The following is a 127,724-nucleotide window of genomic DNA, read 5'->3' as shown; positions in this document are numbered from 1 at the left end:
GTTGTAAACACACCAAACCACTCCCAAATTGTAAGAAATCCTATTTTTTCTTAGAGCTTAGATTCCAAATCCATAAACTGAGCTAAGCGTTGGATTCAACATGCCTTTGTGCTGGTAAACTGGCACCGACTCTGGGTAGGACGGCAATATAGTAAAGTTTCCCATAAACCAAAGTATTTATTTAACAAGGGGTAAGTTATTGATGTGACAAAGGAAAAACAAATCATTTTAAAGTAGGGCTGCGCGATATGAGCAAAATATGTGATAACGTTATTGAATATCGCGGTATCGATACAACTTGCGAGAAATGAACAGATATTAAAGTGTACGCAGTTCTGTAATTTCTGCTGCTCTCAGCATTCTGCAAAAATACAACAAACTGCTTGTGGAATTTAAAACAAATGAAAGGAAATCATTTTCAACGTTGTTTTATTGAACAAATTGAACACTGAAGTATATAAAAGGCAGCACTAAAAATGAATGACAGTTCCATTTTTAAAGTGCAGTTTTCTACTGATGTTTTCTTTCAACTAACACAAAAGATCTTTCGGGATATGTCGCAGCCTTTCGCGTGTGTAAATATATATACACAATATATTGTGCAGCCCTACTTTAAAGCCAGTAGTCATGTTTCTTTCCAGTGCTCATCTGATATTAAAAGGAAATGAACGTTGAGCGACTGTGCTGCGTTTTGCCTCTTGTGTGTCCTCAGATGTGCTGACTGCCAACTGAAGGGGTTGGATCAGTGTCAGCCAGTATTAGGTTGTGCCAAATGCATCTGCAGCAGCGCGGAAAATGTGTCTGGCTGCCTCTAGCTGATCGCTGACTACACTTGAGTGTGTACTGTATACGGACATGGCAGACCATGCATGTTTTTTAGTTGGTCTGCGTTGTGTTTCAAGAAGGCTCATTTTAGAGGTTGTTCTGAATCTCTTCATTGTAAATAAGTATATTTATTTATTTATCTATTTATTTAAATTAATTTGTGTCTCATTCACGTGGTTTATTTATTGAAGAGACAGTCTTCAGAGGATTTTGTTTGATGGAACTTCAAATTTGGGCCTGAATTAACTTAATTAACTTGATTGCTGTTTTTTTTTGTTTTTTTATTATTATTATTATTATTATTTTTCTGACATTTCAGACCCCTAAGTGAAATAATCTATTTATTACACATTTAACATACACTCTTTCAGATACCAGTGACCATTACCATCATTAACTGACTTAAAGTTTTTAAATTGTCATAACGCGCAAGAGTATATTTCCCTCTGTGCAAGTGTGTCAACTTTATATTGCTGTTGGGTCATTAAGAATAAGGAAGCAAACAGTGGTGACGCGTTATATTTACTGTCATTGTCCTGAATGTGGAAATACAGAGTATGATATACATAAAAGCATTTGAAGTCTGAGATTGACCCCTGTCATTGCTAAGCAATGTTTACTCTGTCTACTAAGATGACAAAGGGCAAGATCTCGGAAGATGAGGATCCTATGGGAGCTTATTTCTGACAAGACTAATGGAAATAAAAACAAACAAATTGAAAGGGTAACTTTGTTTTATTTCAACCTATTGTCCTATGTTTTTGTGTCTAAGTGACAACAATCTTTGACATCGGTCCAGTGTTAAGCGAGATCGCTGCAGTCGGCAGCAGCGAAACAAGCTACAATGTAACGTTAATGGGCAATAGCACTTACATTTACGTCCACCAAAAAGTGCTTGTTTTGCCACTGACAGGCTCAGATTATTATTCTAAGTGCCTGACAACATTATGGATCCCTACAGAGGTTGAGTAAGATCATTTTTGTTTAACATGAAACAGCCCCGAAAATCCTTATCATCAAATCCACCAGACTCTAAACTGACATTTTATAGTCGTGAAACACACTTCATTCAAAGTTGACAGAAACTAAATAAAACTATCAAAAGCCGTCTTGGTTCGTCTTTCCACTGTTCCAACAAACACCATTACCAAATAAACCATTCATTCACCCATTTACATGTGGAAATAAGCTGGCTCTATACACGCTAAAAGTACTAATTATTTAAATGGGGTCTGGTGAGTTTGGCGACGGTGATTTCTAGATAAACAAAAAGGTCTATCTCTGTAGGGATCCTTTTTCCATAATGTTGTCAGACACTTAATACTAGTAATACTAATCTGAGCCTGCAAGTGGCAAAAACAGCACTTTTAGTGGACGGAAATTGACGATGCACATTTGCCCTATATGATTACATTACAGCCCGGTTACAACGTTGGTTAGGAGCAATTTCTGGAGCAATTTCAAAAAGTTTTTGTTCACATCAGTCACTTAGACACCAATGCTTGAAAAAACAGGGTCAGGTTGAAAGAAAAAAAAAAAAAAACGAAATCACCCTTTAAAGTTTTGAGCATAATCCAGCAAGCTATCTTTAGCAGTAGCTCTGCGCTCACTTGCTATGGTTTGTGAGAGTTTAAGATTGTTAGGCAGAATAATCCCTAAAAACAGATGTGTTCTGCACTCTCAAACACGGACTCACACTTTGGTAACTCATCTCTTTCGCTAGTTTTTGCTTTTAATGAGCTTCCAAAGGATTCACGTGTAAGTTTACATATCACAAACTCTTAACATGCACAGTCATGCATTTTCTCAGCTACAAACAACTAACAACAAACCTTTCTGAAGGTACATTATATGAGGTACAATTTCTAAGGTAAATAATTCCGTTCACTTCTATTACTGTCTACAGTCTTTGGTCTACATCTGTCACCATTTTGTTACAACCCTTGTACAGCACAACTTTAAGTAAGCAGCAAAATAAATACTGACAGTTTACTGATAATGTTGAAATTGGCAGAACGTGTGTGCTCTTTCAGTTTCAGTGTGTTTAGCCGACCTGTGCCTGTACTGATCTTACTTTGACTGAAGACCATCTTTGCACTAATGACCAGTGGCTTTAGTGCTTTGGTACCTGCAGATGTTCTACACCATTTGGAGGAAGAAAAAAAAGAAGCATTGACTGATTTGACTCATGTCAACATCACACCAACATGTCTGTTAAGGGGCAACAAGTGGTTGGGATTTCTGCTAACAATGGAATTGAACTGATGGTGTGTAAAGCTGTGCTGTTCACACATGCATATGTTAGTATTTTCAATGGCAAGATGAAATGTTGCAAATAAGGATGGATCCGTTCACAGTGTGTATTATTAGTTTTCCTGCAGCTCTTCAGCAAATAAAATGTAACGTTGTAAAGTACGGGGTGGACTATAACAAACGCATTAATTACACATAGACTATATGTATATTTTGACAAAATACCCTTAACTCAAGGTCCATTTACGGTAAAAGTACACGTTTTTTTCTGGAGCTCTCAACCACATCAGCTTAATAACATGACCCAGATATGCGCTAAACTCTGGTTCACAGTAGTCTAATATCCACGACGTTCCACTTCCGGGATTGCTCCGTTGCCGCCGGAAATCCTGCCGGATGTCACTCTTTTCAGCCGGATGTCCGTCCCCTTCCTCTCTCTTTGTGTTGGCGTTCTAAACTCTGGTTGATTTCTGAGGACTGTGGTTAACTGCTCCTCAGATCTCTGCAGGGTAAATCCAGACAGCTAGCTAGACTATCTGTCCAATCTGAGTTTTCTGTTGCACGACTAAAACTACTTTTGAACGTACACACGTTCCACCAAAACAAGGGGCTATTTTGAAGCGGCGCCCAAGAGGATTGTGATTGCTTTAAAGAAATGCCAATAAACCAGAGCAAGTTTTTCTCCTATCCAGGAATGCTGTATAGACTAGCCAGACCCTACTCATCAGTGCTGTGGAGGAAGGTCTGGCAATGCGAGACTAGTTTCACAGTGAACCGGGTTCCTGGACACCTGAGTACGGCTGACAGGAGCGTAAAGACTACAGTTTAGGATACACACTCACAGACCCAACTTTAACCACCACTTGTCATCAGTGGTGAGGACTCCTATACAGAGCAAAGCACCTTGTCGGTGAAGAGGAGGATAGACAGAGGGCAGAGAGCATTAAAAGGTTCAAGCTGTACTCCAAAATAACAAGTACAAGGAGTGGATTATGAAAATTGTCCCCCAACTTGAGACCAGAACGAACATTGGTAACTCGTGTTAGGGACTACCTAGTCTAGCATTTCCAGACCTATCTCAACAGCGCTGTGGAGTAAGGTCTGGCTTCTGCCTTGTTGCACCATCCAAATTTTCTTCATAACTTGCCATTTTCAGCGGGTAGCTTGCTCGAAGTTTGTTCTCGTTTCCTGCAGCAAAGGGATTTTGAGAACGACAACACACAGAGAGGTGGAAGGAAGGTGAGGGTCAAAGCCTGACCACCAAAAATGTCAAGAACATCTAGTCAATTTTTCAAGTCACAAAGAGTCAAGCACTTACCAAAAAACATTCAATGCCGCGCCTTTAGATCTCGGCGGCTACAACCTGAAGACAGGACACCCCTGAGAGGAAGACGACTGAAGTGCTGTATGACCTCCAACCCAATCACCAGGCACTAGCGTTAACAATGGACAATTCTGCAAAACGCAATCATTTGTGCTGTGTTTTCCAGTGGAGAAGGGTAACTAAGTACATTTACAGCTCTCTGTTGTTGCTGCTGCTGCTACCTGCAGTTAGACGAGTGCTTAGGGCCGTCTATAAATTACTACACCGAAAAGAGATACAACAAAAATATGTATTAATTTAATGATTAAATAAGGTAATGTCTCCAAACTTAGCTCAATTATTACTTGTCTCCTGCTAGTTATATTACAGCACTTACTTAAAAAAATAAGTTAAATTAAAAAATATTTTTGTTGCATCTCTTTTCGGGTCATTTAAGAGATACAAACGTGGGTCCTTATTAATTTTATAAAGCTCTATACTTCTACTACACTACATCTCAGAGGAAAATATTATATTTACTACTATACTTCCCTACATTTGTCTGACAGCTTTAGTTACTTCTTACTTTTGACAATATTATCATAACCTTCCTGTCCAGTGAAAACTATAAAACAGGAGATTTTCAAACGGATGTCGGATGCCCAGTGGAATTAGACCGGTTGATTGGTCTTTGTTTCCTCTTAAACCGCCTGTGGGGAGAATGAGGTACCGCAGCATCAACATCCAAGCCATAGGGTATCATAATAAGACGATGAGGCATTCGATAGCAAAGTGGCTTGGCTCAACTCATGATGCTTTCATATTTTACGCAAGGCAGTATTTTTTTTCATATGGTTCTTGTTCCCAACTGAACAAGAACCATATGATCTTCATTTCAGCACCTTCCAGTAGACCTTATCCTATATAAATAAAAAATGATTCACAGTATAAGCCTGACTGTTTACTAACGTTATTTATGTCTAATTTAAAAAAAAACAACTTTTAAGGCCTTGATTTACACCCACTCAAATTCACAGACCTTCAAGGATTTCAAAAGGAACCATATGTTACGGGGCCATGTCGGAGGTGGCTGGCAGCAAGTTGCATCTTTATTAGAACGTAATAGGGAGGGATGGGGCAAAAACTGGAAAAACAAGACATCTTGACTAGTCATAGCAGGAAAAGCACAAGTGGAACTAATAACACTCAAGATGGCTCAGCTCCAAAACGTTACCAGTGGAAACACTGTCATGCCTATTTACTTTGAAAGAGCAACAACCAATGGGGAAACTCCAACGCTCGACCCACCGATGGTGGAACCTGATCACTTACTCTGTAAGTCGGGGACTTTCCAAAGCCAAAAACGTGAGAGAATTTTAGTGTAAGAATAAAAAAAATGTTCTTGCATGCAGCCCATTGTGTGCCAGTAATATGTTTTGGTATCTGTGTGGGTAGGAGCAGGAACTCATGATGACTCTCAGGTGAGCCCTCTGTAAAATGAAAGGGAGGTGCAGTAGATTGTCATCATTTATAAGATATTTTGTGGCCCTTTTTGGTAAATGGTCAAATAAAGGAGGTGTCACATCACCCCCTTTTCAGTGCCACCACTTTATTAAACATAATGAAAGGGCACCAAATGAAACCCAGTAATTACAATGAAACGAAATTAAACCAAAGCAAAATAACAAAAATAAAACCGGCAATGTCACAGCAAGCTGCCAGCTCCTTTTCCTTTCTCTCCTCTCGTGAACCCACTTTCACATCTCAGCCTCTCTAACTGGAACCTACCACATGCGCACATGCAGAACTGCAGAACTATTTTACCTATTCTCCTCCACCTCCAGATTGGCCAGCCCCTCCCTGCTGAGAGGACCTGATCAAGCAAACCTGTATGTACTCTCATTAGGTGCATCTCACTTGCCTTATTTGATAGCTCCTCACTCCTCGGCTGAACCAGAAGTCGTTCTGGTCCCTCCTAGGTGGAGGCCGTCTCAAAGCTCTTATTCCTGCCCCAAGGAGCGAGGATCGAGCATGGAGGAGGGATCTCCGAGGAGCTATGAGCGAGGATACACAGAGCAGCCTTCCTGGAAGCCGTGCAGCCGAAATCCATTGCCAACTCCGCCCACACAGCTGACCATTTCATGTGACTCTTCAGAGGAAAGGACGTCTCATCCCTTTAAAAAACACATTTCCCCATTTCCTCTCTCCTCCTGTGATTTCCTCCGTCTCCCCCATGCTTCCTCGGTGGGACGGACTAAGACGCAAGGAGGGGAAGCAAGTGAAGGAAACATGGATGCAATTTAGGGGAAGTGAGAAGCACCTATTAATTGAGCTGGGGAGCAGCTGATCTCCCCCTACATCACAGGCAGAACCAGAACTAAAATACTACAAACCTATAAAGCAACTAAGCAGGCTTGTGTCATTTATAGACATCAGATGAGAACTTATCGAATAAACTGAAACATTATACTGAAATGAAGGATTAAGCAGACACAAAACACTGTAAATGTAGGGAACAGGTTCTAGTAAAAAAGAAGAAAGACAGCCTTTTCACAGGACGTCTGCCTTATTATAATATACAGTACAGGCCAAAAGTTTGGACACACCTTCTCATTCAATGCGTTTCCTTTATTTTCATGACTATTTACATTGTAGATTCTCACTGAAGGCATCAAAACTATGAATGAACACATATGGAATTATGTACTTGACAAAAAAGTGTGAAATAACTGAAAACATGTCTTATATTTTAGATTCCTCAAAGTAGCCACCCTTTGCTTTTTCTGATAACTCTGCAAACCCTTGGTGTTCTCTCAATGAGCTTCATGAGGTAGTCACCTGAAATGGTTTTACCTTCACAGGTGTGCTTTGTCAGGGTTAATTAGTGGAATTTTTTCCATTATTAATAAAAAAAAGCAAAGGGTGGCTACTTTGAAGAATCTAAAATATAAGACATGTTTTCAGTTATTTCACACTTGTTTGTTAAGTACATAATTCCATATGTGTTCATTCATAGTTTTAATGCTTTCAATGAGAATCTCATGTCATGAAATAGTCATGAAAATTAAAGGAAATGCATTGAATGAGAAGGTGTGTCCAAACTTTTGGCCTGTACTGTACATGCGGAACTAGTGATGTAGAAGGTGGGTTCCAAATCCACCACAACTGTTTAGAAAAATCTCAGGAGCGCCGCATCTCATTTCACATAGGCCAACGTGAAGAAGGTTAGGGGAGACTTGGATGACTTACACAGGAGCATTTAATGAATTCTCAATTAAGGAGACAACTAAGGTAGACATTACAGTTTAACCACGGTGTGTTATCATGCAGACAGCAGTAACCGGGTTGAGTGAATAACCGGGTTATGCCAGTTCTCCACGTATACATGAGCGGGGAAGAATGGGAGTAACTCTACCTCTGGTACAGTAGGTGGCGCTCCAACACACGACTGGCTTTTTCTTCCGGTTGACCCACAGCATGTGAAATTACACAGACAGGCCACCCAAATTTGTAAAATTTAAAGTGCCCATATTATGAAAGAAAAACACTTTTTCTGGGATTTGGGGTGTTATTTTGTGTCTCTGCTGTTTCCACACACATACAAACTTTGAAAAAAATCCATCCATGCGGTTTTGAGTGAGATACGGTTTCTGAATGTGTCCTGCCTTCAGTCTCCTAGTGAGCTGGTCAAAATCGGCCGGATTGTGACGTCACAATCCGAAACGAGCTGGCTAACCACAACCGTTAGCTCGTAGCGTTAGCACATTAGCATGCTAATGCTAGCATGCTAATGCTAATGCTAACGCTAGCATGCTACCTCGTTCTCAATAGCAAAGCAATGCTACAACACACACAAGTTCACCATAATCTACAAAAGAACTACTTACATGTGCGCCCTCATTTAGAAGTCTCCCAGCTAATCCTGCCTTGTAACTGACCAAAGTTGGAGAAACAGCCTTTCTTTTACTGTCTCTAGAGCAGGGGTCGGCAACCTTTTTGATATGAAGTGCCCTTTTCAACATTTCTTGTTTATTAGTGTGCCATGTCAACATTCATTAAATCACATCAAAATGTAATATCCAGGAATCTGTAATTTTATTCCATAGCAACATTTGATAACATTTATTTCTCATAATCAGGACCCAGGATCAGGATTATTATTATGATTATGGATACATGGTTTTAGCATGCAGCATCCTGACTGGTGGAAAATGGGCTGACAAAAATATCACTGTCAAAGAGCCTGAAGCGAAAAGTTGACGTGGAAAAGTCCAGCTTTAATGATGAATGGACTGATAAGCAGGTCCTGATGCTGTGGCAAAATAATAATAACCCAGCGGAGAGGATGGTTTCTTCAGCCAGCTTAAGTTTATAAGAATTTGTCCAAATTTCAAGATTCCCTGCAAACTAAGATAAACAGACTACAAACCGACAGCTTTTGTTTTAGCTTTTTTTGTAAAAATTTGCTATTTGCAGAGTAGAGCTGTGTTTGTGTAAAACAGCGCAGCGGACAAGAGTGTACTGAGCAGACAGAGCAGATTGAAATATCGCTTTCTACATGTTTATGCCGGTCTACACAGGTGAGTGCATTGATAAGTATTGGCTTTTAACTCACGAAGGTTTTAATGTAGCCTACTTACAGTAACAAGACTAGTGTTAGTTCATCTGCCCCAGTGGCCGTTGGTAATCCTCTTTGTATTGTTCCCAGTCAGAGATATGAGTCAATCAAACTACCGTAAATTACAGGTGAATGTTGTAATTGGGCATGCGGATGAGAGAGTGCTTCAGCATTTCAACCATGATTTCAACACATCAATAAATCTCTTGCACACATATTGCCAGCGTGCCATTGGTTAAGGTCCCGCGTGCCCATGGTGGCACGCGTGCCTAAGGTTGCCGACCCCTGCTCTAGAGTTAGCTAGCTGACATGATCTACATCTGAGCTACTGCGCGTGTGCGAGTGCAATCAAAGATAGTACAGAAGAAGAAGAAATGAGGTCTCACTCTGTAGCTAAAACAGAAACCAGGTGAAAAGCAGAGCTGCAGCAGTGAGAGAGAGCTGTGCAGTACAACAAAAATATGGTGTTTTTTGAAAATTAAACCATGTAAACCTATTCTGGTACAACCTTAAAATCCAGTTATGAACGTGAAAATGAGACTAATATGGGCGCTTTAACAACTTAATGTTTCATTTACACACTTTTGTCAGAGTAGGAAAAGCACAGCGATCCAGATGACTAACAACTTGTTGTCTCATTATATCTAACCAGTCGGGTGGAATTAGCAAAGCGTTAGCTAACTAGCGACGTTAGCTAACTAGCGACGTTAGCTAACTAGCGACGTTAGCTAACTAGCGACAGAGTCTTTCCGGTTCAAAAACCTCTCCAGGGGAGTGGGGATGGGCAGTTGGATCATGCGCACACACTTAAACCGACCGTACTCCGTTAAGGTGTATACACGGAGGGATACCCCGGTTACTGAAGGAGTTCTCTAGGTCTGTTAACCAACTTTGGAATTGTAATTAATTACTTTCCTGCAATTTTCACACTTTGCAAAGTCCTCCAGTGGGCCTGACTGGACTCTTTGGTGGGCCGGTTCTGGCCCACGGGCCGTATGTTTGACACCCCTGATCTAGATGACACACAGTGAACTGGGGTTCACTGTCTAATTTGGGCAGCCTAAATCAGTAGGTTTAATTACAATGACTTCACACTGGACTGAGAAGGTGACAAGTATTTAATTGTAAATCAACAGTGTTAACAAGTGTATCATTAATACTATATAAAAAACAGAAGACAATAATCATACAGGAACTGTTAGTACATGCGGAGTATAAAATACAAGGGTGGGAGGATGACACAGAGGTTCAGGACACGGAGCAGAGCTGAGAGGTAAGAGGACAGTAACACTGGATGTCTGACATGCAGAACCATGGGATCAGAACCAAAGGGAATTGGGACTGTGGAGGGTCTGGTGTCACTGTAGATAATAGGTGGCTTCAGACAGAAACTGACATTTTGGATACCAGTAGGTTGAGCCATTATAAAAAAAAAAAAGAAAGTTGTACTGTAGGTGTGTTAAGCTACAAAAATGAGTTTACTCAGCTTCTCTAAAGATAGATTTCCATCTTCATTTATCCACGGAAAAACATCTGAGCATGCTTTGCCATCTTACCAATCGTTTAAATATTTCACAAGCCATCGTTTAAAATTCAAATCCTACAGTAGTAATCCTGCTACACGAGTAGCTGATAGATCTTTTTCACGGAGGACATTTGGACAAGTCACAGTAGAAAAAGTACAGGTGTAAATGATAAAATGAATAACTGCAGTAAACATTCAGCTTATTTAGAACATTATGGGACATATGCCTTTTTTCTCCCCCAGAGAAACTCTCAAGATTCTCAATGCTTTTGTCTTTAGTCGTGATAGCTAGCTGGTTGCAACAGTAATAGGAACACACCACCAGAGGTCTGCACGAGCATTAAACTAAAACCTGAACCCTGTACCTGCACCTTTAAGACCTTACCTGACTGTGCGGCCAAATTTAAGACCCAAACCCGACCTGAGACCCAAAGCTATATTTCTTTTATTTCATACTGACCATTACTGGGCTAATGCCATGCATTGGCTACATTCACTGTCACACACTGTCTCTTCCACTTCTCCCACTGGGCAACTTGCAACATATGATGTGGAAATCAGAAAAGATACAATAATTTTGTCACATAAGCTTGTTTGCTTATGGGCTTATCAGCAAATGTTCCATGGTCCAGTACCGGCCTCCAGCTGGAAAGTTGGGCAAATACTGGGTTTTGATTTCTACACACTGTTGATAAGCTGCAGCCCTGTGTCTAAAATGTCTATGATAATACCAGCGAGGAAAATGTTACTATTTTTTCCATTACACATGATGGCAAAACCGAGGCACAGATGGACAAACTTGATACCTTATACATACTGTACAGTCCAGCAGAGTACTGGCGGCCACTATGAATGGAATGTACATGCTTGAACAGCTTTCCTTGGATAGAATCTTTTTTTAAGATGATCTTCGGAGTATCTAAATAATAAATGCAGAAACTGAAAAAGAGAAATTACTAAATGAATATCAGGCAAATTGTCACTCAGTAGATAATCAGTTAATACTTAACTCTCCATAAGCTAATGACAGCAGGCAGAAAACAAGACGCCATTACATACGATACAGCACAAGTCCAATGCTAACACAGTATACTGGAGCAGACTAAACATTGGGCTGAGAGCCGTCAGTGCTGGATAATGAAGTGGCAATAAAGGCCTTGCTCACACTAATGTGGATGAATCGTTTGACCCTCCATTCATTAGTTATTTAAAGAGAACTACACCCAGACTGAAAGTCCTTCTTGTGCTGCCATGCAGCAGTCGCTGCATGCTCTTTCCATACCCTGTACACTATAGCACTTCGCAGTGCATTGCTACAATTGGGTACGGTCACAAGTACAATGCACGACACCTGGTCACGCCCAGCTGTGATGTGGTCAGAAATGTAACAGACAGAAACTGAAGAATTTGAAGAAAATGGACATTGGAATTGTGCCACAAGGCAGGCCTGCTTGGTTCTCTAAAGATTTACAAAGAACATGTTTACGGCATTTCCTCTGTAACTGGGAGCGATTGGTGAGATTACACTGCTAAGAGCTAATGAGGTTTAACCATGTGTCCAGCTAATTTAAATAGCGCACGTTAACTGTATTGTGTCAACAGTTAGCTGGTGTTTTCTTTTGTTCAAATGTTCCACCAAAACAAGTTCCTTCCCGAGACCATTTTGTCGGGTTCTGCATCCGGTACTTGGCGCCACACAAGACAATTGTGAATGGTTTAAAAAAATGCGAACAACCCAGAGCATTTTTTTCCCTCCTATCCCAGAATGCATCTGTGGTGTAGCCAGACCTTGGTCTGGCAATGGGAGACTACGGTTCGTGCAACAGTATTTCTCCCCAAAAAACATTGTAATGGAAAAACCCAGTGTGTGATTGTGTGATCAGCTACAGTAAAACACTGGACAAGTGAAGGAATTCGGCAAGACAGAAAGAAGTGCTACTTTGCTCAGACCCAGTGGAGTTATTGGACTTTTTTGTTATAAGGGTCAAACCATCCAACTGCACACCTTATCAGGTGATGGCGCTAAGGCACATTTTTGTCGTCCGGCAGAATGGGGGTAGTGCGTTTAGGCTGCTGCAGGGTTTGCCGTGGGGGGGCACTCAAAAATAGGCAACGGGCCTGCGGTGAATAGTGAGAGCAACTCAACTTTTGAAGAAACGCAACCCCACGTCACGCTGTGGTGGCCAATCATGTAACTGGCGATCAGACTTGTCGGTGTATGAATCCCGTACAGGATACAGGATACAGGATACAGGAAACGTTACTGCCTCTATCGCTGCCACAAGAAAGTTTAAAACACCAAACACAAGCACTGAACTGCTCGGGAGTTTGTGTAACAGCTGAAAATTACCTGCGACAACAAAGCACTCGCTATGACTCGCTCGTTTCTTTTATTTATCTCTCTTCTCCTGCGGTCGGAACCTTCGAAATCTATAAACGGTCTAACGAAAAACAGTTACAGTTGTGAAATAGAAAGTCTACTTGTGCTTTGTTTTGTTTTGTGTGTGTGTGTGTGTGTGTGTGGGGTAAGAACACAACAGGATGTCACACAAATGGGCCGTTTCATTGACATTCCCCCCCCCGCGAAACACAACCCTGCGGCAAATCGCCAGATCGCTTTTTTTTGGTCTGAATGCGCCGTAAGTGTGCTCCAGGGTGTTGGTACACAATGGCATCACTCTTGGGGCTGTTAAGGCGTCCGGTATGCTCACTGCAGCCGACCTGTCGCGCGCAAATGTGACATCATGGGATCGCCGTAACCCATTTCTACACGCGACACTAGTTACAGTCTTCTCCTGAACAGAGAGTGGCGCTTCTACGGACTAGAAGAAGAAGAAAAAAGGTAAACAGCGGCAGAACTGGCAGCAGCATTGACGTCAATGCTTTGATTTGATTCGATTACCTACTTCATCGGATCAAGCCTTTCATTCACCATCAAAGAGCTAATCAGATCACCCACTGCTCCAAAAATTGACTAATATATTAGTTGATAAACAGTTCTGCTGTTTTTAATGAGTAATGAAGATAAAAAAAGAGGCCATCCCAAGGAAGTCAGATGCCCATCCAATAGGTTTCCTCTGGCAGAGGTCTACCAGTTCTGAGAAGGTAACAGGATAAAATCCACACACACAAAAAAAGAAAACTGAAAAATAATAAATGGACAACATCACTAATTATAAAAACTGTAGGTTATAATTCACACATCAACTATCCTATCTTAAACCCGATCTGGCTCAGTGAATTGGGAAATGAGACTTGCAAAGTCAATGACCACGCCCTCAGCGATCTGATTGAATACTGAGCATAGAACCTGTGATCTCAAAATGAACGCCCTCTGCTCATTTCATCCACTGGGCGGAGTACGGAGCAAGATTGTGAAGTTAATACTTCCTTCCACTAGGCATTATGTACTCAACGGATGACAAAATGACTTTTAGTCAACTGGGTGTAGATACTCTTTAAAAGAGATAGAGGATTAACTAGTTACGCATGTTTATGTTGTTTTGGCACTTTAATGTGGCCTGCGAGATTTCTAAAAAAAAAAAAAAAAAAGGTATCCTAACACTTATAACCAGCGTCTTCAATTCTCCCCTCAGGATCAAATTGGAACATTTGACATTAGACCTGAAGAATGACACACTGCATTGCCAAACATCCGTGTACAGCTGGACCTTCCACCCATACGCTGACACCATGGGCATTAGTGAGGTCCAGCACTGGGTGATAAGGCCTGGACTGTCCACATACTTTTGGCCATATAGTGTACAATTTCTATAGCCAATACCAAGATGCTTAGACATTCTCCCGTCTCCCCTGCCCATGTACAGACATGTCACCAACCTTCCAAAAAATATATATGAGCTCACATTTGTTTCACATTATATCCATATTTGATGCATTTCTTATGTATTGTGAAAACTCAAAGAGAATTTCTCATTTAAAAACAATCCACAAGTTTGTCCCATATGGGAAAAAAAATGCGACAACATTAAAAAATAATAATTTCTCCGTTTCATTTTTTATGTGGGGAGGGAGTAATAGAAGTAATAAAAAATAGCTTTCTTTTTCACATCTCTCGTTCTGATCGGCTGAGGAGCATCAGCGTTCCTGTGGCAGGTGCAGGAGGAAGGCGGCTGACGGAGAGATCAGAGGTGGCTCTCTGATTCGCTTATGTCAGCAGTTCCGTTCTCCAGCGGCCGGGCGGACAGTCCCAGTTCACTGAAGTTCATGTTGCTCTCGTTGAGCCGTCGTACGCGGTAGGTCTCATAGTGAATGTTGTGCGTCACGTCTTTCAGGTCCTGCAGGTGGGACCTTTGCAGAAACACAAACAGAAAGATTGACAACTTGATACATCCGTTTTGCTACTTTCGATTTCATGTATCGGATTCAGACCAATATGCAATTCATGAAAGTCCCTTTGGACCTGGAGGCTACGAGGTCCTTCTTTAGGAAGTGATACATACATTTTATATGTATATATCAATCCCCTAGGAATTGCTTGATCTAGCAATCACAAGAATTAACCAAGCCTTAAGCCGAGCTGAGACTGGCCGGTTCAGAACGCTGCAACTTCTCCCTGTAACGGTCTAAAACGGTCTTGTCTCCTTGAGAATCTTTTGGTCTGAACTGGGCTTAAAAATGGGGATAATGGGGTTCATCTTCAGACATTCTCTGGAACAGGGACGGACTGACAATCTGTGCGTTCTGGAAAAGTCGAGAACAGCCGTCCAACCGACGACCGTAGGCACAAAACAAAAGTCTAATAAAGCGATATTAACAGCCAACAACAGGGGGCGCAAATACAATCACTTACAGTACAGGCCAAAAGTTTGGACACACCTTCTCATTCATTGCGTTTTCTTTATTTTCATGACTATTTACATTGTAGATTCTCACTGAAGGCATCAAAACTATGAATGAACACATATGGAATTATGTACTTAACAAAAAAGTGTGAACTAACTGAAAACATGTCTTATATTCTAGTTTCTTCAAAGTAGCCACCCTTTGCTTTTTTGATAGCGCTGCAAACCCTTGGTGTTCTCTCAATGAGCTTCATGAGGTAGTCACCTGAAATGGTTTTCACTTCACAGGTGTGCCTTGTCAGGGTTAATTAGTGGAATTTTTTCCCTTATTAATGGGGTTGGGACCATCAGTTGTGTTGTGCAGAAGTCAGGTTGATACACAGCCGACAGCCCTATTGGACAACTGTTAGAATTCATATTATGGCAAGAACCAATCGGCTAAGTAAAGAGAAACGAGTGGCCATCATTACTTTAACAAATGAAGGTCAGTCAGTCCGGAAAATTGTGAAAACTTTGAATGTGTCCCCAAGTGCAGTCGAAAAAACCATCTAGCGCTACAACAAAACTGGCTCACATGAGGACCGCCCCAGGAAAGGAAGACCAAGAGTCACCTCTGCTGCTGAGGATAAGTTCATCCGAGTCACCTGCCTCAGAACTCGCAAGTTAACAACAGCTCAGATTAGAGACCAGATGAATGCCACACAGAGGTCTAGCAGCACATCTCTAGAACAACTGTTACGAGGAGACTGCGCGAATCAGGCCTTCATGGTCAAGTAGCTGCTAGGAAACCACTGCTAAGGAGAGGCAACAAGCAGAAGAGATTTGTTTGGGCCAAGAAACACAAGGAATGGACATTAGACCAGTGGAAATCTGTGCTTTGGTCTGATGAGTCCAAAGTTGAGATCTTTGGTTCCAACCACTGTGTCTTTGTGTGACGCATAAAAGGTGAACGGATGGATTCTACATGCCTGGTTCCCACTGTGAAGCATGGAGGAGGTGTGATGGTGCTTTGCTGGTGACACTGTTGGGGATTTATTCAAAATTGAAGGCATACTGAACCAGCATGGCTACCATAGCATCCTGCAGCGACATGCAATCCCATCCTGTTTGCGTTTAGTTGGACCATCATTTATTTTTCAACAGGATAATGACCCCAAACACACCTCCAGGCTGTGTAAGGGCTATTTGACCAAGAAGGAGAGTGATGGAGTGCTGCGCCAGATGACCTGGCCTCCAAAGTCACCGGACCTGAACCCAATCGAGATGGTTTCGGGTGAGCTGGACCGCAGAGTGAAGGCAAAAGGGCCAACAAGTGCTAAGCATCTCTGGGAACTCCTTCAAGACTGTTGGAAAACCATTTCAGGTGACTACCTCTTGAATCTCATCAAGAGAATGCCAAGAGTGTGCAAAGCAGTAATCAGAGCAAAGGGTGGCTACTTTGAAGAAACTAGAATATAAGACATGTTTTCAGTTATTGCACACTTTTTTGTTAAGTACATAATTCCACATGTGTTCATTCATAGTTTTGATGCCTTCAGTGAGAATCTACATCTGACGCGCACGGCTACGGGTGAATGGCCGGATGATGGGCCTATTTGGGAGAAAGTCCAGGGCTGTTTTTTAGCCCCAGTCCATCCCTGCTCTGGAAGACATTGATAGCGTTGCACTTGGTTGTTCAAATGGCAGATATAAGAAATGGATGTGTCAAGAAAGAGCTAGAGAAAGTTCAAACCCTGGCTCCTCATTCCCCAGCTGACCAATCAAGGCGTGAAGTGGGTGTTAATGTCAGATTGTCAGTTTCAGAAACTTATAGATGTGGTTGGACACAGCCCCTTAGATCCCACGTCTGAAAGGTGCGGTAGATACAATTGTCAAGCAAATTTTAAGCGAACTTTCACAATGTTGCAAAAAAAGACATTCAAAGCCGCTGTATATGGGGCACAAGCTCTACCAGGTGAACTACCAAGGATCCCCCACAAATAGCTTTTAGACAGACTCTAGAAGGAGCGCTCTGACATGCAAGACAAGGGTCATTAAAATAGTTACACTTAAGAGTATTTTACAGTATAAAATTATTATTTTTTTTTTTTACTACAATAGCATTGTGTTTGAGGTCATGAATATGTATGATGGATCTGTTTTATAATGATGTGTGTAGGTGTGTTGTCCACTTTACCACCGATTAGCTTTTTATGGTAGGGTTAAAGTACAACAACAGTAGTTAGTTTGGCTGTCACAGTCGCTGTGGTCCCGTAAACATTTCCGTAGGGGGGGTGACGGCGCAGCGGGTATGACACATGCCTTTGGTGTTGGAGATCTGGGTTCGATTCCCACTGCGATACACCAACCAATGTGTCCCTGAGCAAGACACTTAACCCCTAATTGCTCCAGAGGCGTGCGACCTCTGACATATATAGCAATTGTAAGTCGCTTTGGATAAAAGCGTCAGCTAAAATGACATGTAAAGTAAAGTGACTTTTATGGTCACTGGGAATGACCATAAGTATAGCACAGTCAAACTCACCTGATGAGTAGATCTCTCAGGTTGGCAAACTCACAGTGCGCCACATTTTCAACTGCGGGAAGAGAAAAAGATGCCTTCACATACTGTAGATGTAAACTCATTAGAAGAATAATAGGACCTGGTTTTGGACCGATCCGTTTTACAGATACAGTGGAGACTTACGAAGCTGTATGTCTATTTTAAAATGACCAAGTTCACCAAAATTTCCCATGCAGTTGAGATAAGACTAAAATGAACTCTCCTCACTTCCCAATACAATACACATTCTTAAATAATAATAATAATAATAATCATAATTCCAAAAAGTCTTTTCATATAACTGAAATGAAATCATGATTTGTTCAGCCAGCTGTCTCTCACTCCTCACCAGCCAACTGAAAAGAGGGAGAAGAAGAAGAAGACCATTTTTATGCTGTTTCTCTGGAAACACTGTGTGGACCAAGCGGCAACTTCTGGGCCTGAAAAGTGAAGCCAATGCAGAAGTGCCTAAAACTTGCATTCTGTCTCTTTTCCAGCATAGCCTTAGCAATGCTAACCACAGCCCTGTGTACATTTAAATAGCTGTGTTGTTTTGGGGTTTTGTCCAAGTTCATCTTAAACTTTGACCCTCTCACTATGTGTTTTCACTTCAAAGTTAATTGGAACATTTTGGTCGCCTAAAAATATCTTGTTCAGCGTTCAGTAGCACCATATCAACCAAAGCTAGCATCCTAGTGCTAGTGTTAGCTGGTAACTTAAGGGAAAAGTCTGTCAACTGTGTACTGCCGTACATGCATATGAATGGTGCTAGTAGCCAGAGATCTGCATTTACCGGCTGACAAAATTCGCTTCAGAAGGGTTGTAAATTGGTCTTTGGTGTTTTTTGCCCCCAACATCTCCTTCCAGGCAACACGGCAATGGTTATGTTTAGGGTTAAGGTTAGCTGCCTGGAAGGCGCTGTTGGAGGCAAAAAACACCATTGAGCTTGTAAATTGGCAACATTCACTCTTTAGCGTTTAGCTTAGCTCCGCGCCATTGAACCCATAGAGACGCTGGCTAAGTCGCAGTGTCATCATTCCCAGCACCGCTCTTGTGTCTAAATATGGTCACTTCTGGCTCCAAAATACCAAGATGGCGACAGCCAAAATGCAAACTCAAGGCTTCAGAACGGCAGTCCACAAACCACTGGGTGACATCACTGATGCTACGTCCACTATTTGTACAGTCTATGGTGTGGACGCAAGTCGCTTTCACAAGAAAACAGCATTTTAAAATTGAGATGGCTTAATTTGGACTAAATAACAGTATGCACACATGTGGCCAGGGGGTGTAAACAGCATATGATTGGAAGAAATATCATTATCACATATAGTTGTGTTGGTTAGAGGCAGCTGCTAAGGTCGTTGAAGCCTTTGCTGCACCTATTCATCTGCATGGCCAACATTAGATCACAATCTGTATACAGTGGCAACTGTAAGGCGTAAATGTTAATACCAGGAGTGAAGGAGGTCACACTGATGTTAAACGGATGCTTTACCTTCAATGATTCCCCACTTTGTTTTACGTCCCAGCACCTTGTTTCCATTCACCTGGTGCTCCTTGTCCGTGCCCACCACAGCAAAGGGAATGCTTTCCTGGACAAACAAAATGAGCGTGTTTGAGTGAGATCTACAGTATCAGCACACTATGAAATAAATGATTGCAGAAGCTAATCCCTGCACAGTAAAAACGATTAACTTAAGGGTTGCCTATTATAATGCAATCGTCACATCATATGAGATCCTAAGAATTTTTTGACTATGACAAGGATGCTCATTTTAAGTATTTACTCCTAAACATATTTACTCTTCATACCAGTCCATGTAAACAACAAGAGTTTCCAAAAATGACTAGCCGCCTGTACGGTATATTGACCTTTGTGTCACCCTCCTACTCATTAGGCATAGGCAGCTTTATTTGTATAGCACATTTCAGCAACAACGCAATTCAAAGTGCTTTACATTGTGTGCAAGTGTGTATGTACGCTAGGGCTGGGCGATAAAACTATCTTGAAACGGGATCGCGATAAAATTCAGGTTGATAACGATGATAAGCGTTGGACATATTATTATACTCAATAAAAAAAACTGCCCGCCGGGCACGCCCACTTCCTATTGTGAGCGTTTGTCTATTACTGGTGCTGTGTGGAAGTGTGTTGTCCTCCTGTGTTTGTGTTTCCCCATGGTTAACAAACGTAGCGCCCACATCCATAGTTATGGTTAGAGATAAGGTTTGGGTCGGGTTTAGGTAACGTAAGGGGGCAAACGCATATCGACGGGGGGACGTTTTCGACGGCGAAAGTGGAGCCGATGGACATGAACATGAACTTCCTCTTCCTATCCTCTCAGGCTGAAGACATACGGTAGTTGATAAAAAGGGATACACAACGTCCGTTGTGTGAAAATGGTTCGGATTTCACAAAAGCGATGAGGAGCAGATTCAGCTGGTCTGCAAAATATGTCGGCGGTTGGTGCCAAGCAGGACGGGAAGCGCAACTAATCTTGTCCCATCACCTGAACAGGTACCACACGGAGATTATGAAAATACGGACTCATGCTGGCTCGAGTCCACACATCGAGTCCACACTTTAGTAGTAACGTTAGTTTGTCTGCTGTTAACAGTGTCTACGGTCCACGAGCAACAATAATCTGTCCCAGCCACGCTCGCGTCTAAAGTCAAGAGGGGACCGTGCCTTCGCTGTTGTTGGTCCTAGGCTGTGGAATAGCCTCCCCGTCTCCTTGAGATCGCTGTCCTCTTTATAGGCGTTTAAACTCAAACTAAAGTTTTATCTCTTGGAGCGTGCATTTCTCTAAATTCTTATTTTTATTTATGTTTTTTGATGTCTGAAGGATGTTTTATTCTATTATCTTTCTTGACTCTTGTTATGTGAAGCACAGTGGTCAACTTCTGTTGTGTTTACTTGTGCTATACAAATAAATGAAATGAATGAATGAACAGCGCTAGCATTAGCTGTGCTGTAGCTGATGTACCAAAACAACAATCATTCGTCTCGTCTTTTGCGGCCATATATAACGAGCGCTATTTCTTATAGCATAGCGAAATGCACTTGTTTACACAGGCAAATGTTTACTTTGTTTGGTTTTGTGCTACCTCTGCAAACATTTGAGATGCTTTCTTGGCAGGAGTTTACATTAATATGTTGCTTTGAAGTAGTTTTCGGTTGTTAAAGAAAACAGGACTACTTAGTTACTACTCAGTAGCTGTTGACCAGCGGGGCATCTCATAATGTGAATTTGTAACGTGAGATGTCAACAAAAACATTGTGCTGAATGTGCTGCATGTTTTCTTTTAAATGTTATATGTATGTTCTAAAGTATGATTAAACCTCTAAACCACTTCGATTGGGCAGTATCAGTAAAAAAGTTATATTCTGATAAATATCGATATCAATCAAAATGGGAAAATATTTCGTGATAATATTTTTTGCCATATCGCCCAGCCCTAATATATCCTGTTGCTTTCAAGTTCCCTTCAAGCAGAGTGCACTCGCAGAGCCAGCATGCTAGGGTTAGGGTTGACACATAGTCCCTCTACAAGACAGGGCAACAAGATAAGATAGTGAATTGTAATGAGCAAACAAGTAAGAGATAATCTAGAGCGAGCAGGTCATTATTGCGTTGCATTAGAACCCCGACTGGGTGCTGCAGGACCATGACGTGAAGCGGAAAGGTCTTGAATCAGCAATAGGGGGTTCAAGGCGGTATGAGCTCCGTACGAGCACAAATATTGATTTAAAAAACTGTTTTATTGATTTGAAAATGGTCCGCCCGAGTCTATGATCAAACCTTTATCCATGGCAACAGTCTGTTATTCAAAAGGTACAGACCGCAGAATGCCGCGAATGACCAATCAGAATCAAGTAACCATCCAAGCAGAGTAATGAAATACAATAACACATTTAAAAAATGCTTCTGCAGCATACTGATAAAAAAAAAAAAAGAACTCTGTGTCAACTGTAATTTAAGATTTTCATTTCTGGATTACTTTTCACGCATTCTATATCTAGTGGAATGAAGAGTAATAAAAGACAAACATCCATTCTTGCAGTGACTAAATGTCAGGAGTGGAGACCTTACCCTGATCCTGTCGTTGAGGATGCGTTCCTCTGGATCATCATCGTACTCTTTCTGGGGATAAACCCGAATCCCATTGGCTGCTAAGTCTTGCCTTATCTGTCAAAGGGGTCAAAGGTTAAACACAGGTCAAACGGGTCAGGTCGATTGGTTTGCACTGCTGTTCTGATCTGAAGATCATCTGGAGAACACGTAAGTGATCTAAAGAACACAAGCTTTAGCTGTGTATGTGTGTGTGTGTGTTCCCTCACCCTCTCTTTGAACTCCTGTCTTTCCTCAATGGTGAGTGTGTCGGCTTTGGCGATGACGGGTACGATGCTCACTATCTTTCCCACCCTCTTCATGAACTCAACATCGATGGGGCGTAACCTGGAAACAAAGAGAGATGTCTGGTCAGTTTGGACGACAATGGAGGTCTATGGCACAAAATGTCACACCGTAGAAGTGTAAAGAATTCCGTATTTTAAGTCATGCTGGCGGCATGACCCTATTGATGGAAATGTCGGTCTGCCAGAAGGTCTGCCAGGCGGTCCGTCAGACCACTTTGGTCCTGACTGAAATATCTCAACGTGAAATTTGAAACAGTCATCCACGGTTCCAAGACACTGAATCCTAATGACCCGTATGATTTTTCTCCTATCACCACAATGAGGTTTTTGGATTGGATGGATTTTGATGAATGTTGGTGATCATTCCTGTTCCTGAAGACAAATTCGAATGACTTTGGTGATCCCTTTTCATCTAGCGCCATCATCGGGACAAAATATTTGTCCAATACGTTGGTTTATGACCAATTACTTGCAAAACTAATGACATTCCCATCAGCCTCGGCTTTACTTTGTGTTGAATGCTCATGATGAAAAGGGAAAACATGGTAAACATTATACAAGCTAAACATCACCATGTTAGCATTTTTATTGTGAGCATGTTAGCATGCTGACCCACATGAGTCTAAGCACAGTCCCACAGAGTAGAGGAATGCATTGGGATTGGGATCCCACGTGTCCCGTGGGACCCAACACAAACACTCCTCTACTCCCTCTCGCTCACTTCGTTCCCGGGGTACTGCGCCCCGCCCCTTTCCCCTACTGTGACCTGAGGGATTCAATCAACAGGGACTTATATAACATTATATCTGTTAGAGTGCGTTAAAGACAGGGAAACGAAATAAAACAACCTGAGCAAAACAAACCACAGCGATAATGCGCTAAAACGTAATTTCGTTACTTATTATCGACAGATATGCACATTTATTAATACAACACAAAATAACTAGTTTCCTTGTGGGAGGGAAGAAGACACAAAATCAATAATCAATCTATTGACAATCAATCTTATGTTCGCGATGTGGGCGCGACCCAACACGCAAGCTGCGGAAACGGGCGACAATGGTCAGGAATCCACCGGGAGTGGGCAGGAGCCGGATTAAAAAAAACAGTCCCGCACAGGGCTCTACCACAGAGCTGCTAGCATGGCTGTAGACTCTTAAGGTGGATACCCTGACCCAGAGTGATAGAGAACCGATAGCAGCTACGTGCATAGGCTCTGAGGTCACGGCGTAGCTGACCTGCAACATGTTACTTCTTTTCAGTGACACTAACACACATTGCGCAAGGCCATTACCCTGCAGACCTTCTGTTCAACCACGATTGCTGCTCTGTAGGTATGAATAAGCGTAAACACGGTGATTGCACACGGTTGTCTCCTATGCAGCAATGACACATGGCTACTTATAGAAGGGATGTGTCACAGAGTAAATGAAAGTATACACAGTTATTGTGAGGAATGTAATTAAAGCCAACCAAAATAAGCACCCCCCTGTGGCCCGTTTTCGGTGTGTTTGTGGGGGCGGGTGTGTTTTTTTTTTTTTTTTTGGGGGGGGGGGGGGGGGCGGTGGTGGCCGCCCCGTTGGCCCCCCTTTTCTTCTTTTTTTTCGTTTCTATATGTTGTCTGAATTGCATAAACCCCCCCCACCCCCCCAAAACCACAACCCCCCCACCCCCCCCCTCCTTGCCCTCGCGTTTTTCTGTGCGGGTCTAGCATTAAGGTAGTAATACAGTATCAACAGTGGAAATCCCAAGCTCAACTATAAACAAAAACCAAGGTTATAGATATCTACAAAGAGACTCCTGTTACATCATCGACTATGAATCCATCTTTATTCCTTTTGACCAAATTAGGATTGTATGGCTCTAGTGACTGATAACCTGAACTACAGGTCTAAGGCAGCAGGGAATAGGATATGTTCCTGGCACAAGCTGGACACAGCTTGTGCCAGGAACATATATTGTTTTCGTTTTGGTATTATTTTGCTCATTGCTCACCATCTAATGTCATTCTTTCTATTTTATCGGTCTGCACATCAAGAACACTTAAAGCCATTAAGACTCAAACTCAGGGGCTTAGCCAGACGTTGTAAACATTTGGGGCTCTGCCCAAATTTAGGGGGGGGCCCAGGGGCATACTCCCCTGGGGAGATTTTCTTTCTCCCATTTATGGCAGCATATGCACTATTCTTTAAGCTATATGAGATAATACTGGATAATGCCTAAAACATCCTTTTTTGTATCTAATTGTTCTCCAACTTTGTCATTCTGAAACCAGAACACAACCACTGTTGAGAATGACTTTTTTTCTCTCACTTCTGCCATCTAGGAAGAGGCAAAAATGGTCTGATGTTATTGTTTTTTTTAAGTTAGGCAACACAACATAGGGTAGGAATTTGGCGTAAAGAGCATTACTAATCTTAAAAACTATTTTTATTATACTCTGCCGGAGTCGAGTTCATGAAATGAATTGCGATATTTCCCCCAGTAATACAACTTTTGCTGTATTGATTTACCGGTCCAGTGAAAGAAACTAAGGGGAAATGAAACAAAGTTAAAGCCATTTTTATACCTTGAAAGATTCAGTGCTTTTGAGATAAACATTGGGGGCTGGAGCCCCCAGAAGCCCCCGCCCCGCTCCACCCCTGATCAAACTCCAGACAGTAAACAGTACCGCCAGATACCAAAAATGAGTTTAAATAATTTAAGTGCTGTGATCAATTGATAATTCGTCATGGTTTGTAAATGAAATTTGACTGAGACTATAAAGTGCAGTGGTGGAAGAAGTATTCAGATACTTTACTTAAGTAAAAAGTACTAATACCACACTGTCAAAATACTCTGTTACAAGAAAAAGTCCTACTTTGAAAATGTTTTCTTAAGTAAAGTTTAAGTATCATGAGGAAAATGTACTTAAAGTTTTCAAGTAAAAGTAGTCAATGCAGAACTCTCCTCCCATTGTAGAAAGTGTAAAGGATCCAACCAGTTGTGTGTTTAATGGTCTAATCATCTCAGCTGGACTTGTAGGCCGTTCTATTGTTGGCTAGTTTCATTTATAATAAAACATCAGATTTTATAAACTACATGTGTTTTGTGTGCAGAAATATTAATGTGTAAAGTAAATAGTAACTAAAGCTGTCAGATTAAAGCTATAGTGCGTAGTATCTGTCTCCCCCATGAGGAATTCTAAGTAATGACAACAACACTGTCGGCGCGTCCACATGATACAAGCCTTCCGTGACCACGTGCCCCCACCCCTCCTCCACGCAGTTGCTAGTAGCCAAGGAGGACACGGAGGATTAAAAAAACGTGACAGACTCTTCAGAAGAGGTCATTATCTTCACTCGAGCTTCACCGGACGCCCCAATCTTCTGAACATAGTCCTACTGAGAAATCCAGAGAGAGTTGTGTGGAGCTGATAGTCTTTATTAGCATTGTAGCAACTAACGGACGTTCATTAATATCAAAAAGTTACGCACTAAAGCTTTCTTGTAGTGGAGTAAAAAGTACAATATTTTTCTCTGAAATGTAGCAGAGTAGAAGTAGAAAAAAGGAAAAGACTCAAGTAAAGTACAAGTACCCCATCATTTGTACTTAAGTACAGTACTGGAGTAAATGTACTTAAGTTACATTTACATTTCTCAAAATGATTTGTGTATGCGACCGGAAGATGTCTGTTAAATAGGTCCGTGGCATGACACGGAAATGAAATAAAACTAAACTAAAAAACTAAAAACTACATTCCATCACTGATAAATTGCAACACGCCTTTTTTTTTTTTTTTGTGGAAAGAAAGAAACCGAACTCCTTGTGTTAGTGCAGAGGCGTGATGCTGAAGCCAGCAGTGACAGCGTGCTGACCTGTGTCCAGTGGCGGGGAGGAAGTAGATGCAGCAGTGGACTCTGCTGTCTGGTATTCTCCTCTTGCGGTTGATGTGCAGCTCCTCTCTCAGGTATTTCTCATACTGCTCATTGATGTGCTTCACAATGGGCTCCCAGCTGGAAAGAGGAGCAGCAGAGAGTGACTGGAATATTCTGCTCATTTCCTTAAAAGGACAAGGTTGGCATTATTCTATATTTTTCTTATTGTTAACCAATCCCATGACCAAAACCAACAATCTGTATAATGGCCCTGACTGTGACCCAGTTAGTTAAAAATTAAAAATGTATTATTTATGTATTTATATTATAAGAAAGGCTCATCATCAAAGCATCTTTTCTTAGAACAACTGGAAACTATTTTCAGCAGTGGATATAAACACATTTAGTGCTCTATTGAGTATTTCTTGCAGCAGGACAATGTGTGATTGAGTCAAAATACACTGTGTGTGTGTGAGAGTGTGTGTGTGTGTGTGTGTGTGTGTGTGTGTGTGTGTGTGTGTGTGTGTGTGGGTGGTAATGAAGGAACCCAGTGTAACTGTGTGGCTAAATGTTCATTTTGTACTCTTTGCACATTGGATTTAAATTGGAATGAAATGCTGACTCTGATGTTAGAAGGGACCTACTGTATTATGCTTTTTCATACTTAGAATGTTACCATGTCGTTCATTTGTGACGTTCATATTAATCGTGGCCAAAGCTTCAAATAATGGGGTAAAAAACATTTGTGAAAGCAATTCCTGTGAGCAAAAACAGACCGTTCCAGACAGTTCAGAAAACTGGTTTACATTTTTTTTTTCTGCTCTCGGTTCCAGGTGACGTCAGTTTTTTGATTTTTTTTACACGGTCATCTGCTCCAGGCACGTTACTGCAGCGTTTACATTACAGACACTGCTACGTGTAGCTACATGCTAACACAAGGGAAACCTGTATTCTTGGCTGCCGATGCTGTCACCCCAATTTCGAATCCTGCTGAAACTTGTCCGGTTGTGTAGTATATAGTTTAGAAGCCTTTATTGGTCATTTTCCACGGTGGAAAGTGCCACTTAAAGTGATGGTTCGGAGTAATTCACCCTAGGGTCCTTTGCACCATGACCTCGAGCCAAACACCCCCCCAGAAGCTTTTTTCACCTGGGTCTAACATTGGGCGAGTTAGCGTAGAGTAGCGTAGAGTAGCGTTAGCCGCTGAATAGCTTAGCGCGGGGCTAATGGACCCACGTTTGTATCTCTTAAATGACCCCACTAATAATGCCCGAAATGATACCAAAGGTCTACACTAGTATATATAGGTTATGCACTCATAAAACGATGGATTGGAAAGTTTGTAAGTACACAGAAGTTTATGTAAATAACACTTGCCTGCTGGCTTCTGCTCTCTGCTGTTGTTGTTGCTGCTGTGAGTCTAACTGCAGGTAGCAGCAGCAGCAGCAACAGCAAGAGCAGAAGAGAGCAGGCAAGTGTTCATAAACTTCGGGTGTACTTAAAACTTCAATCCATCGGTTTATGAGTGCATAACCTATTTGTACTAGTGTAGACCTTTGTGCCGGTATTATTAGAAGTGGGGTCATTGAATAAGCGATGTTATGGGCAAACTAGGGTAAATACTAAAAACGAACCATCACTTTAATGCTCCGTAGAGAGTTGCCAGATGTACGATAATTATTGTACTTGAAGGATCATTTTGCCCTCTGTGCGATCAATAATGCCTAAAGTGCCTTTAAGCATTGGGGTCAGCCCTGTCTTCTTAGCCATATGATTGTGTGAGTTGATACTGTGGTTTTTTTTTGAATGCATTTTAATGTTTGTGTGTCTGTTGTCAGCTATCTTGGCCAGGGCTCCCTTCAAATTGTAATCTTTGTAATCTTAATTGGACTTACCTGGTAAAACTAAATAGGATGACTTTGTTAGGGTTTCTGGAGTACAGAGCTAACAAAACAACTAAGGCCTCACCCTTAAAAGGGTTACTAATTTAAGAGAATCACAGGATTCTATAGACCCAATACCTTCCAGGTAGGAAACGTCAGCTTCCCGGTCATACAATTTAACGGCTCTGAGCAAACAAGGACGAGGAACTCTAATCTCCTTCATCTATAATGCATGTTCAATGCTTTCCTATGTTAATACTTTGACTAACGTTAGCTTGGAGAGCTAATTTACATGTTGGGCCACATGGTAAAGAAAACGACACCCCCCAAACTAGCAGTCAGTCCGACCGGCGGTAAGATGAGGCTTTTACTAACACTAGATTAGGTTTATCAAAGCCTGAAAATGACAACAGAAATAAACAAGTTTGACGATTTCACATATGTCCGCAACATAGATCAACAGCCAGTTGTCTACCCGGAAAAGATTTTTAAGTGCATTTTGCCATGTGTAATGAGCAGGGGCGGGCCTAGAAGGGGGGCAAGGGGTGGCACTGCCCCCCCTCCCCCCAAATCCATTGGGCTAGAGTGCTGTCAATCTGACAATTGTGATTTCCACTGGATCAGAGTACTGTCACTTTGCTGCCTGTTCTGCCAATCTTCCCACCCCTTGTCACATGACCAAATTAATGTTTTCATGTTTTGGATTCCAGTAACTGAACTTGAATATTCGCAAATACTAATGCAGCCAGATCTGGAAAGCACCCTCCATCCCTCCTACCACTCACCAATTCTCGTTGTTGATCTGGTCCCCAAATCCTGGAGTGTCGATCACCGTCAGCTTCATCTTCATGCCCTTCTCCTCAATCACTAGACAGAGAAGGACAGAGGGGGGAGGGGGGGGTTACATGTGCAGTGCAGAATTTACAATATTAAAAAGGGAAGTTCAAGAAACGTCCAACAGGTTTCCAATGAAAGGCACAGTAAAGACACCTAACAGGATCTATGTTTGGACACTGTTCACAGTTATTGGCCACATCCGGACACATCTGGTCTGACGCAGTTTCCAGTCTTTTCCTGGGCGATCCCCAAATCTACTGTTAATTTTCATATTTGTACCTTAACATTTAAATGTATAATTAGTTTACGAAAGTGACTTTGATGAGAGAAGTGGCATGCAGTTTTAATGTGAGGAACACAAGTACGGTCCCGGATGTGTTGACAGCACTGATGTTTATGTGGGTAACTTGTTATTAATACGTTTAATACCCCCCACCCCCAAAAAAACAGCAGCGTCCAGCGAGTTTTTCCAGATTGTTTCTACATACACAGATTTTGAAAGACACCTGGTGCAAATTGACTCTTTCATTTAAGCATGTGCCAGTGTCCTACATTAGTCCCATCCCATTGTTGAGCAGAAGCAGGTGATGATGGGTACTGAGTCCCTGTGTGTGTTTGTGACTGGGATTAAAGTGCAGCATTAGTGTTGGCTTTAGTTGAGACCGGTTTAAAGTTAGGTCATGGCTATGGGGATATGCCTGGACTAAGGATGAGGGTTAGGATTGGCAATGGGAATGGTAAACCCTTGTGAGCACAGTAAAACAAACGCGTGATAATAATAATAATCACGGCGATACCTTCACTGAGTCAACGTAATGCGTCTGTGCGTGTTTGAGGAAAGCCGAGCAGCAGAGTAAAGACTATCATTTGAGTCCATTGCCATTGTTGAGTCGGCACACTGGAATCTCCTCTGAATGGAAAGCACGAGAGGAAACACCTGGAACCTTACCATTACGATTTTCACTAACCTGCAATAAAGTACCACTTTGTGGCTGCTTATGGCACGTTCCCACTACAGGGGCCATATTAAATAAACTTCATATCTTAAATCTTAAGTTGAGATGGGAAGAGTCTACGATAGGATTTTTCCCAATTTGGCATTACAGAAGCAAATCCTAACTAACTTAAGGACTCCTATCTTATCTTACTTCACCCTATACAATCTTAGTTTAGGACATTACTCAATCCAACATTGGTTATCAATTATTATTATATGTTACGTAGCAACTGATGCTACTTTTCTCATCTCGCAGAGCTAAACAACATTATAGGCATTGTTTTTTTCTCACTGAAACATACATTGAAACTAGGGATGCCAATTTAGACTTTTATTTCTGACCGACAGCCGACCCTCGTTGGCCGATCATCAACCATTAACCAACAAGCAGGAAACAGAGTGTGTGAACTAGGACTATGTTAGCTGCTTGTTGGTGCCAGGTTCGGAAATACTTTCCGCATTTTGCATCTGCAGACAGCTGTGGACTTGTACCGGTCGCGCAGCCGTGATGTTGTGTGCAGGCACACGCAGCCACTTTCCCAGAATGGAACCGCTTGCGAATTCCCATAACCGACAGCTGACCGCGGTAGCTGAATGTATGTCCGAGACCGTCTCCACAGCATCCACCAACGAGGTTGCTATGTGTGTCTGCTTGGCATAATGTTACGGTGTGTGGAGGAGTGCCGATTTAACCTGCCAGTCCTCACTGATATACAGGCATGTGTCACGTAGCTGGCCAGTGCATCGTTTAGCAGTCAGTCGTGAGAGCAACAAACTTAGCAGAAAGAAGAAAAAGAAAAAAAAGAGTTAGGACAGTTCAGTGGTTATCCTAAAGTTAAGAAAGTTTATTTAAGATCTTAGGATGTTAGGATGCTTGTGTAAAACACTTTCGAATAACTGTTCATCTGTAATGGCTTTTGTCCTAAATCAGGTCCTAACCCTAATTACAATGGTTACCGACAAAAGCCCCATATCGGAGGCAAATCGGAGGTGGCTCGGCGCCGAGTGCTGTGTGGAAACAGGTTAGTTTTATCGCTGATGTACATGCTGATGTACATGATCGGGGTAAGGTAAACGGGATGAATACCGATCCCCGATCAGTTAAAAAATGCTCCGATCCGATACTGTGATCAGGATCGGGACATCCCTGGTAATTCATTAACAAAAAAAAAAACATACTCACACAGAGGGCACAAAATGAAACCAGGGAATTACAATGAAACTAAATTAAATTCAGGCTAAATGACATCAAAGAAAAAAGCAGGCAACTTCACAGCAAGTTCCCAACCCCTTATCCTTTCTCCCCTCTAGTAAAGGCACTTTCACATCTCAGCCTCTCTAACTGGAACCTACCACATGCACAGGTATAGAAGTATAGGGTGAGCTAAACTGAAAAAGCAACATTACCCCTCTGGATCCCTATTCTCCTCCCCCTTTGGAGTGGCCCGCCCCTCCCTGCTGAGAGGATCTAGTCAGGCAAACCTGCATGCACTCTCATCGACAGAGCTGGTGAGCAGCTGATCTCCCCCCCCCACATGCCATGCACAAACTGAACAAAAATAATTTAAACCCATAAACCAACCAAAAAGGCCTGTGTCAATTTTGGGGGAGACGAAGAAGAAAGACAGCCTTTTCACAATAATAAATGCACAGCATGGTTGATGAGGCTTCAACTAAGCACAGTATCTTTTCATTCGTATCTTTCTAATAGTTTAGGAAATGTACTTGACACAGCAGTTCTCAATCTGCGTTTTCAGTGTATTACACATTTCAGTGTCAGATTGTATTTGACACACACACACACACACACACACACACACACACACACACACACACACACACACACACACACACACACACACACACACACACACACACACACACACACACACACACACACACACCTTTTACTGGGTTTCTAATGGGTTTTACAGTTGCTGGAGGGTCACAACTGCTTTTCACTTCCCAAACGTTACTGGATTAACAGGCAGTGAGGTCAGCATGGCCTGAGACTGACTTTTGGGAAATGTTGAGGAGGTAGTAACTAAACCCCCCCCGGACCAGCTGGCTAAACACCACAGTCAGTAGTAGACAGACAGGTAGAGAGAGAGACAGGTACACTGAGCTAAACACCACAGTCAGTAGTAGACAGACAGGTGGACAGAGAGAGAGAGAGAGAGAGAGAGAGAGAGAGAGAGAGAGAGAGAGAGAGGGGGAAATGTGAAGCTGCTGGTAATTGCTCAGTAACCTTATCTTCGCTGTGGGAATCCTACTCCCTAATTTCTCCAGTACCCATAGCAGAACCGATAACTCCGGACCTTATCAATACTTATCAATACGGTCCCTGTTTAGAACCAGTTCCATTTAAAGGGAAACACAGACCTAAGATCCAGTTTCATTCTGACAGCGTGGAGCGGAGGCGAGCCTCACTTCCTCATCTCTTCATCACACCACTATGATTTCAGGAACATGCTCCCTGCACTGGGGTCCAGACCATGCTTCCTAATAGGGCTGCACAGTATATATATATATATATATATATATATATATATATATATATATATATATATATATATATATATAAAAAAAATGTAATCGATATAGCGTTGATATCACGACGAGATTGGAGACACTCTAAAAGAAATTGTGAATTGATAGAAAAGATCAGCAGAAAACAGCACACTTTCAAATGTAACTGTCACCTTTTTTTAGTGTTGCCTTTTATAATCAACTCAATGTTCAATTTGTTCAATAAAAGAAAGTCGGAAATGAATTCCTGTTATTTGTTTGAAATTTGACAAGCAGTTTGTTGTATTTTAGCAGAACACTTAAAGCAGCAGAACTGAGAACACTTTAATATCTGTTCATTTATCGCATAAGTAATATCGTTATCGCGGTATTCAACGTTATCGCATAATTCCCTCATATTATACCAGTCCTACTTCCTAATCATTTTAGAGAGGCCTTTGACCGTTGGGTCTGTGGGCCATGTTGAGGTCTGGATGACACTCTGAATTAGGGATGCACCGAATCCAGATTTTTGGGGGTTCGGCCAAATACCGAATCCTACTCCCATCCTCAGTCCATTAACACAGTTGTTTGTTCGGTGTAGGGCTAGCAAAGCTGGTAATGGCCGTCTGGTTAACACAAGTGTTTAGCTGTGACAGTCCTTCCTTTGCCGTACCTGAAGTTGCTGCATTTTGGCTGCTGTCAGGAGATTCCTTCATGCGCAACTCGTAGTCTTTCGGATGTTTTATAAGCAAATAATTTAACAGTGGCGATGTTGTGTATTGTTTAGGGTGCTTGCCACCACGAGACATATCGCCTTTGCAAATTGTACATGTAGCTCCACTTGAATGGCCTTCTTTTCACTGAAAGTACTGCCAAACAACACTTTTTCTGCTCACGAGTTCCATTTTCACTTTCTCACAGCCTGCTGCATTGAACGGTCAACCTACGTAAACACCTTCCCGTAATCAACGGTGGCGTTATTACGTCGACCAGCGTAGCACGCGTAGTGCCAAGCGTAGTAGCCTGACAAGCCAGACTCAGATCCAGATGTTGGGTCTGGGAACTCACCATTGACAGGGCTCAATCCGAGGGGCGGGATAAACGGTTGTCTTTCAAATTCCCTCTGCACGCAATAGGATAGCGCTACAACCAGGCAGAGCAACGAAGAAGGTAGCGGAGCTAGTTGATAGATTCAACTTTTGCCGTATCTGGTCAGCAAAACTCCGAACACATCTTCCTTTTTTAAGAATGATTTCTGTGTCGTTCTTTGTTCTTTTCTCAAAGAAAAGCTGAACTCCAAATCTTCCAGAAGACCGCTGTTCACCAGCAGCAGCAGCCATAAGCCCGCCCACCGACTCTATACACGATGTGATTGGCCTGACCAAAATTTGGTTTTTCCAGCTCGCAAGCCAATGGAGAGTGCCTAGACCCCCCCTGGCTGCAAAATAAATTTGCTGCCACTAGGGTGCGTCTAGATTTCTAGGCTACAAGCGTAGGGTTCGGTGGAAAAAAATTCTAAGATTCGGCAGATACTGAACCCCGTCAAAAAGCCCAATATTCGGCCGAATCCGAAGCCAAATACTGGATTCGGTGCATCCCTGCTCTGAATAACACTATTGGCTAGGTTCCCGTGAAAGTAGGATCCTTAGCGTCATTTTAAGACCCTTGCTCTAGCTTCACCATCAAGTCACTATTTCCACTTGTACACAGGAATTATGACAATCTAACACACCAACTGACTTGAACTCGCTAAGCACATCTGCCCCCCCAGAGGAAGATTTGATTTTAATGACATCATGACCTTTCCTCTCGCTGCGGTAAGGCTCTGAGAAGACCAAGATCATGGTTTGTTCTGTTCAACACTTTCTTACCGTAGGGTGGTACCGATATTTGCCGGCTGGACTTAACTTGGTTTTGTTTTACTTGTTATAGTAAGTGTCTATTTTTAGTTATGAGTCCTTCCATCACATAATTCAATAGTTTCTATGAAAGTCATTACTGGCTATATTAAAATGTATACATTATTTTGAAATGATAAGTCAAAAGTTTGAAATGGAAAGTAGGGAGGTATGACAGCATAAAGAGGGATGTTCAACAGGGATCAGATCAATGTGCTGGCAGTCTCGCATGTCCAGACCTTCCTCCACAGCGCAGCAGAGGAGGGTCCGGCTAGCCCACACGGCATTCCGGGATGGGAGAAAAACGTGCTCTGGTTTATTGGCATTTCTTTAAACCAATCACAATCGTCTTTGGGCGGTGCCTCTGCAAAAATAGCCTCTGGAAGGAACTTGTTTTGGTGGAACATGTGTACGTTCAGAAGTTGTTTTAGTCGTGCAACAGAAAACTCAGATTGGACAGATATGGAGTTTTTCCATCACATGGTACCAGCTTGACTCGCCTCGACTCTTTTTTTTTTTTAGGTTTTTCATTATGAAATAAAGTCCCCGTTACCTGCCAACAGGTACTTTTTTTAGTATCACCTCCGTCTAGGTTCCAAGCGAGCTGAGGCGATACCAAAAGGTGACGTGAAAACCTGCAGACTACTGATTGGTCGGAGAGAATCGTCACTAATCACTGCGTCATCATTGCTAGCGACAGACAGGGGGTGTCCTGAACAAACCTGCCATTTTTTAATAGTTTAGCGATGTTTTTTTGGTTTTTTGCTGCCTCCAGCTTCTTTTGAAACTAAATCTTTCTTCTTGCAAAACAGCCACATGCTGAGAATCAAAACCAACACACCTTCGACGTTTTGTGTGTGTGTGTCGCGTTAGGTCACGGCAGTTTCCTGCGGCGTCGCTATGACGACCAGCCACGCTCGCCTCACGCATGAAGTGGCACTAAATCTGCAATGGAGGGCCGTGCCCAGCAGAGCTGGTACTAGCAGTAGGTAAGCGCCAGGGTTGTTTTAGTCGTGCGAGAGAAAACTCAGATTGGACAGATAGTCTAGCTAGCTGTCTGGATTTACCCTGCAGAGATCTGAGGAGCAGTTAACCATAGTCCTCAGAAATCCACCGGAATGCCAACACAAAGGAAGAGGAAGGGGGACGGATATCCGTCTGAAAAGAAGGACATCCGGCGGAATGTCGTGAACAGGGGCGTAGCACAAAATTCTGGGCCCTGTAGAAAGGGCCCTCCTCACATTAGGGCCCTGGGTACCCAGTCCCCTTTTCCCCCCCAGTCCGACGCCCCTGGTCGTGAATATAGACTAATGTGCTGGTAAATAGGCGGTACAGTTTGGACATGCTCGTCATAATAGCTTTCATCATCCTATAAAAGTATGGACCTTTTTCACAGCAGACATTTTGACTTGTCATGGTAGGAAAAGCCCAGCTGAAATTGATAACCTTAACAATGGCTCAGTTCGATCAAGTGTCCCAGGACGCTATTTCAGTGAGTCAGCATGCCCAATACCAGGACCTCTCCTAAGTGGAATGCAGCCATCAGTAATGGGTTTGAATACACCTGTGCTTTTCCTACTAGGACATGTCAACATGTCTGCCGCGCAAAGGGTCTATTAGTTTGTGTGTGTACTCAGGCATATTAACCTATTACAAATCACCCTTTAGGTATAACTCACTTGTAACAGATCATCCTGTCCCTCTGGCTAATCCTTGGGAGACTAAATAGAACATGTGAAGAAACCCGCAGTTTGCTTCTGAATCACGACCGTGACCATATTTAGGCATTTTGCTGCTATGCTGTGCTCTTCAACAGCATACTCGAATAGTGACATTTATACCTGGACAGAGTTTTTCAGAGTGTGCAGAGTGTAAATGTGACAAGCATTAAAATATACATATGTGAGAGTGCAGGAGAAGATGTTTATGGAGGACGTCCTGGTCTACAGCTTCACATTCCAGAAAAAAAAAAAAAAAAAAAAAGAGCATCTACCCCAAAACAGACGCATCGTGTGTGTGTGAGAGATAAATGATGTCTCATGTCTTTGGCCTGATGTTTTCTTTTAAAGCAGCGCATGTGCACGCACGCATGCGCACACACACACACACACACACACACACACACACACACACACACACACACACACACACACACACACAAAGCCTCTGCTGACATTTATAAAAAGCAGCTAAAGACACATCTTTTCAGTCAGGCGTTCGTTTGACCACATTGTTGACTGTATTCCTATGTATTTTATGCTTTTGTGTTTTACTTTGATTTACTGTGATTTATTGTGCTTTTTAAGATTATGGATTTGTTATAATGTATTTATCTATTTGGCCTGCGGAGCACTTTGTGACTGTCTGTGATAAGTGCTGTACAAATAAACTTTACCTACTTACTTACTTAAACACAGAAACACACACTCACACACGCACGCAAAACACACACACAAACATGCAAATGTTACCGTCTTTCTAAACTATCTTTTTAATAAACTGTCTGTACACTTACAAAGTTCTCAATGCTTCGGTTTACATGTAGGGACCCTCATTATGCTACCGGGGAAGCATGGTGCTATTCTGAGCCTTGTTAGTGGTATAGAAATAGCGATTTCTTTTTACTTTACATTAGCCGTGCCCCGACGACTAGCGCTATAAGCTAATTAGCGGTTCGCGATAAAACTGGCCACATTCGATTAGCATGAAAACAGATCCCAGAGAACGGTCGAACTCGGACACATGTGTTATTAACCCCTAGGTTCATTTTGCACCGGATTTGTCCTTTAAGCTAAATTAATTGTTACGTCGAGTTGGTAATTTTTATAAAAACACATTTTTGCCGTATTTGATGAAACTGTACACTACACTAAACATTTGAGGTGAGACATAGGCAATGTATAACTGAATCCTGAGTTTCCTAGTTTGATTGCAGTTCACGAGCAGTGATTGGCACCGTTATAGACTTCTCAGCTCTGATTGGCTGTTTCCCTCCCTATCAGGATATAGTGGCAGATTTAGCAAATATGACAAAAAAAGATTTTTTTAAGTTACCTACTGAACCTTTAAGCTTTGTTAAGTTATTCTTTGAGGAAAAGATTACAAAAAACAGGTAGTGTCTGATAGCTGTTTTCTACAGGAGGATTTCTATCTACAGAGCAATACAACACAAGACAATTTGGGTAAACTGGCCCTTCAAGGGACACAATATCCACCTGTGTTTAGTAGTACAGATGCCATATACACACATTGTGAAATACATTTACTCTGGATTCATCTGAACACCTTTTAAAAGAATAAAAAACGATGTTGTGAGCCGTCGCAGCACAAGCCACTTGTCACTTGTTCTTGGTCACGAGACAGCAAGTAAAAGGAAAAGGCCATATGAAAGCAGGATGGGAGTGCTGTGTCTCCTATTATATCATCAGTCGTAACCTCTTCACACTCAACAAATGCAATCAGTTCGAATAAGGAAGACAGAGAGTACAGAAATATAACACACAAACATGAACACACAAACATGAACACACACACCCTAAAAAGCCAAAAAGGAACAAACTCACATATTGTTATTGACAGACAAGTACAGCATGTCATGCCTTTAGGAGCCTCAGGAATCATAACACATTCCCCTGTGTGTGTGTGTGTGTGTGTGTGTGTGTGTGTGTGTGTGTATGTGAGAATTAAATCCATATACCATACCGATACCATTCCAATACCATGGATCGTGACACTGTTGCAAGGCATGCCAAAACACTTTTTAAACTACAATGTTCAATGTCAAAAAAGTATCTCAAAGTGAAATAGCCCAACGTGGTGTCATCATAAAACACTATCTAGCAACTCTGACGGAGCTCTGTAGCGGCTAAAAACAACAAGCAACTGCTGCTCGGTTTTTAATTCATTCTATCGCACCATATGCATTCACTTTTTTACTTCTATTTTTAGGTATATTCAAGTTGTTATGGACTCACCGTGGCTGACTGAATGCAGTTTGACTGTTTTGGAGATCTTCTCTTCGCAGTTGGGCGTGCAGGACTTCCGGCTGACTTTGGACTTGAACAGAGTGTTGACCAGCGTGGACTTTCCCAAACCACTCTGACCTGCGCACACATAAAACCAAAGAAACGTTATTGTTATTTGTCACATACAACTGCAGTACAACGTAGGGAATTTCAATATCTTTAACCCATCCTAAGCATCAGGAGCAGTGGACACATACACATACGCTCAATCGTGTTTTACAACCCGGTCTCACGGCAGTTCGTGTAAACGTCCACGTTATTCTTAATCTATTGATACGTGTTCACTGAGACGTTTTTCTCGTTTTTTAAGTGTAAATGTCACATTATTTTTTACGTGTAAATGTCACATTATTTTCTCGGGGAAAGGATGCCGAGAGGCGGCCGAAAAGGTCGCTCCATAAGCCGGAGGCCGCCCCGAGACGGGCGCACGAGGCGGCGCTCCAAGGCGGCTCCGCGCTGGGGACGCCCACAATAACGGGATGGCGGAGGTTGGGTTTAGGAAAAAACTTACGGGGAAAGGGCGCCTTAAACGCCGGGGAAAGGGCGCCTTTAAACGCCGGGGAAAGGGCGCCTTAAACGCCGGGGAAAGAGTGCCTTAAACGCCGGGAGACACGCCACAGTAACATGCGGGACAAAACGCCACACGCAGGGACGCCATCCCCGCTCACCCGGGTGAAAGTCCTGTGTTGTTTGACCCATCCACCACCCCGACCGACCTCCCTACGCGGATTTTCGGCTTTTTATATCACTCCCTACAATTTCGTGCTGTGGCCACAAAATATGCTTCCCATTGAAATACATTACTTCACATTTTCGTGTTGTCCACCACGTAAAAAACGACAAAAACGTCTCCGTGAACACGTATCAATAGATTCAAATAACGTTACATTTACACGAACTTCCATGAGACCGGGCTGTGTTTTAAGACCCCACCGTCGACTTCAAGGCAGCGCTGCGACCGTCGACTTCAAGGCCCCTAACCTAACCTTAACCCTAACCCTTCCATGCAGCGTGGCCTGGAAGACACCGTCGGGGGCTTAAAACACCAAACACCTACACGTACAGTGCCCGGCGAGCAACTTGCGGTTCTGTGTCTTGCTCAAGAACACTTTGACATTTGGCCAGAGGAGGACAATCTTGTGGGTGAAGGCCGACCCCTTTCTACACTCTCAGCCACATGCCAAGTATGTGTAAGAGTGTCTTGCATTTGTTTCTGCCATGTATCCTTATCTGAAGAAGACAATAAAACCCCTGCCAACTACAGTTGCAGTTCCGCTGGATGTCCCTCTTTTCGACCAGATGTCCGTCCCCCTTCCTCTTTCTTTGTGTTGGCGTTCTAAACTCCGGTGGATTTCTGAGGACTATGGTTAACTGCTCCTCAGATCTCTTCAGGGTAAAATCCAGACAGCTAGCTAGACTATCTGTCCAGTCTGACTAAAACTACTTCTGAACGTACACATGTTCCACCAAAATAAGTTCCTTCCCGAGGCTGTTTAGCAGAGGCACCGTTGCTTCGTCTGGTGCTTAGCGCCGCCCAAGACGATTGCGATTGGATTAAAGAAATGCCAATAAACCAGAGCACGTTTTTTCTACCATCCCGGAATGCTGTGTGGACTAGCCAGACCCTCCTTTGCGGCTCTGTGGAGGAAGGTCTGTCTAAACCCCTTTGATTTGTTAAAAACACAGATAAAGTCAATTTCATTTCAAGTTTGACAGTAAGACTCAATATGTTGCTTAGATATGTTTTTATGTGACAGAGGGCCTTCAAAGTGGTGTTAGTGGTGGATATGTGGCATTCTTTAAAAAAAAAAAATAACCTGAATGACAAATGTTTATCCCAAGTCACATACAGGTATACTTTTAATGCTGTCTGTTAGTGTGTCCATATACAGTATTTTAAAGTAAACAGGCATCAGCCCTAAAAAAAAAAGCTGCATATTTATTAAAGTTATTGGAACTCATCTCTAAGGTATAAATAATTAGATTACTGGAATTAGAAATAAGTATCAAGGGCAAGCTTCCTGTTTTCAATCAAACAGCAAGGGAAGTGTATATCATCTGTTTGTGTGCGAGGCAGGAAAGAGCAGACAACCTCAACTCTCAAAACCACTTCCTCCTCACAGAATCACACTTCCTCTTCCAATACGAAAAGCAAACTATATTATCTCAAAGAGGAAGATTGAGAAAAACGTGCTCTGGTTTATTGGCATTTCTCTAAACCAATCACAATCGTCTTGGCCGGTGCTAAACTCCACACGGTGCCTCTGCTAAATAGCCTCGGCAAGGAACTTGTTTTGGTGGAACATGTGTACGTTCAAAAGTTGTTTTGGTCGTGCAACAGAAAACTCAGATTGGACAGATAGTCTAGCTAGCTGTCTGGATTTACCCTGCAGAGATCTGAGGAGCAGTTAACCATAGTCCTCAGAAATCCACCGGAGATTAGAACGCCAGCACAAAAGGAAGCGGAAGGGGACGGACATCGGCGAAAATACATGCATCCGGCGGAATTTCCTTTCCAATCCCGGAAGTGGAACGTCGTGGATACAGAATATGTAATGAGTGGTCCCCGTTAAAGTCCAGTTACCCTGCTGTGGAGCTGAACAGAATATACACGCGGGATACCCCCACAGCACACAGAGTGTCTTTTCAAACACAATGTAATTGTAGATGTAGGACAAGTTTCCTCTAAGGGAAAAGGGAAAACACAAAGAACTGTTGTGAAATCCTGTGACATTTTGGTGACCTGGTGGCCATCATGTGAGCCAAACTGCAAGCTCGCCACAGTGGAGAGCTTTGCTGAGTGGCTCTGATAGAAGCCGACCTCTCTGTGGAGCTCTGTGATTGGCCAAAGCACAGCAGGGTGGCTGGTTTGAATCGGAGAGGATTTTAGTAGTTGGCTAGCACGATGCGCACGCACGCACACGCACACACACACACACACACACACACACACACACACACACACAGTGCGTCTCCCTATCTTTGTGGGGACCCGTCACTGACATAATGCATTCCCTAGCCCCTTACCCTAACCTTAACCATCACAACTGAATGCCTAACCTTAACCCTTACCCTGACGTGCCCTAACCATAACCTAATTCTAACCTTAATCCTAAAACCAAGTCTTAACCCTCAAACTGCCCTTTAATGTTGTGGGGTCCAGGATTTTGGCCCCACAAAGCTGTCCGGACCCCACAAGTATACTGTATTGCCGGTTTTTGGACCCCATGAATGTAGTTAAACGAGAATATACACACACACACACACACACACAAACACACACACACACACACACACACACATTCCGACATGACCAATCGGTGTTGATGGTAAATGTAGTTTAGAAATTGCGTGCTACATTGACTGAGAAAGCTGCAGTTTGCAGCTGCAACATCTGTTTGGGCATCTTCGGGCATCCAGTGCCGTCATTTGACATGACCGTGACGTAGTTGGAGGCGAGGAGGAACGACAGGCTACTTTAGCTTAGATTAGTCCTCCGTGTAGCCAGGGATTATGCTCTACATGCTGCTCACAAACAAACTTTTTTTGTTCTTGTCGCTTGTATTCCAAACTGTAACGGCTCCCTGATCAGACAGCTGCACGCACACACGCGTCAGTTTTGTGTGCAATACATTAGCACAATGATGATGTAACTTTGATAACAAAGCAGGCGCTGTTTGTGAGCAGTGTCCGAAATTAACTTTCTGGCTCACCGGCCAAGTTGGCTGGTAGCCAAGCATATTTTATACCGGCCAAAATATGTATTTTTTGTAACGTACATCACAAAACTTTGTGGGTTGCAAGTCCTGTTTGGTATAGGGATGTCAATCATAAACCGTTTAACCGTAAATAGACAATAAGAATTTTGACTGATTAATACTATCGATTAATCAGTCAAACAATATTATTAACCCCTTGTGTCGTCCTCCCATCGACCATGCTGGGTCAAAATTTCAAATGAAAACTTTTTTCAATCTTTTTCGACACTTTTGATGCTCCCCGATATTTTTGTCACTTTTTCCATCATTTGTCACGCTTTTCAATGTTCTTTTAGGATTCCCCCCCCCAAATGCTATAAATTTAAATTAAACACCCAAATTCAATGAAAGTAGTCAACTGATCATTTATTTTACTTGTAAAAAGCATTGTTAGGAACCCTCCACGTTACTTTTTTTGTGATATAGAAACTTTTGCACGATAAAAGCAAAGGCTATCCAATCTATTTATTAACTGCTATTTGTCCATAGATACATGGAGTGCGGAAAGTGTCCAACCCTCTCTGGTGGATGAACTGGGACTCAGTTTCCTGCTTGTCGGTTAACGGTTAATGATCGGTTAAAATTTAATTTCATCATGCTTCCTTTTAGAAAGCTGGCTCCTGCCAAAAATCACCACATACTGGCTAATGAACTAGCCATCAGTAAACAGAAATGAAGTGGTGGCTGGCATTCCGGAATGTGCATGTGTCAGTGTATATTTGTGTGTGTGTGTGTGTGTGTGTGTGTGTGTGTGTGTGTGTGTGTGTGTGTGTGTGTGTGTGTGTGTGTGTGTGTGTGTGTGTGTGTGTGTGGACTTACAAATACTCTCAAAACACAGACATCTGAAGATAGTATGACTGAAGCAAGTTTCTGTGTTTCTGAACTACTTCACAAGCTATACAATTTTCACTGTGTTGTTGGTGTGTGTGTGTGTGTGTGTGTGTGTGTGTGTGTGTGTGTGTGTGTGTGTGTGTGTGTGTGTGTGTGTGTGTGTGACACGCTCCAACGTGCAGACAGCAGAGGAACAGAAGAAAGTAGCTGCAGCTTCACCAAAATGAAGAACTATTTTGTTACAAACATTTAAATAAATAATTTTATTTTTTATTTTTACATAATTACAGTTTCTTTGTTTAACCGCAATGGATTGCTATAAGCTAAGGTCCGGAAAACTATATAATACTGCACTATTGTCAATTTTATGTTCATGAAAGAAAAAAAATACAATATATAATAATAATAAAGAGGCATGGTTTACTTCATAGGCTGTGTACTTGTGTTATTACAGTATATATGGGTCAAATGACAGTGATAAACAATGTTTACTGGGATTCATTCAAAACTTTAATGTATTTGGAAAAGCAATAATTCAATAAATGTTGTGTATGTAAATTTGACTGAAGGAGACAATTATAAAGCTACTCGCAATTATTTCTGACGCAAATAATTGGACAGCAAAACTTGAAATTGTTACAGCTCTATCTGGCGACCCTGTGTGGTGAGACTCACCGACCACCATGATGTTGAACTCCAGGCCGACCTTCATGGTCTTGCGCCTCATCTGGTCCAGCACTGCCTCGATGCCCACGTAGCCAAACAGGTCTGTGCCTCGGATGAAGCTCATCTGCAGGCCTGGCCCTGACTGGCACAGCTCCACCTTCACCTCTGCCTCCAGCTCCATCTCCTTCTTCATTTCTCCTTCCTCTATTCCCTTCTCCTCCGGCTCTGTACGAACCTCCTCTATATCTGGCGCGGAATTCTGGGCGTTCACGCCGGCTGCTTTTTCTCGGCACTTGCCCTCATCTTCTTGCTCTTGTCCCATGATGCCCCTCTCCTTCTCCTCACTCTCCTCCATTGGGCTGAGCGGGTCTGTCTCCAGCTCTCCCGCAGTTTCTGTGGGTAAAGATAGAGACGATCGTCAGAGAGACGTTACGCTACGGATTTGGCTTCCTGGAGGTTCAAGCTTGCATTTTTGGATTGCAGCAGCTGACCGTTTTGCATTCTGCAACAATAATCACAGTTTTCTATGGCGGACACACTATGTAATGAAGAAAACTGTTTCTAAAGTACCCCAATCTCTTTCATCCGTACACAAACAGAAATGTAAAAATGATTATTTGTGGTTTTACAACAATCACACACACTGTATTGATCTCCAAGGCTAACACAAGCATGTTCACACACAAACACGTTGTAGGACTTAGCTGGTCCATATGTAACCCTTCTTATATCTCTGTGTGTTTGTGTAGTCTGGTCTGTGCTGTAAGAGGATTGCATGGCACCGACGATCCCCCTGAGAACTTGTGGCTGTGTGTGCATGCGTGCGTGCGGACATACAAATACTCTCAAATGCAATTATGACACAGTCGTCTGCAACTAGTACAACTGAAGCATGTTTGTGTGTTTCTGAATGACTTAACGAGCTATAGCATTTTACAGGTCCTTACTCTCACAGCACACACACGCATGCGCGCACACATGCACGAACACACAGATGCGCGCGCACATGCAGGCACACACAGAGGCTGTTGGTTAGTGTGTGGTTAGTCCACTCCACATGATTTAATCAGCTATAAATATCCAACTGTACATCCACTGGAACGGAACTAATCCCCACGAGTCAGGACAGAGAAGGCCGGAGACACAGAAACACTAGTGCCGTCAGTTAAACACGTTATTAACGGCGCTAACGCAAACCCATTTTAACGGCGTACATTTTTTTTTATTAACGTTCTTTTTGGCCTAGCAAACTTTGTAGTTTTTTTTCACATGCTGTTGCAACAACTAGTAATGTTAGAAAAACTACAACACCACACCGGATCTAGCTAGACCGGAAACAAAACAACGGGCACGCCGCACACACTTGTTTGGGCTTGCGAGCCGGCCAAAGAGTAGTAGGCTAACGTTACGTTTTGAGTGGATGGCGAGCGCGAAACACCGAAATGGATGCCAACAAGCTGTTGTATATGTATATGTTAAGCTGTATGTTCTGAATGGAAAGTTTACTTTTAAAAAGTTGCCAAATGGTTCCATTGACAAGACCAAAGTGATGTGTGTGTTTTGTGGTTGTGAACTGAGCTATTGTCGCAGCACGTCCAGTCTGAAATACCACTTGATGACCAAGCACACAGCTGATGCCAATTCTCCGCTCCCCCCCTTGTCAAAGTCAGGCGACAAAAGCACAAAGCAAGCCTATCCACTTTTCCATGTTGATAAGAGCGTTAAAATGAAAAAAAAATAATGGGACAAAAATAAATCAAGGGACATTTAGAATAGATAAAAATGTGCGATTAATTGCGAGTTAACAATGACATTAATGCGATTAATCGCGATTAAATATTTTAATCGTTTGACAGCACTAAGAAACACACAAGTTTTTTTTTTATATGCATCATTACATGTTACGCTCTACTAAAGCTGGAAGTGTTTAACTACTAAAAATAATATGAATTTTGCACATATGGAAATGTATTTGCTGAATAAATAATGAGGTTTACCACGAAGTTGCAGTTGGTTGTATTATTGGAAATGTAGGAAGTGTTTTTGTAGACCCCTAGGGATTAAAAGTCAAAATATCTTCGGCTTCTTCTACATATATTTGGACCATTGTTGTATTAATGTGTCTCTTGTGAGTCCCCCCCCCATCTTTACGAGTGCCCCTTTACATGGACCTGTATCACACACTTTGAGATGAACTTGGAGAAACACTGATGTTTTGAGAGACAGAGCTGTTCATCGGAGGCATTATTACCCAGGTATGCGGCATCAATTAGTTTATTCTGTAAATATTTAAAGCAACACCAAAGCACTTTTCCTCTTCGGTCCCCCTACAGGTTGGAAGCGGAATCGTCCATTACCGCTGTCTCATTCAAACTACAGATCCGCTACCCGATCTGGCAAACTTGCATTGTGCGGTTCTAGCCGGTAGACAGCTGCAAAGCGAATGCAGAAGTGCCGTTGACCCAGTTATGAGTAGATGAACCACTGAAACGATTTTGGAAACATTATTTTAAGGTACAAAAGAAACTTTGGTGTTGCTTTAAAATGCTCACAGAGAAAAAACAAGTTGCTCAGTAGTTAGTTTATCTAATATAAATGAACAATTTAAAATATTATAAATATAGTATATTATATTATAGTTCAGTTTTACTCATTTCCTCATTCATTTGTCTCTGAGTGATGTAGGCCTACATTTCCTAAACAGTATAATGTTACACCAAATGCCATGAAAGATGTGATACAATGTCTTTGGCTAATAAAATGAACGGTATGTGGCTCAATATGTAACTGTAAAGACAAGAGCACAAAAAAAAAAAAAAAAAGTGGAGACAGAGACACAGAGGACAAAGTAGCCCATGGAGTTACTGGTGAGTAGCGATGCATGTGAAAAGCAAAGTGTGTCCAACCACAGGAGAAAGAATCAACCCCAGGCAGTGTTTGCTCAGGGCGGCAGAAATACAAAAGAAAGGCAAGAAAGAGAGAGAGACAGAAGGAGACTGGCTTTTCCTTCTCATATTGATTCATATACTAAAACATGATTTATCACAAACATGTAGATGTTTGTAATATTGCGGGTAATGTCAAGGACCGTATAACCGTATAGGTGAGAATACAGAAAACCATACCCACCTCCTTCTCTGACAAGTGCATTGATTTCATTGTACCATTTGGTTTGCAAATGAATAGAATTGTGTTATAAAGAAGCCAATTTAAATATTATGGAAATATTATTATCTAGAGCTATGATTCTTTTTAGTTTCTGTTGTTCTGATGAAAACTTTGCCTAAACTGAGGTTTTACACACACAAGGCCAAAAAACTAACTTGTACATGTCATTAGGCTTTCTGAATAAAACATATACAGTACAACACTGCTGAGAGAAAGATCACAGGAATATTTTAAAATATTGTAGTTATGTTTGAATTTACATATAAGAATCCAAGTATGTATGCATGCATATTTGGGATATTATAAGAATAACATACAGGGCCTGAAATGATAAGGTCAACTAGGGCTTCTGATTTTTTTGTTTCTGTACTTGATACTGCTTTAGTGTTTTCATGCTTTTTTAAATCGCCAAAAAAAACGAGCAGCCCGCTGTAACCAGCTGGCCAGTTAGCTAGCCTGCTAATTCCACCATGCTATCCTGCTACAGTGGTTACAGAATGTTAGCCAAACAAATTTGTCACTCGTTCTAGTGATAGTTTTCCTACACTCTGACAAGAGTGTGAGGATTAAACATTAAGTTGTTAAATTTGACTCAGTAGTGGCTGGCCGGCTTGCTAGTTAGCTAGCTAGCTAGCTTGCTATCTAGGGGCCTCAGTTCTCAGTTTAGAACAGGGGTCAGCAACCAAACGGTACAGATCCATTTGTCCGACACAACTGAGCGTGGTATCGCAATTTCCTACAGCCATGGTTGATGCTCCACGCCCCTAACCAGCAGCTGATTGGACGAATGCGTGAGGTGGGTCTGGCTACTCGAGAACTTCAACGGAGTGTCAGCTCGTTGAGAACACAATCTCATATTTTACAAAAATAGTTCACCGAAACGTGTTTCTGAAAACATTTTAAGAGAGAAATAGGCCATGCAGTTGCTGAATCTGTCTTCATTTCAGATCAACAAAGGTTAGTTTGAAAGATTTTCGTCTACTTCTACTGGATAGTCGCGTCGCGTTCAACAGATTCATTTGCATAAAGATGGGCATCGGCCAGCTTTTTGACGCGCAGCATTTTTTCCAATGCAGCGCCGCCTTCCCGGAATGCTTTGCAGGAGCGTTGAAGTCGCTTGACGTCACCCATAGGAATAGAGTGGAACGCGGCACGACAGAAGCTTCGCACGGTCAAATGGATCTGTAATGTTTGGCAATCATGTGGGTAGCTTAACCAATGGCACACTAGCAACAAGTGTGCAAAAGATTTTTTTGAATAGTGCCCTCTCATCCGCATGCATAATGACCTCTTCCACAGCCATTGGCAGGAGCACAGCCTGTTATTTACAGTAGTTTGATTGACTTGTTCCCCATCCCCGCAAAGACCCGCCCTACTCTGCCTCTGATTGGCTAGTACTCGTTGCCTTCTTTACAGAATGCGGCGCAAAGAGAAAAAATAACACCGCCTGAGCAGCTGGGTAGATGATGGCAAGCTAAATGCTGATAGGGCCCACTGATTAACAAGAACCTTTTATAATAGCACTTATACTTGTAAATAAAAAGGTTGCCAACCCCTGGTCTAGAACCAACCACGTTGCAGAGGGAGAGAGGTCTAATGTTATGGTCTTTAAATTAAGTTTTACGGTATAGGACATTATTTTAGGGCTTATTTTGTAATGTGTAGGTATGTAGAGTTTTTAAAAGACGAGTTTCTATTGATATAAATATACCTATTCAAGTTGTTATGTCTCATACATTTGACCTCTTATGGACATAATGCGCAAAAATATATATTCCAGTATAGTAAGAACCTGAGGGAGGGACCTGATGAGATACAGATGAAAAATGAGGAGAGCCTTCTGTGTGTGCCCACTTGACTTTGGTCGTTTGCTTGCTTTCTGTTAGGGGCCGACTATTGCCAAAGGTGCGGGACACATTTCAACAACTAAGGCGACCGGGCACTGTCGGCCCAACTTTGGCCGGCCGTCTTGTTGTTGTGTCAAGGCTATAAGTCTGATTCCAAGTTTTCCTTGCGGTTTCTTTTAAAGCAACACTATGTAACTTTCAGCAGCAGCTGTAGTTCCAGTTGGACAACCTGTAGGGGGACCGAAGCAGCGGGTGGCGCTAGCTGTAGTTCCAACGAGACAACCTGCAGGGGGACCGAAGCGGGAAAAGTTACATAGTATTGCTTTAACATTTGCAGTTGCAAACCAATTTCCCCCGACTGTGTCAACAACGTTGGTTATGAATTAGAATGTTATTGCACTGATCCACACGGAACTACACTGAAAAATCCCATTCAGTATGATTGCAGAGGGGGCAAATGTTGCAACCTCACAATATAACATGTTCTAACCCGATGTTTCCCCAACGTCATCCGCCAAACACGTCTAAACAATGTCATGACGAAGATCTGATGATGACAAAGAAGAAGTTCACCTACAGGAACCAAGCAGCAACGGCCTCGCCTACTGTGTTCTTTAGAGGTGTTAATGCTCTCATGAATATTAAAATATGAACCTGGAATTGGTTAAGTAGGGGGGGATGCCATCAGCCATCACATGTTGGAACATTTGGGCTGAGAGAGGGACTGTCCTCTCGAAACAATTGACACAATTTTTGCATTTACCAAATGGTTTAAAAAGGCACAGTGGTATGTCCTCATTCATCACACCACACTGGGGTGGGATCAGCAGGGCGATTATGGTTTTACCAGAGAGATATTTGCATTGACTGCAATATTCATGTATTATCCCCATCAACACTCTGATAAGAGAAACAATCACTATTTAAAAGCATGATCTAAAGCCATAATGGCATTGCTGAAACACCATCAGGAGTGATGAGAAACATGGTGGATGAGCATGGATAATACTCTGATTCCCATTATTACATCATTTCATTCTGTTGCTGTCTGAACGGGGCTTTGGTCTGACTCCCCTACCACGACATGCCCAAGCCAAACTATCTCCGGTCTTGTCAATGACAGACCATGACAGCTCAGGTGTTTACTCTACCCAAGGCCCAAGGCCTTTTTAGTCATGTTCAGTTTTAAATGTGTGTTTGAAACAAACTATTTTGTATGTGTCACCCAACATATACCCCAGGTGTGGTCCACTCGAGAAAAGTGGAGGGAGTAGCTGCGTGATGAAGTGAAAAAGAGAGCTTCAGAGAAAAGCCAGAAAGTTTCAAAATATAGACACGGCAAATTGTCAATGTGATTGCGCCCTCAGAACGAAGGTTTAAGTTGTTGTTAGACAATCTGACAAGCACTTTGTTTGAAGCAGACTGAGACCTTTTAGTCAGACTCTCTACAATGACGTGCCCCGGCCAAGCCCAGCTTACCCAAGCATCCTCAATGACAGACCGTGATAGCTTCGGTGTGAACCCAAACTATGCCAACTGAATTCTTCAGGGCTTTTTAAGTCCTATTCAGCTTGACCTGGAACTGCAGTTCCAAATGGGTAGAACATTTCACAGAAGACAGATAAGCAATTAGAGTTTGAGATGAGGATAAACTCTGAAGAAGACTTTAGTACTGAGCTGGCCGAAGCTCACAACAATTCATTTATGAAGCATGGATCTACACCTCCACAAGTATATAGCGGCATGGCTTACACTGCTTTCACAGATACAAAGTAGTAGGGAGTCTCTGGCCTCTCATAAAGCTGTAGCTCTGTGGGTGAATTGTGTTCATCATGTAATTTACACACTCTCCGACGGGACAGTCTTTTTGTGACGTAGCCGGCGCACTACAAACGACAAAGCAGTTAATTTGTTTCTTCAGAACACAATATTTCCGTTTGTAGTCTTTCTTTTTAAACATGGTATGCATGGATGAAACTATTTTAATACATGCCGCATCGGTGTCCATCAAAACGAGCATCAGGGAGAAATATGCATGAAGTCGAGCTTCTCTCAACTTTACCATTTAACGCCGGCGGTCCAAGTAATGACAACAACACTGTTGTTGCATCCGCATGACGCAAGCCTTCTGTAATCGCACCCCCACCCCTCCCCCACATAGTTGCTGGTAGCCAAGGAGGACACGGACTCTTCACTTCACTCAAGTTTCTGTGCGCGAAAGTCACCAGACGCCACAATCTTCTGAACCTACGGTGGTCCTACTGAGAAATCCAGAGAGCGTTGTGTGGAGCTGATAGTCTTAATTAGCTTTGTAGCAACTCATTTGGCAACGGCTTGAATGTAACGGGCGTTCATTAATATCAAAAAGGTTATGCACTAAAGCTTTGAGTCTCTGTAGCTCAGCGGACGCCGCTGTCCCCTGCCTCATCGAAACAAGTAGAGATTCCCTTATATAAAACCAATACAACTTCTGATTACTACTAAAACTATCCTAATTTCCTCCCAACACACTGTTGATGTCCTCAAACAACACAGTTGACAGGACATAAAACAGTCATAGTGTACAGAGACGACTTTTAGGGTGCAACTCCTTTGACCCAAACAAATATGGCAACCAGATACCTCATTTGAGCTAGAATTGAGAGTTGTTAAACAACCTGCTGGGTTTGGTTTCTTCACATTTTGTCTATTCTAATATTAGTTTGTGGTCTGTATTGACTTAAATTAAGTTATATATATATGTTATATATAAATAAAGGGTTACTTCTATTTATCTTTGAAAAAAAAACAGTGAGAATGCAAATGTCTGAATCGGTCGAACACAATAGTTAAGAATATAATGGTCGGTCAAGACATCTGATGACATCATTTTGGGCTCTAAGAAAATGTAATGCTCATTTTTCACAGTTTTCTGATGTTTTACAGGCCGCATGATTACTTGATTGATCAAGGAAGAAATCGGCAAATGAATAAATAACGAAAGCAATTGTTAGTTGCAGCCTTACTGTATTTACTATGTAATATATAGGGAAAGTATATATGGGGGAAAATACTGTCATAAAGAGTCCTTGAGGGTCTGAAAATAACAGCAGGTACGCGTGATAGATCGCCTAGAAATACATAAATGAATAAAAACATCAAGATATATAATATATAATGCATAAATACAGATTTTTTTTTATTAGTATACTAATATGCAGTTTTGTGACATATGGAACACAAAGAGTGGTATATGGACAAGTGAGCGAAGCAGTTCATTGACAATGTGCTTGGTATTCATACAGACACCACAGCATACATGTGTTTCCAAAACTTAAAACACCTTGGCAACAAAGCAGCAGTTCTAGCACTTTCTGAGTCTTGCAAGCCTTTTTTTGAGACTGACATTTAGGCTCTCCGATTTAACAGTTAGTAAGAAGCCAGCCGAGGCCTAGCAACCCTCCCACCCCCCATCCTGACCGCCAAAGTGGACCAGTCCTGTCAGCTTTCATTGTTAGCCCAGGGGAACTGAGCGTATCCCACCGATTCCCATGGGGGATGAGAGACACACACACACAAAAAAATCCTACCTTCTCTCATTCACTAAAGCCAGTTGTATGCCTCCTTGGTTGGCAGTGAAGGGGGCTCTCTGAAAAGAAGAACTGCCTCTGCTTTCTAAACTCCTCTTTCTGCAAAGTTTGTCCGCCGCGGCCGTGATGGTCCTGCACACTCTCTGTCAGTATCTCTCTCCCTCTCTCTGGTTCTCCCTGATCAGGAGGAGTGTGGGGAGTGGAGAAAGGGTGAGAGGCAAAAAAATAAAAAAAAAGAAGAGTGAGAGCGCGGGGGGCTGTTGGTGGCTAAAGGCAGCTCCTGGATCCATTCACATGCAAATGGTCCAAGAAGCTTCCACTAATCCCTGAGAGGAGAAGGACTACGCCTCCCCGCTCCCCCTCCCCCGTCAGAGTCATTTATCCAGCCACGGCCGAGCTGTCAGTCAGTGTGGGATGGAGCTGCAGGCCGGTTCCAAGTGGCTCCGTAACTGACCTATAAAACCAATTAGTTGAATCCAACTGTGATTCCTTAAAGGGGACATCGTTGGACTGCTTCACGCTACGTTCACATTCCCTACCTTCTGCTTTTATCACTTTCTATTCTCTCTTTAGCACCACCTTTTCAAACTTCCATTATTGACCGTCCAAAGTTAAAAATCCTTCTAAACAGTGCCCTCTGACTATCAAGCTGTTGAGTTCATCTTCAGTTATTACTGAGCACTCACAGCCCCTGGGTTTTGCCTCCCAGGCAACATATGCAGGCCGTCCTAACCATCTGATTGGTGGGAGGTTTTGGGACTGCATGCAGCCTAAAAAATAAAAAAAAAACTGCAGAAAACATTATATTATATATTATTTTGTAGGATTACCATTATACCATTATTTGAATTATTCAGTATGAACATGTATGTCCCTGTTCAGTCGACAGGGCGTTCAGTGTGCTTATGATAGATGTTACTGGGTGAAAGTAGGTCTAAAAAAGTAAACTTTGACCACTTTAGCTGCTGCTCGAGGCATAGGTTTCCCCTGAGCACAGATTAGACCTCAAATCAAGCGGTGATGCTCTTAAGCGTATGCTCCTAAGTTTCATAAATATGTCTGTCATTATCTCGTCACATTTTAATATCGCGAGATCTCGTTGGACGATATAGTGACATTTCAGCAAATTTCATAAAAGTTAGCTAAACTGAACCTTTAAGATGCAATTAAATGACCAGACTTAATAAAAACTAACATGTTACAATGCTTTTGGGAAAAACCCATCTTGAGCTTTAGAAGGTTGTACAGATGGACTTTATGATTATCTTTCTTGCTTTAGTCAAACAACATGGCCTTCTCATCAAACATCTCCTAGTTTTGTCATTGGTCTGCAGGTGGTGTGAACAAAGTGTCACTGAACGGAGTGACAGACATTATGGTCAGGTCACGTGCACGAGTAAAAAGAGAACTGGGTTTGGTTTTGTGCAGTGCTTACACCACGGCTGGTGTGTGTGGTTTCAGGTGTGAGGTCTTAACTGCACAGCAGCTACAGGAGCTTTACTCATTGTATCGCTCATTAAGACAATACAATTCATTAATACAGGTTTTTAATGTTATCTGTTAATTGTGGGAGCAGACGATGCATGAAAATGTTCTGTGTGAACAGACAAAGTTTTATCTTATTGGACCAATACCACATTTTCTATTTGTATGTGTCTTGACAAGAACTGAATCTATTCTCTTACAGATTAATACAGATATATTTTCCTCAGCTAATGGATGAACACCAAAATCACATGAATTTTGTCTATCGTCCCACTTTAAAAAGTCAGAAACAGATGGAAATGTGTCTTTACACACAGGAAGAGGCAGAGAAAGAGAGAAAAAAGTGTGACTGTATTCTGAAAATTATTTAGGTGATTTTCACACAAGCTGCCGCAAAACTATCAGTAACTCACGTTCACACTGATAAAACTGTTGTCAAAGCAAGTACTCGGCTTGGTTTTGTGAGCGGAAGCATCTTGACTGATTTCCAACATATGTAAATGAGCTGTATTTACATAGCGCTTTTTTAGGACTACTCAAAGCGCTTTTACATAGTACAGGAACCATTCACCATTTCCACACATTCATACAGAGGCTGCCGTACGAGGTGCCACCTGCTCATCAGATAAACATTCACACGCATTCACACTCCGATGGCGCAGCATCGGGAGAAACTGGGGGTTCAGTGTCTTGCCGCAGGACACTTTCGACATGGGACCGCAGGGCCAGGGATCCAACCGCCGACTTTCCGATTACCACCTGAGCCACAGCCTCTAAGTGTCAAACGATGTCATGCATTCCAGTTTTAACTATGCTTCACGCACGAACGCACGCACGCACGCACGCACACTTGCAAATAACTGGAATGGCTCTTTCTGAATGCCTATCATGCTTTTACAGTATGAAACCCTGACAGCGTTAAGTGTGTCTAGCTCAGTATGCAGCCATGATCTTTCCACATGGAAGATATTGGGCAACTTCTTGGTGACCAGCAGCTTTTACTGTAATCAAGTCGCTTAAGACGATTAGAATTGTGTAAAAAGAAGAAAAACAATTATGAAACCGAGAAGATCTCACTATTGCGTGTTCTTGCCTAACTGAAGCCAAACTGAGCTAATGAAAGTCAGGAACAGGAAACTCAGCTTTATGTGACAAAGCTCAGAGACACACTCTCTAAAGGAAAAGTGTCTCTCACAGTGCGTTTACATGCAGTTTAAAATAACAATTATATTCGGGTTAGTTAGCTAACAAAGTTAGCTTCCTAAATTCCACCAGACACTGGTTACAGCTAACGTTATAATCAGCCGAAAAAGTTGTCAGTCGTCTGGCGTGAACACTGTGCTGTGACAAGAGCGTGTTAATGAAACATTAAGTTATTTGACTGATTAAAAGGCCGATCGGTGTAATTTTGACATAGGTCAACCGGGAGGAAACGTCATTTGTGCGTTGGCAGAGCGCTGTCAAATGTGATTTAAAGGATATCTCTAATAGTTATTTTTCCCTATTAACTTGTTAAAAAAATTGTTAAAAAGTCCCATGTGCAGACCCAAACCTCCAATGAGTTGATGCTACTAACAAGTACGGTGTGTGTATCAAAGCCTGATATAGCTTATTCCTCTGTGCATAGAGCTCCATTGTTGTCCAAAAATGATTAAAAACACATCAATGAGCCACGCTGTTGCACTGGCTGACATGTTTATTTTGACTCAATCTCTCATACAACGCCCTTGCTGCTGGAAATACTAAAGCACCAAATGTTCTTCATTTTTTATCCACTTAATCTAGTATTCATTTTTCTTAATCTATTCTACTGGTTTCTATATTGCATTTTCATGTTAAAATGATATGGTTAGCACAGATTTTTAAACAGGCCATAAGTATTACGTACTTCCTGATAATGAAATATTGTGTCAGTGTTACACACTGGGAAGTATAAAGATTACACCTGACCCAACACTTTATGCAGACATATGAACGGACAGTTTGTGATTATTTTGTACTATGCTGATGATAGACAGCTGTTCATTCAACATCAGACATAAAATGCCAAGATACAAATTGTGCTGTAAAAAAAAGTAACACGTACCACAGCACTTCAATCAAACCACTATGGATAGGTTCCTATTAATCCTAATGTTATTCATTTATTCTGCTCTCTGTTACCTGTGCTGAGATGCCAACACACTCACAGCTGACAAGCATGCAAACCAGTTTTCACATGTTGAGATCTGAAGTGAAAACCCTGAAACCCACACACACACACACACACACACACACACCACAGAACAACAAGTGTGCGACTAACGGAGAAAAGCAGCACATGAAAAGAATGCGGCCAGAGGACTGTGGTCCAGTTAGAAGCTGTTTAAAGGGGCTGAAAACAGGAAGGAGCGAGCTGTACTTTACCTGGTGTGGAGACACAGCAGTCAGCAGTGACACAGATATACAACTGGGCAGGATGTCATATCACTGACTGTGTGTGCAGAGGGGCGTGGCACTGTGTGTGTGAGTGAGTGTGTGTGTGTGTGTCAGAGGATGATGCATTTCCTGGCCTGTGGGGGGAAACCGTTTCCTGGTTAGCTCTTCTGCTGGCTGTGTAACTCAACAACAACATTAACCGTTTGATGGCAATAATGTCACATGTACAGTGCTTTTTAATTCACACAGTTTGTGTCACTGTTCCATGCAGGAGCTGTGAACAGCAAGCAATGGGCAACATTTAAATTCAACTTAATCCAAGAAAATGAAAAAGTAATAACTACCATACAATTCTTCTTCAACATCTGATCTATTACCAGCTTATAAAATGGTTATTGTGAATGTTTTAGCAAACAGTTGCCTATTAGCATTAATGTCAGGCAAATAGTCACTCTTCTTTTAGCTGTTTTTGGTTTGCTAGTCTCTTAACTGTGTCTGTTTGCTATTTGGTGCTGAGCAAGTAGTGTACATGCTTTTTCAGAGCTTGTTCAGAGCTTTTTCACTGAAAACAGCTGCCTGGTTTCCTGCTGCTACTACTACTGGAAAAATTAAAATAAAAGCGGAATTTGCAGGCTGTCAAACCAAAACAAAAAGCTGAAAGAGGCTAAAAGCTCTGTAGAGCTGAGGGCAACTGCAGAGTTGGAGATTATTCTCTGTGGGGTTGTCACTACTGGCAATTCTTTTTACATAACACCTAAAGGGGAACCACTTTTACACATGAAAGCGTGTTTACAGGTGTTGGGGAGTACGACTGCATTTGTGTAAAGAGTTGTGGAAAGTCTTTTGTGACTCCACATGGAGCTGGATGACTCAAGTGATGGCAATTGTCAGTTGGTATCTTCCAAAGTTACATTTTAAGCAAGGATAGCCAGACAAAGAGAGAATTTGATACTAAAATCACCATAACTTTGGAAGATACCCAGCCGATTTGTGCGATGCAAGTCTCGCATAGCAATGGCCACACTTCTAAAACAGTCTGGCTGCGTCACTATTCTGCACATAAGTGGAAAAATTGCTCTGGGTTGTCTGTATGTCTTTAAACCAATCACAGTGTCGGGAGGGAACTTCTTTCGTTGGACATTTGTACGTGGGGAGGAGTTCTGCCCTCACCTTCCGCTCTCTGTGTGTGTTGCCATTTTCAAGCTCGCTTCGGGAAACAACAACAGCCTTTGAGCTAGCGAGCTACACACTGAAAATGGCAAGTTTTGAAGAAAATTTGGATCGTGCAACAAGGTAGGCCTGCTTGGTTCTTTCGGGGAATGATTGTAAAGATTTACAAAGAATACATTTAGGGCATATTACTCTCTAACTGGGACGTTTTGGGAGCGATTGGTGGGATTGCTGTGGACGAAGTACACACAGCGATACACCGGTAAGAGCAAATGAGGTTTAACCATGTATCCTGCTAATTTAAATAGCTCACGTTACTGTATTGTATGAACAGTTAACTTCATTTAATACTGCATGTGGCGTTTTCTTTTGCAGGTTGCAAATGTTCCACCCAAACAAGTGTCCTGACACTATTTAGCAGAGCCATCGTCGCTGCGTCCGGAGCTTAGCGCCGCCCAAGACCATTGGGATTAGTTTAAAGAAATGCGAATAACCCAGAGCGTTTTTTTTTCCCCCCTATCCTAGAATGTATGTGTGGTGTAGCCAGACATGCGTTTTTGCCGGATCGTCCGACGACCGACGCAGGCTGTGTGAATGCCCACCAAAGCCATTTTGTTGTGTCCGCGCGGACTTGTCCCAACGTGTCCAGACAGCCGCTCTGTTACAAGTGGTAGCGTAGCAATCTACTGTCCACGTTTGGAAAGTGTCCTGTAAGCGGAGTATAAACAGAGCTACTATGTGTCCGTGGTGTCCGCAATTGTCCATTTCGGAGTAAAATCGAGCCTTTACATTGGAAGGTTGTGAGAAAGATTTCATGATGACCTGTATGGACTGGAGGAATGAGTATATCAACCCAAACTGTTTACATATGGGCATGGGAGTATTGTTTTAAAGTGCCCATATTATGAAAAAAATCACCTTTTCTGGGATTTGGGGTGTTATTTTGTGTCTCTGGTGCTTCCACACACATACAAACTTTGAAAAAAATCCATTTGAGTGAGATACGATTTCTGAATGTGTCCTGCCTTCAGTCTCCTGGTGAGCTGGTCAAAATCTGAACGGCATTCTACGTCACTAGCCGAAAGCATGCTAGCGCTAGCATGCTACCTCGTTCTCAAGAGCAAAGCACTGCTACAACACACACAAGTTCCCCATAATCTACCGTAGAACTACTTACATGTGCACCCTCGTTTAGAAGAAGTCTCCCAGCTAATCCTGTACATCCTTGTAACTGACTGAAAATGGAGAAACAGCCTTTCTTTTACTGTCTATGGAGCTAGCTGACATGATCTACATCTGAGCTACTGCGCGTGTGCGAGTGCAATCAAAGATAGTACAGAAGAAGAAGAAAAGATGTCTCACTCTGTAGCTAAAACAGAGACCTATGCAGTACAACAAAAATATGGTGTTTTTTGAAAATTAAACAATGTAAAACTATTCTGTTCCAACCTTAAAATACAATTATGAACCTGAAAATGAGCATAAGATGCACGCTTTAAGACAGACATAAGCAAGGTGAACCTATCCTTTAATTCTCAGTTAAGCTTGTTTTCTATCATCATTGTATGAGTGTGGGGCGTGGACAGTAGTTCACTCAGATTTCTGTCAGATCTCAAGCCTTTGTATACAGTTTGAAATGGAAATAAATCACAATAAATGGATGGTAGCTCAGTTATCTCTCTCTTTCTCTCTCTCTGGTTGATAACTGTAAACGCATGTCCAGTGTTCGGGCCTGCTGTTCCTTTGTCTTACCGTAAGTGACACAGAGCGGACCAAACGACTTTGCAAACTGGACACTGAGAGGTGACAGCATTCCTACATCACCCACATTATACGATTCCCAGACACTTCACATTCCCACCCCACTCCTTCATCCCACACTACAGAACTCTAGCTGCTGAACAAACGGTATGATCACACACATTCCACTGATATTGTAAGGACTTTGGGGGAGAATTTTTCCTTATCCGAATCTAGAATCTAAGGTCAGAGGATGTCATATGCTGTACAGATTGTAAACCCCCTTGAGGAAAATTTGTGATATTTGGCTATTTTATATAAAATTGACAATATCTACTTAATATCATGAGTGAAAATGGAGATACCCAAAGAATAACACATTATATCACTTAACATAAAGTACCACGTTATTTCTTTTCTCTCATTGTGTCTGGCCCAAACATCACATGAAGGTTTAAACATTTAAACCACTCGGCAGTTGTTTTTCACTTTTACCAGAAAATAATTTCAAGACTTACCTAAAAACTGAAACGATTCGATAAGGAGCCTTTTTACTGATAGATACGTCGTGCTAGAAGCTGATTGTGTGTTTTTTTTATTTTTATTAAAGGTAATCAGGTAAATATGCAAAATATGCACTAACTATTGCTATCAGACAAATCAGTCGATTCAAATATTTAATTGCGATTAATTGCATAATTGTATTTTTCCAGTTTTAAATGCTCTTAATAACATGGGAGAGGACAAATATGCTTGCTTTATGTAAATGTTTCATAGTTTCATAAACAGATACTGTCCAGAATATTCTCCAGAATAACCTCAAAGGTACTGCGTGCTCAGTCAGAAAATCTGCTGAAAGCATAAAATGGTAAACTCAAGCCCATCAAGCAACAACAGACGGGCACATTGAGCTGAATGGAACATTACTTGGTGGTACTAACACAATGGAGTGTCCCACTTTACACTTGTACTTCCTACTTCTTTGAACTTCTTACATCTCCGTTGCAAACTATCCAGCATGGCCTGCCTTTGGCGAGGGGGAGGACGAGGGTTCTCAGTTTTATATTAATGGTGCTCTGCATTGGCCGTATGCTTGGCCAGCAAGTGGTGTTTGAGACTTGACGTACTCCGTTGGTAACTCAGTTCACATAGACAGTACATGCAAATAACTGTAGTCTTGTCGAGAAAACAATCTGGAAGGGCTTTGAACGTGCCAGAAAAGACCCTTTTCCATTTCTGCTCAAGGAGCTTGGTTTCATTACTGCTGCATCGCTTCCTGATTTCCCAAACTGCGGAGCGGCCCGAGGTCCAAATCACAGAACGTGCATGCGTTAATCGTACATCAAAACAAATGAGTGGCGTTAAATGGAATTTGCGATAACTCATTATTGTCAGGTTAGGCTCTATATCCACGACGGCGTTCTAAACTCCGGTGGATTTCTGAGGACTTTGGTTAACTGCTCCTCAGATCTCTGCAGGGTAAATCCAGACAGCTAGCTAGACTATCTGTCCAATCTGAGTTTTCTGTTGCACGACTAAAACTACTTTTGAACGTACACGTTCCACCAAAACAAGTTCCTTCCCGAGCTTATTTTGCAGAGGCATGACCGCGGCTTTTTCCGGTGCTTAGCGCCGCCAAAGACGATTGTGATTGGTTTAAAGAAATGCCAATAAACCAGAGCACGTTTTTCTCCCATCCCAGGAATGCTGTGTGGACTAGCCAGACCTCCGCTGCGCTCTGGAGGAAGGTCTGGCAAAGCTAGACTATTATTAGGTTAATTTTGACAGCCATATAAAAAATACAATATCACTACACTACTCAGGCTTATGCATTGCCAAAGCCACTATCACGTGTTGGTTGTCATGTTCTGTAAACTAGAGGGATATCCAACATTAGCCTCGAAGGGGGAACCTACATCATGGCGCATTGCATTTCTGGCACACTTCTTTGTTTACATTCATTTCAACCACGAGCACACAGCGACAAACACAAGTCAACAGAGAACTCTGGACTGAAACATTATCTAACAGGTGTAGTGAAGCGACTCTGTTGTAAAGGCTAACGGTGCTCAGTTAGCACAATGACAGTAAGTTAAAAAAAACGGCCAAAATGATAAAAACACAGTTACGTTAGTGTTAGCCACCATGCTAATGGCATTGATAACTATGCCACTGTGCTCCACTCTGCGTGGAGCCTCCACAGAACCATAAATCAGACTTTACTCTCCTGAGCAGTCACTTGTTTTGTTGGTTTTTAATTACATGCTTGCTGTGAAGAATTCATCTGACAGCAGAATTTAGTAACACCATACATTTGACTGAAAAACTGATAAACATTAAAGATGCAGTAGGTAAGCCTTATAAAACTAACTTTCTGTCAAATTTGCTGAAACTGACCCTATGTTCCAGTAGAACTGCATTCAGCAGGTCATTTAAAAGAAAATCCAGCTTCTGGCACCACATACAGCCTGCAGTGCGATTTGCAAAAATCCACAGCTCCCTGTTCAGATTCACCAATCAGGGCCAGAGGGGGGTGTTTAACTTCAGAAGCCCCTTACACACATGCACTGCAAACCTGAATTACACTAGACATCACCCAGAGGAGCTGTACATGAGAATGCAAAATATCCGAATCAGTTGGACCGGACATTAAACTGACTTTTGCTTGCCAGCTCCCAAGTACAAACTCTGTGTAATGTCTGATTGAGCCCATGTGCGAATAGAGCAGCTCGTTGTCCGGAAATTCACAGCGAGTGAGTGGCCGTGTTGATGACGTTTCTATCAGTCGGCTGGCAAACAATCGGAGAGTGAACAAGCAACAGAAATGTCGAACTGAAGAGTCAATGAGATTCGGGAACTACTGTCGGTAAGAGCCGACGCAGAAATCGGCAGACAAATTCTGGTTGTTTATGACCAAATTACAAAACCGGCTACGTGGCCGCGGTATAATCCACGCCATGTCCTCTCTGCTGCATGCTCTACCCAGTATAGCAGTATGCTATTATTTCCATTTAGCAAGACTGTGTCTGACACGGACAATCTCCTGTTGTGGGCTACGTATGTGGAATCGCAACTTCGTACTATGTCCGGATTTGTCGGACATGGTCCAGAGTTCATGAGAAAACCGCTATATAGAGACACACACACACACACACACACACACACACACACACACACACACACACACACACACACACACACACACACACACACACACACACACACACACACACACACACACACACACACACACACACACACACACACACAGGTTTGCCGACACTCAGAGGTTAGTAGAGGAATGTGGCGTGTGTGCCTACTTGCAAGTGTCAACATGCAAACACAAAAGAACAGGCTGCAGCCAGATGATGCCATTCTCTCTCTCTCTCTCTCTCTCTCTTCTATTCTCTCCATCTATCCATCCACACAATTCTCCCAAGTTACTGCTGTGTATGAACGCCCGTCTCCCAGCATGCCCCCTGTTGTGTTGTGTTTCCAGGGAAAGTCCTCTAATTGAGAGTCTTGATTAGACACACATTTTGCCTGTGTGTTTGCCAGTTGGGGCATTAGATTGTATGACTTAGTTCACATGCCAAACTCCACAAACCCACCTTTTCAATTCAACCTGACACTCAACTCAACACTTTTCCTTCCTCTGCACAGTGGTTCTGTTTACAGTCTATATGTTTGCAGTATATATCAAACATTTCATGATACGTTAGGCCAAGAAAAAAGTCAACAGTTTTGGATGCAGATAGTGTCACCATGTGGCCATTTATAGAGCAAGGCCATTACCCCTTGCATGCTTCATTATGTGAGATGTAGAAGCTAAAAATAGAAAGCAATAACATATACGGCCACCAGAACGCAGTATACATAAAAATAACAAATGGGCCAAATGGATCCTACAACAAACATTTGTATTATACTGTGATTAATATTATACATACATAACATTATTAATATTATTATTGGTTTAAAAATCTACATTTATCATTATTCGGTTTCTAGTTATTCAAATATTGTCCTTTTCTTTTTTACATTAATATACACTTCTGGTTAAAAGTTATTTATTGCTTTTTATAATGCTTTAGAATAATCTTGTGGTTTTCACAATTTCATTTTCTTAAACATTTTCTTGTAAAAAGCTATTCATTGGTTTTCATGTTATGCTTTATTTGTTTATTGAAATCTTTAGAGATAATAAAGTATGCCTAGTCATACATTTTCATTCAGTGGTATTAAAGGAGACCTATTCTGCTCATTTGCAGGTTCATACTTGTATTTTGTGATTGTACTAGAACATGTTTACATGCTTTAATGCTCAAAAACACTTTATTTTTCTCACACTGGCCATGGCTGCTGAACCTGTATTCACCCTCTGTATGAGACGCTCCGTAGGAGCGCCTGTCTCTTTAAGTCCCCCTACAGAAAAAGCCCGCTCTGCTCTGATTGGTCAGTGTTTCCGAGTTTCTGCTTATAGAAAAAAATCGGCCTGGTAGAGTAGAAAAAAAACGGTTGAAACCGGAGTATTCAGAACAGTGTGAAACAGTGTGACAGAGGTTTAGCTCACAAGAATTTATTTATTTATATTTATTTGAAGCCTCTGCCACGTCAATATGAACATCCGACGTTGTAACATTAAGGATATGACAGAAAATTAGATGTGTGAGATGCTGCTTAGGGCCCCAACATTTCCTGAAACGGCTCTGCTTCGACATTCAATCACACTGCAGTGTCAGGAAAATGCAGTGCAAGCCGTCAGACACCAGGCTGAAGTTAGTTTGATTGTAACCAGCTGGACACATGTGACCTAATACAGTCTGCATTGAGGGGAAGTTAGTTTAAAGTTAGTTTTAACCAGCTGGACTCTTATCTATTCTATCTGTTGTTAATTTACTATTTAATAGCAAACTCTCTACTGAGCATGGGCAGGCAAGAGTTCTAAAAACTAGAACCATTCTTATATTATTGCGGCTGGTAATAATAATAACATAATGCGCCCAGCTGTAAGAGCTACCATTTGAGAGGATGAATATATTTGACTATTTATTCTCTTTACCTATATTTATTTTAAATTTATCTTAAGAGTGTCTTGTACTTTTCCCCCGTATTCCTAGCTGCTGCAACAGTGTGTATTTCCCCGTGTGGGATTAATAAAGGCTTTTGAATCTTGAATCTTAAATTCCACAAGGATGCAGTGCTTCCCCCAAGTGTTGAAAAAGTGCACGCACAACCACACACCCACACACCCACACACACACACACACACACACACACACACACACACACACACACACACACACACACACACGTCAGAGATTGTAGCTGAGATATACTGTGGTGAATGAGCAGTGAAGGGTGTGTAAACTATCTGAAAGCCTTTCTGTGAGGTCAAACTAAACTATCTCACAACACGAGAACAGCAGCAGATAGAATCCTCCCTTATAGGAATGTTCTCATCAGCCTACTCACTCTACACGTTCTTGCTTTGCTTTACTCTAAATAAGATTTGTTTGAAAATGCACATGTAAAAGGACATGCATAAGCTGTTGGTGCTGTTGAAAATACAAACATGTTATCTAAAGGACACTGACAAACTGGAGCTGGGGAGGATGGCGGGGCCAGGCCAGCGTTGTTGATGGTTGCAATGGCGTGACCATATTTGGAAAAAAGAGGCGCAGCTGGGAATGATGAGGCTGCAGCTTAAGCTTGATTTATACTTCTGCGCAAAATCTACGCCGTGGCTACATATGTAGGTACGTGGAGACACGGACCTACGAAGATTCCAGATCGGCCCATCTGAGCTTTCATTTTCTCAAAGGCAGAGCAGGATACCCAGGGCTCGGTTTACACCTATCACCATTTCTAGCCACTGGGGGACCATAGGCAGGCTGGGGGAACTCATATTAATGTTAAAAAAAAACTCATAAAAAGTGAAATTTTCATGCCATGGGACCTTTAAGTTACCAGCTAACGCTAGCACTAGCTAGCTAGCTTGGTTGGCATAACACTGAACAAGACATTTTTATGCGACCAAATGTTAACTTCGATGAAGTGAAAACACACAGTAAGAGGGTCAAAGTTTAAGAAGAATACATGGACAACACCTAAAAACAAGTTCAGGTCTATTTTCATGTCCAGAGTGCCATAGTTAGCGTTGCTGAGCCTCTGTCCTGACTGACATGTTGATATGCAACCACGCCCTAAAGAATCCCCTGTTTTATTGTCTATTTAAAATAAATGGGACCATAATTTACTAAATGACTATTATGCTGTATTGAAAAAGACCTGAAACTAGCGATTGAGACCTTAAACTCATTATAAAAAAGGTTTACTGCTCATTTTGTCATTTGCAACCAGTGGCGTTGCCCTCTGCTGGAAATGAGATAGAATGCAGGCTTAAGGCACCTCGGCATTGGCTTCACTTTTTAGATCCGCAAGCTTCGTCCATTATTTTTACAGACTATGCTAAATATGCGGTTGTATCAATACCCATACTGCCATACTATTAAGTATGTCCCAATACATAGCCATGCCAAATATGTAGAGGCCTCATCAGCAAAAATCATTTGTGAAACCACCATATTTCTACTGTTGACCTTGCAATTGGTGCAACGGAAGATAAAATAACTGTTGCCGTGTTTTTTTTTTTTCATATTTGTAATATTCTGTATCCTGTACTATTACAAGAATAGAAACAATGTAACAATGTGAGAGTTACTGTTACTGTAACTCTGTTACTGTTTTCATCCCTCAGCCAGCCATCAAAATATATGTCCTCATACTCAGTATGTCCCTGTGGGAATTCATATATTAATTTGAGGTATTATTTTTTCTGATAATATTATTAGAAACATGTTAAGGCTAGTGGAGGCATCGGGTTTCTCTTAATCTCTGCCTTGCTACTAGACAAGACTTTTCTCGTGGCATTCAAACACACACTTCCACTTGTCTATGCAAGTATTCACAACAAATATATGTTAGACAGAGTGTCTGAGGTGTTCATTTACAACCGAATCCAACACATCAACACGGTTTCTTATTTATAGGCATAGTTTAGCAACCACAGTCCCATTATGTCAAGACTGGAGACAGGTGTGGCATTCTATTATACTGAACTCACTGTCACAATTATACTGAAGCGTATCCCAGCATGCTTTGGGCTAATTGAAGAAAAATATTCACCAAGTCCACCGCAGGTAAAAACCTAGCCCCCAGAAACAAAGTACAACTTTTGCCATGTTTATCTATGGCACGGGAAACAGCAGTGAAAACGAGGATGAACAATTCAAGATCTTCCCATACATTCAGAAGTTACTGTTACTGGTGTCTGGGGAGAGTGTGGTGGAGCAAATGAGAGGGTGGCGGTGAATGCAGAGAGTGATTGGTCTAAGTAGAGTCAGTTGGCAGTTTTGTGCACTGTAATGGAAAGCTGCAGCAGAAAAAAGCATACAGGCATACCCGTCTACTGGCAATGGGAAAGGGGTCTATCGGCTATTTTTAGCAGGTTTACCGGTGTTCAAAATACCTGCATATACACACGAATTTTGGTGGAAAAAGGGTATAAGAGTGAGGTGACCACAGAGCCACTGTATCTCCCTCTCTATTATACAGGGGAGACAGACCTTATCCTCACCCTTGAAGTAAGAATCTGATTGGACCATAGCAGGAAAACAAGATGTGTATGATGGTGAACAGATTCAGGAAACACACGTGGTGAATGACCCAGTGTTTCATTGGCTTTGAACAAGCCATTGAACACTTTGTTTCCATTGTGTGTCTGTGCGTGCTCATATTTCCATGTGCTCAATGTGTACTTTGTCAGGTACTATGCACTTTGTGTAATAAAGGAGGACACGAGGATACTACTGATGTTGGACAAGCGAAATGACTGAAGACAGAAAGTAATAAACATCTCTCTCTCTCTTTCTTTTTTTTTTTTTTTTTTTTTTTTTTTTTTTTTTTTTTTTTTTTTTTTTTTTTTTTTTTTTTTTTTTTTTTTTTTTTTTTTTTTTTTCATTCAATTTGCTTTATTGGCATGAACAATTACCAATACCATAGCATTTTACAGAAGATATATATATATATATATATGTATATATATATATATATATATAATTATATCACATTAAATATTGTCACATAGGTTCTACACTGTACTAATAATATAATACAGTACACTACAATTAAATCACATTACACAATACAATTTTGTAAAATATAGTATAATTACTATACAATGCTGTACATATGTATGTGTGTGTGTGTGTGTGTGTGTGTGTGTGTGTGTGTGTGTATATACCTCCCTGTATGATCAAGTAAGATGTGTGCATATTTCTATGATGACTAAAAAGTTAATCATTACTCTGATATATACAACTGCAGCAGAGGGGCCAAGGACGGACAGTGTTGGACAGAGTGAATGGACAGATCAGCCTCCTTTGTACACAGTACCCATGGAAGACACTGTAGGAGATACGCTAGACATGCGCTGGTGAGATGCTTTTGGGAATGGCAGCATGTCTTAACGAAGGTGACCCCTTACTGTCACTCTCAGCAGCATCAGCTGTGCTTTGAGTTTAAAACTGATTTGTAAATGTTAGCATGGTGACTTGCTAAACTTTGATCGTGAACATGGTAAACTTGATACTATGCTAAACATCAGCATGTTAGCATTGTCATTGTGAGCACGCTGATGTCAGCACTCACAGAGCCACTGGTATGGTTGGAGGCTTTTGTCTCGCTTTCCATTTCTTGGCTTTACCGTGACTCTACACTTCTAGGCCGGGTTGCCAGATATACCTGTAAAAACGTAAACCCAGCACACTACAGCTGTGGGGGAAGACGACTCTCTCCAGTATTTTGAATGTGTACTGCAGTAACTATTTTAAACACTAGCTGTCAGCATTACATATTGCGCCTTTAACTTCAGTTTCTGACATGGACATTGTGCTTTCTGCAAGGTGGGCATCAGATATCAGTGCAGGGTCAAAGTGTAGCTGAGGTTTATATAGCAGGAACGAGCAGGAATTTACAACACAAAACACCTAGCGTGGCAAAGACTGTTCATGAAAGATGTATTTCAGTTTGACACTGAAAAAGGCATCGGGGAGCCTTGAGGGACACCACAGGTCAGTGGGGCCGTCTCGGAGGAGTAGTAAGGTGGACAGAGAAGCTCCTATCTGTAAGGTATGATTGGAACCACCTGAGTAGAGTACCTTTAATTCCTACACCCCGTTCCAAGCGTGACAAGAGGATTGAGTGGTCTAACAGTACCAGGATGGCGGGGACTCCTGAATTAACAGTTAAGATTAGGTCATTAAAAACTCTTAAAAAGGGTGGTTTCGGTGCTGTGACGGGGTTTCAAACCAGACTGAAACTTTTTATAAACATTATGAGTAACTAAAAAGTTTTGCAGCTGGGTTAAAACTACGTTTATCAGTGTTTTTTTGCCCCCAACGGTGCCTTCCAGGCAGCGCTGCCTGGAAGGCGCCGTTGGGAGGCACTGGTTATGGTTAGGTTTAGGGTTAAGGTTAGGGTTAGGTGCCTTGAAGGCAGCGGTCGCAGCGCTGCCTGGAAGGAGCAGTTGGGGGCAAAAAAAAACCTTCGAGCCAAAACTACTTTCTCTAGGACTTTAGAGAGGAACGGCAGTTTCGAGATGGGCCTGAAGTTAGACAGAACAGGAGTCGAGATTTTCCTTTTTTAACAAGGGCTGCACAACAGCATGTTTAAAAACAGCTGGGACAAGAATTGACATCCTGTTTTGACAGTGTTTCCATGGCCTCTGTTGTATGTCATTTGGTGTGAATATTTAAAATAAATAGAGCTGGAACATGACCAGAGACAAGACAGGTACTTATCAGCGATAGAACACATGGTCCAACAGTGTCAAAGACTTCCTTGAGTAGACGAGAGGCAATGCAGTTTGAGGGACAATTTGCGGGACGCAGATGGTGGACCACCTCAGGTAGGGAGGTGATTGAAATGGGCTCAAACTTGTCCGGGACCGCAAGGCACATTGAGGGGAACATAGGGGTCACGGTCAAAGGATGTGGTCACAGAAGATCGAAGGACAGACATTTTTTTCAACAAAGAATTTCAGAAAGGAATCACAGAGGTCAGATGTGGGAATGATAGGGGCGTAGTCACAGGGGTTTATAAGAGTGTTAACAATTTTGAAAAGAACCTGAGACCTGTGGCAGTTATGAGAAACCAGGTTAGAAATGTTCTCAGTTTTTGCGGATTTTACAGCTCTCTGATAATCAAACAGAGTTCAGATTGATCTCATGAAGTGGCGTATGTATGACAGGCCAATTCGTATGCCATTTTGGCGTGTTATAAAGACGCATAATCGCTTTTTAGCGTGTTTATCCACGCAATTTGCCCGCCATTGACCTACATTATGAGTGAATTTTCGCCGTAGCGAGTACTATAAAGGGACGTAACTCTGCAGAGGGAGGTTGGTTGGGGTGGTGGATGGGTAACACACAGGACTGGGGTGGTGGATGGGTAATACACAGGACTGGGGTGGTGGATGGGTAACACACAGGACTGGGGTGGTGGATGGGTAACACACAGGACTGGGGTGGTGGATGGGTAACACACAGGACTGGGGTGGTGGATGGGTAACAATACACAGGACTGGGGTGGTGGATGGGTAACACACAGGACTGGGGTGGTGGATGGATAACACACAGGACTGGGGTGGTGGATGGGTAATACACAGGACTGGGGTGGTGGATGGATAACACACAGGACTGGGGTGGTGGATGGGTAACACACAGGACTGGGGTGGTGGATGGGTAACACACAGGACTGGGGTGGTGGATGGGTAATACACAGGACTGGGGTGGTGGATGGGTAATACACAGGACTGGGGTGGTGGATGGGTAATACACAGGACTGGGGTGGTGGATGGGTAACACACAGGACTGGGGTGGTGGATGGGTAATACACAGGACTGGGGTGGTGGATGGGTAACACACAGGACTGGGGTGGTGGATGGGTAACACACAGGACTGGGGTGGTGGATGGGTAACACACAGGACTGGGGTGGTGGATGGGTAACACACAGGACTGGGGTGGTGGATGGGTAATACACAGGACTGGGGTGGTGGATGGGTAACACACAGGACTGGGGTGGTGGATGGGTAATACACAGGACTGGGGTGGTGGATGGGTAATACACAGGACTGGGGTGGTGGATGGGTAATACACAGGACTGGGGTGGTGGATGGGTAATACACAGGACTGGGGTGGTGGATGGGTAACACACAGTACTTTCACCCAGGAGAGCCGGGGTCGCGGATGGCTTTAGGAAAGTGGCGTGTATGTTTACTAAGGGTGTGACGAGATCTCGTTTTACGAGATCTCGCGAGATTAAAACGTGACGAGATTTCTCGTCGAGGTGAAAAGTTGTCTCGTGAGGCGATGTGATGTCAGCGTGATGGAGCGTGAAATTACTATTGAAGATCCCCCTGCCACTTATAAATCATTTGTGTGGCAACATTTTGGTTTTCCTGTGGAAATAATAAACGGCGAAAGAGTGACAGACAAGACGAACACAATATGTAAACATTGTAAGAAAAAAATGCCGTATACCGCGGCTAACACGAGCACTATGCAAAAACACTTACAGCACCACCACAGCTCTCTACTAACTACTGCACCCGCGGCGAAAACATTAAAAGGGCAAACAACTCTAAAAGCCTTTGCATCTCTGCCACCGCTAAGTGCAAGAGCCACGGCAATAACGAGGGACATAGGCGTTTTCATTGCAGCTGATATGAGGCCATTTTCTGTAATAACATTCATCATTAATAGTGGATTTCAAAGTGCACCTAAATTGTTTTGCATTTTGTGATTTTTCAGTTGAATAAAAAAACTATTTTCCATTCATATATTTCATCATTGAGGATTTCTTTAAATTTTTTTTAAAAATCTCGTCTCGTCTCGTTCTGGTGAACCCAATCTCGTGATGTGTCTCGTCTCGTGGAGTAAGCGTCTCGTCACACCCCTAATGTTTACGCAAAGTCATGATGCCATGTTGTTGAGTTTGTCCTTTTTCCCACCTTCTCTCAGCTCGCCGACATGCTCGTCTGAGAGGATGGGTATAGTCACTTAGCCAAGGTTTCCGAAAGTGCTTTAGTGCGTTTCGTCCTCAGGGGAGCAACAAGAGTCTAAAATGCTTGTGGAAGGTGAATTAAAAAAAAGAGTAATCATCTCATCAGCACTGGAGGCATCAGCGTTGTCTAGATTACAAAGCACAGAACCTTTAAAAAACAGCAGAGAACCGCGCCAGAGTTTCACAGTTAATTACACGACCGCGGCGTGCAGGAGAAGACTTGACCACACAGCACGGGACTGCACTTGTAAATAAAACAGGGAAATGATCCGATATACGTATAAGTGTCACAGATGTCAATGATATGAACACACAAGCCATGGGTCTAATGTGTGTCCCTTTTCCTTGGTCGAGCCAGACACCCACTGGGTGAAGTTAAAGGAATAAATAAGATTCAAAAAGTCTTGAACCATAGGTTTGTCCTCACAACATACGTGTACATTAAAATCACCACAAATTAAAAAGTGCTCATACTTTAACGTGATACATACATACATATATAAAAATCAGCAAACTCTTGCATGAAGTCCTTGTTGGATTTCGATGGACGGTATATACAACCGCAACCAGCATCAGAGACGAGGCATTTAGCTCAATAGGTGACAGATGCCGATAGTCGACACTGGAAGATGGATTTTAATACCGTGGCAAGCCCTCCACTTTCGCCAGTGGTCCGAGGAGAGCTAAAAAAAAAAAAATACACAGTCGGGAGGGAGAAGCTCAGAAAAGAGAGCGGACTCACCAACATGAAGGCAAGTCTCAGTCAGGAACATGAAATCCCATTCATGTGATGTAAAAAATGTCATTAAGTACAAACGCTTTGTTGGCTAAAGACCTGACATTAATCAGGGCTAAGCGAAGAGTTAAAGGTATTGTGGAGGATTTTCTTTTTCCGGGTGGATCATCAAGACTATTGGTCCTCCTAGTTGTCAATCATTCTGGCGCTATGTTTACGTAAGGCCGTCGTACGTGCTCGTCCCTAGGGTAGTTTTCGCTTTCTGCGCATGAATACTTTCAGGTGTATATGTGTGGTGAGCTACGAGTGTCTACGAAAGGTATGACAAGAAGAGAAAGGCCTCTGAAGAAAGAAACAAGACCGGAGTGTTTTTGGGAGAATGTTTCACACGCTGGCGTGCGCTAAAAGCACAGGTTGGGCTCTCCACTGATGCCTCAGTCGCGAAGTTTCTACTCGACAGATAAAGTTTGGCGTGCTATTTGGAGAAATCCATTTAAAATCACAGCTAGTGAAAGTTGATGTAAGCTATGATTAGCGATGCTAGCCCTGGCACAAGTCACGCACCGCACAGACACGGTAAACATCTCAATTTGTGAAAAAGTGCAAATCTTCTTTTGGAAAGTAGGCTTGTATGAACCATGCCGACAGCAACTTGTAAACAGTGCACTCTCGTGCACACGTTTAATAGGCGTGTCTCGGGAGCAGGTAGAGTGTTGCGCATGTGCATTTTTTCAAAAAGTGGAGAGGGCGGATCTTTTCTAAAATTCGGGAAAATCCTCCACTATACCTTTAAATCCTTGTTGTCTGGTTTGGGAAGCGACAGATGAGGTGAACTGAGCCAAGGGGCACAGGCATCTGCTATGTACAATGTGGGATCTCACCTGCCTATTTGAGAGGGACGCCTATTTGTAGCAACCTTAGGGATGGGATATTTAACAGGTAAAGTTACTAAAACAGGAGATTTAATCAGGCCAGCATTTGTACAGGAGATTGGTGTCAAATTATGTCTGGAAAATGAATGCCCATTCTGCTGGCCGATGGAACAACGCACCACTGATAATAAGTTAAATACTATTCTCACGCTTTGTAGGTTATCCCATCAGTTAAATCAAACGGTGGTAATGAAAGTCAGGAACAGGAAAACTCAGGAAACTCAGCTTTATGTGACAAAGCTCAGAGACACTCTCAAAAGGACGCTGGCTAACGTTAAAGGTGCTCTAAGTCAGTGGTTCCCAACCTTTTTTCCTTGGCGCCCCCCCTACTCATGTCTAAGAAAAGCTGAGCCCCCCCAACCCTCCATCAACCCCCCGATATCAAAGTTGAGGTAACTCTCGAGATAGAGCCTTTTTATATAGTTTTCATACAGACTTTTGTATACATTATATATTCTAGTGTATTATCATAATTTGTTTAACGTGCAAATATTTTTTTTTTACCTCAACCTCAAACCAGATAAAGACTTGCGCCCCCCCCCTGTGATCTTTGCCGCCCCCCCTGGGGGTGCCCGGACCCCAGGTTGGGAACCACTGCATTTTTCGTCACATACAGCAAACATCACTCACTATCCGCTAGCTGCCTGTCCCCTGTTTTTGTTGCCGATTGTGTACCCTGGGCTGTCTACAGAGACCGTGTTTTTTTACAGTGTGTTCAGGGGACAGGCAGCTAGCAGATAGTGAGGAGATGTTTTTTACAGTGTGTTCAGGGGACAGGCAGCTAGCAGATAGTGAGGAGATGTTTGCTGTATGTGACGAAAAATGTTGTAGCCTAAAAAACGCGTCACATCACTTAGAGCATCTTCAACGTTAGTTAGCTAACAAAGTTAGCTTGCTAATTTCACCCGACACTGGTTACAGCTAGCGTTATAATCAGCCGCCGTCTGGCGTGAACACTGTGCGTTCCTACGCTGTGACAAGAGTGTGTAAATGAAACATTAAGTTACCAAATTTTACTCATTTTGGTGGCCGGTGTCAGTACCCGATCCGTTCCACCGGCACGATCCGTTCTGCGCATGTGCAAGATGACACGTATGCCATGACATAGGCGCAGATGATAATGCTGCGTTCATGCCACCACCACCTCGGAATAACGGCACCGCTTCCACCTGCACGATCCGTTCTGCGCATGCGCAAGATGTTCACGCATGCGCTGTGGTACGAGGATTTACGACACTACCCAATCTGTTCCCACACTAGCCTCCAGCTAACATTAGTTAGCTAATAGCTAATTCGGCGGACCGCTAGGTGATTATAGCGGTCTGCCGTTAGCCTCCACCGGGAAGCTAACGTTAGTTTAGCTAACGGTTAATTTGGCTAACCGCTAGCTGATTGTAGCGGTCTGCCGTTAGCCTCCACCGGGAAGCTAACGTTAGTTTAGCTAACGGTTAATTTGGCTAACCGCTAGCTGATTGTAGCGGTCTGCCATTAGCCTCCACAGTTAAGCTAACGTTAGTTTAGCTAACAGCTAATTCGGCTAACCGCTAGCTGAGACAGCATGTAAACTTTAAAAGACCCTCAAAATAAAACTTGAAAATAAACGTTAACAAATATAACAGCTGTTACATCAGTTTTACTGTACTTGTGCTCATTTAAAATACAATCACTCAATACTTGTCTTTATTGTTATTACTGTAATGTCTTAATTTAGCTGTAGCCTGCTTTCCCCATTATGTTTGACTTAACGTTATTTTAGACTGAATCTAGCTGTCCGTTCTGCCTGCATGATCCGTTCTGCGCATGCGTTATTACGGATCGGGTACTGACAGACTGCCACCGACGAGGTGGCATGAACGCAGCATTATCATCTGCGCCTACGTCATGGCATACGTGTCATCTTGCACACGCGCAGAACGGATCGTGCCGGTGGAACGGATCGGGTACTGACAGCCGGTGTGTATAATTTGACATACTGTAGGTCAACCGGAGAAAAAAAAGCCAGTTGTGCGTTGGCAGAGCACCACCTACTGTGCAGGAGGTAGTGTTACTCCTGTCATTCTCCCCATTCTTCCCCGCTCATGTACACGGGGGGACGGGACTGGCATAACCCAGTTATTGACTTAACCATACCCCGGCTACTGCTTTGCATGTGAGCAGGGTTGTGAGGGTCGAGGAGTTGATGTGGCTGTAGAGGAAAGCATGCACACTGCAAATAAACAGACACACCCCAGACTCTGCAGATACAGAGTCCTGTGTGCATATGAAGCTGCACCTCACTGCTGCCCCCCACACACACACACACACACACACACACACACACACACACACACACACACACACACACACACACACACACACACACACACACACACACACACACACACACACACACACACACCTCTTATCTTGGGTATTTCCTCATAGTCAGGAGGAGGTTTACGACCTGTTGAGCGCACAGGTAACTGGTTTCCGTCTGTCATCTACATTTTAAACTGACCTTAAATCCAGCGGAAGCATAAACATGAATACAAACACAAGGAGTGTGTGTGCATGTGTGTGTGTGTGTGTGTGTGTGTGTGTGTGTGTGTGTGTGTGTGTCTGCATGCACCTCCCTGTATGATCAAGTTTGTTGAACAAAACTGTCACAGCTCTCAATTTACTATGGTCTGCTGTTTTCTCAATGAGCTGGATTGTCTAAAGAGCTGAGGATGAACACAAACCTACACCCACATTCTCTCTCTCTCTGACTCTCTCTGGATGACTCTCTCGTGGACTAGATTTTTCTTTTTTCTTTTTTCTTATCATAACTTAACTCCTTACAACTGAGTCATGTGACATCACGTGCAATGATGGACATTAAGTGCAATTTATAATTTTCACGTGACATCACGGCACTATTGGGACGCTCACCTGGAGTGCAAACCGGAGCTGCCCTCCACGAGTCAAAAATCTATCCAAAAATGTCAGATAGTTATTGTGCAAAAGAGAGACAAGCCTGGGCTGTGTTTCTAAAGAATCCCGTCTCATATTGTTTATGTGTGCCGCACTAGCGGACTACACGGACACTGAAACTGAATGCAACCAACGACTTCGGTCAAGCTAGCCGTCTCTCCCATCTCCACGGTCATACCAGCTCATTTCATTTAAATATTTTTCCAGATGAATTGCTTCATGAGTGCCGTCACTACATCTGCTCTGCACACTGACATGTCCCCCTGCTCTGCCGGTTCCCCGAATTCTTAAAAAGATCTACTGCTGTGTACTGCTGTGCCGAGACGCTTCCTGCGTAGACGAGCCATTACAAATTCCACACTTCCAGTTTGCGATGCTGTTTCAGCTGTGTGATGAAAAGCCGGATGACCTCACTATGACATCACCAATGTTATTTTCTCAGATTTGGCAAAAAAACATCACTAAAGTAGTCTACAGCTCCGGCAGGGATGTAGCCGTTTTGTCAGAGTAGACAACTTTTCAACTAGCTAGCTAATGCTAGCCAACTCTGTCTGTTAATCAACTCTTGGATTAGAAGAGATTATAGTAACTTTACCACGACTCATTTTAGAAAGGCCTACTCAAGAAAATTTGTTCTTTGTTAAGATTATCAAACAAACAATAGATCATAGATGTTCCTTTCTGACTGCCAGTGTTAGATAGATAGAGACAGATTGATGCTTTATGGATCCCAAAGGGGAAATTCAAGGTCCCAGTAGCTAGAAATACCGCAGTGGGTGCTGTATATGGGCCACACATCCATACGACTTGCAGTTTGTATATCTTTAGTTTTTTTAACCTCTCTTTTGAGAGATCTAAACACTTGTGGGTTGTAAAAGATGGAGATTTAACAGGCTAATGCTGTAGCTCTTTGGAGTTCCCAGTGTGTTTTGCCTTTCAGGTCTCTTTCAGGTTACGTGACGGTAAACTATGAATATCTTACTTTTTTTATACTTAAGCTTCAGATCTGATGCTGTATATACATATCTATAGACTGTTCCCTGCCAAAAACCTGTTTGTATATATACTATATATGTATGTACAGTATTTATGCCTTATACCTTGTCTTCACAGTGAACACAGCACATTAGTGTTGTCAGTGCTCCATCTGTGTCTACTCAAGATGAGTTCAGGCACAGTACTGAGTGTAGGTCACCTGCGTCTCAGCAGTGCTCAGAAACCCAACTCGTGAACATTGTCTTCCAGATGGACGACTACACAATGCTGCCGAGACGCTTCCTGCGTAGACGAGCCATTACAAATTCCACACTTCCAGTTTGCGATGCTGTTTCAGCTGTGTGATGAAAAGCCGGATGACCTCACTATGACATCACCAATGTTATTTTCTCAGATTTGGCAAAGCACGTCCAGAGCTGCAGAAGACATTATACAGCTGTTTTCATGGGCTGAGTAGTACTCCTCACGATTAGTAAACTGACCTTAAAGTGTAAAATCTGTGGAGTGCCCCTATCCTAACTGCACTCCCTGTTTCCCAGCTGAAGGGTCAACTGTGCCGTGGAGCCAGTTTGTCCTGTAAATGTCTCCGTACAGTTTGGAACTAAGAAACAACCATTATTTTAGCAAAGAGGCTGTCTCCCAAACAAGCGTGCGCACACACTCACTTCCACAGACAGAGGGGTCTATTAAAGATGAGTCAGCCTCTAAAGCTTTGCCCAGAGTGGTACTTGAAGCTTTACGGTTTCCTGTTGATGTGAAGTTAAGTAAAGTACGGTGTGGGCCCACAACAAAACCACACACACACACACACACACACACACACACACACACACACACACACACACACACACACACACACACACACACACACACACACACACACACACACACACACACACACACACACACACACACACACACACACACACACACACACACAAGCAGCTGGATAACTTCCAAATATTTAACAATTAGGATCACAGAGAGCACTCAGGACATAACTCTGCTTTTCGATAACAGAAAATATAACGCTTAGAATCTGCATCTGTAAACACACAGTGATAGAAAGCCATGTATGATTTGAAAAACCTTACATCTGATTGTTAGGATTTTGTACAAAGAATGTGCAAAATTAAATTTAAACAACATTGTGCAAAACATAAAAGGAAGTCAGAGCCATGGTGGAGTTAGGAGCCATTGAAATCTAAGTTTCTGTAGTGCCATCAAGTGCTGCAACGATTAGTTGACTAATTGATGAGTCGATCCACAGAAAAATATCCGCCAACTATTTTTGATTATCGGATTAATCGTTAAAGTCATTTTTCATGCGGAAATGGCAGAAAATTGTGTTTTCAGCCACTCAAATATGGAGATTTTCTGCTCTTTTTGGTTTTGTATTGTATTAAACTGAATATCTTTGAGTTTTGGACAAAACAAGACATTTAAAGACATCACCTTGGACCTTGAGAAACTGGGATGGACATTTTTCACTATTTTCTGAAATTTTATAGACCAAACTATTAATCAAGAAAATAATCGGATCAGATTAATCAATAATGAAAATAATCGTTCGAGGCAGCCCTAGCGATAGCCATTTATGGGCAAATTACCATCAAATTTGCAAGACTGAGTTGATATGCGAACGTGTCGTCTATTAATTCAAAGTGCTGCCGGTCAGTGGATTGAAAGAACTATGTGATTTGGTGCCAAAACAATGTAAATTCGGGACTCCGTTTTAACCCAAGTAGATAATCATTCATTTATCATTTGTTATTGGAAGCTCTATCCTTCACATGTTCAGCTGACTTTAGTCTATATCCTTCGCGTTCCACTTCCGGGATTGCTCCGGTGCTGCAGGAAATTCCGCCGGATGCATGTTTTTTCCATTTCCTTCCTCTTTCTTTGTGTTGGCGTTCTAAACTCCGGTGGATTTATGAGGACTATAGTTAAAGGTGCTGTAGGTAGGATTGGGGAAGATCCAGGACTTAGCCAAACATTTTGAACATCGACAACTTCTCAGTCCCTCCCCCCCTTTCTGCTAAAGCCCAAAACGGTCTCCAAAGACCCTCCTCCAACAAGGGAGAATGAATGTGTGTGCATGAGCAGTGATTGACACGCAGATAGACACCCCCCCTCCGGCCATGATTGGTGCATCTGAACAGGGAGCTGTGGATTTTTGCAAATCACACTACAGGCTGTAGGTGGTGCCAGAGGAGCCGGATTTTTTTTATTTTTATTACCTGCTTCATGTAGTTCTACTGGAACATAGGGTCAGTTTCAGCAAATATGACAGAAAGGTAGTTTTATAAGGCTTACCTACTGCACCTTTAACTGCTCCTCAGATCTCTGCAGGGTAAATCCAGACAGCTAGCTAGACTATCTGTCCAATCTGAGTTTTCTCTCGCACGACTATTTAGCAGCGGCTCCGTGCGGAGCTTAGCGCCGCCCATGGCGATTCTGATTAGTTTAAAGAAATGCCATTAAACCAGAGCACATTTTCCCTTCCATCCCCGAACGCTATGTGGAGTAGCCAGACCCTCCTTCAGCGCGCTTTGGAGGAGGGTCTGGCAAAGCGAGACTAATCTGACCTCAACCCGTGCGACCGCTCTGAACATGAACAGGCTGCAAAAAAAAAAAGAAAAGCTGGGTGAAGCAGAGTTAAGCTTTTATTTATGATGCTCTAAAAGCAATTAGTCAGGGCTGGACAGGTTGTTGATATTCCCTGCAGCCCATTAGGTGGGTGTCACTGATAGAATCCCTCCGGAGAAGATTATACATCTTCAGGTTTTCTGTTCCATACTAAATCACGCACACTGATGCCAAGATGTGAAGATTAGTTAGGACAGAGTCAAAGTCTTCTCTCCAACCGCTGACGGAACATTACTACTCCTGCAGCAAAACAGGAAGGCCTTTAATAACTCTCTTTCTTTCTCATAACTCCTTTCATCCTTTCACTTACTCTTCCTCCCCGTTTCTCTTACTCGGACCTGTCTCTTTTCTTGTTTTTGCCCTGATCTCTCTTCTGCATTCCTCTGTCTGTCTTGCTTTAGAGGAATTAGCAGTGAATGCTGGCCCCCTGAGGCCAAGGGCCACATTACAAGGACCTGCCATTGCATATCATGGGAATTCCATTGAGTGAAATCTAATTGGAGAAGAGATAATCGTCAGGGATCAAGGCAGCTATGCAGGTTAGGGCGGGTTGGGTATGAAAAAGGTCAAACATGGTATACAAAGTAGAACTGTTTGATTCTATTTCACAATCAAAAATCACGCTGAGTTTGGTCTGGGCCTGTATTTATCAAACGTTCTGAGGATTATACTCAAGAATACTACTGCATTACCAGCTTATTAACAAATAGGTACATCACTAAAAGTGAAACAAGGTGTCACCTGTTCATCAGATTCACGCACATTTACACACTGATGGCACAGCAGTGGGAGCAGTTCAGGGTTCAGTATCTTGCCAAAGGACGCTTTGACATGTAGATAGCAGGGAATAGGGATCAAACCACCGACCTACTACCCTAGAAATCCAGCGTTCTAGCGAGAGCACAGTTTGAATTTGCTCAGCGAGTCACTCTGGCATTGAGTAATGATGCTCATTAACTACGCCCTTTGTAGCCGAGCTGCACCAATCACATCGGTGTATCCGACATAGGCGGGCCAGGGGCGAGCTAAACAGATGACTGATGAGTTTAATCTACCAGTTAGCTCCGCAGGTAGCTAAGCGTTTGGGGCTCTGGATACATCACCCCATGTATTGTTGGGATTGGTCGTAGTGTGCAGTGAGATTTTCAAATGGGCCATTTTCATTACTCATTTGCCAGACCCTTAATCTTTCGGGTTTGGGTCTGGATTTCCAGGCTACCGACCTACCACAATCGTCCAAGAACAGGCAATTATGAGACAACTCGCTGACAGAGCTCACCCTTGACCGCCCCCTTTTTGTACGGCTCTGGTTCCGGAAGTGATTTTCCCCATTCAATATCGCCATTGACTTTTCAGAGAATGCTTATATACAGGAAAGCCTGGAACCAAGCCAACCCAGCTACAAGATGAATCGTCACCATAAAACGTTTGATTCGGCTCAAGAAGACACTGTGAAAAAAGGCAAAGGTACAAGACCTTAGATGATCACAGAATTCGATGGTAGCAGCTGGCTAGCCGTTTGCGGATTCGGTAAACAATTGAGAGACGTTGCACAAAATGCACAATAAACAATACACACACACACACACACACACACACACACACACAACCGTTTTAAATGGATATTTTATGAAACAAAAACAAATTCAGTCATGATCCTGAGCCGGCCTCATGCCACTCTTAGATAAGCACTCCGTAGGTGTGGAGCACACATTGTTTCCACAGCTATTGCGTTTGATTGGACAAGCCAAAGGGCAGCCATGTTAGCGCAACCGAACAGATTGGAAACAAATCCAAGCAAAGCCCAGCTGCAGGCGCCTGCTGCTTCTTTACCTGACGCACACACACATACACACGCACGCACGCACGCACGCAGAGTGACTGGTCTGTACGTGCCTCCAAAGACAAATCCCTGCTTCCTTCACACATGGCTGCAGTGAGTGAGTGAGACTCATTCAGGACAACTCCTGTGTTTTTCTGACACTTTAGAGGATTCTCTGCAGAAAGCTCGGAGCTACCACTGGGACGTGTACTAACCAGCCTCTAAGCAAGCAAACAGCAAATATGTGTGAAACAAGAGATCCCTCGACAGTTTTGCCTAACATCACTCATAAACAAGAGATGAAGACGTCGAGAGAAGGATGATCCTCCGGACTCACCGCTGACGGTCCTCTCCTCACCCTGAACGGTGCAAAAGGGGGACAGGTTTGGCATTAAGGGCCCCATTTTTAACGATCTTAGCGCACTGCGTGAAGCGTCTGGCGTCTAGGGCGTGTACGAATCCACTTTTGCTAGTGTAACGGCGGAAAAAAAAAGGGTCCGTGCGCCAGGCGCATGGTTCAAAAGGGTTGTACTTAGTGTCTTAATTAATCATAGGTGTGTTTTGGCCGTAACATGCAATAAACCAATCAGAGATCATCTCCCATTCCCTTTAAAAGCCAGGCACGTTTCTACCTTGGTGCATTGCTATTATGAGGATTTGCACCGTAATACATTTTATTTGTAATCTTTTGCATGTTTGTGTGCTGCTGTGCGTCCCTGTGTGTGTGTGTGTGTGTGTGTGTGTGTGTAACAAGCATAGTGTGCACGCGCTGTGCATAAGCCAAGGCGCATTTTACTAAAGCGCTGTTAAAATAACAATGAAATGCTGCGCTATTGACTTTAAACCAGGCTTTTCTTGGCCAACGGCGCGATCACTTTCCGCTGCCTCAAGATAGCGATACGCCAAGAATGCACCCGAACACACCTCGCTGTAAGACCAGCACGCCCATGGGCGCACAGATGGGCTTGCCATTTAAACAAAGTGGGCGCTGGACGGGAAATTGACAACTGCGTCGGTCTTAAACTAGCAAAGACACCTGTATCGGGCTTTGCGCCGCGCCGAGATACTGTACGGCCCTTAGTGTCTTTGTCTCAGACGCTGTGACATTGTGACATCATCCATTGAGATAACACTGTGGGGGTGGATAGGACAAACCACGCAGGACTCTCGTCCCCGGAGACCGGGGATCGTGTCCCGGCGTGTGACGTGTCCTTTCCCCGTTCTTCTTGTCCTAAACCCAACCTCCCAACCTCCGTATAGATGCTTCCCATTACGTGCTGACCACCGCGAAATAAAACGACGTAAACGTGTCTGTGTACACGGATCAACAGATTCAAAATAACACGACCATTTCACAAACTGCCGTGAGACCTTGTTGACATATTACACGCGTATATTTTTGTATTTAACTTGATTGATTTTTTTTGTAAAAAGGTTTACATATGCAGAGTACGAATGAATTCCTATGAAGAGGAAAACCATTGAACACAGAAATGAGGCATTCAGGTTCCACCTATTTCTGGCACAGGTACTGTATTAGTACTGATTAGTTATTTTATGCACGCAGCCACAGATATTCAAGATTGCACCGCGGCGAGGTGCGTGGAAAGATTCCCACGCAAAGGCAGAGTTACTAATTCCCAAGCTAGGTAATTGACAAAAATAGGGCCGGTGTGTTGCACATGCCAGGTGCCGTTCATTTTGATCCCAGTCCGTCACTGCAGACACACGTGCGTAGCAGCTTTGCTTTACACACTTTGTCAATATCCAACAGCTCATGTTTTACAACAGAGGAACTGTGTGCGCTGTTAATCTATCATGACTCATGCACCGTGAGGGTTTTGAAGTGCTACACTTTAAAAGCCTCTAATGCAGCATCTGTTGATTTACGGTGCTCCGGATGACTGTGCACTCCGTCTTACCTTTAGGCCGGACTGTTTCTCATGTTCACCCTGCTGCCTGTCTCAGGCCTCACTCAGCTCTCCTGATGTCTTTAACTTTTTTTCTGCTTATCCCTGTATTTAAAATGGAAGGTACCATTAAATAAAGATTGTGTGTGTGTGTGTGTGTGTGTGTGTGTGTGTGTGTGTGTGTGTGTGTGTGTGTGTGTGTGTGTGTGTGTGTGTGTGTGAAGTCTTGTAAAGACACTTTTACAAAGTGAGGTCATTTTGACTTAGCCGTTTGGGGGCGGGAATTAGTCATCTGAAAGTCTTTTCATGTCGGCTTGTCAGTGTCTTCATCACTGTCTATCCTGTGTGTGTGTGTGTGTGTGTGTGTGTGTGTGTGTGTGTGTGTGTGTGTGTGTGTGTGTGTGTGTGTGTGTGTGTGTGTGTGCATGTGTGTCTTAACCCCTAAGTCTAAACAGCCAGGGTGAGCTAATCTTATTTGGTGCAGGAAACACATTTCAGGGCCTTGAACCAAACAACTGGACAGGAAGCCGGGTTCCATTCTGAGCTGATGGGAAGGACAAACTAGCGGGCTGAAACAGCAACAAACAGCAGCGGAGAGGAGGATCCCTCATGAAAAGATCCGATTGGCTGTTTCTTTCATCTGTTTGTATGTACTGGATCAGGCAACCTTTAAGATACGCACAAAACTGTGCTTCACAAACGCTTATCTTTCCTTCGGCTTCCTGTTTTGGATCCATAAAGCGGACTTGGGGAAAAAACACAAGTAAATGGACTGTATTTATATAGTGCTTTTTTAGTCTTAACGACTACTCAAAGCGCACAGGAACCATTCACCATTCACACACGTTCACACACTGGTGGTCGAGGCTTCCGTCAGATAAAACGTTCACACTCCGATGGCGCAGCACCGGGGCAATTTGGGGTTCAGTGTCTTGACACTTCGACATGGAACTGCCGGGCCAGGGATCGAACCGCCGACCTTCCAATTGATAGGCGACCGCTCTTAGCCACCTGAGCCACAGATGCCCCGTACGAACTTAAAAGAAGAATGGGCCTAGTGTTTTTTTATTGATCCCCAGAGGGGAAATTTACACTCTGTTTGTTGGAACACACTACACACATGCTCAGATCCTACACATGCCTAAATGGAGACATGTCAGAGTGCGTAGGCTGACACTGCGACCACAATTTCACCTTAATGAGAAAGGACGCTTCAGAGGGAACCAGGGGTACATCCCATGGCCCTTATCTGATAGCTCCTCGACTCCTCTGTCCTAGGCTGAACCGGAAGTTGTTCTGTCCCTCCTCGGTGAAGGCTCTTATTTCTAGCCCGAGGACCGAGGAGCTAGCGTCGAGGAGGGATCATCGAGGAGCTAGCATCGAGGAGGGATCACCGAGGAGCTAGCATCGAGGAGGGATCACCGAGGAGATAGCGTCGAGGAGGGATCACCGAGGAGCTAGCGTCGAGGAGGGATCACCGAGGAGCTAGCATCGAGGAGGGATCACCGAGGAGATAGCGTCGAGGAGGGATCACCGAGGAGATAGCGTCGAGGAGGGATCACCGAGGAGCTAGCATCGAGGAGGGATCACCGAGGAGCTAGCATCGAGGAGGGATCACCGAGGAGATAGCGTCGAGGAGGGATCACCGAGGAGATAGCGTCGAGTCCCTCCCACCGAGGAGACAGCATCAAGGAGGGATCACCGAGGAGATAGCGTCGAGGAGGGATCACCCGAGGCGAGAGCAGCCTTCCCAGAAGCCGTGCAGCTGAAGGCGTTGCTAACTCGGCCCAAACAGCTGACGAAGTCATGAGGAAAGGACAGCTCATCCCTCTAAAACCCATTTGCCCGCTGCCTCTCTCCTCCCATGATTTCCTCGCGTCTCTCCCGGGCCTCCTCGGTGGGAGGGACTAAGACGCGAGGAAGAGGAGGCAAGTGGAGGACTCGGGGAGGCAATTTAAGCGACATGAGATGCAGCTTAGGACAGAGGAGGCTTTTAAGGGGACTAGGACAGAGGAGGCTTCAGTGTGGACTAGGACATAGGACGCTTCAGAGGCTTCACAATGATCAGCCGATCGACAATTGTAAAACTAGGAAAACTAAGAGCGAACTAACACGCATGCAGAATCTGACTCATGAATAATGAAAACACTCTTGCAACTTAATGTTAATTTTTTTTTCTCCATAAGCCATTACCAACATGTACGAAAATAAACTCTTTCTGTCACAGAGAGGATAAAGTGAGGAGAGGGAAACGGATGAGGACGACGGCTTAGACATCTGCTAGGGAGGAATTTATTCCCCAAATCACTGTCATTAAAGCTTGAATCAGAGAGGGAAAGAGAGAGGGATTGGGAGGTGGGGAGTCCCGACAAGCCTGGGCATGACAGCTAAAGAGAGAGGAGGTCAGAAAAGAAAGAGCAGAGGGGAAAGACTGAATAAAGTTGTTCTCGATAATGACAGTGCTGTTTGTGGTGTTTGGACAGTACGTATTCATCATGGAGGCTGTCGGACAGCCATTGCCTATAAAAGTAAATGCAGAGATAATGAAGGGAAGAGATGGAGAGGAATGCAGAACTGATGAAGCGAAGAGATGTGGAAAATAGAAAAAGGAGATAAGAATTCTTTCCCAAGGTGGAAGAGATGTGAGCGATACGAAGACGGAGATTATCTATGGGGGTGAACAATACTGATCTTTATTCCGTTGACGGCATTAGATTACGGGTCTCATGACTGACACTAAGATAAAACACATTATTTCTAATTCAGAACACAAACTGTCTTTTCCTCTGTATGTTTCTCTATGAGCAGGAGGGAGGGAGTAGAGGAAAAAAGGCCCCGGGGCCACTTTTGTGTTTCCAAGCTTTTTTTTTTTTTTTTTTTAAATGGGAAACAAATGATCTGAGAAAAGCACTGGATGCAGCAAAAACAATCATTTCACTGTGAACGCCCATTACCGCACATTAGCCTGTTATTTACAAAGTGAACCCTGATGACAGCGGCGATGTTTGCGTGAGCTCGGAGGGGAAACGGTTGCCAAAGCTCAGACTTGGGCTGCACTCTTTGAGAATGTTGTGGAATAATGTGTGCCCCATCCGCAGCAGTCAGCGAGCCAATTTTGTCACTTGTGGGAGTTGATCTCCACGCAGGGGTGGGACGGAGCACTCCATACAAGCCGGTCTTGCCAAACACAGCTGCAAGAATTCACCTCCTCCATCAGACACTTGGCCCGCATGCGCAGCAATAGCTTTGTTTGACTGTATATTAAAAAGTGGAGGATGTATTACGTATGAAACAAACCACAGCGGATTGAAGACCCACGGTTTCCCGCAGCGCTTTGTAGCTTAGGCGGCCGCCTAAGCAAGACACGCCTGCCGCCTTAAAGTGATGGTTCGGAGTAATTCGCCCTAGGGTCCTTTGCACCATGACCTCGAGCCAAACACCCCCCCCAGAAGCTTTTTTCACCTGGGTCGAACATTGGGAGAGTTAGCTAGAGTAGCGTTATCAGCTGAATAGCTTAGCGCAGGGGCTAATGGACCCACGTTTGTATCTTGTAAGTTACCCCACTAATAATGCCCGAAATGATACCAAACGTCTACAAGTAGTACAAATAGGTTATGTACTCATAAAATGATGGATTGGAAAGTTTGTAAGTACACCAGAAGTTTATGAACACTTGCCTGCTCTCTTCTGCTCTCTGCTGCTGCTGCTGCTGCTACCTGCAGTTAGACGAGTGCTTAGGGCCGTCTACAAATTACTACACCGAAAAGAGTTACAACAAAAATATTTATTAATTCAATGATTAAATAAGGTAATGTCTCCAAACTTACCTCAATTATTACTTGTCTACTGCTAGTTATACTACAGCACTTACTTAAAAAAAAAAGTTAAATTAATAAATATTTTTGTTGCATCTCTTTTCGGTGTTGTAATTTGTAGATGTCCCTAAGCACTCGTCTCACAGCAGCAACAACAACAGCAGAGAGCAGAAGCCAGCAGGCAAGTGTTATTTACATAAACTTCTGGTGTACTTACAAACTTTACAATCCATCGTTTTATGAGTGCATAACCTATATATACTAGTGTAGACCTTTGGTATCATTTCGGGCATTATTAGTGGGGTCATTTACGAGATACATCACTGGGTCCATTAGCCCCGCGCTAAGCTATTCAGCTGATAACGCTACTCTAGCTAACTCTCCCAAGTCCAAGTGAAAAAAACTGGGAGTGTTGAACTTTCGATATAGAGGAATTACTCGAACCATCACTATTAACGACGATTAAAAAACTATTTAAAACAAAAATGTATATGAACGATATCCACCGTGTTACTCTGTCCTGTTTTCTCCCTTTCATTCCAAACCGTGACCAACGCCAGCCTCCCCTCCCTGCAGAACGCATAAAATAATAAAAAAAAAACGTGCCATGAATTGGAAAATAATCCGTTTCTACAATCTTTAAATATGTGACAGGGCTCGACATTAAGGCTTGTCCACTTGTCCGGGACAAGTGGATTTTTTTTTTGTAGGGCAAGTGGAAGAGAAATGGACCGGTTCCTCTGGACAAGTTAAAACTCAAAGAAAATAAAATACCATGTTACTTCACGTTATGTGCCACTGAGTAATAGGGTTGGGTAAAGGGCTGGGTACCGAACGTCGATACTTTTATGGTATCGAAAAAAATACTCCAATCCTATGAGTATCGAAAAATTCTTTATCTTTCGGTGTCAAATTTCGGTTCCAAAAGCGTCTGAGCGTGTAAGCGCAAGCTTATGTGTCCTCTCTGCATATTGACACAGAGCGGAGCTCCGACCGACACACACACACACGCACGCACACACGGCAAGGTGCGGACGGAGTAAACTGTCTGCAGTTTTGTTGAAGTCACAGAGAGTCACGGTTGGTTTCTAGTGTGGTTACAGTTTTTTAAAACTTCACGCAGACAGCGTTTGCTGCGATATGATATTAATGGCGAGCCGAAAGCGGTCGCGGTGCTGTTGACGTTACACTTCCTCTTAGACAAGCAGCCACAACGGTGGTTTCTCTGCCCTGATGACTGACTGACAGGCTGAGCTTGCAAGGCAATGCACTTTTATTAATGTTACTCTGAGTGAGCAGTTTTACCAGAATTTTTTAATTTTGACTTTTGATTCTTAAGGTGGAATTCTGAATTAAGGTGGAAAATAAAAGCTTTGTGTTTAATGTATTTTTGTTGATGTTGAAATGGATTTTAAAACATATGGTATCGAAAAAAGTATCGTTAGGAATCGGTATCGAAACTGAGGTATCGAAATTGGCACCGGATCGAAAGATTCTGAACGATACCCAGCCCTAGTTGGGTACCGAACAAATAACGTCGGTACTACCGAGGACGGATTCGCTTTGAATCAAACGGTGCCAAATTTCGGTACCCGAGAGCGCATAAGCGCGAGCATATCTGACGTCTCTGCATCAACGTCGACTTTGTTAAAGTCACAGTGAGTCCCAGCAATGCCAGTCAGTTTGCGTTGATTCTAGCGGCCGCTTTGGACAGAAGCGGTAGTGTTTTTACCACACCTGCTGTCGTAAAGATCTTTTCTTCACGCTGCTGCATTACTGAGTTAGCTTTGAGGTCATACAGTTGCCATGAATGTTTTGCTCAGGAAGAAAATCCTTAAATTTACAATAAGAGAACAAGTTACAGATGAATCGTTGCATTTCCGGTGCCGCTTACGGTAACTTAGCCTGCTTCGGATGTCTCGGGAGCTGAACCGGGTAACGTTATCGCTCTAAGCGTGTCACGAGCCAAAGCACGGACGCTTTACACAAGTAACGTTACAGGGGGACGTAAAGGAAAAGAGAATAGTAGGCCAACATAAACACGGAGTAGAAGGACTAAACCGTCCGCACTAAATGGAAGGGGGGCGTAACTTAATGTTGGCTACAGACGTACAACCACATTGTGCATTGCAAAGTTATTTCATGAATGAGATAGACATATTACATACCCGAGGGCCAATTTGGGGGACGATTTTAAATCATTGACAATCTCGTAATTGTCTCCTTCTGTTGAAAGCCCGACCGAATGGGGTTTTCGCCCGTTGTCTTTCACTTTCCCTTTTAGCTTTTAGTTGTTCTTCGTTTAATTTTAACCTTTTACCTGGCTCAGCTGGCTGGATACGCTAACACAAGCTTTTCCGGTGTCACGCCGAAATCTGTGACCCGTCAGAATGTGTGACTGTAGCGCCATCTACCTGCTGTAAATCATTCTGTGACTTCCTGGGGAAAAAAAAAATCGGACCCGGACAAAGGCATTAATAAAAACTATATAAAAACTAGCGTTCTTTTCACGGTTAGTCTCGTTTGCTGTTACATGTCATTTATGATCATCAGATGGAACATTACACAGTTTCAGAAACATTTAAAAGATACATATAGTCACTTTAAAAAAGGTATATTATGTAACTTTTCCACATTAAAATGTCTAAAAAGAACTAGACCTATGCAATCTATTTTGTCTATTTTTTTTTTGTAATCTAGTTATGTTATTATGTTTCCAGCAATGACAGCAGAGAAATCTTATTTTTTTATTATAATCTTTTTTTTCTTTTTTTTTTTCACCGACCAGCCCAAAGTGAAACTCCTTGTTTTTATCATGTCATGGAGAGGAGGAGACCTCTGCGGATAATTCTTCTCCCGGTAAAAACCTCCTGAACATCTGGACCTGAAGTTATTAGAGAAACAAGCTGAGCAGACATTGATAATTGATTAGGATTGACCCATCTGCCAGAACAAATAATCTTGGGCTGAGTGGAACCTGGGTCCCTTCAATCAGACATAGGTTATCATGTATCCTGGTCCAAAATTCCTGGACTTTATCACAGGACCATAGGACATGAAGTAATTGGCCCTCCTCTGGCTTACATTTACAACAATTCGGTGTGTCTTTCAGACCACTTCTAAACAATCTGGAGGGAGTCCAATAGAAGCGATGCCTAATCTTTTACTGAATGAGGCGCACCCTTAGTCTGGCTATCACCAGACCAAGCTCAAATCTTTTAAGACTGAACATCAGTCTGGGGAGTCCGCTCTGTATTTTCTACTGCACAAGAGGCGCGATCAACGGGCATAGTTCAAATGACTCTGTACGCAATTGGATAGTCCTTCAACCAATCAGACAAACGATCCCGGTGACGTAGCAGCGACCGCGGCATTGACGGGTTGCTGCGCATCGGTGGCCGCTAATGTTGAATGTAGACAAAAAGCTGCTTGGTCGCTGCCACGAATGACGACTGGAGAGGAGGCTTTTCAAGCGCTCAATTCAGAAAACAGAATACTAAACAGAGTCCAAATAAGAGCAAACGTACAAACCGGCAACCTCACAGCCAGCTTCCAAGATCCCTCAAGCCTTCTTCTCCTGAAGCCCTTTTTAACTCAGCCTCCCGTAATTGGAACCTACCACCTGCACAGGTGATTATAGGGTGAGCTAACCTGAGCAAGCAACAGTAACACTTAAGTTTCTCAAAACATCATTACAGTTGGATAGATCAGTTACTGCCGACAATACTGTTTATACATATAGGTGCACCCACTACAACAGGCACCCCAAATGTTATAAAAATGTCAGTTTATGCAGAACTATCTTACCTATTGTTCTTCACCTTAGGATTGCCCAGCCCCTCCCTTCAGAAAAGACCTAATGAGGCAAACCTGCATCCACTCTCCCTGATTAAGCTGGTTAGCAGGTGTCATATTAGCACCGGATTTCAGTACCCAACCCTATGTAAAAGGTGGATGCTTTTCAGTTTGAATTCACTAGTTTAATGTCGAACTTTTCCTTCAAGGCGTGACATGCTGCCTTTAATTTTCCTATGAAAAAGGAAAGACCTGTAGCATGCCGCCAACTCTCGCAGATGCCAGTTGAAAGGAAGCAGAAGTTGCGTTTGTCATTCACAAGTTACCGTGAGGCTAGGAATAAAGTCTTTCCTCCACCTAGTATCACACAAAAGCACTTAGTGCAGCTTTTAATTCTTCAAAATCGCACCTGAATCTGGGTGTCATACAGTATGGCAATACGATTTTTACGTGCCTCTCCCTCCCCTAACAAACCAGTCGGTCTAAACAAAGCATCGTCAACTACTCATAAAGGTCAACGTGTTAGCATCAGTAAATGAATGTAACAAGGTTCCAGGAAACACACGGTACCGTGCACAACGCACACTCGCATCTTCTTGTACATCTCTCGTGTTGTCATGTGAGTCGGAGTTAAGATGTGAATTGAGAACGGAGCTGCGAGTACAGTTGGCTGTTCTCTGTTTCAGCTCAGAGGTATTGGACTAATTCCCTGATGAGACTGAAGGAGGCGAAGGGGAAATCCCAACAGGCGCCTTAAAAACAGATGCCTCCTGTTTGTAAAACCGCACAGCCGAGTTCTTGAATCTGCATTGGACAATATTTACGTGTAAACATCCAGGCGTCTCATCTGACTTCATCAAAGTGGGACTACAACAAGGCACAACATCGCATCAATCCATCTAACTGACATGTATAGATGCACAAATGATTTGCATGGATGAAGTGAATGTACTATATGGTCTAAATGTTGTACAACTACAGGCATGTGGGGGAACAATTTTGGGGTTCTGTTTCTTGCCCAAGCAGACTGCGACATGTTGACAGGAGGTGCTGGGGATCGAAACGCCAACCCCTACGAGGAGTCAAAGTTACCCTATTGCGGTTAGTGTCGTAAATCCTTAATTATAAACTAAAAAGCTGTAGTTCAGTTGACATTTTTCTACTGTGTGTCCGATTAAAACCCATGATTAGGGAAGATTTTGTTTTCCAAGTATCTTGGTTTTGTGGTTTGACAGAGTTGTATTTGCTGTAACGTTGTTTCTGTAAATGTGGTACCGAGACACAGAAAAGTAGACTTTGTTATCAGAGGAAGCAGGAGCCAAAGGCCAGCTGGGAGGAGGTGGACTAAAAATAGCTTTAAAACCCCTGTTAAAAATGTCACACGAGCCTTCAAAAACAAAAGACACACAACGAGTGAATGTGTATGCATGAACAAAAGTTTGTTCTGTAGAATGTGTCTTGGTTTGGGTATTGCTGTGTGTGTGTGTGTGTGTGTGTGTGTGTGTGTGTGTGTGTGTGTGTGTGTGTGTGTGTGTGTGTGTGTGTGTGTGTGTGTGTGTACATTCGTGATGTAGCTCAACACAACAGGAAACCATTACAACGGGTGTGGCTGCTAAGCTCATCTGCTAACCTTGACTTGTCTTCCTACACTGACATGAAAACAAAAAGAAGTTCCCTGTCAGCATGGGATGTGTGAGTGTGTGCTAGTCACGCACACACGTACACACACACACACGCACACACACAAAGAAACCTAGAATTGTGTTACAAGTGTATGAGTGTTTTGTCAGAGTTTCAGGACACCAACAGGGATTTCATATGGAGGAAAAGATGGATACTTTCTATGTGCACCATTTCAGTTTAGCAATGTCGTAGCATAATAACATTAGTATAAATAAACATTGGAGACTCACCAAAGAGATGATTGTGAGCTTATACCATCCTCAACGCTGCATTTTCAACACAAAACGTTGTTTATATATTACCAAATAGTTTTCCCCCCAATTATGTTGCGGTGCCAAACTCAATAGATGCCTGGATTATGTTCAGATGCACCGCACCACAACTATGTGTTGCACCGTACAAACTGTAGGAATGTAGGACATCAGTGGGTTCGCATCCCGAGTCCTGTTAGTGGTTAGATTTAGGCAAGGTTAGGGAAAGATGTGGTATCAGTATAATGTTATTTAAGTATTATTTTTCAGGAAATAGGGTTTTGTGTGTGTGTGTGTGTGTGTGTGTGTGTGTGTGTGTGTGTGTGTGTGTGTGTGTGTGTGTGTGTGTGTGTGTGTGTGTGTGTGTTTCTAGAAGTTGTCTTGTCATGTCAGTGGTCATAATAAAAAGGCAGATGTTGCATGTTGCAAGGTTTACAACATGCACATACAGACTGCACACCAAAGACCCACAAAGGTAAAGATGCAGGTTGCCACACACACACACACACGCGCACACACACACACACACACACACACACACACACGACTGTTGATAGTTTGTCACTGTTTTGAGCTATGACCCACCATTAAAATCCCTCCTGCCCTTTTTTTTCTCATGAGCCTCAGAGCACAGACAAATGCATGCAACTGTGTATGGTTATAAATTACAGAGATATACAAATGCAGCTTTTTAAGCACTTTCCAAAAAAATAAATAAATAAACACATCTTACCTTTCTGTTTCTTCTTCCCCTGTTTCCATGTGGGCATGTTCGTGGTCTCAGGACACCCATATTCAGATGACAACCCACCGTTGCGAGTAGGGGGTTGGGTCACAGCTGCTGGGTTGGTGTCGGTCATGACATGCTGGGTGTAGGAAGCGATCCTCTGTAAGATTGAGCCTACAATATCTCTGCCATCACCTGGGCCATCCTCCACAGACCAAATGGCTCTGGAGCTGGCGGGGCTGGAAGGGTTAGACAGGTTCGGGACCACCTGGACAACTTGGGGCCCTGAGAGAAGCTGCAGCTGGGGGCTCTGGGCTGGAGAGAAGGACACCGGGGAGCAACTCATCTCTGGGACAGGAATTGAACCCTGCAGGGGAGTCAGAGAGCGTGGGGAGAATGGCAAAAAGGGATGGTGGAGGGAGAGGGGCGGGGTGTCAGAAGAACTGTCCAGGCTGCTGAGAGAGGCTGAGGGGCTGGCCGAGGTGGATGGTGGGCTGGTGTGGTGTTGGAAGCCTCCTGTGCTCCTTGGCGGAGGCTTGGGCGGGTTGGGGCTCGTGGATCCTCCCTGAGTCTTGGCGAGAGAGGTGGTTGAGTTGCCGCTTACCAAGCTGTCGAGATCCAAGGGGAACTTGCCGAGACGTGAAGCCTCTTTGGCCTTGGGCTGGGGAGCCATGAGGACCTGGGGGCCTTGCTGCTGGTACTGGTTTTTGGGGCTACCGTAGCCCTCCTCCCCGAAGGAACTGGCATTATGAATACGACCATTCCAGTTGGCATTAGCGCCGGCATACCTCAACCCTGGTGACATCCTGTCTCCCCCTCCACCTCTTTGCATACTCACCGTTCCTCCTCCTCCTCCATTATGAATTTGGGCGTCTAGGCTCGGCATGGAGCCATGGTTCACCCCCCGAGGCTCTGGAACACCCAGCATCATCCCTGGCCCCTGGTCCATCCCGGAGTGGAAAACAACCCCATGAGACGTCTTCAGGTTAAGGTTGCTTTCCAAGTTGGCACCTCCCTCACGGTGCGGTTGTGGGAGCTGGGGCTGGGTTCGGTGGTACTCGCCCTGAGGCGGAGGGCTGTGATATGACCCCAGCTTCGTAAAAGGGAGGGCACCCCCACCCCCACCAGAGTACTCCAGGCTGGACGTGGAGCTGTGAAGGCTGTCATCACTTCCTGGCCCAGACAGAATGGAGTAACCGTTGGGGTTTAACCTGCTCTGGAAGGATGCAGCCCTTGTGACGGAAGAACCATTGTTGTGGATGGCCGACTTGTTCGTGGTTCCTCGGTTGAAGGACAGGCTGCCGACTACACTACGGGACTTGAGCGCCGGGCTGGGGTTAGAAGTCAGGCTGATGCGGGAGTGGTGGGCTGTGGAGCCCAGGCTGTTGTTGTTGTTGTTGTTGAAGGCTAATGAAGGGGACTGGCCAGCTCCTCCCCGCCCCTCGCTGGCTTTGTTGTGGTGGAGGAAGAAATGGGGGGAAGAGGGAGAAACGGGGGTGGAGATGGGTGAAGCTGAGGAGAAGGATGGTATGTCATCCACATCTTCAATGTCAAAGGATCTCTTCAGCGCTGCAGGTGGGAAGAAATCAAATACGAGTCGTTAGTAAAATGTCCCAGAGCTAACTAATATGTAACCAGTGAAAAAATATATAAATACATTATGCAAATACAACTTGTCATCCAACCGGTCTGCCTTCCAGCCAGCGCTGCCTGGAAGGCACCGTTGGGGGCAAAAAAACACAGATAAACATTCACTACACTTCCAAACAAGTCCGTGCCCACTTAGGAGAAAGGAAGTGTGTACCGTTTAATGCAATTGCCTCAGCGTGTTTAGATATAGAGGACCCCTTTGATTTGACTAACCTGATCGTCTGACTGATCATGTTTCATGACCCGTGTCACCACGTCCTGAGATCTCAGCAATTCATTTGGTGAGTACACAATTATTATCACTATAGCCAGACCTAATAAATTGTAGATTTAGATTAAATTCTCTTGCTACCACAAGGGCTGCAGATCGTCAGACTGTCAGTCTGGTCATCCATTATTTTAGACCTTAGTTCAGTCAGGCCTAAAGGGATCAGGATCAGGCCTAAACCTGGAAGCTTCAACTTTCTACAAGCTTTGTCTCTCTTTTTTTGCCCCCAAAAAATTTGCTCTCGTTCTTCTCTTGCAAACTCAACTATTTTATCAACATGGCCGGTAAGTTTTTTGGCTTGCATGTGCTGCCCTGCTATACTTTATTATGCAAAATGTTTAACAGTTATGACAGTTATGAGACTAAATGCAGGAATGACGCATCTGTGACAGTGTAAAGAACGCTGTGTGTATGTTCCTGCGTGCGTGTCTGCGTGCGTGTGGAGACACATATGCTCTACAGTATGTGAATGTGCCTGTGTCTGTGTTCAGAAGATCATATTGAATCTCTCTATCTCTCTCTCTTGGTTTCTGGGTCCTGAATGATCTTAGCCACTTGCCTTTGTATGGGAACAGTGTCCCCTTCCTTTGTTGAGCACACTCACAAACACACACACACACACACATTTCCTGCAAGCTGCAAACACAAAGGATGGATTGAGGTCGGAGCTGGAGTCAGGGCATCCAGTGGGGTTTTGTGTTACAATATTCAACCACTGCGACGTGACATACCACGAGAAGCAGTGGGTGGGTGGGCGGGTCGGGGTGTATGATTATAGTTCCAAAGCGAAAGCTGAGATCCACAGCTGCTACCTGCAATATTGTGTGCCTAAATATCTCTTTTATACCAATTCATCACAATTGACAAAGCCGTTGTAACATTTTTTTATTTTTATAATTGGCTTTATCATCGTGCCACCGTCTGCAGGCTTTGATCCGACACACTTACTGAAGTACGAGTTATCATTCAGAAATTAGAGCTGCAAAACTACGGAAATTCAAATCAAAACCATTTCACCAAACACTTATTTTTTCCTATGGTTTATCCATCTGTAGGATCAAAAGAGAAATCTCGGCAATTTACTCGGAGTGCAATGTTAAAACTCAGAGAGTGAATGAAAAACGAATGCTTTCATTTCGAACAACATGCATATAGAGCCGAAGGTAAGAGCTACAAAACTGTAGTTGTAATACACCACAGTTTGCCTTTAAAAAGGTGAGAAGTGCTGCAACACACACAAGGCACACTTGTTAAGACGAGGCGAGAGTGAGCGTGTGCATCCATACTGCTCAGCTTAGAGAGCTATGGTGTAATTACAGGACTCCTCTCATGTCATTAAGCCTCCAACACAGTCTCTATGTGTTGTATGACCAGACCGATGACCTCTCAGTGACACAAACAGCATTCACTGGCCATTAGTGCTATCACTGATGCTGGCCGTTGGGCTGCTTCTGAGTTTACAGAGTTGCATTTTCCTGTTTGTTAATACAGATTAGTAGTTACATTCAGTAGACATGCGGTTTGTAAAGTCTGACGTTCAATACAAAAACTATTTGGATGGACTCATTTTGAATTCAGAACAACCAAAATCGCATATTATTTGATGGTTAAATAGAGTAAACAAGTCACTTTTCATATGAGATAGATAGATAGATATATAGATATATAGATAGATAGATAGACACACACTCTAGCTGCAACAAGTGTTGAGTTTCATTGTGAGTAGTTAGACAGCAATACAAAAAATTGAAATTGGTTATAATCCATTTTTTTATAATAACAATGTCTCAAATGACAATGTGAAAACAATGTAACAATATGAAAGGAGTCACTCGGCTTTATAGTGAGTTGTTTAGCTGTCCGGCTTCACCTTCACTGTACTATACCTGCTTAGCAGCAAAAAGACACAGTTAGACACTAACTGGTGAACACAGTGGAGCATTTAGCAGCTGAAGACACAGATATGTCCACAAGGAGATGGTGGAGACCAAAAACAGAGCTAAAAGAGAGAGAGTATTGGACTGACATTGACCAGGTGGACACAAACACAACTCCAAATGAATGATAATGTTGCTCTACAACTATGGGATGTGTAAATTAGGGATAGACTGATTATCGGCCCTGGACGATTATCGGGCCGTTTTTTTTGGCAGTTTGCAGATTATCTGTATCAGCAATTTATTTGCCTGACAAAGTTAATGAATTAAAAAGTGCACTACTTTGGCTCGGCTACAGCTCTGCGTATGTCCCTCACCACCGAGTCTGACTTAATGTCCCGCACACAACACTATCCGACTATCTTTTACTGTGTAATACGTTGAACGTTTCTAATTTATTAAATAATTGCTTAAAGCATTTAAACAAAGTTTTGTGTTGGAGTTTGTAACACTCCAAAATCCTAATTTTGATTTAAAGATTTTAATTTACACTGTAAATGCATATGGGTTCCAAATATTACAAGTGTCCAACGTGATGACGGGAAAGACCGAAGCCTTAGCTTTCTGCTGCATAAAGAGTGACAAGTATGAATTGATTAATTGTAAAAAAAAAAAAAAAAAAAAAAAAGATGCCTTAATCAGCTCACCCTTATATGACACACCTTATTTCAGTTTCTACCTGAGCCGCTAATGTATCACAGCCTCTGTAGGCTCTAGGCAGGCTGGGGAGGGGTATGTGTGTGTGTTGGGGGAGGGTTGTGTGGACTCGGCTGGGTTCGCTGAGGCTACAAGTGTGAACCTGCCCTCCATACAAAAGATAAGGAGTCCTGGTATCAGGTAATTGCTGGCACCCTGTCAAACACCGGGGAAATAATTAAGGTGGCAGTGGTGCGCCCCGTCTCCACTCTGTTCTACCCGTGTGTGTGTGTGTGTGTGTGTGTGTGGTTGGGGGCTATTTAATATATTATAAAAGTGAAGAAAAAAAAAAAATTTTTTTTTCGTGTGTGTGTGTGTGTGTGGGGGTTGGGGTTGGGTGGCGCCCCCCCCTTATATTTAAAAAAGGAGAAAAAAAAAAAAATCCCCTCTACACAACGCAACTCCACCAATCTGATAGAGATGCTCCAACTCTCTCTCTCATACATAAACACACACTAGTGCACACACTGTGCCGAATTCACTCACAGCTATAGCTGAAGTTCTGGGAAAGAGTGTGTACCCCCCTGTGTAGATGTTTGAGGAATCCTTTCATGGCCACTGCAGATCAGTTACTGGGAAAGGGGTGTGTTTTTTTTTTGTTGTTGTGTGTGTGTGTGTGTGTGTGTGTGTGTGTGTGTGTGTGTGTGTGTGTGTGTGTGTGTGTGTGTGTGTGTGTGTGAGCGAATGTGACGATAGCTTTCTTCCTGTATAAACACTTGCATGTGCACATTCTCACTTAGCTAGTTAAACATATTTTTTTTCTAGTTTTATGATTAGGGAACCAATCAAACTAAGTAAACTGTCTATTAAAGGAACAATGTCCTGTTTTTGTTCCTTTGCATACACCAAGACCAGTCACCAGTCAGTTCAAGACATGATACCGTCAGTGCGTGGTGACCATCCTATTACTTAAAGTCCTTTATAAACATGGCATACACCGCAACCCCCGGTGATATTTAGCAGCTGGTTCGTAGGCTTGGGCGATCGCTTCGGTTTTCATAGCGTTCAATCGTGGGGACTCGAGATCTGATCGCCAGTCTGACAGGCAGGCTACAACGAACGAGCAATTGGCGCAAGGAGCGAGTCGAGCACATCCAACTGTCGCAAGGTCTCAGCGAATACAAGCGGGCATGACTCTCGATACTCAAGTCAGGCTCTGGTGTTGACTAGCAGCTTGTCAACTTTGCTCTCCAGGAAACAGGCACTGCAGAGAATCATGGAAAGTAGAGGCGGTCGGTTTGCTCTTACACAGTCGCCTGTGTGTTGGGGAGCAGCTGAGCGGTTGGAGCGGAGCGGAAGGAGTTAGTCTCGGGTGTAGCATAGAAGAAGCGCATGTTTTCTTTCCTAACAGGCTGGAGTCGAGTAGCATTGGGTTATGAGTTCCCAGACGATTACATTTAGAAACAGCATCTTTTAAAAAGATCATCGAATCAGTAAACTTGTATCAGGAAAAACACTCAAAAGTGAAATATTAAATAAAACAATATTAGATCGTTTTTATCTACACATATGGAGTGAACCGCACAACATACTCATGGGTAAGGTAATGTTGTAGTAGGGGGGGTGGGGGGGGGGGGGGTGGACTGATAACCCCTGTGATGAGTAATCAGCTACGGGCCAGTGAGATGGGATGATTTGGGAACCAGTCAGCTCTGGGAGGGAAGCTGTCCTGGGGACACACAATGAGGGGATGCTGAGTCTGGGCATGTCTATGACCAACACCCCCCCTCCCCCCCCCACACACACACACACACCCCCAACCCACCCCCCTTGTCTGCACATTCCATATAGGCAGAACTCTCTGACAAGACAGCATGTGTATGTGCATTGACACGTGTGAACACACGCATGCATACCCATAGAGTTCTGTTAAGTAAAATGCACATTGCAACGAATTGCAGCCACACTTTGCAGCCACAACTCTGTGCAGACATTAGTTTTTTTTTTTTTTTTTTTTTTTTTTTTTTTTTTTTTTTTTCTCTCTCTCTCTCTCTCTCTCTCTCTCTCTCTCTCTCTCTCTCTCTCTCTCTCTCTCTCTCTCTCTCTCAGCCACACACACACACAAACAAACATCCTTTCAGCAACTTCCACTTACTAAAAGCACATCTGGAAGACACATTCCAAGCAGCCGTTTGCAATGTTGTAACACTGAAAATGACAGTGCCTGAGGGACACACACACACACACACACACACACACACACACACACACACACACACACACACACACACACACACACACACACACACACACACACACACACACACACACACACACACACACACGTCTGGCTACTATTTGCCTCATAAGCACCTGTTGCATGAAAAATATTACACAGAAGCTGGAGTCTATTAAAGGGACAGTGCGTCCAAAGTTTAACTGCCAGCATTTCATGCCTGTTTAAAGAAGGAAAGAACAGCACAGCGGTTACAGGCAGATAAATATTGTTGTATAAATATTCCCAATTACCCCTAATGTTATGCAGCCATGACGTTTCCGGGTCTTTCACATCTGGGCTCTCGGAGTCTCTGCACCTTCATTGCAGCCGGGGAATGACTGTAACGGCACTGTAGCAGCCCTTTCTACCTATATATAGTATAGTTGTGACATCAAAACCGTGCGGAAGTGTATGTATATATATATATATATATATATATATATATATATATATATATATATATATATATGTATATATGTATATATGTATGTATATATATATATATATATATATATATATATATATATATATATATATATATATGTATATATGTATATATATATATATATATATGCCTCAACCTGCTTTATCATAAAAAAGGAGACATGGGAATCTCACTTTTACCACCTGGGACCTTTAACTTTTCTTACAAATAAACAAACATTTAACAGATGTTTTCATTGTTTGTTCCACCTGTTTTGTTGCAGCTTTATTTCTCATTTTCAATGGAATCGTAGATTGTAGATAAATCTTCTTTTTTTTTTATTCCAAGACCGGAAAATTCTAAATGGAAGATCCTGTGTATCAGTGAAACAGGTCAAGCAGCAATATAATCTTCAACAGACGGGATGTTGTGAGGGGCCCAGGGACACTGTTTAACCAATAAGCACCATAACTAGTGTGCGTGTATTCAACTCATTTTCAAATTGGGCACCAATCAGCCACGTCAGCCATTTTTCTTCACTACCAGCAAATGGATATATCTGGTGAATATTTGAAAACAAAAAGGAGTCTGCACATTTGATTAGATAACCAAGGAGTACTAACGGAACATTACAAACTCAGATCATGATATTGAATATGAACCTAACAGATTATTTTCCCCTTATACTCTTCCCTGCAGTAATGGGTTTGTCTCTGCTCTCTCATTGGTTCATTAGAACTGTACCAGTGTGTCTTAATGGCCTGACAACTCCAGACATGTCTGAGTACCAGGCAGCTTGCACTGATGTTTTGCTCTGATCTATTATGGAAGAATGGATTGGCACCAAAACAAACCCAGTGCTACCCGTGGTGTGTGTGTGTGTGTGTGTGTGTGTGTGTGTGTGTGTGTGTGTGTGTGTGTGTGTGTGTGTGTGTGTGTGTGCGTGCGTGCGTGTGTGCTGTGGCTGCTGACCATGGGCTCAGGACAAAGAGGGATTTAGGCTGATTAGGTGGAAACACTTCAGGAGTTCATGAGATCAGCGGAAACTGTGTGTGCAACATGAGATTGTATGTGTGTCCATGTGCATTGTATAGCGTTCTTTATTTAATTTTGTATTAATGAAAAATGATGTCTACTGAAAACACAGACCAACTGTTGTGTCAACGTGTATGCTCTACTGCGTTAATGCAGGCTGGAATGTACCACTTGTAGTGAGCAAAGACAACGAGCTGTGTGTGTGTGTGTGTGTGTGTGTGTGTGTGTGTGTGTGTGTGTGTGTGTGTGTGTGTGTGTGTGGTCACTGGGTCAGTAAGTCATGGGACCCCCTCTGATCTTTGCAGGGTTCGCGCCCTGCTGGAGTGCGGTACCAGCATGTTACAGGGCTGGGAGAGGCAGCTCTTAGCCCCGCTGACCTCCTCTAATCTCCCATGTCACCCAAAGGCCCTAATGCCCTCGTGTCTCTCCCTCCAATTTAGTACACACCTTCCACTGCCTTCAATCAGTCTGCTGAGCCACACAAGTGACTCTGTTTGTCCTCACCATTTGAGTTTGAATCCCAAATTGACCCCAGCAGCGTTTCCGCTGTATACATTTCGTAGTTACGGTCCGCCGCTAAGAATTGTTGCCGCCGCTGCTTCAGCGTTTTATGAAATGTCACAAAGTCATTATTACATGACTCTGCAGCGCCATTTGCTGAACTTAACTGAAGAGTCTTCCGCCCTCTCTCCTCTTTGAGGGTGAGCAGCTGGAACAGTGACCGGACGTCATCACTCGCCAAGTCAAGGCAACCAAATAAACAACAGCCTGAGTCTCCTCAGGCGTCAAACAGCGGCAAAAGCCTGGATGGCTAATTTACCATTTAAACCGCGCTGGTCCCGTATAATTTGACAGCTACGTAGCTTGGAAAATAACCTTACAGCCACTGAATTTGATGAATTTACTGTTTATCACTAACCTGACTCCGCCAGATGGATTGCTTCGCATTTGCTCGGCATATCCATCTGGGAAGTTTCCGTTGGAGAACTTTTGGGAAGGGGCGAAAATACTGGTTAGCTGAATGGATAAACCATCTGTCTATCACCACCTATGTTGGTGATAGACGGGCCAAATCAACCAATCAGATCAAACTCTTGCCGAAACCAGCAAAAACATATTTTCCTCCGAGAAAAGCCTCCTGTGCGTTTTTTTTGCTCTTCTTTCAATGAAGGAATACTTTCTAAAGGAGATACGGTTTTCCCCCCAACACGCTGTATTAACGTTACGGTTTAAAACTTTTTCCAGGTTAGTGGGGATGCATACAGCTCAAAACCAACATGACAAAACGTAGTAATCTTGCCTTAGCATTTTGTTTTGTTGCTAAACTGTATGTAAAATGAGCGGTGACGTTAAATCAGCTGTTTCACGTATCCTAAGGATTTTTCCTTAGCGGTTGTTAACTAGCAAACGTAGCCCACTCACGTCAACGTTATTGTTCATATTTTGGCACAATATTTAGTAATGACAGTAGTAGCGGTCACGGTAAGTGAAAATGTGATCTGAGATGCACGTTGCAAAATGTGTTGTGTAATGTGTAAGTAATTGTTCGTTAGCTATGTGTAATATCTGTAAAGCTGAATAACGTTAGACTTAGATTTCATTCTGATCCAAAAAGTATTTTTGTGAGAGGAAGGACACTATCTGTGATGCTTTTAAGAATTGCAAATAAAGCAAACTGTTGGGGAAAAAACGGTACCGTTACAGCCGCCCCGCTGCTGGAAAAAAATCTTGGCGGAAACACTGCTCAAGACTATGGAAAAATTCATCTACAATTTCAAGGCATATTTGTAAAACATGTTACAGAGAAGGCCACCACATTAGTTTGTTTCCCTTTTTTTGGTGTTTTCTTGAGAATATAATGTATGCTAATAATATAATTAGCAATGGTCTGTTAACATTAACATCTCTACACTATGTGAGTTCATTTCACAAATAAGATCCTCTACCTGAGTTTTAGACAGTATCCCAAATAAGTTTTTAAAACAGGTATTCCCCACAGTTGGTCCTTTTATTTTATTGATTATTAACAGTTCTCTGACTTCTGGCATCTAGCGTCTAGAATCCTGGGTTGGTCTAATGGTGGGAACACCTCTACAGCTGCTACAATCTTAGCTCTCCAACGGAACTTTCTCTGTTCTTATAGAAAATGTCTTTCCCCTGTTGCTAATTTTAATTGCGGGGTTCCTCAAGGGTCATTCTTGGGCCTCTGCTGTGTTCTAAATAATGCTTCCTTTCAGCCAGATCATTAAGAACCACTCATCTCCCATCACTGTTATGCGGATGGTACACAGTTTTATGTCCGTCTCAAGTCCAGTAACTTAACACCTGCCTCAATGATGTCAAATGCTGGATGTCGCAAAACTTTAAATTTTAACAATGATAAAACTGAAATCAGCCAGGTCCAACGAAGCCTACCAGCCTAGTTCACAGCAAGCTTGGTTCCCTCGCTAAGAATGCGAAGCGGTTGGCTCGAAATCTTGGCGTAAAACTTGATGAAGAAGTAAAGAATGTTGTTGGTTAGGTTGGGTTAGAGAAGGTTAGGTTATGGGAGAGATGATTTTTGGGTTAAGTTGACTTTTTGTCATCGTGTTAACAATAATAAACATGTGATTAAGGTCAGGGAACAATCATGGCCCTGGTTAAAATAAAATCCTGTGTTAAAGACATTTAAGTATTGTTGGTTTTTATCTGGCGTTTCTTTTCTGAAAAGCACTTTGTAGCCTTTCTAGGAAAAATGCCATGTAAATTAAGTTTATTATTATTATTACCACACCAATACAAGAGAAGTCCATAAATTAAATGCATTTAGCTAAGCTCACATGAAGATTTAGTGATGGAACATTAGGTGCGTGACATCAGTTACAAGTTGCACTTATGAATAGAGGTGGAACAAAATATCAATACAGCAATATATCGTTGTCCTTCTTCGTGCGATACAATAATTGATTCACTGGCACCAAACATCGATATTTTAATTAATAAAATAAAGCGCTCTAAATAGATTTCCCTGCTCCCAGCGTCGCCAATTCTCAGCTCCTCGAGGTGGCGCTCAACACATGGGAAACTTGAATATAAGTTAACTAGCCGAAGAGGAAGAAGATCTCGGACAGCAGTTTGAGGAAAATAACAGATGCACAAGCCACGTTTAATTCCAAAGTCTGGTCCCATAGTTGCTCTATAGTTCTGTAATTTTAACATACAGACTGAAAAAAAGCTGTTTTCTATCAATTTGTGCTATCCATCTGAATAAAACAGAAGTGGGCGATGGAAATGAGGCACCATCTTTCACCCAGCATTCCACAGCTGGCTGGCCAGCAGCCCAGCATCAACAATCGCTCCCCTGTTACCAAATCAAATGTAGATCCGTCATATCTGATCATCTTCTGCCTTTGGGGCTCTCGGCCCTGACCAAGTAGCTGGAGGAAAAAAAGGATTTTTTTTTTTTTTTTTTAAGACAGGGTAACTTTGCAAGCTAACCACATGACAGACCGAAAAGTATGAAGCCTCTATAGTGTGGTTTTTTCGTCCAAATGTGTCGCAAATTTTAACCAAAAATAGGCAAAAGAAAATGTGTATGAATGCATGTTTCCATACGCTACAGTATTATTAGGAGTTGGTTTATCAGGATAAGCAGTGGGTAACGCCAAAACTTCAGTCAAAAAAAACAACATACTAATGGCGGAGCGGGTGCAACAATATAAAGTTTAAAAGAGCGCCAGTCGAACCCCAAACTGTGAAACAACGTAAAAAAAAACTTGATTGAAAGACATTTCTGTTTGTTTACTCTCCCTTTCCACTCTCTGCGTTTATAAGACCACAAATAAGACAAGAATTAGCTAGCTATAGCGCACCTCCGCTACACCGCGAAGGGAGCGGACGGTGGCAGCTCCGGAGCACTAGAGACTGTAGCAAATCAAATTCAACCGGCTGAACGCAAACCCCAGCACTGGGGCAGACAGTAGGCCGATGACCAGCGGCACTAGCTTTTTGGGTAGTCTACATGGTACTGCTTTAAAGACACAATTTTACAAAAGGATAATTACCAAGTGGGTAAGCTACACTTCAGAACTCAAACCTCCTATGGCGCCATTTTGATGCTACAAAACGATCACCTCCCGTTAGCATTCCATTGACTGCCATTCATTTTGACGTCACTTTGACAGCGAATAACTTTACATCTGAAGCGTTTAAAGACTCTATTTGTCCGTTGTTTATTTCTAAAGAAACACGACAATGTATAAAAGGCTCCATTACCTTGTACCTCACGTTATGGCGCCGTAGCAGACGTTTTTGTAAAACTAGGCTAACGATTGTGTCACATAGTAGAGGAATTACCGTATAGTACAGGAGAAGCTCGCAGGCAGTTTCTACTTACATGAGATTAGGTTTAATTACTAATGTTAACTAGCATTTTAGTTAGCAATAATTAGCCTGTGCCCATGTTATCTTTTTACATATACCTACGCTCTCCGTCTCTGCAAGATTGGGAATGATTGAGATTTCTCTTGGCACAGCTACCAGAAGACTTACAACTTTCAGAAAGGTTGCTCACGTCAAATTTACGTCGTCTCTCTCAGTTGGAGGCTGCGCAGAAATGCTCAGGGCTCACCGGAAAAAAAGGGCTTCTAATATCCTTCACTGGTCTCCGTCCAGAGCAACGGGATCTGTTGGTCCATTCTTATATACTGTCTATGATAATTACGTGACTAATCGTTGTACAAATCTTATTTCTTAAGCTACTTGGCATTTTGAAAGTGTAAAGACACTGACTGTCTTATGGCATCGGTTTGAAGTGTCAAATAGACAGCAGTTGTTAAAAAGCAACTACAGTGGCGGACTGGGGCCCAAGGCTACACTAATTTGTTTAGAGGCACAGATCAACACCTGTCTAAACAGAGGAATGTGGGAAGAAAGTAAGAATGAAAGCAGAGGGGGCAGCTTTTGTTGTACTGTCCCTGCAGGGTCCCAGGACATGATGGATCACCCTGAAGAAGAACAGAAGTCTGGTCATTCTGACATTCTCTCCCTCCTTCACTGTCCTCACACTGAAGATACTCCTAGTTATTAAAAAGGGTTTTCTTCATTTTTGTGCTTCTTTGGTTTTGTCTTAATCTTTGCCTGATTTATAGCGTTTGAAATAGATCTAGAAAATATCATGAACATCACTGACTGCAACTGTGTCCTGTGAAGGGTTTTATTGAAATTCCAAATGCGTGACATATGACAGAGAGTCATAGGTGACAAAAAGCTTGCAAGACAGCGCCAGCACACTGACTATGCTGGTCAAAGGGTTATCACATAACAATCAGATCGTATGTCCTTGCATTGTCCATGTCCACACAGTAACGTAAGGGTTTTTAATGGTATTCACTTTGGAGAGTAGTTTTCAAAAAGCTGCAGTCTGGGCGGTCAGAAAATAGGAACCCCCTGTATATTGTAATGTAATCAATACATCAGCTTTGCAAAAAAAAAAAACTAAAACGTTTCTTTCATTGTGTCAGAAAAGTGATGTTTTTTTTAGATTGCATTATATTGTAATAGGGCGGTCTAATATTTTTAGTTCAACAAATGAGGGTGAGTGGACAAAATCACTCAAAACCAGAAGGCCAAAGCTGAGTGAAAAATATACATACATAAGTCCTCAAAATTATATAACAAAATACTCCCTGGGTTTTCCCCAGTATATTGCAAGCCTGGTGGCCCACCTAAATTGCCCCCCACTAGGAATAAGCCACTTGGATTATTTACATACCTCGGTTTAAAATTTAGACGTAGTCATATTTTCAAACCTCCAGTTAGTTTTTAAGCACTGACTTAAAGATATAGTGCATAGTTTCTGTCTCCCCCATGAGGAATTCTAAGTAATGACAACAACACTGTCTGCGCACACACACCTCCACGCGGTTGCTAGTAGCCAAGGAGGAAACGGAGGATTAAAAAAACATGATGGACTCTTCAGAACAGTGGTGTCGTCTAATGTATTTTAGCGGGTATACTGCACTATATAAATATATGGACCAGAATGGACATATCTGGGTGTCCTCCCCCAGGGAAAGTTTGAGCATCAAAGACTCCTTTTCCTACATTCTGTTACACTTTAATGCACCAATTTACAGTGGAAATCCCTTTATTTAGCCTATGCGAAGGAAAACACAGATGACAATTCAAAATATATCAAAAACATAATGTAAAGTATGTTGTTACATGCCACTGCACATTTTTAAGTGGGTATATGGAAAACCCTAGAGCTTTCTTAGCTGGTCTACTGCGTGTAAAGGGTATCACGTAGACTACACCATTGCTTCAGAAGAAGTCATTATTTTCACTCGAGTTTTTGCGCGCGAAAGTCGCCGGACGCCAATATCTATATTCTGAACATAGCCCTACTGAGAAATCCAGAGAGAGTTGTGTGGAGCGGATAGTCTTAATTAGCTTAGTAGCAACTAATTTAGGAATAGCTTGAATGTAACGGACGTTCATTAATATCCAAAAGTTACACACTAAAGCTTTAATGTAGGGCCTGTCATCCCAGAAACTACCGGGCTCGACATCAACGCTGCCATCAATCTGACGCCCGAATCAACAGGGCGACATCACTGGTCTGTGCCTTAGATTTGGTTAGGTTTAAGGAAAGATCGCCGTTTGGTTTAAAATGACTTTGTTAAGGTAAGGGGACTGTCGTCTGGTTACAATAATAAACATGTGATTAAGGTTGGAGAACAATCATGGTCACGGTTAAAAGAAATAAAAAAGTTTGCGGTCAGTGGAAGTGGGCGATAAAAGTCTCCTGTGTTAAAGACATAGCCTACTGTTGGCCCACCCATCACTGAACGTAAACATGTTGCTTTGGGGTGATGATATATCAGTATTTCCATATTTGACAGCCCGATAAGTAAAAAGCAATGTCAGTATGGAAATTCCACAATATGTTTTAAGTTATTTAGAAACAGTGTCTCCATTACACAGTTTGTCCACACGAAATCACGGACAAGTATATTTGTACACCGTGTGATGTCCTGCTCACTACATATCTTGGTCAATATCCTTAATAACCACATTGAAAGAATCATTAACATACATGTTTTTTATATTATTTGTGTGGCTGATGTCTCATTACATTCTCATTTGAAACTATAAAATATTAATATTCAGTATCATTTAAATTCTATCATTTAGAGCATATTTAGTTGGCTCTTAAATTATTTATTGATGGCTCTCATTCATTGGAGCCAATAGGACACAGTCTTACTAAAGATCCTCTTTTGTTAATGTAACGTTCACTCATTCCTTTAAATATGAAACTGTAGTTTTTCCCCTTTTGGGAGTAATAACTAGGGTTTCTTTTGGTTTGCTTTTTGTCGCAGAGTTTGCCCTTTTTATATACAGTTGGTTAATTATTCAATCATTGCATCACTGAAATGTTGAAAATACAATTTTATGAAAATGATTTAAAATATATAATATAATATATATATAATATATATATATAAATCACAGAAGAAGAAAAAAAGTTAGTGCCAGCAATCCGTATAATGGAGTTGATGTTTAGCGGTGCAATAAGCCAAGCAAGGAAAGACCAGGAGAGATCTAACAGAGTCAGAGTTTACTGCTGCGTCTAAAAGATACTATTGTCTGTTTATGGGATGTACACACACAAACACAAACACACACACACACACACACACACACACACACACACACACACACACACACACAGGTTTGTATCTTTGTGGGGAACCGTCATTGACATAATGCATTCCCTAAAACTAAAACTTAACCCTCAAACAGCCCTTTAAAGATGTGGGGTCCAGCATTTTGTCCCCACAAAGCTGTTGGGACCCCACAAGTATACTGGACTCTTGGACCCAACGAATATAGTTAAACACACACACACACACACACACACACACACACACACACACACGGCTTTGATTACACTATAGCCTATTATTAGTGCTCTCTTACCTGCCCAGGCCGTTTACCATCGGACTCCAGTAATTGTAGTCTCACACAAAGCCAAACATTACAAAGTCATTCAAACCATTAATTGCAACGAAACACAAAAACAATATATATCTTTCACCAGTTCATCCATGTTCATAAATGCCATATTTGAGATGGTGTGCTGCATTCACTGACTGGTTGCTACTATCAATAATGATCAATCTACCTACTTTAATCGCAATATAAAAAAGGTCAGAAACTAGTGGGAAAAGTCCATCGCTTTTAGCTACGTTAGAGCCCGAAGTGACGTCTTCAAATGACCAACCGCTGCCCCAAAGCACCGAATATTAGACTTTACTACCATAGAAGGCAAAAAAAAGCTACATATCCACATTTTCATTTCATTTTCTGCTGATCAACGTACAGTCATATAGCCTATGAATCGACTAATCGTTCCAGCTCTAGTTTGAACGAACGACGAAACAAAGCATCTTGCGTATTAGTGCGTTTTTGTGCGCACCTGTCAGCAAAGGGTCCATTTCTTTTTTTTCTTTTTGAAAACTACTTAACAAGAAGATCTTAGGCCTATACTCGCTCCAGGCTACTAACGCACACACACGGAGTTTTCGTTCTGAACAGAGAAGGTGAAACAGAGCCTGGAGCTGCAAGCCCAAGTATGGTTTTATTAACGTGCCAACAAAGCGGGCGCAGCAGTAAAGTAATTCAATATTACAGCCCACATACCTTCAAAATCGGATAAAATCCCTTCGAGGTGGTCATTCACGGACAGTTCCGACATGCTGACTGAGTGCAGAAGGCTCCGTGATGCCGCTCCGAGCCAGATAAGGAGAGGAAGGGGAAAAAAAATTAACTCTCACCAAACTTGTATTCCCTATCGGAACAGAGCTGAAGCCGGTCCGCGCTGATGTGTGCAGTCAGGGAGCCGACTGAGCTGAGCCGTTCCGTGCTGTGCGTGTCCACCAGGAGCATCGGCGTGTCGCTGGCCCAGCCCCCCCCCCCCCTTCCCCGCCTCGACAGCCTGCAGCCTGGACCTATGGCCGAGACCCTTGGGTGACAGGGGGGCGGAGGACGGACGGGTGGTGGGCGGAGCCGCATGCAACACCTGGAAAAAAAAAAATACAAAAAAAAGTCCTCCATCAAATTTCTCTTTTCTTTGCTGGTCAAGGCCACACCCCCACTCTCCACCTTGCCCCCCCCCCCTCCTCCTCAAAAGCTACAGACACAGAAATGGCACATCCTAAGGAAAGCTCATTGTGGGACTGGTTCTAGTGGCTGTAATTCTGCACCAAGGCTGAATTTCGGGAAAGAGACTTCAGATACAGTATTAGGGGACCACTAAGGTCTATATAAAAGAGACTTCAGATACAGTATTAGGGGACCACTAAGGTCTATATAAAAGAGACTTCAGATACAGTATTAGGGGACCACTAAGGTCTATATAATAGAGACTTCAGATACAGTATTAGTGCACCACTAAGGTCTATATAAAAGAGACTTCAGATACAGTATTAGGGGACCACTAAGGTCTATATAAAAGAGACTTCAGATACAGTATTAGGGGACCACTAAGGTCTATATAAAAGAGACTTCAGATACAGTATTAGGGGACCACTAAGGTCTATATAAAAGAGACTTCAGATACAGTATTAGGGGACCACTAAGGTCTATATAAAAGAGACTTCAGATACAGTATTAGGGGACCACTAAGGTCTATATAAAAGCATCCAAAGAGCACCATGTCATGGGACCTTTAATAATAATAATAATAAGCTATTGCACTGTTCACTTTATTGCACTATAGCCATTGCACACACTCTGCCATAGCACCTTATCATGGTCATTGCATCACATGGTCAGTCCATACCAGACCTTTGTAATCACTTCACAAATATCTATCTATCTATCTATCTATCTATCTATCTATCTATCTATCTATCTATCTATCTACATATCTATCTACATATATATCTACATATCTATCTATCTATCTATCTATCTATCTATCTATCCATCTATCAACTACGTATCTATCTATCTATCTATCTATATATTTATCTACGTATCTATCTACATATCTACGTATCTATCTATCTATCTACGTATCTATCTATCTATCTATCTACATATCTATCTATCTACGTATTTATCTATGTATCTATCTATGTATCTATCTATGTATCTATCTATCTATCTATCTATCAACTACGTATCTATCTACCCTCGCAGCCACCTTCCAAGTAGGCCTAGGCAGCTGACCTCTGAGCCTCACCACATCCATCTGAGAGGTTGTCAGCTGTGTGCCTTCCAGGCATACTCTGTGTGTAGGACGGCCAATTTAACCCGCCAGTCCTCATCAATATCGTGGCATGTGTCGTCCAGCAGAAAAAAGCTTAAAATGCAACTTCCTGGTGAAGAGTTAGGACTAGCAAGTTCAAGGGGACATATCATGCTTTTCCGTGTTTTCTGTCATATCTACAATGTTATAATGTTGGATAACAATGAGGTTTTTTTCCACTCTCGGCTAAGTCTTACGAAACTCTAAGCCGGCCTCCTATGATTGGTCATCTGCTCCTGAACAGGTAGCTAAGCATTAGCTTAAGGCTAATTTATCGCGGCCACAAGGACAGGCATTTCCCGTCATTTCAACATTTGTGTACTCACATTGAATTATATAGTTAGAGTACCCGAGTTGGTTACTCACAAAAACAATTGAGACACAGCCAGTAAAGTGATCCCGACTGGTCCTGGCTAACGCCGCCGTTACGTTACCGGAGGACTAACCCTAACGCCGCCTTCACATTGGCACAGTAGATACGGCTGCAAAACGACCGGAAGTCATTCATTTCCTATGGAGATTCGCAGACCACATGCGAATGGGTCAGAACTGATGCGAACGAGTGTGGTGCCAATAAAATCGTCATCCGGATGCATTAAAAAAGTTGAACTCGTACGACAGGCAACGGACGGTTCCTATCCGACAATCCCAGCAGAAGTTAGCGTTGCTATGGTTCTGATAAACAAATCTGAATTCTTAACTTTTAATAAAAATAAATAATGATTTTTTAACGATAGGTTGTCATGTAATTTTTTTATTTTCATGATTTCCTAATGTTATTAGGGCAGTTACAGTTTTTCTCCATTGGTTTGGCTCATTTCTTGAAACAGAAATTACAGTCTCAATACTCAAAGATCATTTGGCAAAACAGTCTTGCAGTTCAGCACAACACTATAGCTCACTTGCAAAAGCTCATATCTCTCCCAAAACTGTTCACTCATGCTCCAAAACTAAGCACTGCAAGTCAAAATGTTTAGATGTTTTGTCACTATGGCAGAGGACCATTGGAATATCACTCAAGTCCACCTTTCAGTCTTCAGTCTTCACTCTTTGTCTGGCTAACAGAATACAACTGTGTATAAAACAGATTTTAGAATAAGAGTAGCCTCCAAGGTTTGACATCACAAATTGCACTCATACTGCCAAGGCAATTGTAACCATTTTTATTCCGTGCAAGGTTGTCGTCCAATCCTAGACATAGAATTCAAAGGACAACACTCCATTCGTAATGTATACCTTATGTATACCTTACAGAATGAGTTACCAATGTAATTGTATTGTTGTTTTACTTACAGTAACTTTACCACAAATCTAATACATCACTGCACAGTGACTGGAATACTACTGTAAACTGTATCATCAAAACTATTCCATAGTTTATTTTCTCCAATATTTTTAGTATCATAACATCCCATTGGGGTAACATATTACTGTAGGCCTATCACATACACACACACACACACACACACAAAATTAATAATAATAAATGAGTAAATAAATATATGTCTTGCTCTATGCACAGTGTCCTGTCCTATACAACATATAATTCCATCATTGACTGACTACATACCTGTTTTCCCTGTGAAAGGTTTGGATGATGGAGGAGACTGTAGAGCCGAGGCACATTAGGCTGCACTTGGCGACCTGCCTCTGCCATTGTGAGGCCATGGTTGATGACATGGTCTATGATTGTGGCCCGAAACAGCATGATGTCTTCGTGCTCCTCTGCCTCTTCCCCCTATTCCACCACCACGCACCCTTACTCCTCCTCCTCATCTTCTTCCTCTTCCTCTTCCTCGAGCAGGCAGTTGCCCTTGTTCATTTACTTGGCCAGGTGCCTCCATGTTCAGAAATTGTACTGGTCCTGCATGGTCAAGCTCTATATATACATGTTTGGCAGCATTCACAATCATGGACAGCACCTGTCAGGTAACTGATTGGTCATCTGAGATCTCCTTCGTTAGTCAAGTTCTAGTTTCACCTACAGTGCCTTGCGAAAGTATTCGGCCCCCTTGAACTTTTCGACCTTTTGCCACATTTCAGGCCTCAAACATAAAGATATAAAACTGTATTTTTTTGTGAAGAATCAACAACAAGTGGGACACAATCATGAAGTGGAACGAAATTTATTGGATATTTCAAACCTTTTAAACAAATAAAAAACTGAAATATTGGGCGTGCAAAATTATTCAGCCCCCTTAAGTTAATACTTTGTAGCGCCCACTTTGCGCGCGATTACAGCTGTAAGTCGCGGGGTATGTCTCTATCAGTTTTGCACATCGGAGACTGACATTTTTGCCCATTCCTCCTTGCAAAACAGCTCGAGCTCAGTGAGGTTGGATGGAGAGCGTTTGTGAACAGCAGTTTTCAGTTCTTTCCACAGATTCTCGATTGGATTCAGGTCTGGACTTTGACTTGGCCATTCTAACACCTGGATATGTTTATTTGTGAACCATTCCATTGTAGATTTTGCTTTATGTTTTGGATCATTGTCTTGTTGGAAGACAAATCTCCGTCCCAGTCTCAGGTCTTTTGCAGACTCCATCAGGTTTTCTTCCAGAATGGTCCTTTATTTGGCTCCATCCATCTTCCCATCAATTTTAACCATCTTCCCTGTCCCTGCTGAAGAAAAGCAGGCCCAAACCATGATGCTGCCACCACCATGTTTGACAGTGGGGATGGTGTGTTCAGGGTGATGAGCTGTTTGTTGCTTTTACGCCAAACATAACGTTTTGCATTGTTGCCAAAAGTTCGATTTTGATTTCATCTGACCACAGCACCTTCTTCCATGTTTGGTGTGTCTCCCAGGTGGCTTTTGGCAAACTTTAAACGACACTTTTTATGGATATCTTTAAGAAATGTCTTTCTTCTTGCCACTCTTCCATAAAGGCCAGATTTGTGCAGTATACGCCGATTGTTGTCCTATGGACAGAGTCTCCCAGCTCAGCTGTAGATCTCTGCAGTTCATCCAGAGTGATCATGGGCCTCTTGGCTGCATCTCTGATCAGTCTTCTCATTGTATGAGCTGAAAGTTTAGAGGGACGGCCGGGTCTTCGTAGATTTGTAGTGGTCTGATACTCCTTCCATTTCAATATTATCGCTTGCACAGTGCTCCTTGGGATGTTTAAAGCTTGGGAAATCTTTTTGTTTCCCAAATCCGGGCCTTTAAACTCTCCACAACAGTATCTCGGACCTGCCTGGTGTGTTCCTTGTTCTTCATGATGCTCTCTGCGCTTTACACGGACCTCTGAGACTATCACAGAGCTGGTGCATTTATACGGAGACTTGATTACACACAGCTGGATTCTATTTATCATCATTAGTCATTTAGGTCAACATTGGATCATTCAGAGATCCTCACTGAACTTCTGGAGAGAGTTTGCTGCACTGAAAGTAAAGGGGCTGAATAATTTTGCACCCACTTTTTCAGTTTTTTATTTGTTAAAAAAGTTTGAAATAGCCAATGAATTTCGTTCCACTTCATAATTGGGACCCACTTGTTGTTGATTCTTCACAAAAAATTACAGTTTTATATCTTTATGTTTGAGGCCTGAAATGTGGCAAAAGGTCGAAACGTTCAAGGGGGCCGAATACTTTCGCAAGGCACTGTAGCTGTCAATTGCTGTAATCAATTTATCAAATGTTCCAAGAGAGTCATATATGATATTCAAGGTATTATGTTCTTGACTAATTTTGACAATTGAACAGACTATTGTGCATGTGATGACTTATACAATGAAATGACGCTGACAAGTTTTGGAGAGAACAACCATTAGACTGAGAATCAACAATCAGTTTAGATCAACAAGATCTTCTATTCACTTGGAAATTGTGCTAAATGTAGGCTACCTGTACTTAATCATTTGCAAAGATGTACAGATACATTGAGACATGTACTAAGTCATTTGCAATTTGATGAAATGAATGAGAAATTCAATTCTGTTGTGAACAATTGCCAAGTGGTTTGGAGGTTTGTCCATGTTTTGAGAATGTCATTTCTGTTTCAAGAAATGAGCCAAACCAATGGAGAAAAACTGTAATACAGTTAAAATGTATAATTATATATTATGCTGCGCCTGAATGACGGTGAGGATTTCAGGGAGTATTTCAGGTTGTCGCGCTGAAAGAATGAGTCATTCTAGTCTCTCCGCCATTTTTTTTCTACTCGCTTCCGACGCTTTCAACGGTGTAGTACGACCTCCACTGGGGGCACATTGCGTATTACGGAGCTGATTTCAAGCACCAGCGTGAAGGCCACGTAACCCTACAATCTAACGTTAGCGTACTGCTAACTATTAAGCACCCAAATGCTAACGCGACATAGCTGTAATCTCGGCCAATGCTGGTAATTTCTCCCCAAATTCCGGTCACTTTACTGCTGGGACGTGTCCGGTTGTGTAATATTTGGTTTAAAAGCCTTTAATGGTGATTTTTCACGGTACACAGTCCTGCTATATACTCCATTGCAGTAGCTCCAGCTTCAACTAGTGAAACACGGAGTGGAGGTTCTGGAGTTTCCAGGAAGCATACTTTCCAATCAGAGCAGAAAGGGCTTTTTCAGGAAGAGGGAGTAAAGAGACATACGCTCCTACAGAGCACCTCATGCAGAGGGTGAACACAGTTGCAGCAGCCATGGGCAGTATAAGAAAAATAAACTTTTTTTTTTTTTTTTACATTAAAGCATGTAAACATGTTGTAATAGTTGCCCTTTTAACTAGCAGTTAAGAAATATACTGTATAGCCATATTTTTTCTTTAATCATGCAACACATTTTACTCACCTTAAGAAATAAATAAATATCATCCCCACTAATAATTAGTTTTAAATGTCAAGTAGGCTAACTTGCAGTAATTTATGCGGGTAACATGAATGAACAAATCCCCAGTATGTGTCTTTAGTGACATGTTGCTATATTTCAACCTCATTCGATGTAACAACTAGACTCTCAAAGCAGCTTTCAAACACATCTGGGGCAAGTCAGAGTGGGTTTGCATTCAACCCCAACTGAAGGACACACACACACACACACACACACACACACACACACACACACACACACACACACACACACACACACCAGCCTCTGTGCAGATCATGAAAAGCCACTGTGGCATTAATCCTCCCTGGTTCAGAGCCACAGGGCTAATGAGAGCCCCCGACCCCCAGTCCTAACAGGAGTGTGAGTGTGTGTGAATGTTTTGGTGACTGTGGGAATTTAGTCACATGGGTTTGTCTCCTCTCTCTCTCTCTCTCTCTCTCTCTCTCTCTCTCTCTCTCTCTCTCTCTCTCTGTCTCTCTCTAAGGCTCCTTAATTGCCCTGTTTCCTGTGATATACTCGATAGTTCCAGACGGTGCATCTGTGTGTATATACATGTGTGAGTGTGACTGACTGACTGCAACCATGAGTGTGTGTCTGTGTGTGTGTGTGTGTGTGAGTGTGTGGGTTTGCTCGTGCTCTGACTCGCCTGGAGGAATCTTCTTGCACAGTCCTTGATGTTAGTGAATTGTCAGGGCCAAAGAATCTTAGAATTCAGGCACCACATACCACAAAAAATAGATAGAAAGGCTCATAGACTGGATGGAATATGATACATGTTGGAATATGATATGAAGCGTAGCATTAGCTTTGAGGGAAAACTTTCCATTATTTTTTTTACAACCTGGGTATTATTTTTACAGTTCTGGCCATCATGTCTATTGAATGTGATAACACTTCACCCACCAGCTTCATTGCAGATTTAGAAAAGGTACATAAGTAACATTTCATTTCGTAAAAACGACTATACCTATGTTATATATTTTGTTGAGTTGTGAACTTACACTATCTCAAATGTTTCCAACAATGTTCAGTCCTGCGGACAAAAGGTGAAGGTGGGAAGAGTCTGGCAGCAATACCCGGCAGCCAAACCATTGATGTAGGCGTATCCTCGGCCGGGATCACGATATTCGGTGGCCAGCCCCGAAGATACTTGGCGATCAGTCCCAGCCGCAAAGTAAGTCTCTCAGCCGTGTTGAGTAACGTTACAACAAACCATTTTCCCCCCCCGGTGCTAAAAAACATCCAAAAAGTGACACTGACTGAAATATATTGTGATATTGTGGTTTTAGTGGTTGAGTGGCTAAAGTTAGCTTGCTTGCTCGCTAACTGGTCAACTAACGTTAGCTAGCTAACGTAACCCATACAAATCAAATCAAGAAAACGTGATTATTTAGGGGAAACTGCAGCTATTTTATCAGAATGAATAAACGTTACTAAACGTTACTAAAAGTAACATGGATAAAACTGTAATGGATAAAACCATCTGTGAACAGATGTATTTAAGCAGCAATTGTGTTAAACAATGAAAACTACAACTCCCATTATGCCACTTCACGACATCATCAAAAGTCAGTGTTTACCTCCATTGTTTTGATTAAGAGAGTACTTATTGCACGTTTAAACAGGTTTTAACAAGGTCAGTTTACCCCAAATAGTTAAACAATGTTTCTTTTTTTATTGTAAACAAAAGCCATACATAATAAAGCAAAATTTGAATATAATAGAAACTATTAATTGTATTTGTATCACACCTATTCCAGAGGATAGTTTTTCTTTTAAGAAATAGTGAGGGATGGAGCAGTTGACCAGCTCTTTACTCTGACAAGGGTACAGGAGGGGTTAATGGTCATTGGTCTTGCAGGGGGTGCTTTTGAGGCATAAGCGTGTTTCTACGTGCAATCTAGTCCTTGTATAACTGGAGTGAGAGCTGTTTCCATATTCTCATCACTAGGGTCAGAACAGGGCTGTTTCTAAGGCTGATTTATTGTTCTACGCCTTCGCCATAGCCTACGTAAGTGGCCTACTCCCATCTCGTAATATACGTACGCTTGGTCAGGTGCCTTTGTCATTGTTATTGACGCTAAAAATCTCCTTTAGCTTCATATAATGCGCTTTAACTAAATGCGCTTGGTCGGGACTATTGGCGTCCCTTTTGACGCAGTTAGGTTAAGGAAAAGCTCGTGGGCAGGCTTACGTTTCCGTAGCCCGACCAGGCACCTCTCTTTAACCTGCCTCTCTTAGCTATGCTATTATAATTCTAGACTGCCGGGGGAAGTTCCTTCCTTCTTATGACACAATGAGCTGCTTGTCTCTCTCTCGTTTCCTTTTATGTGCATCCTGTCCCAGAAATGCTTGTTACTAACCTAGCTCTGGGGAGTTTACTCCCCGGAGTCCTTATGTTTCTTCTTCGCCCAGAACATCGCCTCGGATTAGGGTGACACCAAGATCTGGGTCTTGGGTGCAGCTGTCGCTGTGGACCGGCTACACCCTGCTACGCTCTGCAATTCCCTGCAATGTCCGGCTACGTCCTGCTGCATCCGGCCGCGTCCTGCCACGTCCACTGCGTCCACCCATGCTCTGCTGTTCCACGCTACATCCCGTAACGCCCTGCTGTGCCTGACTATGACATGAACTACTACGACTACCGTTGTAGTCACTGTTCCATTATCTCTATTGTGACTATTATTCGCCACTGTTCATCATAACCCCAACCGGCACCGTCAGACACCGCCTACCAAGAGTCTGCCGGGGTTTCTTCCTAAAAGGGAGATTCTCTTCACCACTGTGGCAATAGCCACTGCTAATGCTTGCTCTTGGGGGAATTATTGGAATTGTTGGGGCTTTGTACATTATAGAGTGTGGTCTAGACCTGCTCTATCTGTATAGTGTCTCGAGATAACTCTTGTTATGATTTGATACTATGAATAAAATTGAATTGAATTGAATTGAACGGGACGGTTGAGTTTAGGGAAAGGTCGTGGGTGGGCTTAGGTTTCCGTGACTCGCGGGAATAACGGGATGGTTAAAGGAACACGCGGGACACGAACCCCGGTCTCCTGGGTGAAAGTCCTGTGTTTGACCCATCCTCCACCTCAACCAACCTCCCTACGCGGAATTTCTCCCTTACATAGTACTCGCTAAACCCCGTGTACATGTTGCTCTCCCCTTTACGTTCTACAAACACGTTGAAGGGCGCTTTTTAGGTCGCTTCAGACGCTGACAGACACTGTCTAAACGTCCGTATTTTACGAGTGCGAAGGGGTTGGTGCTGGTGTGTCTGTATCGATCTAGCCTATCTTTTTGAGAGAATAGCTGAGCCAGTACATGTGTGTGGGGAGAGTGTGGTAAACGAGTGAGTAAACTGTGACGGGGCTAAGCTTCGGCGTGAGTACCGATTCGGCGGTGGAGACGGAGAAGCAAAGTGTCTCCCCTATGCTTTCTGTTCACGGTCAGTTGGCAGCAAAGCATTTACTGTACCAGACAGTCATTGTGAAGAGGAGTCTGAAGGCAAAGCTCTCAATACATCAGAAAAAAAGAGCAGGAGCGCTCCTGGTGCTCATGGAAGGGAATATAGTACAAGAATTATGACTAAAAAAGTCATAAAAAAACATGTCCAGGCACTCAAGGTTGGTGATAAAAGGCCTTTAATTAACAGGGCAAGGCATTAAAAATACACTAACACGTATCGGCTTGAGCCTTCCTTTTAGCACTTTTTGTAACCAACCTTGAGTGTCTGGACATGGTTTTTCTTAATTACTTTTTTTGTCATAATTCTTCCTCCTTTCTGTGCTCTCCATATATTAGTCCTAAGCCTTACCTATGAGCATTGGGTAATGACGAAAGATCACAAATGCAAGCAGCTGTAATGAGATTTCTGCAAGTTGACCGTGTCGTCCTAAGAGATACTGTGAAGAGCACAGACATCTGGCAGAAGCAAGAGGGAGAACCAAAAGGCCAGTTGAGGTGGTTTGGACATCTGAGGAGATATTTAATGTGACCCTTTGGAGGCATTTCAGGCTCCTCCAATTTGGAGGAGACAATGTTAAGAATATATATTCCATCTGGTGTGGGAACAGAGTATCGTCTGCATAGAAAAACATTTCAATAGTACACTGCATATAACACAGATAACAAAAATGGCAGAAACCACTGGGTACTACTGCATGTAGCTGTTTTACCATTTGGAAAATAAAGTGACTGTACAGCAGCTCAGTTATTGATGAGCGGACACTCTTCTCTCTTGTAGACCCATTTTGTTGTTTAAGCTGATTAGACAGCTGGGTTCTGACAAAAAAACCTTACCTGGAGCACCTTTACAGTGCATAAACAGCTGCTCGGGCCTTGTAAAAAATCGTAATAAATTCCTAACCTCACACACACTGCACACATACTGTACAGTATGTATGGACTGTGCATATTCAAACCATTTCTGTATCTTTTCCGTGATATGAAGATATCTAGAAACATGAATGAATCAAAGACTTTACCCATTGTGCTACTACTTGATTTTCAGTGTTTAAATACTCCAACCTTTTTAAAAGCATTCCTCAGGTTTTTACTTTATTCACTTTTACAAATTATTAAATGCTTGCAGCTGAAGTAAGAATACGTTTAAGGTAGAAGGCGAATTAGCTTTATTAGTAGCGCTGATATCTAAATGTTTTGGAATCAAAACATGTAAGGCTACATTTACATTGCTACGTTTTGGATTTTAAGCGGAGTTTTGGGCCAAAAGCGATCTCCGTGTACAACAAGTGTTTTTTCTTAGAACTAGACATCATGACCCAATCAGTGTTGTCAGTGTCGGTGTTGCCGAAGGTCTCCGTTTGCGGCCGTTGAGACGGCAACTCAACCCCGCAGATTCTAAACCAAAACGGGTCAGAAGGGTTTCCAAATGTCTCCGGTTTAGGGGCTCGGAAACATCAGAGCAGGGGGAATGAGAGGGGGAAATGCCAGAGCAGGGGGAATGAGAGGGGGAAACACCAGGGCAGGGGGAATGAGAGGGGGAAACACCAGAGCAGGGGGAATGAGAGGGGGAAATGCCAGAGCAGGGGGGAATGAGAGGGGGAAATGCCAGAGCAGGGGGAATGAGAGGGGGAAACGTAGCAAAATATATTTGTTTTTAAACCAAAACATAGCAATGTAAATGTAGCCTGAAGCTCTTTTTTTTTAAATCTTTCATTACATTGATCAGAATATAGATTGATAATTAATGATCAATTATGAATTATCCACCAGCTCTTCAGATGCATGCTGAATTGTCTATTTGACAAATATCAGTTGTACTTTATGGCATGTGGCTGAGTTGTTCATCAGGATCAGGAAATTAGCTCAGCAGTCTCCTGCTGACTCTGCTAGCCTGGCCGGTCAAAGTTTTCAAATGTAAACATCAGAGGAAACACAGAGGAAAAGGTTGAGATCGCCATACGCTACGACCTATTGATTGATTGATTGATTGATCGATCAAATGTTTGTTTATCCCTGCAATTTTGTAATTGTAGAACTGTGGAACATTTCTCATCTGACGTTTTCAATGGAGCTTTGCAACACGTGCATTTTAAAGTTTGTTTTTCAGTGATACTTCAAAGAAAGTTGTGGGCAGTGTTGGGCAAGTTACTTCCAAAATGTAATACATTATAGATTACAAATTACTGTCATTTGAGAGTATTTAGCTATATTACAATATTACTGTCTCTGAATTGTAAAGCGTTACACTACTTTTGCATTACTTTTGAGTTACTTTCCACCAAAATAACAGCGGAAGTTTGACTTGGCAGGTAGCTCGTGAATTTCACCACCGGATCAATAAAGTCTCCTCTTTATCCACTTTAATACATCATAGATTATTCATATTTTGTATAATTAATATGAATATGCAAAGTAACTAAAGCTAGACAAATAGAGAAGTAAAACGTACAATAGGCAAGTAGGAGAAAATGAAAATACTCAATTAAAAGTAGCCTACCTTACAGTTGTATTGAAGTACGGCATAGTTACTTTCCACAGCTGATAAAATGTAATAGTATTTACGTGTAGCAAGCCTCAACATTAATTCCCGACATGATTCTATCTGTCAGCAGCTCGGACACACATCACCTGTTGGGACACAGATGTTGTCCGTACTGTCTCTGCTTCTGGCTCTGACCACGGGAACCACGAGTTATTACAGGAACGTAATAACTCCTGAAAATAATATCCATCTTGCAAATGTATCTGCAGTCATCTCAACCATCGAATTCCAGCAACAGGAAATAATACTCGAGGCTTTTTTTTTTTTTTTTTTTCTGTGAAGAAATGTTTCGCGGTGTTGGTGAATTCTTAAAAAAACAAAACACCACTAAATGTTGCATTAAAATGCGTTGTAATTCACATTACTGAGATTGTAACAGGTATAATATTACCGAAATTGAATTAGTAATGCGTTATATTACTCCGTTACAGCAAAAAGGAATACATTACTGTAATTACTCCCAACACTGGTTGTGGAGCATGAAAGAGGTGCCTTTAAGAACTTAATTGCAGGTTAGTAAAACATACTATTTATCTATCATGAAGGTAGTGTAAATACTGCACTGTAAGTTTTTGGTTATTTAGAGAATATATTGTATGTTTAAGATGAGAGTCTCATGTTCGGCAATGTTTGTTCAGTTTGCTGTCACATCATTTGACCCGCAAAACAAACTGCTGAAGTGAAAGTTATTAGTTTATTATCACAAATCTATATTGTTCCATATCCTTGCAAATCCTGGAGCTTATTTAGTGGGTATACGACGTATACCTGTGTATCACATAGCATCACGGAGTCCATTCTTGACCTATGTAAAGTGTATGTAACAAAATAATGTAAACTAAGAGGTCCACTTATAGCTTTCGGGGGTTTCAGCTGCATGGCACAGCCTTTATTCAGCGAATGAAGACGAAAACTGCGAAAGCAAGTAAGTGGACCTTTGAGTTGATATTTTCCAATAGTTATATTTTCCACAAAGTACTATTAGAAACCTTTGAACATTATTTATAAAGCCCAATGAGACTTGTGAGAATGAGAAAGTACATCTTGAAAAAGTCTGTTTATAATGAATAATTCCAATTTTGGCTTGTTGACTTCAGTAGGATCTTATCATAACCTTTTTTCTTTAAAGCATACAATTTTAGACTCAATCATCATTTCACACTGAAGGGGTTCCTGGAGGCCACCCAAGGAGATTAGCTTGCATCACTTTTAGGCTGCTGCTCAACAGGCACTGGGAACCTATCATTTAACAGTGCACTGTGTTGGCAGTAGGATACAGTATTGAGTTTAAGGATCAAACTCTACTTGACCCGTGGTGTGTGTTAGTACTAATGGCCCGTTTAAAGATCATTGCAAACATTGTGCTTTCCACGACACAGCGCAAACAACTGGGATTGACTTTAAGTAAAATGCTATCACCCTGAATGCCTGACTTCATTTCCCACACTAGTAATCCTCCAGGAAATTCTCTAACTGCAAGTGTGTGTGTATGTGTGTATATATATTTGGCCTGACTGGAACCTTTCTCGGTTCAGGCTACGGAAACACCAGTATTACTGTGGAACTACAGACCAATGGCGCCAGAAGTAGGGGGGTAGGAAGAAGTTATTTTTCTTAACGCATTATTGATATTTATGCATTTGCTTCCTCTTTGTGTCACTGTAATCTGACTCTGAAAAGAGAAGACAAGTAACAAAAGAGGGAAAGACGGAGGAGTGTAATAATTGGTGGATGAGGACAAAGAGGTCCTAGATATTTTAAGCATAAAACAAGGTGGAGAATGGACCTAGTGAGATGTTATATAAAGCTGGACTAATCTGTTTAGTTTAGTTGTCACTCCACTCAGCTTAATAAATGTGTCACTCTTATAGTACGTGTCCATATACGCGTTGTTTTCACGGATGGGATTGCCCCGCTTCCCAGCATTGCACACTAGTGGGCTTGCCACCAGTTTCTCTTCACTGGCCACTGACAAGCAAAGAGCCTACAGACTACACCCTCCTACAACCGCGGCGGCTGCAGCTGATTGGACAAACGCGTCACGTGGGTCACGTTTGTTCGGAATACGATCTCGTATTTTACAAAAATAGTTCACCAAAACGTACTAAAGTACTCATGTTATGCTCATTTTCAGTTTCATAATTGTATTTAGATGTTGTACCAGAATAGGTTTATGTGGTTTAATAAACAAACAAAAAAAAACTATATTTTTCTTGTACTGCACATTGCTGCAGCTCCTCTTTTCAGCCTGTGTGTTGAGCTGTCTGTTTTAGCTACAGAGTGAGGCATCTCACTTCTGTACCATCTTTGTTGGGAGTTGCACATGCTCAGTACCTAGGTAAGGACTACTAGCCAGTCAGAAGCAGAGGGCGTGCCACGCTAGCAGCTAGGCGAGGATTATAACGTGTGTTACAAAGTGATGTACTTTTGTCTCTGAAGTAAAGGCTGGACTACAATAGAGCTGTTTGGAGCAGTTTGTGAACAGTGTTCTCTGTTGGAGATGGTAAGTCCCTTTGGGGTGGACTTTGGGCTTTTTCACTTTGTAAACCCATAACGTGCACTAAAAAGATGTGTAACACAATAAAGGAAAGGGGAAAAGCCAAAAAGCATAATATGAGCACTTTAAGCGGGAAATAGGCCATGCAGTTGCCGAATCTGTCTTCATTTGAGATCGACAAATCCATCCATCTTCCATCCATCTTCGTCCGCTTATCCGGTGTCGGGTTGCGGGGGTAGCAGCTCCAGCAGGGGACCCCAAACTTCCCTTTCCCGAGCCACATTAACCAGCTCCGACTGGGGGATCCCGAGGCGTTCCCAGGCCAGGTTGGAGATATAATCCCTCCACCTAGTCCTGGGTCTTCCCCGAGGCCTCCTCCCAGCTGGACGTGCCTGGAACACCTCCCTAGGGAGGCGCCCAGGGGGCATCCTTACCAGATGCCCGAACCACCTCAACTGGCTCCTTTCGACGCAAAGGAGCAGCGGCTCTACTCCGAGCTCCTCACGGATGACTGAGCTTCTCACCCTATCTCTAAGGGAGACGCCAGCCACCCTCCTGAGGAAACCCATTTCGATCGACAAAGGTCAGTTTAAAAGATTTTCGTCAGCTTTTGAGAGGCAGCGAGCCGAGCCGGCCGCTCCTCATTTACATTAAGTTGGCTGGATTCAACTTTATGCAAAAGAGGAACGGGCGACTCGACGCCCCGCTTCTCCAAAGTCCCCGCGACGCTACCAGAATGCATTGCACGGCTGCTCCCATAGAAATGAATGGTGGCGTGGAAGCGTGGAAATGACGCTGGACAATGGACACACACCTTTAAGCCTGATTTAAGGTTCTGTGTTGAATCTACACCGTATGTACGTACTCAGGTACAGACCGTACGCTGTACCCTACGCCGTAGCCTGTGCCGTAACCCAACCCGGTCTCACGGCAGTCCGTGTTATGTCCACGTTATTCTTAATCTATTGATACGTGTTCACGGAGACGTTTTTCTCGTTTTTTACGTGTAAATGTCACGTTATTTTGTCAGGGAAAGGACCCCGGGAGGCGGCCAAAAAGGAAGCTCCATAACCCGGGAGGCGCCTGCGAGGTGGCCGCGAGGTGGCCCGCTGGGGACGCGCCACAATAATGGGTTGGCGGAGGTTGGGTTTAGGAAAAACCCTACGAGGAAAGCGGCTTTAAACGCCGGGAGACGCGCCACAGTAACACGCGGGACAAAACGCCACACGCAGGGACACCATCCCCGGGAAACAAAGCGCCGCACACAGGACGCGATCCCCGCTCGCCCGGGTGAAAGTCCTGTGTTGTTTGACCCATCCACCACCCCGACCAATTTCCCTACGCGGATTTTCGGCTTTTTATATCACTCCCTACCATTTTCGTGCTGTGGCCACAAAATATGCTTCCCATTGAAATACATTACTTCACATTTTCGTGTTGTCCGCCACGTAAAAAACGACAAAAACGTCTCCGTGAACACCTATCAATAGATTCAAATAACGTTGACATAACACGAACTGCCGTGAGACCGGGTTGCGTAACCTGATGTGCACCTCTACAGAAATGTAACTTTTTCGTCGACGCAGACCGCAACAACTGTTTCTGGGTTCTCCTCCGTGAACAACATGACATCGAGGAGAGGGTTAACATTTCTTGCTGCAGCTTTCCCCACCGTGGTCAGAAAGCACAGGAAGACACTTTGTTTCCCGGTACTCGCTCACTCACTTTACCGCACTCTTCCAACCCTCACACACACACACATATACCGGCTCTGCTGTCGTCTTAAAGCAGGGGTCTTCAACGTTTCTATGGTCACCTTCCTCACTTACCTAATCTACCTTTCATTCTCCTTACTAACCTACCCCACGTTTAACTATTATCCCTTTTCCAATACCCAAATGTCTCCACACAGTTTCCCTGACTGAGATTTCCCAGTTTTCCCAGTTGGTGTTAAATATTACTCTAAACCTGCTAATGTAATCTGTTCAGTCCAGCTGTGTCACACAGATTCATCTACCTGTCATTGCATATGCACCACAAATTAGTTACAGCTGAGCTCCTGGAAACGGCACACCCGTTTGTATTTAATAAAATGAAAAAATCCCTGTATTGGGATTGTTACTGGTTGAAATGACCATTACTGAAAAACTGCTTATGCGGAAAACATACTTCTTCAATTAAATCAGCATTGTAATTTTTTTCTTAATTGTAACCAGGACTTGACTGACAAGAATTTGCCGAGGGTGTTGAGCGCACAGCATTTTTTTTCTCCAGATTACTGGAGCTTCTAAAGCCCTCTGGCTTTGCACAGGCTGAAACTGGCTTGACCCTTTTAACCAGAGAGGGCAGCAAAAAACACCACTTCTCAGCCTGGTGCTAAGTAACTCTTTAAAGGCAATTTAAATCCTAAATGTATTAAACTTCAATTAAATTCTTAATCCCAATTATTTCTAGGACAATTAATCGTCAACTTTACCCAGGATTTACCCTGCAGAGATTTGAGGAGCAGTTAACCATAGTC

General features: G+C 42.7%; 1 protein-coding gene across 4 annotated transcripts; it reads right to left on the bottom strand.

Moving 5' to 3' along the window:
- Window positions 1-10,099: 10,099 nt before the first annotated feature.
- Window positions 10,100-110,512, bottom strand: sept12 (septin 12). 4 transcript variants are annotated; one of them, XM_039824315.1, is made up of 11 exons: window positions 110,400-110,512; window positions 93,356-94,918; window positions 43,567-43,950; window positions 38,252-38,380; window positions 28,820-28,901; window positions 26,152-26,289; window positions 22,217-22,334; window positions 21,969-22,064; window positions 19,370-19,466; window positions 17,854-17,905; window positions 10,100-14,835 (listed from the first exon to the last, which is right to left on the bottom strand). In XM_039824315.1, the coding sequence occupies exons 1-11, from the start codon at window positions 110,509-110,511 to the stop codon at window positions 14,670-14,672; spliced, it is 2,937 nt and encodes a 978-aa protein (XP_039680249.1). In that variant the 5' UTR covers window position 110,512; the 3' UTR covers window positions 10,100-14,669. The 4 variants fall into 4 exon arrangements, with proteins under 4 accessions (XP_039680249.1, XP_039680250.1, XP_039680252.1 ...); XM_039824316.1 differs by having other exon boundaries at window positions 110,266-110,476; XM_039824318.1 differs by lacking the exons at window positions 93,356-94,918; window positions 110,400-110,512 and adding an exon at window positions 56,033-56,102.
- Between the last annotated feature and the right edge of the window lie 17,212 nt (window positions 110,513-127,724).

The sequence above is a fragment of the Perca fluviatilis genome, chromosome 15, assembly GCF_010015445.1.
Source record: "Perca fluviatilis chromosome 15, GENO_Pfluv_1.0, whole genome shotgun sequence".
In the NCBI taxonomy this organism is placed as follows: Eukaryota; Metazoa; Chordata; class Actinopteri; order Perciformes; family Percidae; genus Perca; species Perca fluviatilis.
This window is presented reverse-complemented; position numbering and strand designations above follow the sequence as displayed.

Bases quoted from the DNA above. Each gene is read 5' to 3' on its own strand.
- sept12 (XM_039824315.1), bottom strand. From the start codon at position 110,511: ATGCTCCTGGTGGACACGCACAGCACGGAACGGCTCAGCTCAGTCGGC. The intron at 43,951-93,355 runs GTAAGATGTGTT...CTTTACCCACAG, and splicing joins GGGGAAGAAGAAACAGAAAG to AAACTGCGGGAGAGCTGGAG. The intron at 22,065-22,216 runs GTGAGGGAACAC...CCCCTTTGACAG, and splicing joins GACAGGAGTTCAAAGAGAGG to ATAAGGCAAGACTTAGCAGC.